This window comes from Gorilla gorilla, chromosome 5 (assembly GCF_029281585.2).
Source record: "Gorilla gorilla gorilla isolate KB3781 chromosome 5, NHGRI_mGorGor1-v2.1_pri, whole genome shotgun sequence".
NCBI lineage: Eukaryota > Metazoa > Chordata > Mammalia > Primates > Hominidae > Gorilla > Gorilla gorilla.
Genome location: NC_073229.2, coordinates 46,259,966 through 46,375,509, shown reverse-complemented (window position 1 = coordinate 46,375,509; position 115,544 = coordinate 46,259,966). Strand labels below are relative to the sequence as shown.

Sequence of the window (115,544 nt, the reverse complement as noted above, 5' to 3'; positions counted from 1 at the left end):
GAGGGAAAAATTCAAGCAAGATCAAAGAAGGAACTATGAGTAAATATTTTTATTTCAGGCTCATTTTAGGCTTTCTAAGGCATTTGACTTAATGTTTAGATTGTGCATCTGTGACAGAAGGGAAATGCCTCAAGTTCTTTCACTTTAAAAGTCAACCCCTGGAAATGAGCTCAAGCAATTCCTATGATTTACCAAGTTTGAAAAGGAAGGAAAATGAGTGAAGGAGTTAATAACCTCAGTGACTTTTTCTAGGGAACATTACAACTCTTTATCTAGACTCATAAAGAGATGGAAGACAAGGAAAACAGGAGGGAGGAAAACACAGCGTTCTGGAGCTTTAGCGACTATACTGTCCCTTTAAAATGGAACTTTCTCTGCCAAGAGGAGAATTCAAAGGAGATTCACAGATTAGGACAACAGCTACCAAATGAGTTAGTGGAATATATATGTGTGTCCCAGCTAGATTGATAGATTCATGCAGTTCAGTTGATAAGCATTCAAACTATTAATGTAAGGAATGAAGACTCGAGTCTCCGTCACCAGTATTTTTTTTTTTTTTTTTTTTGAGACGGAGTCTCACTCTGCTGCCCAGGCTGGAGAACAGTCGCACAATCCCTGCTCATTGCAACCTCCGCCTCCCGGGTTCAAGCAATTCTCCTGCCTCAGTCTACCGAGTAACTGGGATTACAGGCATGCACCATGACACCCGGCTAATTTTTGTGTTTTTAGTAGAGACGGGGGTTTCACTATGTTGGCCAGGCTGGTCTCGAACTCCTGACCTCAGGTGATCCACCTGCCTCGGTCTCCCAAAGTACTGGGATTACAGGCATGAGCGACCACGCACGGCCTAGAAGTACAGTATTTTCTAAGAAGTTGAAAAACAATAATTCATTGCAGCCTGCAGCTAAATCTGCTAAGATATGTTACAGCTAGTGATGGCAAAATTATGAGAAGGAGAGGAAGAGGCTTAGTTGAAAAAGTTTAAATAACTTGTGATAAATGTAAACCTATTGTTATCTATTATATTATTCATTAACAGATAATTTGTGGAAAAAATTTGATGGTATCAGGTGTTATTGAACAGTAGACTTAATTTGCTCTGGTGGACCAGGCATCACTTTTACAAATTTTTGACAGAAATTAGAAGCTGAAGGTCCTGACAAGATGGATCACACAGCAGTTTAATGACTTAACGCTGACAAGTTGTGTGTGTGTGTGTGTGTGTGTGTGTGTGTGTGTGTGTTTAACTCAGGGCTGAGATGGAAATTTTTTTTTGAAGGGGAAGAACTGCCCTCAATTACTATGATCAAACACTGACTGGCTTTGGAAGTTAGCTTTTGTTTCAGATTGGATAATGCTTTTTAATAAATTCAGCCCAAAATTACAAGGTAAAACAATGTTTATGTATAAAACTTGTACTGTGGTAAAGTCATTTTGATGACAGCTAACACTGCTAGAATCATAGTAATATCAAGCTGCCCTGTGCACTGCTTGTGCTGTCAAAAGTTAAAAGAAGCAATTCTCCAATCCCACAGAAATTTTCAGCAGATATATTCTCCTAACTCGAACTACAGTACCAACAGTGTGTTAAAAACTTAATGCAAGTGCAAAAGCAATTTTCATATTTCAAAATCTACTTAATTGTGCAATTGAGGAGCTTCACACTAAGCCTCACTTTGAAGTGACTAATTTGCAATGTAATGACATGCTAAAAGCAAACATAAAGAGATGAACCTACTAGAATCCATAAATGTCTTCCATGCAATGAATATGCCCCAAATTATATACTCACAGATTAATATTAGCCATTTGGCATCTCCTATCTTTATGAAAAGATATTTTCAAAGATGAAATAAATAAAATTGCACTACAGGTCATTAACAGATGAGCATTAGCAAATGACTTTGATGATAGGAAAGGCTAACTTTGAGCCCCATCTGTAATAATAATAATTATTATTATTATTTAATTTTTCTCGTTATCAATAATTATACTCAATTAGTATTGTGTTTTGAATTTCATCAATAAATATGAGTAGACTTTTTTTCTCCCTTGTTATATAAGTACCTACATAATATTCTTGATTTGGCCATTTGACTTGCAAATCCTAAAATATTTACTACTTGGCCATTTACAGAAAAAGGTCTCTCTCAGGCATATTTTATAAGACCACTAATCCCATTCATGAAGATTCCACCTTTATCACCTAATCACCTTCCAAAGGCCCTAAAGCCTAACCTAATAATATTGGTGATTAGGTTTCAACATATGAATTTTCAGTGATGGGGCAGTCACAAATATTCAGATTACAGTAGGAGTATATTTAAAAGCCTGGAAAACACAATTAATTTTGCACAAGCTTATTTTGACAAACATTCCCTAGGTTGATCTCCAATAATTTCTATCTCCTAGTGTTCAAGTATTTGTGTAATACTCTTCCCTTGAGTGTGAATGGGACTTGTGATTTACTTCTAACCAATAGAATATGGCAAAGGTAAAGGGATGCCACTCCCATAATTACATGAATATGTACATAAAACATACAATATATTGTTTATATTATTTATATACATACATTATTATAATCTATAATAATAGGTGTATATAAGCCATTTTTTATATAGATATGTAAGCAATTTTAAATATATGTACACACACAAATATATATTCAAAATAGAGCACAAAAACCCTGCCTAAGTCATTTGATGATAATGACAGCACTTGGGGTGGAGAAGATCCAGAGATTGAATCTGCAGTGAAAAAGAAGAAAATGACAATGGGAGATGATAGGAACAGAAGAGAGAGAGTCTGGTTTATTTGGCAGGCTTGAGTCTCAGGGGAATGACAACAGCATTCACTCCAAAAGGACCTGTAAGCAGCAACTGACGTCTCTACTAGAGAGGGGAGAAGTCTTTAATACAATTCATTTATGCTGTAGATTTCAGGAACATGCGCCTATAATATGTGCTTGGCTGAATTAGCAGACATTAGGGTGGATGGTCTTTCTGGGAAAGTGGAAGGAGTGTTTTCTGTGGAAAATGTAATTTTGATGCTACATAAAGCTGGTGGCACGGAATGGCTTGGTGTGGCACTTTTTGCATGGAAAAGAGAATTCCCACTTACTTTGGTTGGAGCATGTGTTCTAGAGCTTGTGTAATTTAGTTCACAGAACAGCTGGTGACTTTTTGTGACTCAAAGTTGTCCAAATTTGGAGGTAGGAGAGATGCAGGTTTCTTTTTTTTTTTTTTTTTTTTTTTAGATGGAGTTTCTCTCTTGTTGCGCAGGCTGGAGTGCAGTGGCACGATCTCAGCTCACCACAACCTCTGCCTCCCGGGCAATTCTTCTGTCTCAGCCTCCCGAGTAGCTAGGATTACAGGCATGCACCACCACACCTGGCTAATTTTGTATTTTTAGAAGAGACGGGGTTTCTCCATGTTGATCAGGCTGGTCTCGAACTCCTGACCTCAGGTGATCCGCCTGCTTCAGCCTCCCAAAGTGCTGGGATTATAGGTGGCAGCCACTGCGCCTGGCCTGAGATGTAGGTTTCCTAAACTCCTTTATTGAAACATCTGCAGTGGCCTCTGACTTTATGTGACCACTTCGTTTCTTCTAAAAAGTGGCGAATTATTTGCAACAAGCACTAAATTAACACAAACCAGACCAATCATCTTTTCTGTGACCAATGTCCTTTTCTCATGTTTCATGGAAATATCCTTAGACAAGTTTAAATTTTAATTGGGCTTATTTGAGCAAAGAACAACAAAATGAAACATAGGAAAACAAAACAAAAACGATTGAAGAATCAGGCAACCCTACAAACCAGAGCAGGTTCAGAGAATGCCAACCAATAACATGGCCTAACAGCATTTATGGGAAACAGAAGTACAGTGGAGACAACCTCATTGGTTACAGCTTACTTTGTTAATTGGTTACAGAGCCTCCAGCAAGTAATTAAAGCTCAGCTACTGTGTTTCAACTCCATATTAATTTGATCTGTTAGGCTTAGTGGAGGAGCCCAGTCCAAATCAATGTCCTCCTAGACATTTTATTCAACAGATACAATAGCCTTTATCTTTCCTTCAAACCTCTTGCCTTATGCACTTAGGTCTCCCTCTATAATATTTTCTCCTGGTTTAAGTGAAACACAAAAACTATTTTCTGTCATAAACTGGATTGTGCGATCAAATTTATGTTGATTCATCAAAGTTATTATTAGGACTACAAATTTAGACTACTGGGAGGGAAAATGTAGAAATATCCCACAAACACAAGGCGATTGTCCTAACTCAGTGCAGAGGGTGTGTCTGTGCCCCCTGTTCATGTGATGGTGTGTCTGTGCCACCTGTTCATGTGGCGATGTGTCTGTGCCCTCCTCTGATGTCTCCATAAATGCTTAGGACTTCCACTCCATTTCTTCTTTTGCAGCCTTTTCAAAAGGTGGTGCTCTCTCAACAATACCCAGAGTCTGAGCTCAGCGCAGGTAGAAGACAAAGGAGTTTTTCTGCACTCTCACTTCTTTCACTTCAGGATTCAAACCGGGCAGGACAGGGTAGCAAGTCTTTGTGGTGAATAAGCATCTCCTGCTTCCTCAGTTCAAAACTGGCATTGTTGAACACCTACTTTTCTATCTCTTAGGAGAAGGTAAAGAAACAAGAAAACGGCTTGTTTCTTTGTTGGGGATGATCTCTTCTACACCTGTCATCAGGGCCAGCTTCATGGGTCTATGACCAGTGCGGTTCACAGGACTTTGGGCTCCACACATTGTGTAACGAAGTCTTGCTTTTCATTACTGGGTTCTTCATCCCACAGGATGCTGCTTTTTCCAAAGTACTCGAGCAGGCTGACTTTTTAAAAATGCTCCAGCCTTGCCGGACGGGGCGGCTCACGCCTGTAATCCCAGCACTTTGGGAGGCCGAGGAGGGCGGATCACGAGGTCAGGAGATCGAGACCATCCTGGCTAACACAGTGAAACCCTGTCTCTACTAAAAATACAAATATTTAGCGGGCCGTGGTGGCACGCGCCTGTGGTCCCAGCTACTCGGTAGGCTGAGGCAGGAGAATCGCATGAACCCGGGAGGCGGAGGTTGCCGGGAGCCGAGATCGCTCCATTGCACTCCAGCCTGGGTAACAAGAGCGAAACTCCGTAAAACAAACAAACAAACAAAAACAAAAAAAAAAACTGCAGCATCCTAATATTAATATTAAACTTTCCCCCAAATCCAAGAACGAACCCTCTTGAACTAATTCCTGATGCTAGTCTGAGGTGCATGAAAGATGAGGTGGAAGTGTGGTTAAGTGTCTAAGGAGATCCTTTTCAAGTTAAGGTGATTTTTCTGCCCTCAGAACTTAAATTTTTCCCACTAAATTTTTGTGAAGTATAAGACTGTAGCCAACATAGCAGTGATTGCTCAGAGTGGCTAGAGAGAGTAAGTGAGTAACAAAAATGTCAACAAGTAACTTTGGCAGGGTCGGGGAAGCCTTGGGAAGATGTTGGTAAAAGAATACAAAATTACAGTTAGAAGAAGTGCAAGAAATCTATTGTACAACATGATGACTATAGGTAAAAACAATACAATGTATTGAAACATGAAGAGATTTTAAAATGTTGTCACTACAAAAATGATAACTATGTGAGGTAATGCATAAGGTAATTAGCTCGATTTAGCTACTTCACAATGCATGCGTGTAACATTCTATTTTTTATTTGTATTTTAAATTTTAAATTGACAAGTAAAATTGTTTTTATCTTATGAGATATGTATCTCAAAATAGTTTGTTGTAGATAATAAAAACGTAATTTTACTTGTCAATTTAAAATTTAAAATACAAATAAAAAATGTTACATTGCACATTTTTTTTTGGATAGGATAGTAGCACAGACTATCTTCCGGTAAATCAAGATGGTTTTGAAAACCCCAGGAAAATCCAAGAGTCGTGGCAACGAAACCCGCCGTCTTCGTTTGTGGTGATACACAACGTGTTATCATCTACTGGAGGTGCCGGGGATTGAACCCGGGGCCTCGTGCATGCTAAGCACGCGCTCTACCACTGAGCTACACCCCCTTTGCAGTGACTTTTATTTTATTCTAAGCGTTTTAATTTAATCTTTCTCTTTGTTTGTGAGTTTTGAGAATCTGAAATTTAATACAAAGATCCCTTATGTATGACTCTATTTCTGAAACCTCTAGGTTTTTCACTCTATCTTACAGGTACATCAGGAGAAGAGTAATTTGATGCTACACAAAAATATTACCATTCCAGTCTTGTCAGCCCACCCCAAATTTGGCTCCCAAGAAGAGGCCTGAAGGGCACTTCCATTCCTCCACCTGAGAGGGTCCCAAGATGTAACAATCTCCAGCAGCTTGAAAATTTCTCTTGAGTGATACTTCTCTGTATAGTTTTGTTTCTTAGAATCATGTTAATGGTTTACACAGTCAAATTTAAAAACAAAATTAGCAACTATAGAGAAAAAGTACTTTAAATTTGAAAACAAATAGAAAAAAATAAAATCATTTCAAATGAATAATATCGGAATTTAAAAAGAGAACCAATCCAGGTAAATGTTTTACACGGTAGTTTGACCTTATAACTACATTCTAGATACAAAAGAACTGCGAATAGATGATCTCCCCTACAGTAGAACAGAATAGACAGCCTCAAGTCATACAGTTACACTGGCTTTTCTTACTTCTGCTGAGCCAAAATAACACATGCAAGGAGAATGAAACATAGACAAGTTTATCCAGGAGAAAGCTGGGTTTTACTAGGGTTCTATTAGAACTGAGTAAGGGAAACAAAAAACATTATCAGGATCTGAAAAGGAGCTCAAACACTGGACCATCAAATTGAAAGTTTAATTTTCTAACAAATTATTCAGGGTTAAAGACATTTTGATTTTCAAAATCTCTTCAATTAAAAAATATTTGGTTAACGTCCTAACATATATATATTTTTAATATGTGTATATATAACATGCATACACATATATATTTAAAAATTATTCTATTTATTTATTTTTGAGACAGAGCCTCGCTCTGTCACCCAGGCTGGAGTGCAGTGGCATGACCTCGGCTCACTGCAACCTCCCCCTCCCGGATTCAAGCAATTCTCCCTGCTTCAGCCTCCTGAGTAGCTTGGATTACAGGTGCCCACCACCACTCCTGGGTAATTTTTGTATTTTTAGTAGAGATGGGGTTTCACCATGTTGGCCATGATGGTCTCAAACTCCTGACAGGTGAGCCACCCGCCTCGGGCTCCCAAAGTGCTGGGATTATGGGTGTGAGCCCTAACCTATATTTTTTAATGCTTTCCTTTGCCTTATGAGCCAGTGTGCTAGTAGTCACTCCTAGCCAAAACTTAGGTACCCAAGCTCAAAACTGCCAACAGATCCTCCTTCTCATTCAAATGGGTTCCACCACAACCACAGTGGAGTCAGAGAGTGGCTTTCCTTCTGTTTTCTTTGAAGCCACCAATATCAGTGGCTAATTTGTCAAAAACAAAAATTAAACTCTATGCATGCTTTCCAATGTGCAGTATGTCTATCTCATTTATTGATCTAAAAGAAGTTTTAGCAACTTGATCCTCGACCAAAAAATTAACTGAATTACTAAAGAGGTGAGTGAGTGAAGAGGTGGCCAAGGTGAGAGTACCCCTAATTTTTCTCTGAGGGTGAAAAGAATGGTTGTGTTATCTGTTGTGGAACTTGGGGATCCAAACTTGAGTTTAAACTGAGAGCCCAGTGGCCAAAACAGGTCAATCAGACACTTGGATTAAATATCTAAAACTCCATGTATTTTGGCTAGAGTGGGACCCCAATAAGTTTATTGTGAGTTCATTTACACAAAAGTCTAGGATCATTTTGTGTGACTTTCAATGTTGCCTAAAAGATTGGTGGGCTATAAGATGTAAGAAACCAGCCGGGCGCGGTGGCTCACGCTTGTAATCCCAGCGCTTTGGGAGGCTGAGGCGAGCGGATCACCTGAGGTAGGGAGTTCAAGACCAGCCTGACCAACATGGGGAAACCCCATCTCTACTAAAAACACAAAATTAGCCGGGGTGGTGGCACATGCCTGTAATCCCAGCTACTTGGGAGGCTGAGGCAGGAGAATCGCTTGAACCCCGGGAGATGGAGGTTGCGGTGAGCCAAGTTCATGCCATTGCACTCCAGTCTGGGCAATAAAAGCGAAACTCCATCTCAAAAAAAAAAAAAAAAGAAAAGAAAAAAAGATGTAAGAAACCACAAACTCTTGAAATAGGGCAAATGTAGTACGTTCTCTCTCTTTCCCCTTTCTTTCTTGCTTTCTTCCCTGGCTTCGTTATTTGAATTAGCAGGGAGACTTGGGGACAGCTCCTTCTTCTGTAGCACACATCAAGCACTGATCATCCACTTCTAAGGCTTCAAGAGTATGGCAGACAACAGCTGAGGAAACAAAAATGTGTCTCACGTTTTTAGTATAGATGAGCTTTCATTTAATTGACATTACCTGGACATCTTGTTTTCTTCATTATAGGGGCTGTATATTGCTTTCCTCCCTAAACTAGAGAAATTGGAAATGGGCATTTCCATTTTTTTGTTTCGTTTTGTTTTATAGGCTTTTATTGGTTTTAAAGTTTTTCCCAAATCCAAGATTTAGTGCTCTTAAACTGAATCATAATGTCTTATCCAGGTGAGTGATAGTTGAGGTACATTTACTACCAGGTGCAGGGAAGTTTGAATTTTGAAGGCACTGAATTTTGAAGGCACTGAATTTTGAAGGTAGTAAATGAGGTACATTTACTACCAGGTGTAGGGAAGTTTGAATTTTGAAGGCACTGAATTTTGAAGGCTTCTCAAGGGCAACTTGGAATCCTACTTATAGAATCCAAGGTCGAGTTCTGACTGTGGTCAATACGACCCTGAATGCTTGAGGTAGCTGGAGATAACACGTGGAAAATGTCATAACAACGGGTTGCATTAAATGAGCACATCACTCCTTTGATAAACCAACTTTTTCAGAGGTGAAATAATTGGCCACATAGCTCACAGCCAACATGTAGCAGGACAGGTTTCAAAGCCAGACGGATTTCCTCCAAAGCACTTGCTCCAGATATTTTCTTTAGAGACAAAAATCCTGAATTCAAAAGACAGTTTGAAAAAGAGTGACTTTTGGATTCATTTTCTCTTTGACAATGTCAGTATCACTCATAGGAAGACGTTGTCTTCAATGCTGAACAGTTCTCAGTTCTCATCCAATCCTTCAATCAATAATTCTAGATGTCCACTAGGAAACTTGAAATCTCATCATCTGATCCATTCAGTTAGTTTTTGTTTGTTTGTTTTGAGACAGAGTCTTGCTCTGTTACCCAGGCTGGAGTGCAATGGCGTGGTCTCGGCTCACTGCAACTTCCGCCTCCTGCGTTCAAGCTGTTCTCCTGCCTCAGCCTTATGAGTGGCTGGGATTACAGGCACCCACTACCATGCCCAGCCAATTTTTGCATTTTTTAATAGAGATGCGGTTTCGCCATGTTGGCCAGGCTGGTCTCCAACTCCTGACCTCAAGTGATCCACCCGTCCCGGCCTCCCAAAGTTCTGGGATCACAGGCGTGAGCCACTGTGCCCTAGTGAAGTCTTTTTTTCTTTTCTTTTCTTTTTTTCTTTTTTTTTTTTTTTTGAGACGGAATCTTGCTCTGTCGCCTAGGCTGGAGTGCAGTGGCACCATCTCGGCTCACTGCAAGCTCCGCCTCCCGGGTTCACGCCATTCTCCTGCCTCAGCCTCCCCAGTAGCTGGGACAACAGGCGCCCGCCACCACGCCCGGCTAATTTTTTGAATTTTTAGTAGAGACAGGGTTTCACCGTGTTAGCCAGGATGGTCTCGATCTTCTGACCTCGTGATCCGCCCTCCTCGGCCTCCCAAAGTGCTGGGATTATAGGCGTGAGCCACTGCGCCTGGCAGTGCGGTCTTATATAATGTTTGCTGAAGATTTGCCAAGAGGTTGGTGAGGAAAGGGCAGATCTTGCCCTCCACAAATCCTGTTTTCAGGATTTGTAGTATGAATGTGTCTCAGGTTGATTTTATTTTATTAAAGCTCTTAAAAATCAGAGACAAAGAAACAAACTTCCGAACTCATATAAGTTAGTGGAGGTTTTGCACCAGTTTTCTCATACTCCTTGCTTTAGAACTCATTAACCAAAGATATTTAAAACAAGATCTAAGAATGCAGCCATTGAGTAAAGAAATGGAATTTCCTTCTTGGGGCTAGAATGTGAAGAGAGGCTGCCAGGTGAAAAGAAAAAAGTAAAGTTGGCAGATAGAAATTGCTTTCCTCTGGCTAATTCAATATAAAAAAGTGTATTCATATTCATACCTTTGAAAACCTTTAAAAATACCAGTCAGTTGACTAGAAATACTGAGTAGCAGGGTAATGAAAAGCATGGTGATCATATAGAAGAAGAGGGAAAAAAAAGGAAAGGTAGCAACTTCTCTTGTTTACACTGTAAATGTTCTGGCTCACTTGTGAAATATTCACCTTTTTCTTTGCAGTTGATAATATCCATTTTAGCACAAAAATAATTTGCTTCTTCCACATGGGGTGTCTTCTGATGATAATGGATGTTTGCAGAAAATATTTCATTTATCTATTCAAAAAGAAGAAAAAATGAGATGAGTGAAGAAATACAGAGAAGTGGATAGGATAAAATATTTTGGCATGGTAGGTAGGTTATCTAATTCATTTAATGCAGACTTGTTTATTTTTTCACCTATTATTCTTGGCAGTGTTGTAGTTCATTGAAAGCCATTGTTCTGTTGTCCAATGTCCATCCACCCACTCACCTAGAAATTGTTGTTATCTACGGCCATCTGTTTGCACTGTTAGACCAAACTTTTGATGGCAGATACTGTGAAGATTGAGGGGAAGGGAAGAGACTAGTAGGATGATCAATGAGAACATGCTCTGTTCTTCCGCCTTCTCATATATTCATTGATGCTTTCCTGGTTTTGATCATCACACTGTGTTCACATAGATATTAAGATTAGAGGAAGACAGCAGACAGTTTGGGTATGCCAAAGAGAAGCCATAAAGTGCTGCCTTTAAGTGAAAAGGGGAAAGTTCTCTACTTAATACGGAAAGAGAAAAAATTCGTATCCGACGTTGCTAAGAGCTATGGTAAGAATAAATCTATCCTTGAAATTGTGAAGAAGGGGAAAGTTCTCTACTTAATAAGAAAAGAGAAATATAATTCGAATCCGAGGTTGCTAAGAGCTGTGGTAAGAATAAATCCTCTTTCCGTGAAATTGTAAAGAAGGGAAAATAAATTCTTGTCAGTTTTGCGAAAGCTACTGCTACAGTGTGTGATAAGTGCATGGAAAAGGCACTAAATTTGTGGGTGAAATACGTGAACAGAACACGTGTTCCACTTGACGGGGTTTCTACGGTGCTGGCAGCTTATGTGTTTTTCAGCTTCTCTCATTCTTACGAGGAGATGAAACATGAATAGCTACGAAAATATCACTGGGGAGGAAAAAAAAGCCTGTGTAGAGGGAGTACCCTGCATTCCTGACTATGGCTTTCTTTGTCCTGGCGCCGCTCCTTGAGGAACCTGGCACCTCTCCTTGAGGAACATGATTTTTGCTTAATCCTTTCATATTCTAATTGATAATTAATGCCCGATTAAAGATAACCACTATTTATACAAAAAGTATAAAAAGATTAGAAGAATCTAGGTGGGAAATATAAAAACTCTGTATTTGTTTTGTAACCTTTCTGTAAATCCAAAGTTAGTTGTAAATGTAAAAGTCTAAAATTTGCACTAGAAATAATGAGAAGTAAGCCGGGCGTGGTGGCTCATGACTGTAATCTCAGCACTTTGGGAGGCCAAGGAGGGCGGATCACAAGGTCAGGAGTTCGAGACCAGCCTGGCCAACATGGTGAAACCCCGTCTTTACTAAAAATACAAAATTAGATGGGTGTGGTAGCACACACGTGTAGTCCCAGCTACTTGGGAGGCTGAGGCAGGAGAATCGCTTGTACCCGGGAGGCGGAGATTGCAGTGAGATGAGAGTACGCCATCGCACTCCAGCCTGGGTGACGCTTTGTCTAAAAAAAACAAGGGTGGCGGGCCGGGTACGGTGGCTGACACCTGTAATCCCAGAACTTTGGGAGGCCGAGGCAGGCGGATCACCTGAGGTCAGGAGTTCGAGACTAGCCTGACCAACACGGGGAAACTCTGTCTCAACCAAAAATAGAAAATTAGCCCGGCGTGATGGCACATGCCTGTAATCTCAGCTATTCCGGAGGCTGAGGCAGGAGAATCGCTTGAACCTGGGAGGAGGAGGTTGCAGTGAGCTGAGATCGTGCCATTGCACTCCAGCCTGGGCAACAAGAACGAAATTCCATCTCTAAAAAAAAAAAAAAAAAAAGAAGAAATAATGAGAAGTAAAGGAAAATTTTCATGAGCCTCTTCTGTTTCTCCTTTTCTTCAATAATAGGGAAAAATAGAAGACAAACTGAACATCCTCATTATTGTGATAGTACATCTTGATGTCAAAAGAACCTGTGTAAATCAGTTCTGTTACTAATTTCTATCCTCCTTCTTTCGTGATGACAGTTGTTTGGATGCTGCCAAGACTCACAGAATAAAAATGGGGCAGAGCCACCCTTAGGATGTTGAGTAACCCAGACAAACACATTTGTTTTTTGTGGGGCCCCTGTCCATGTGAATAATATGTATATATTTATATATATATATAGTGAATAATATATGTATTTTTATATATAATGTGAGTAATATATATTTATATAATATATATTAATATATTTTATATAAATATATTAATATATATAATATATAAAAATATATATAAATATATAAATATATATGAATATATATGAATATATATGAATATATATGAATATATATGAATATATATGAATATATATGAATATATATAAATATATATGAATATATGTAAATATATATAAATATATATGTAAATATATATAAATATATGTAAATATATAAACATATATATAAATATATAAATATATATAACTATATATAAATATATAAATATATATGAATCTATATGAATATATAAATATATATAAATATATATAAATATAGAAATATATAAATATATAAAAATATAAACATACATATAAATATATAAATATATATAAATATAAACATACATATAAATATATAAATATATATAAATATATAAATATATATAAATATATATAAATATATAAATATATATAAATATATATAAATATATAAATATATATAAATACATATAAATATATAAATATGGAAATATATATAAATATATCTATAAATATATAAATATATATAAATATAAACATACATATAAATGTATAAATATATAAACATATATAAATATATATAAATATATAAACATATATAAATATATAAATATATATATAAATATATAAACATATATAAATATATAAATATATATATAAATATATAAACATATATAAATATATAAATATATAAAATACATAAATATATAAATATAGATAAATATATATAAATATACATATATATAAATATATATAAATATATAAAAAATATATATATAAATATACATAAAAATATATAAATATATATTTAAATATATAAAAATATATACAAATATATATTTATATATTAATATATAAAATATATATTTATATATAAATAAAAATATATTTAATTTTTCATTAAATTTAAATTAATTAAATTAATTAATTAAATTAATTATATTTAAATATATTAATTAAATATATTTAATTAATAAATATATTTAATTTAATATATAAATATATAATATATTGATATATAAATATATAAATATATTTTTATATATTAATATATAAAAATACATATATATTTATATATAAAAATATATATTTCTACATAAATATATATTACTATATATTAATATATAAAATATATATAAATATATAAAGATATACAAATATATATATAAATATATAAATATATATAAATATATAAATATATAAAAGTATATAAATATATAAATATATAAAAATATATATAAATATAAATATGTAAATATATAAATATATAAAAATATATAAATATATAAATATATATAAATATATAAATATATATAAAATATATAAATATATAAATATATATATAAATATAAATATGTAAATATATAAATATATATAAATATAAATATTTTTATATAAATCTTTATATATAAATATATATATAAATCTTTATATATAACTATATATAAATAAATCTTTATATATAAATCTTTATATATAACTATATATAAATAAATCTTTATATATAAATCTTTATATACAAATATAAATCTTTATATATAAATCTTTATATACAAATATAAATCTTTATATATAAATCTTTATATACAAATATAAATCTTTATATATAAATCTTTATATACAAATATAAATCTTTATATATAAATCTTTATATACAAATATAAATCTTTATATATAAATCTTTATATACAAATATAAATCTTTATATATAAATCTTTATATACAAATATAAATCTTTATATATAAATCTTTATATACAAATATAAATCTTTATATATAAATCTTTATATACAAATATAAATCTTTATATATAAATCTTTATATACAAATATAAATCTTTATATATAAATCTTTATATACAAATATAAATCTTTATATATAAATCTTTATATACAAATATAAATCTTTATATATAAATCTTTATATACAAATATAAATCTTTATATACAAATATAAATCTTTATATATAAATCTTTATATACAAATATAAATCTTTATATATAAATCTTTATATACAAATATAAATCTTTATATATAAATCTTTATATACAAATATAAATCTTTATATATAAATCTTTATATATAAATATAAATCTTTATATATAAATCTTTATATATAAATATAAATCTTTATATATAAATATATATAAATATAAATCTTTATATATAAATATACATAAATCTATATTCATATATTTGACACAGCGTATCACTCTGTCGCTCAGGCTGGAGTGCAGTGGCTGGATCTTGGCTCACTGCAACCTCTGCCTCCTGGGTTCAAGTGATTCTCCCACCTTGGGCTCCTGACTAGCTGGGACTACAGGCAGAAGCCACCACATCTGGCTAACGTGTATATAATTTGATTAAAAAATGTTTTACAAAATTTAGGGGATCCTGTGAGGATCTTGTTGTGTATTAATAAAGATTTAGAATAATGGGTACTTACATATTTGTTTACAGCCTAATCAATACTCAGAAACATTTTTCGTAGTGTTCTGGCACCAATTCATCCTTTTCAGTCCAGAAACTATCTCTTCATGTTATTTATTGTTAATCACACTGTTTCTGGCTAATTCTATGTTTCCTACCATGAGTAAAAGGTAGCAACATTGTTATTACTCACAATACCGCGGCTCTTTGGAACTCTTTTGTGTTGAAACAATATGGATCTTCCTGCCTGTATAGTTCCCAAATGCCTTTTGTTGGATGCTGACTGCATCCTTACTCATGAAGCTGCATCAGCTTTGTTTCCACCTGTAAATGCTGGCTTCCAACTTCTCTTTAGAAGGTTATTACTATGACTATGTTAATAATGACCACAAATGTAAGTCATATCCAGAGTATGTAGGAAAATGTGTACAGGTTAACTTTTTTTTTTCTTTTTTTGAGACAGAGTCTCTGTCACCCAGGCTGGAGTGCAGTGATGCAATCTCAGTTCACTGCAGCCTCTGCCTCCCGGGTTCAGGTGATTCTCCTGACTCAGCCTCTCGAGTAGCTGGGAGTACAGTTGTGCACCCCATGCCTGCCTATTTTTTTTTTTTTTTTTGTATTTTTAGTAGGGACAGGGTTTCGCCATGTTGGCCAGCCTGGTCTTGAACTCCTGACCTCAGGTGATCCACCTGCGTTGGCCTCCCAAAGTGCTAGGATTACAGGCATGAGTCACAGCGCCTGGCTAGGTTAACTTTTTCAGTCAAGTTAAATTTACTATTTGGAATTTAATAGCATAAATGTAGAATAACCCATCTAGCAATATGTTCTTCTGAACTCTTTAGAGTGTAATCATTGGATTCGTAAAATGTGATTTCTTCATTGGCAGACGTAGCCTCTCCAATAATTTTTATATTTTTCACTCCAAACCTATTCCTGAATCTGTGTAACCATCCCCTACTTGCAATATATGGGTTGGTGTCAATCATTTCAGAGGATCCCTTGATGAAGTCTTCATACGGGCTCAGTGTTTTCTGGTATAACGTGTTGCCCTCAAGTAGATTAAGTGATCTGTTCACGTGTTTCACCCACATATTTACTGTCTTTTAAATGTTAACTATGCACTTATCACACACTGTAGCAGTAACTTCTGCAAAACTAGCACAAATTTCTTTTCTTTACAATTTTATTGATAGAAGATTTATTCTTACCATAGCTCTTAGCAACCTCTGATATGAATTTGTTTCTGTTTCCTTATTAAGTAGAGAACTTCCCCTTTTCACTTAAAGGTAGCACTTTAGGGCTTCTGTTTGGCATACCCAAACTGCCAGCATCACTACTCTTGCACTTTGGGGCCTTTATTGAGTAAAATAAGGGTTATTTGAACACAAGCAACGTGAGGACAGTAGCTCAGATAACTCAGATGGCTACTGACTGGCTAACTAGTGGGTGGCTTACTACACAGCGTGGATATGCTGGACAAATAGATGGTTTACTTCCCAGGCGGGATGGAGCACATAAGGCGACATTTCATCATGCTGCTCACAACAGAGAAATTGAAAACTTATGAATTGTTTATTTCTGGAATTTTTCATGTAGTAATCTCAGATCGCGGTTGACTGTGGGTAAGAAACAAACGATGAAAGTGGATTACTGCTATTCATTTTAATTCCAAGGGCCTTGGTTCTTCCTAATCCGACGCTTCAATGCAGCATTATTTAGACATACCATCCAAAACGTAGACCTTAGGCTACTTTTGAGTCGGTTGCCACTCATGAAGCAAATCGTGCTGTTTTCTGCCCAAGGGTCCCTGCTCTGGGCCGCTAGGCAAATGAGCACAATACATGGAGGTGCTGGGGATTGAACCCAGGGCCTCGTGCATGCTAAGCACGCGCTCTACCACTGAGCTACACCCCCTGAAAGAGTGCTTTTTTGCTATATTTTATAACTGGCTGTCACTGTTATCTGCTAGTGTTCTACGATTTAAACCGAGGTCAAATTCTACTCTATCCAACTCTACTATTTCTGAAACCCTCAAGTTGCATTCTGGACCGAAAGATCCCTTTAGTGCTATTAGGGTCTTTCATAATGGCGGACCCTCCAAAGACTGTTCCTAGGGAACTTCCCGAATGGCAGCTTTTGTCCACCACCAAGGAGAATCCCAGGTAGAAATATTATCTTAAACAGTCAACTTCCTACTTTTCTGTCTGCAGTGCTCCCAGAAAAACATAAACGGTACTACTAGGGAATACTAAGAGCAGTACTAGGAGAGCTACTCAGGGAACGTAGGTCCAAGAGAGGAGATAAGACTGGAGGGGAATTAATTCACAATATCAGCGTGAAATGAATTGCAAAGCATGTGTCAGTCACAACTCTCCCAAGCCGCTGGGCCCAGCGTCTACGGAAGCGTGGAAGCGGCATTCTGTCCAAGACGCTGCTCACTGGCTGAGATCCCTAGAGAGCGAAGACCAGAAAGAAAACAGCTCCAGGCGACTTTCACCTCTTTCAGGCAAAATCCTTTCACGGTGAGGCGAACACAAAGAAAGCAAGAGGAAAGAATTTGCTCTTTTTAAGACCTCCCTGCGCCTGGACAGGTCCTCAGACCCTGTGTTCCTGGAGCACAAAAGGTAAGGGTTTCCTGTCTTTATTCAACATGCGTGTGCCACAGTCAACCCAGACAAGTGTTTTGGAGACAATGGGGGTTGGGGGCAAGAATGTAAGTAATTTAAGAACTCCCCCAGGTGACTCTGAAAATCAGCACGGTTCGGTTACAAGTGGAATGTCTGAGAACGGAAGAGAACTGAAGAGGAGGACGAGAAGAAGGAAGGAGATAGAGAGTGGAGGGTATTATGGGCGAGAGTGGGGAAAGTGGAAGAGATGAAGCAGCGAAAGACGAAGAAGAACAAGAGGACGAGAAGACAGGAAGCGGGTTCAGGCAGGGGACTCGAAACACCATCAGTATTTAAATAGGGAGGGAGACTGGACGTATCCAAGTTCCCCTATCTGTCGCGTTTTCACCAGGCCCACGGCAAGACAGAAGGTTCCACTCTTCTAAACAAAGTAGGCTGAAAACGTAGGTCCTGCACGAAGATTTGGTTTGTTTTGTTCTAGATTGTCGCGGGTTGAGAGCAATTCGTTGCTCTTTTCCTCTCTGGATAAACAGGTTGAGCGCTTCACCAGGCGTTCGTGTGGCTGAATTTTTGTGCAATAGGTACTGGGAATGGCAGGTTTTTTTGTTTGTTTGTTTTTGTTTTTTGAGACGGAGTCTCGCTCTATCGCCCAGGCTGGAGTGCAGTGGCGCGATCTCGGCTCACTGTAAGCTCCGCCTCCCGGGTTCACGCCATTCTCCTGCCTCAGCCTCCCGAGTAGCTGGGATTACAGGCACACACAACCACGCCCGGCTAATTTTTCACTTTTTTTTTTTTTTTTTTTTTTAGCGGAGACGGGTTTCACTATGTTGGTCAGGCTGGTCTCGAACTCCTGACCTCGTAATTCTCCCGCCTCGGCCTCCCATCGTGCTGGGATTATAGGCGTGGGGAAAGGCAATTTTATAAAGAACATCTTGAAAGCCACTCCCGGACTCTTTCGGTATTCTTTACTTGCATCCTGCACTTGTCTTAGCTGGAGTCAGAAGAGAAACAATTTGAGCAGAGAAAATATGTTTGCCATAGTGTTGTAGAACCACACTATTGTCTGCCTCATCTCATAGGGATTAATTAATGGGCTGAAGATGAGGGACCGTTCTGACAGGTGTGTAATGACATCTCATTATGGTTTTATTTTGCATTTTCCTAATGGTTAATGATGCTGAACATCGTTCCATGTGCTTCTTTGCTACCCGTATATTTTCTTTGGTAAAATATTTCTTTATATCATGTTCTAATTAATTTTTTGTTTTTTACTGTTGAGATTGGAAGTTGTATTCTAGTTCTTTATATATTGACACTAGGCCCTTATCAAATGTGTGGATTTATGTCTACCACTTTCTTATTTGATTTCCATTTGTTCTCTCTGGTGTTTTTGTTGTAGCATTTGTTGTTCTGTTATCCTTTTTCTACCTTTTTTTGGATGTCTTTGATATTTTTCGTATTCCATTTTAACTTAATCAGTGGCTTTTTCTCTATATCTTGTTACTTTAGTGATTGCTCTGTGATTTAGTGATTACAATATGCACACCATCCACTTAGACTTCATGAAAGTCCAGCACCAATATAGGATCCTTTACCCCTTCACCAACTTTGTTATAGTTGTCAAATGTATTACACCAACACATGGACAATTCCACTAGATAACACCCATATATATTTAAAATAACCTAGGAGAAAAAAATTATTTTATATTATCACAGATATTTATCATTTCAGTGGCTTTTCCTTCACTCCTGAAGATCCAAGTTTCCCTCTGGTATCATTTCCTTTTAGCCTGAATAATTTTCTCAATATTTCTTGCACAGAAGATTTGATGGTAATGCATTCTTGTAACTTCCCTTCTTTGAGAATACCTTTATTTTCTCCTCATTTCTGGATTGTCTCTCTAGATACTGAATTCTGGATTAATATTTCGTTTATCATTTTAAAGATGTTGTTCCACTGTCTTTTGACTATCATAGTTTCTGAAAGAAAAATCCACATATTTGGATTGTGGTCTCCGTTTTAAAATTGTGTTATTTTCTGTAGTTGTTTCCAAGATTATTTTTTGTTTGTTTTTAAGATAGGGTCTCACTTTGTCACTCAGGCTGGAGTGCAATGGTGTGGTCACAGCTCGTTCCAGCCTCGATCTTCTGGGCTCAAATCATCCTCCCACCTCAGCATGCATCTCTGCCTTCTGTAGCTGGGACTACAGACATGCACTACCGTGCCTGGCTAAGATAGCTTCCGTCCTTCCTTCCTTCCTTCCTTCCTTCCTTCCTTCCTTCCTTCCTTCCTTCCTTCCTTCCTTCCTTTCCCTTCCTTCCTTCCTCTTTTTTTTTTTTTGAGATGGAGTCTCACTATGTTGCCCAGGCGGGTCTCAATCTCCTGAGTCCGTTGATCCTCTTGCCTCAGCCTCCCAAAGTGCTGGGATTACAGGCGTGAGCCACCATGCCCAGCTCCAAGATTTTTAAAAAAGCTTTTATTTTCAGCAGCTGGATGATAATGTGTCTAATTAGTTTTTAAAATTTTGATTGGAAGTTTCTTGAATCTGTAAATTTACATCTTATTTTTGTCATTATTTATGTAAATATTTCTCTACACCAGTCTTTTTCTCCTGAGACTCCAGTGACATCTATTTTAGACTATTTGATATTATTCTACAGGACCTTGAATTCATTGTTTTCAGTCTTTTTTTTTCTCTCTCTTCCCATTAAATTGAATGGTTTCTATTGATCTATCTTTAAGTTAACTGATTTTTTTACTCTACATCTCCACTGAGTCTATCCATTGAACTTTTAATTTCAGATATTATATTTCAGATCTAAAATTTCCAGTTGGTTTCTTTTTCAATACTTTCTATTTTTTTTTTTTTTTTTTTTTTTTTGAGACAGGGTCTTACTCCAAGGCCCAGGCTGAAGTACAGTGGTATGTTCATAGCTCACTGCAGCCTTGAACTCCTGAGCTCAAGTGGTCCTCCCATCTCAGCCTCCTGAGCAGCTGGGACTATAGGTGCATACCACCACACCTAGCTTTTTTTTTTTTTTTTTAACCTTTGATAGCAGATATCTCTAGCTGTGTTGCCCAGGCTGCTCTCAAATTCTTGATCACAAGCAATCCTCCCCCTGAGCCCCCGTAAAGTGCTGGGATTACAGTTGTGAGCCACCATGCCTGACCAGTTTCTATTTCTTTTAATAAAAATTTTTACATTTTGGTTCATTAAAGTATGCTTGGCATAGAGCACAGTTAAAATAGGCACTGAAAGTCCTCATCTGATAATTTCAAGATCTGAGTCACCTTGGATTTGCCATCTATTGATTGTATTTTGTCTTGAAGATTGAATATATCCCCCTGGATCTTTGTATGTTGAGAAATTTTTTATTGTGATGATTTTGTGGAGAATGCTTGATTTATTTACTTGTTTTTAGCAGATAACTTACCTGATTAGTTCAGACTGAAAGTTTTATGTCTCAGCCAGGCATGGTGGCTCACGCCTGTAATCCCAGCACTTTGGGAGGCGGAGGCAGAGGCAGGCAGATCACAAGGTCAGGAGATCAAGACCATCCTGGCTAAAACGGTGAAACCCCGTCTCTACTAGAAATACTAAAAATACAAAAATACCAAAATTAATTAGCTGGGCATGGTGGTGGGCACCTGTAGGCCCAACTACTCGGGAGGCTGAGGCAGGAGAATGGCGTGAACCCGTGAGGCAGAGCTTGCAGTGAGCGGAGATTGCACCACTGCACTCCAGCCTGGGCAACAGAGCGAGACTCCATCTCAAAAAAAAAAGTTTTATTTTCAAAGCTTTTGTTATGCTGTTTCAGGTCTTCCCTTGAGCATGTCCCACTTGGTGTTAGTCTGAGATGGAGGTCTTCGTGTAAATATACTGTTAGTTTGGAAAGAATTAGTTATGCTGTTCTGGTTCTGTCTGTAGCATGCACAGCTCAGAGCTAAGCCCAAGACGTGTGTGGCTTTATATACAGATTTTAGGGAATCCTTTCTTCAGTCTTTCAGGATTCTCCTTAACTCTTCAGACTTTTCTCAACTTTTCCTTGATAATTTGGCTAGAAATATGGAGTTTCTGTCACAGTTTCTGTTGCCTACACAACTGCTTCATGATTGGGGCTCACTCTCAGTAAAGAGCTGTGAGAAAAATACTAAAAATAAAAAAACTCATCTTTAATTCATTGCGGGTCACCCTTCCAAGTTTTTATTGCCTCCATAATCTAATTGCTTTTGTTTGCTTGATAAGTTTGGTGGGGGTGGGGGTGTGTGTGTGTGTGTCCCCTCTCCCCATAATTTTTTCTATAATCAGCAAGATATATTGTGATGGGACTATGCAAACATAGAAAACCTGGAATCTTCTGCTTGTAAAGTTTTACTTTTAGTTCTTGAAATGTTGAGCTTGATTCTTAGAGCTCCCAAGGGAAAAATGCTTTCACCAGAGGCCACCAAAGGAATGGTTCCATTAAACCAGAAGTTGAGAATGACATTTTAACACTTTGGCCTTTTTGTGCCAATAAACCAGCAGGCAAGGAAGGGGCTTACTCTTGGTGATTGCTCATGGTGATTGATCCTGATACCAACTTAAATTGGGACGTTACTACACAAATGGGGTTATGAAGGAATATGTCTGGAATTTAAGGGGGTTTTTAGCAGTGCCTTTCAGTAAGTAATATCATCCACTGTGATTAAAGTCAATCAAAAACTACAACAATCTTTTGTACAGGGCACTGCTAAATGTCATAAACTCTCTAGGAGTGAAGGTTTGGTTTACCCCATCAGGCAAAGAGCCTTAACTGCTGAGGTACTTGCCGAAAGCAAAGAGAATATGGAGTGAAAGAGATAATTACAAATACCAATCAGCTGCAGATACAAGTACTCTAATAGTTATGAGCATTCTTTCTTTGTGGTTTATCATAACCAGCCTTTTTTCTTTCCTTTTCTGGCTCACCCACTGTATTAGTTTCCTAGGGCTGCTGTAACAAATTATCACGAACTCAGTAGCTTAAAACAATGGAAATTTATTCTTTCATAGTTCTGGAGGCAAGAAGTGTGAAATCAAGGTGTGAACAGGGTCATATTTTCTCTGAGACTCTGGGTAGAATCCTTCCTTGCCTTGTCTTAGCTTCTGGTGGTGGCCATCAATATTTTGTATTCTCTGACTTGTAGCAGCATCACTCCAATCTCTGCCTTTCTGGTCACATGGCATTCTCACAGTGTCTCTGTATACAAATTTCTCTCTTCTTGCAAGGACATCAGTCACATTGGATTAGAGTCCACCTTAATAATCTTGTCTTAACTTGATTACATCTGCACAGACTCTATTTCCAAATAAGGTCACATTCTGAGGTTCCAAGAAGTTTATGATTTGGGGGGAAGGACAGTATTAACCCAGTACAACTACCACCTAACATAAGATATATTAATACTAGTTACATTTATATCCCTGAATTTAAGTAACTGTATATCAAAAGAGGAGTGGAATAAACATCACCAAAAGAGGGTTCCATGGATTTTGTTTTTGTTTGGAAGGTAAGTATGGTTTAAAGATGTATGTGGGGTGCTGAGCAAGTTGCAATACATAAGCCTTTGTCAGTATAGGCAATGGTTGAAAACAGGAACAGAAAATACAGGAAATTAGAACCCATGCTTGTCCAGTCAAAAAAACAAACAAACAAACAAAAACAACAAAAAAAAAAAAGAAAGGAAAAAAGAAAATACAGGAAAGTTTGGAGACACAGGAAGAAGAGGATAAAAAGAAGCAGAAAAAGAAATAACAAATAAAAAAGAAAGAACAGGGAGAACTCCACAATATAAATGGGAAAATTATTTACCACTGAAGGAAAATAGATTTAGAAGAAGCTAGGTAACACTGAAGAAGCTCTGGAGGCAGAAGAAAGAAGCTCCGATGGTAAGGAAACTATCCCAGCATTTTTGAGATTTGAAGCCCTAATTCCTCAGTCCCTAAAGGAGAATTATAAATCCAGACCAAAGAAATTAGTTGCAATTACGTTTTTGCTGCATTACTTGAAAGGAATCTCATGCAACTATTGTTTCCCTTCAAGAAGAATAAAAAACAGTAGCTGTGCAAATTGTCTTCCATTCATTCAATCAAAGATAAGTATCAACAATGTATAATGGGGCAATTATCGGGTTAATCTCTTGATTCAAAGATGTGAATGAAATAATCCCTGACCTCAAGGAGTTAGAACTGGAGAAGATCAGAAAGTAAATACATCAAAACCCACAAGACTATTTGATAACTTACTATTCTCTGGTCCTACCAGCTGCAGTGTACAGCCATTTCATAAGATACGAAATTGAGAGAAACAAGACAATTGGAAATGGGAGTCAAAAAGGAGTCACTAATGTGAACAAAACCCTGACAAATAAAGCAGGGGAAAACCATGAAGAGAGGATTCTCATGCTTGTATGCCTAATAACAAAAACTATCACAAAAGACTGTGAAAACCACAACCTTGCAATCTTACACACAAAAAATATGTCTACAAGGACATCTGCCTAGCAACTGCCTGTCCAAACTTGGACTAGTGTCACCCTTGTTATTAATATTTGCAGCCAAAGATAATTATTTCAAAAACAATTATGTAGCCCTCCTCAACTTTTCTTTAAAAACTTTTGTCTTTCTTTACCTCCCTGAAGACATACATCGTTTACCGTGGCATGCCTATTCCCACTGCAATGCTCTGTTCACAAATAAACATATTTTCTTTTAGAGAACCTCTCTCTGTTATTTAGGTTGACACATGGAAAGTCTCAGGGTGGAATATTCTGTTGGGTCTTCAGTCTCTTCCTCACTACAATTTCTTTCTTATTTCTTTTTTCTCTTTTCTCTTTCTTTCTTTTTCTATTTTTTTTTTTTTTTTTTTTTTTTTTTTTTTTTTTTTTACGGTATAGACCAAGCTATCCAGTCTTTCTTGGCCATTTTGTCCATACCCATGTGTTCAAAAATATTATCTATCTAGAAATAATTTCCACCTTTGCTTTCTATATCATGCCCTTCTTTCTTCAGCAGCAATCAACAAACAAAGTCCAAAAAAACTTCTTGAAAAATTAAGAAGCGTCTCAACATCAACATGTGCAAAATAAAAATTATTGTCTCCCATTTCCACTTTCACATGTGCAGGTGGCTCAAAATTAAAAATAAAAAGAAGCTTTAGACCAGTGACAGGATCTGGGAGACGACTTACTTGGCAGGTGAGGTTGAGCAGGGGCCAGGCACTGTGGCTTACACCTGGGAGGCCAAGATGGGTGGATAACTTGAGGTCAGGAGTTCGAGACCAGCCTGCTCAACATGGTGAAACTTTGTCTCTACTAAAAATACAAAAATTAGCTGGGCGTGGTGGCTCATGTCTGTAGCCCCAGCTACTTGGGAGGCTGAGGCAGGAGAATTGCTTGAGCCGGTAAAGTGGAGGTTGCAGTGAGCTGAGATTTTGCCACTGCACTCCAGACTGGGCAGCAGAGCAAGACTCTGTCAAAAAAAACCCAGCAAAAATGGTGTCATATGCTTTAGAATTTATTATCCTTTCTTTAACATAGGTGTGAGAAAGGATTTAGGAAAAGATTATTGAAATGGACTTTAACAGAATAGACATTTACGTTTAAATGTTACACTTTCACAAAACCATGTAAAATGTAAAACTAGGGAATATGAAACAAGAAATTGCAACAGTGATGGGGCTGTGGCTTGATGGTATAGCTTTTCTCTTGCAAGTGTAAGGTCTCAAATTTGATCCCTGGGAGCGCCAGTGCTGCTTTCTTTTTCCACAATTCTGACAATGTGGAATTGGCACCTTCCTTTATTCCCCCTTTTCCCCTCATTATTTTCTGCTCCCTGGCAAAGTAAAACAAAATGCAATGGGTTGCCACTACACAGAGTTATTGGGAAAACACAAGAAAGGCATGAGTGCAAAGCACCAAGTAGCCAACAGATTAATCAGCTTTTTAAAATTTACCTGGTCTAGGCTGGGTGTGGTGGCTCATGCCCGTAATCCCAGCACTTTAGGAGGCCGAGATGGATGTATCACTTGAAGTCAGGAGTTCAAGACCAGCCTGGCCAACATGGTGAAACCCTGTCTCTACTAAAAATTCAAAAATTAGCCGGGCGTGGTGGTGGACTCTTATAATCCCAGCTACTCAGGAGGCTGAGGTGGGAGAATTGCTTGAACCCACGAGATGGAGGTTGCAGTGAGCCGAGAACCCGCCACTGCACTTCAACCTGGGTGACCAAGAGAGACTCCATCTCAAAAAAAAAAAAAAAGAAAAGAAAAGAAAAGAAAAATTTACCTGGTCTACCATTTAGCAATAGTACTGAAGAGAAAGAAAGACTATGAAATGAGGAAAAAGAAGCTCATAGGCAGAAAATATGCCACTCCCTCCTGATCCTCTGTCCTTTCTGTCTTTGCTGTCATTCTCCATTTTTATCTACACAAACTTCATTGCAGACTTCATCTCGTGGGTCAGACATTTTCACCATCATTATCAGTGAATTACGTGCATATCACATGGCAAAACCATGCCACTTCTTTTCATTTTAAAGTGGATTATGTCTAAGTAACAATATACAGAGTTTTTGGAAGGCACCCTAATCTCTGAGTCAGAAACTCTGCAGACATGACATCTCTTACCGTGAGTTTTGCATTTTCATGAGGCTATGAAGGAGAGGTCCTCTGGAGAGTGGGTAGCATGAGGGCTCAAAATTACCCATTCTTATCAGAAGATAATAAGATTTTTGAGTATTGTTCCAATTTTCATTATGAGCTGTCAGTTTTCTGATTGGGAATTAAGTGTTTTTCCATTTAACCTCATGGGTTCTTCATGCTCAATTTTCCTTAATGCCAGTACAAAACCTAATGCCATATAACAATGGCAGGGATTTTGTTTCTTACTTTTAATTCAAAGGGTAATCAACCTAACAGCAACAAAAAACCTGGCAGAGATTCTGCTTATCTTTCTGTACTTACTAGCTAGATAGAAGGCTAATCAAGCTACTTGGAAGTCTCCTTAAGTAAATCCCTCACTCACTAAATCCATAACTCTAAATCCCCCGTCAGTCTGCATTCTTCCTCGTTCTCTTAAATCTGTTTTTCCACTTTCATGCCTATAGTCACTCTTCTGGTAACCCATTTAATTCTCGTAAGTCTTCAAAGTTGGCTTCTGCCTACAGTGGTAGAATAGAGCAGGAAATTGCTGGGTTGCATCTGTTTAAACCATGGAATTCTTATTTTACTGCAACCTTGGTTTTGCTCCCTCAAACTCTCGACTTTTAGAATCCAGTTGAGCAAACAGGAGGATGTATGGAAGGATGTGCTCACTGTAAACACTTAGTTTCCTAAGAGAAAGCCAGGTTTCAATTTACCTCTATCTAAAAGTTAGAAATACATAGGTGAAATAAAAGATTAGCTTTACCAAGGGTTTAAATCCTGAAATCTCACCTTAAAAGACTAAACCTCCACCAAATGGGCTATGCCCCTTCATAGTTAAAGAGCTTCTTGAAATCTTGTCAAGTGAATATTTTAAAAATTATACTCTAACCTGTTTGCCTCATATTTTCTCTTTCATTTCAAGTTTCCACACTTTTTTTTTTTTTTTTTTTTTTGAGTCGGAGTTGCCCTTTTGTTGCCCAGGCTGGAATGCAGTGGTGCGATCTCGGCTCACCACCACCTCCACCTCACGGGTTCAAGTGATTCTCCTGCCTCAGCCTCCTGAGTAGCTGGGATTACAGGCATGTGCCACCACACCCAGCTCATTTTGTATTTTTGGTAGAGAGGGGGTTTCTCCATGTTGGTCAGGCTGGTCTTGAACTCCCAACCTCAGGTGATCTGCCCTCCTTGGCCTCCCAAAGTGCTGGGATTACAGGAGTGAGCCACCGCGCCCGGCCCTCCACACTGTATTTTGCTTACACACATACCTGAGATGCTCAAGCCAAAATCAGCCATAAATCCCACTTCTATAATTAACATTGATTGAAGTGTAACCACTCACACTTTGCACACTGTGGTGCTTATGGAAGCCACCAATAACAGTGGCTCCTGCACCATGCACCTTCGAATCAGCTACACACATGCCCTCCAAAGTGCTCATAGTGTTTGTCCAGTGACAGAAAAGTGCAGCGAGGCATTGTCAAAGCCATAACAATTTTAGACTAAACAAGTCAGATCTTCCTGTGGGACAAATGTCTTTAGTGTTTTTTCTTCCAGAAGAAAGGGGAACTTGTATAGATAAGAGCTTGTACTCTAGTGATAACAAGAAAGATATAGACCTTTGGATATATCCTGTCTACTATATGTTCACTTCACCTCCTCTTCTATGAAATTTTCCTAAAAAGTTAACTCAGTACAGGCTCTGGGTGCTTGACTTCCTAGGCTATTGGTTCTCAAAGCTGACTGATTACTGGAATCATCTGGGAAGCTTTAAAATCATGTACATTACTGGCTGCTTCGGCTAGAAGGTGCCCTAGGGTTTTCTTCAAAGCTCCTGTGAGGGTTGACAGTCACACAAAAATATTGGCAAAACTCACAGGGACTACTCTTCGTGTCTTATGTGGCAAAGTTTGAGGACTTCTCTAGGCCTAAAGAGGCTTCACAAGGATCTGGAATTTTTTTTTTTTTTTTTGAGATGGAGTTTCACTCTTGTCCCCCAGGCTGGAGTGCAGTGGCAAGATCTTGGCTCGCTGCAACCTCTGCCTCCCGGGTTCAAGCAATTCTCCTTCCTCAAATTCTCCTGCCTCAGCCTCCCTAGTAGCTGGGATTACAGGCATGCACCACTACACCCGGCTAATTTTTGTATTTTTAGTAGAGATGGTGTTTCACCATGTTGGCTAGGCTGGTCTCCAACTCCTGACCTCATAATCCACCTGCCTCGGCCTCCCAAAGTGCTGGGATTACAGGTGTGAACCACTGTGCCCAGCAGATTTATCTATCTATCTATCTATCTATCTATCTATCTATCTATCTATCTGTTTGTTTGTTTTTTTACAAAGATGTTATAAAGACTTAATGTTCCAGCTCACATATTGTTTCTTTTCCACTTTCCTTATTCTGGACAAAATTTTATCCAAATGAGGCTTTATAATACATTGCAGCTTTTCCCTTCCTTTACTCTTTCCCTTTCCTTCTATGGGGCCTCCTTAACTAGAGCTGAAGCATCCATTAATTGGGTCCAGGCCAGGGTTTGCTAGAACAGTGACTGTGAAACACTATTGTTGCTCTTCATTTATAGCCAGGCTTTCAGATAAATTTTTTCCTCTTCTGTCTTATCTACCCAACATTAGCCTATATTTTGAGATTGGCACTCATGTCTCTCATTTTGTCATACTTCATTTCTCAGCAAGTATTATTAATTTATTGCACTTCTATCTTTTCCACTTACCTGGATCTAAATCCCCTGAGGTAACACATTGCTAATATTCTTTATGTCCTTCTGCACGGTCTTCTTCTTTTTGTCCTTCTGCATTGTCTTCTTTTTTTTTTTTTTTTTTTTTGAGATGGAGTCTTGCTCTGTCACTCAGGCTGGGGAGCAGTGGCATGTTTCGGCTCACTGCAACCTCTGCCTCCTGGATTCAAGTGATTCTCATGCCTCAGCCTCCCAAGTAGCTGAGACTACTGGCATGTGCCAACACCCCTCACTAATTTTTGTATTTTTAGTAGAGATGGGGTTTCGCCACATTGGCCAAGCCAGTCTCCAACTCCTGACCTCTGGAGATCTGCCCGCCTTGGCATCCCAAAGTGCTGGGATTACAGGCATGAGCCACTGTGCCCGGCCTGCACTCTTTTGTCTTTTTTGATACTTTGTAGACAACATGGAAGTTGAAAGAAAATAATATTGAAAAGAAGTAAATATCTCAACTTGGGATTCTCCTCGATGAGTTGAAGCTGATGCTCTGTAGTATGTTGGTGAGCAGACCTTGGAGTGGCCTGACTGGAGTGAGAAAATTGGAGGAGGAAGATCTTAGTAAACAAAACTGTTTTTTGGTCTAGCATTCCACTACTTTTCATGGCATAGCCACAAAAAGGGACTGGTCTAGGATTTTCTGAAATAGTGAGGTTGAATACAGTAAACTGTCCTACCAACCACTAGATATCCAGAAATTGGGACAATCATCAGTTTTAGAGGATTTACTGAAATGTAGGGTCAATTGGGGTATATAGCTTGGTGGCAGAGCACCGGCTAAGCATGCAGGTGAGTCCAGGTTTATTCCTTCAATACTGCTTTTCTCTTACTTCTTCAAAGCTGTACTTAAATAACACAACCCTGTTGCATCAGCATAAGACAAGAAGAATTGAGAGAGAAATATCCCCCTCACTCAGGATCTCCCAAAAGGAGAGGAACAATCATGTCACCACCACATTAGTAAGCTCTCATTCTTTTCGTTCCATTACGCAGTTTCCTGAGGAACAACCATGAAAAAGAATGATCAAGGAAAAGAAAAAGAGGCCCTTAAGCAATCTTTGTTAACAAATCTTTTTGTGGTTGTTCCTGTGTGAAGCCTGAGGAGCCGAAACTCACCCACTGATTTTTCTCTCCCCTCACTGCTCTTCCATGCACACAGATGGCAGTAGTTTCAATCAATTACCAAATGTGGCAGGTTATTGATCCCAACTTCTGAGTGAGGGATCAAGGGAAAGACATCTCTCAAATAATGCAGTGCTTTCGAAACTCAATAGCTGAGCTAATTGCTAGTGTCAGTGAAGGTAGAGGTGTAGCTGACATAACTCAGTTGGGAGAGCCCCCGATTAAAGGTCTAAAACTCCCATATCCCTCCTCAGAGTTTGAAATCAATGATTTGTTTCAGCAGCATGTTGCCTGATCACAAACATCCTCCTGCACTCACTTTTCAAGGAAATCTTCTAGAGGGCTAAGGCGAGGAGAATCAAAATTGGGTGGCTTAAATGTTCCTTGCCTTTGCCAGTGAACACTTTTTTTTCGGTGTTTTGAGGCTTTAAAGGAAAACTTGCTTGATATAACTTTCGTCAGTGTTACACAACAGCTCTTGGATAAAGAAGCAGCCCAAGGCTTTGACGTGAATATGTACATCCTTCGCCTTATATGCTAAGCTGAAAGCTTCCCGTGAACAAAGGGCTCTCCTCGTTCCCAGACAATTCAATTCTATTTGCTTTGCCATATCCAGGACCTGCCCGCATTTTCCAATCCCCAGTGGCACTGCTTGAAGGTTTCCGGGCCTCTTTGACTTTTTCTTTCAAATATGTACATATATGGCAGAATTCCTCCTTGGGTCCGTGGGTTCTCAAAGGGAAGGCAGTTGGAAATTCTCTCCGCTGCCCTGCGTCTGACCTTGCCCTGTTTATTCCCTAAGTCTGGGTGGGAGGGAATATGTCATTCCATTTAAAGTTGATGGAGTTTTGAATTCGCTGTTTTAAAACCCGTTTGTGGATATAATAATCGTCAAGCGAGAAATAGAGATAGGGTGTGGAATCAGAGCAGGACAGTCTCAGAACCTAGGACTCACGAAAAGAGCTGGAAAATGGATGTTGGCAGAGCCTCCGACCCAGCATGGTGTGAAGATCAAGGAAAGCCCGCGGCTGCCTCTGGACTGAAGAGCACTTTTTTCTGAGTCATTATCGCTGCTATATATGTTGGAGACTTGAGACTGTCTCAGGACCTTCCTGGTGGAGGCAAGAAACTCTCACCGAGTCGCCGGCGAGTGGACCTTGGAGCAAGTTAACAGGAATGGGAAGGTCCTAGAATCAAAAACGGTGCTATTCAGACTAAAATATGTTACTCGTCTAATGAAGCCACTACACAGTATCCAGTCTTGTAACTTCAGAGATAATGAAATTTAATCCAGTGGACTTTCTCTAGCTAACTCTTAAGTTAAAAAACTATAACAAAACAAAACCAACAAGAAAAATAGCAGCAACATTTTATGAAAGAACCCAGGCAGTTTGAGGGTCAGGGGGTGTAGCTCAGTGGTAGAGTGCGTGCTTGGCATGTACGAGGTCCCTGGTTCAATCCCTGGCACTTCTATTTTTCCTTCAGCCAATCCATCCTCTCATTATGGACCTCCATTGACTTGGGAGAAGCAGATCTCAGGTCTGTTTGGGTGAGTGATTGGAAGAACTTGGATAACCCAAACCGAGTTTCTTAAGGAATGCGGAGCTTGCCAATGTGAACTTTGAAAACTCATTTGCGGCCGGGCGCGGTGGCTCACTCCTGTAATCCCAGCACTTTGGGAAGCCGAGGCGGGTGGATCACGAGGTCAGGAGATCGAGATCATCCTGGCTAACACAGTGAAACCCCGTCTCTACTAAAAATACAAAAAAAATTGCCGGGCGTGGTGGCGGGCGCCTCTAGTCCCAGCTACTCGGGAGGCTGAGGCAGGAGAATGGCATGAACCCGGGATGCAGAGCTTGCAGTGAGCCGAGATCGTGCCATTGCACTCTAGCCGGGGTGACAGAGCAAGACTCCGTCTCAAAAAAAAAAAAAAAAAAAAAAAGAAAACTCATTTGCAAGTTTGAGGGCCAGATGCTATCAGCATGCAGGGAGAATTAGATTTGGTAGGGGGCTTAAAGTCTTAAAAGTTTTCTTCTCGACGCCGGATTTTGGCAGAGTGATTAGTCTGGTAGATAGTAAATAGATTCTCATTGAATATTTTGACACGCTGTGTTATCACATACTTAGTTGAAATAAAATTGCAAGAGTCTTAGTGGGCGATGGGTTAAAATTTCTTCTCTTACACTTGCCTTCTGAAAAATCAAGTTTCTTGTATTTACAGTTGTACAATCAGAAAGTAGAATTTATGAGTTAACAGCACACCAAAGATCCCTGCGGTAGATGCAGCCAAAGGGGCAGTGTGTGTGTGTGTGTGTGTGTGTGTGTGTGTGTGTGTGTGTGTGTGTCTGTGTGTGGTGGCGGGTGGGGAACAGTTTAAGCAGAGACAGATGCCTAAGTTCTTGAGTTTCCTGAAATAAACACTGACGGTGTAAACAAGGGGCCAGTAAAAATGATAAGACGAAGAACTCCTTTGTTTCTAAGCATAGTCCTACACTGGAGGAATGTACCAAAATCAGTTCCATTTTTGTTTCCTTTTGAATGCTATTTCATGTATCAAAGCGGGGGACAAAAATGAAAAAGCTGGAATTCTGCTGAGAACTTGCATCTGGAGCTCTGGATTTTCCCGTGTCTAGGGAGAAGGCCTTTGAAGTGAGGATAGCAGGAAGACTGGAAATGCATTCATATAGATTTCTAGAAAACAAAGTAAAACTTGGCCTTAGACCGATTTTGGACCCTGGGATTCATTGTTTCTGCTTCACACATCTTCCTGCCTGTCAGCTTGCTCCAAGGTCCGCTCCACAACCGACTCCCTGGCGGGCACTTCCATTCACAAAGCCCCAGGAATGAAGCATTTTCTTGCCTCTTCAAGTTGCCCCTTTCCCTCAACTTCTTCTGCCTAAGGACACCAAAGGTAACACAGAAAGGAAATCAAAGAAGTCAAGTTAAATGCTGCTTGGGGAACTCTAGGTCCTAATGGAGGATGTAAAACAGAAGCTTACAGAATTCACAAAACCTGGCCTAAAATGCAGAGCGACAGCGTGTGTCTGGCAAATCTGGGGTGGTTACACGGCCAGGACCGACAGCTGCTTTTCCATCGCCGAAGCTCTGATCTGAAAGAGAGCAGGCGGGGTAGGGAGGAGGAGGGAGAATGCTGCAGTCGGATACTTAGCCTCTTTCAGATGGGATTCTCTATGGAATCAGGAGAGGGCAAGGGAGAAGGTGTGTGGACTGGGGCACGATCTATGCAAGGAACTAACACTTTGTACGCCTGGTGAGCGTCTCAAACGTGATCTGACACAGCTCAAAGGGTCGACGCTGTCATCCTCTCGCCACTGTTTTGTGTGACAGTCAACCCAGACATGAGTTTTGGATGACGACCGAAATCACAGTCCAGGCGGGGCCGGGCAGTTAAGTTACACCATTTAGAAAGCTCCCTATATTCGAAATCCGGCAGATTTGGGAAATCCTGGCCTGGAAAATCAAGAATTCAAGCTGGATGGAGTGGGCTGAGTTATTGGGAAGTCGTCGCCTAGGAGGAGGCAGTGAGGAGACCAGAAGGGAAAGGGTGAAGGGATGGGTGGTTGGAGAGAGGGGTGAGGCGAGGTTGGGGTTAGCAAAACAGCACGTACAGGATTTGGATGGATGAGTAAGTAGGACGTGTCCAAGCTCTGCACGTTTTCTCTGAGTCCTCTAGGTACGAAAAAATATTACAGTCTTGTGTGTTTGAAAGGAAGTGGGCCAAAACCTTTCGTCCCCTAGTAAGATACCATTCCTTTTTACACAAACTGTCGGCTTTTGAGAGCGTCGTTGGGCTGTTTCCAGAGCTGAACGCTTCGGGAGTGTACCCGCGTGGCTAAGTTTTGTTTGAGGTGTACTAGCGGCTGGTATTGGTGGCTTTCAAAAAAAAGCCAGATGGTTGTGGTGGGAGTATGTTGGTGAGTGTAGAAATGGGATTTGCCAGCTGCTTTTGGTTTGAGCACGTGAGGTAGTTCTGCAAGCGATTGTTTTCGTTTGGAATGGAATACAAAGCTGACGATAACTGAATGTATTTCTCTGTACTTAAGCTGTGTACTTAAGCTATGAGGGAAGGTTACTGTCGTGAGCCTGGGTAGTTCAGTCAGTAGAGCTATCAGACTTTTAGCCTGAGGATTCAGGGTTCAAGCCCTTGCTGGGGCATGAGGCCTTGGCCTTCTGCTGATGAGTGTTTTATATACCAAACAAGGATTTTAATTCACCTTGCTCTATTCTGGACATTTGAATTTGAGCTGTTAGGCCAGAAAAATAATGGCTGAAGCCATCAATCAGAGGTTTCTGGTGCTTGGGATTTTGTTTAAAGGCAAAAATTAAGGAAAGGCCGGGCGTGGTGGCTCATGCCTCTAATCCCAGTACTTTGGGAGGCAGAGGTGGGCAGATCGCTTGAGCCCAGGTGAAGGGGTGGCCTGCCCCTCCACACCTGTGGGCGTTTCTTGTCAGGTGGGATGAGAGACTGAGAAAAGAAATAAGAGACAGAAACAAAGTACAGAGAAAGAAAAGTGGGCCCAGGGGACTGGCGCTCACGCGCTGGCACTGGTCTCTGAGTTCCCTCAGTATTTATTGATCATTATCTCTACCATCTCGGAGAGGGGGATGTGGCAGGATGATAGGGTAATAGTGGGGAGAGGGTCAGCAGGAAAACATGTGAACAAAGGTCTCTGTGTCATAAATAAGTTTAAGAAAACGTGCTGTGCTTTGATGTGCAGGTACAAAAACATCTCGTTTAAAGAGCAGTATTGCTGCTAGCATGTCTCACCTCCAGCCTTAAGGCTGTTTTCTCCTATCTCAGTAAATAGAACATACAATCGGGTTTTACACCGAGACATTCTATTGCCCAGGGATGAGCAGGAGACAGATGCCTTCCTCTTATCATAACTGCAAAGAGGCCTTCCTCTTTTACTACACAGACCCTTTATGGGTGTCGGGCTGGGGGACAGTCAGGTCTTTCGCTTCCCACGAGGCCCTATCTCAGGCTATCACATGGGGAGAAACCTTGGACAATACCTGGCTTTCCTAGGCAGAGGTCCCTGCAGTGTATTGTGTTCATGGGTACTTGAGGTTAGAGAATGATGATGACTTTTAACAAGCATGCTGCCTTCAAGCACTTTTTTAACAAAGCACGTCCTGCACAGCCCTAAATCCACTAAACCTTGAGTCAACACAGCACATGTCTCTGCAAAGCACAGGGTTGGGGATAGGGTTACAGATTAACAGCATCTCAAGGCAGAAGAATTTCTCTTAGTACGGAACAAAATGGAGTCTCTTATGTCTACTTCTTTCTACATGGACACAGTAACAGTCTGATCTCTCTTTTCCCCACATTTCCCCCTTTTCTTTTCAACAAAACCGCCATCGTCATCATGGCCCGTTCATCATGGCCTGTTCTCGATGGTCGCTGTCTCTTTGGAGCTGTTGGGTACACCTGCAGACTAACAACAGACAGAACAGGCACACAAGGATTAAAATGAAATTTATAAGAGTAGTACTTCCGATGGTCTTAACCCAAGTGACAGGGTTAAGATTTGCAAGACCATCAGCAACTCCCGAGATTGCCTCAGTTCCTGGTACCAAATTTAAATGGGCTTTTGATGCTTCAAAAATTTGTTCTTTTAATTTGGAAATGTCTAAAGTGAGGTTATCTTCTCTTCCCTGTAGATGGCGTCTAACCATGTCCCAGTGATGCTCAGACTCATTATAAACTCGGGGTGTAATACAAAAATCTGACCTATTCCAGTCACACTGTAACTGGAAACGATGTTGCAAGCTCATGAGCCTATCTCCCATCCAAATGACAGTTTGTCTAAGATCATTAATTTGATTTGCCAATTTTTTATTAATACCAGATTGTGAATTCCACAATCTTGTAGAATTCTTTTGCCAATCGTTAACAAAGTTTACTGTCTGAACAGAAGAGTGCAATGCAACTCCTGCCACAGCGGCCATAGCTGTGACTGCATTTAATCCGATAACACTGTGATTAAAGTAAAAATGAATCTTTTGGATCTATTTAAAATGCCTTTTAATACTTCAGTCAAAATATGGATAGATGGCGAGGCCTCCCATGGTCGGTCCTTGGACACGGGGATCCACACGCCTTGTCTTGCTCTCACTAGCAGAATACGGTGCTGCCAATTAAAAGTCGAATCAATGCAAGTAAACAGTCTGCAGTTTTCACAGGTTATAGTTTGGGAGTCTGGTTTAATAACTATATTTCCTACAACTAGCATATAAAGGGGCTTTACACAACTTTGTGAAGGAACTGTTAGACTGGAATTTAGGTTGATAGTATAACATGGCTTATGATCTCTTGTTTTTATAGCTTGATTTCTAGACCAAATTCTAATGTGGTAATGAGGCCACATTAAGCCTCCATAATTCTGGATGTTCAGGACCAGAAACAGGACTTATTATTTTTGGTCTTGGAGTAGAGATTTCTTTTTCTCCTCATTCCCAAGGGTAGAAAGACTGTAATTTTTCGTGCTTATGTTTGTCTAGACTTTCTGTTACGTCGCTATCAATAGCTGGACTCACTTGTGCACTGGGACATGATGAGTTTGTCCCGTGCAATTGTGGTAGAATTGACCTCGAGGTGCCCAATCTATAACAGTACCGAATTCATCGTTTTGTAATATCACCGCTCTATTGGCCACACATTCTTCCCAAACTAAAACTTCTGTGTCTTTTGATCCTTTGGGAATTTCCTTGGGGCAAGGTTTCCCTTTAGGCCTAAATTTTAATGATCTTTGATAAGAAAAGTCCTGTAAATAATTTACCTGTGGCCTGAGTGACATTCCACTTACCATGTGATAAGTAAATCTACTGGTGGTACTGACAGTAGGTACGTTTACCAACCAATTTTGGATTGCAGGCATTAAACATCCTGGTGCTCTCCCTAGGCAAACAGGAGGATAACAATACCCAGTGGAAATATTTATCATCATTCCTTCTTCCTCAGGTTTGGCAGGGCAATAATCATCTGTGGGGCTAGGTAGCCATATGCTATTATTAACATATAATTCAATAGGATTATCCATCCATGTGACTGCCCGAATTAAGGGCGGGAAAGGCACATAGGCCCAGTAGGTATAATTAGCTGCAGCTACTCCTGCAGGCATGGGGAGACTTACCACCGTTGATACAATCATCAAAGCTGGAAGCAGCATACTCTCTGGAGTTTGTGTCTCCTTTGTGTTCTCTAGACATTTTGCAGCTAACTGCGTCAGCTTCTTTAATTGTGCCCAAGTCAGCAGCTTTGCCTTCTTGGTGGATGGCAACTTCATCTATTCTTCTGACATCACCATTCTGTTCATCTTGTGAGTCGATGGTGCTCGATTGCGGTGTTTCCATCTCCATGGAGGCGCTTTTCTTTGCATCTCCGATGGGTTCATTGTAGAACTTCAAATGTCTAGTGGGTATCCAAACAGGAAGCTGATTTTCTCCTGGTGAAACACAAGCAAAACCTCTCCCCCATGTTACCACCTTCCCTATTTCCCATGTCTTATTTTTGTTGTCTTTCCACCAAATCAGTTTTCCTTCATGTGGGCTGTTCTTTTTATCAGTAAGATGTTGTTCTGCAGAAGTAGTAGTCTGATATCTATAAATGTTTAAAACATTTAAAGTACAGAGTGCTAGATTAAGTTGCATCTGAGGAATGGTACACTCCTTACTGTCTCCCCCTTCTTTTTGTTTAACTAATTGAGTTTTGAGTGTTCTATTAGTTCTTTCAACTATGGCCTGTCCTTGGGAATTATAGGGAATTCCTGTTGTATGTGTAATTTTCCACTGATTTAAGAATTTTTGGATTTTGGAAAGCTTTACTACAGTATCCTGGTCCATTGTCAGTTTTAATTTTTTCTGGAACTCCCATTACAGCAAAACAAGATAATAACTATTTTTTTAACATGGGAAGTACTTTCTCCTCCCTGGCAGGTTGCCCATATGAAATGTGAATAAGTATCAGCTGTTACATGGACACATGATAATTTTCCAAATGAAGGTACATGCGTGACATCCATTTGCCATAACGCATTGGGACACAGACCTCCGGGATTAACTCCTGCCTCTTGAGTGGGCAGGTGTAGGACTTGACACTGGGTGCAGTGTTGTACAATATTTTTTGCCTGTTTCCATGTGACATCAAATTTGTTTTTTAATCCTGCTGCATTTACATGAGTCAAAGCATGAAGTTCTTGTGCTTTTATGAATGCAGATGATACCAGTAAGTCAGCTTGTTCATTTGCTTTAGTTAAAGGCCCTGGTAAATTAGTGTGTGCTCGAATATGAGTAATATAAAATGGGAAATTTCTTTTTCTTACAGTTTGTTGTAATAAATTGAACAGCTAGTTTAACTGATCATCCATGCTATATTTAATTAGAGCTGCCTCAACATCCCTTGTAGCCTGTACTACATATGCAGAATCTGATACAATATTAATAGGTTGATCAAAATCTTGTAGCACTGTAATGACTGCAGCCAACTCTGCTCTTTGAGCCGATTGATACTGAGTTTTGATTACTCGCTCTTTTGGCCCTGTGTAAGCCGCTTTCCCATTGCTGGAACCATAAGTAAACACTGTCAGAGCATTTTTTAAAGATTCATGTCTGGTAATTTTAGGTAAAATCCAAGTAGTCAATTTTAAAAACTGGAAGATTTTTGTTTTTGGGTAATGATTATCAATAATTCCCATAAAATCAGCAAGACCAACCTGCCATGCACCCGAATTAATAAAGGCTTGTCTAACTTGTTCCTTGGTTAAAGGAACAACTATTTTGGTCTGGGTCGTTTCCACAGAATTTTATTATTTGTAATCTTGCCTGACCAATTAATGTAGCTATTTGATCCGAGTACAATGTAAAAGTCTTAATTGTACTGTGAGGAAGGAATGACCAATCCACAAGAACAGTATTTTGAACAATGATGCCTGTTGGAGAATGTGCAGGAGCAAAAATCAAAAGTTGGAGTGGGGCTAAGGGATCTGAAGGGGTGGCCTGCCCCTCCACACCTGTGGGTGTTTCTCATCAGGTGGGATGAGAAGCTAAGAAAAGAAATAAGACACAGAGACAAAGTATAGAGAAAGAAAAGTGGGCCCAGGGGACCGGCGCTCAGCATACGGAGGACCCGTGCCACCGGTACTGGTCTCTGAGTTCCCTCAGTATTTATTGATCACTATCTCCACCATCTCGGAGAAGGGGATGTGGCGGGACTATAGGGTAATGGTGGGGAGAGGGTCAGCAGGAAAACATGTGAACAAAGATCTCTGTGTCATAAATAAGTTTAAGGAAAAGTGCTGTGCCTTGATGTGCACATAGGCCAGATTTATGTTTGACTTTACACAAACATCTTGGTGCATTAAGGAGAAGTATTGCCGCCAGCATGTCTAACCTCCAGCCATAAGGCGGTTTTCTCTATCTCAGTAACTGGAACATACGATTGGGTTTTACACCGAGACATTCCATTCCCAGGGAGGAGCAGGAGACAGATGCCTTCCTCTTATCTCAACTGCAAAGAGGACTTCCTCTTTTACTAATCCTCCTCAGCACAGACCCTTTATGGGTGTCGGGCTTGGGGACGGTCAGGTCTTTCCCTTCCCACAAGGCTCTATCTCAGGCTATGACATGGGGAGAAACCTTGGACAATACCTGGCTTTCCTAGGCAGAGGTCCCTGCAGTGTATTGTGTTCATGGGTACTTGAGGTTAGAGAATGATGATGACTTTTAACAAGCATACTGCCTTCAAGCACTTTTTTAACAAAGCACATCCTGCACAGCCCTAAATCCATTAAACCTTGAGTCAACACAGCATATGTCTCTGCAAGCACAGGGTAGGGGCTAGGGTTATAGATTAACAGCATCTCAAGGCAGAAGAATTTCTCTTAGTACGGAACAAAATGGAGTCTCTTATGTCTACTTGTTTTTACATAGATACAGTCACAGTCTGATCTCTCTTTTCCCCACAGGGATCTATTCTATTTATTTGCGTTGACTGAATTTTTTCTTCCACTTATTTAATTTCTTTTGTTGCCTCTGGGGTTAGTATTCTTTTACTATTTAAGTCTGGGTCTCCTCTTAAGATAGAGAACAAATTTGACATGGCATAAGTAGGAATGCCTAGAGTTGGCCGAATCCGGTTAGTACCTGCTAGCAATTTTTGAAAGTCATTTAATGTTTTTAATGTGTCTTTTCTTATTTCTATTTTTTGTGACAATTTTTCTATTTTCTATCTGCATACCTAAATAATGAAAAGGAGTAGAGGTCTAAATCTTATCAGATGCTATTGCCAGTCCTGCGTTGGCAACCTCTGCTTGCAGAAATGTGTAACAGTCAATTAATTTGTCTCTCGTTTCTGCAGCACATAAAATATCATCAACATAATGAATGATATAACAGTCTGAAAACTTATCTCTAACTGGTTGAAGAGCTTGACCTAGGAAAGTCTGACAAATAGTTGGACTATTAAGCATTCCCTGAGGTAACACTTTCCACTGAAACCTGGTGGCTGGTTCTTTATTATTTATAGCTGGTATAGTAAAGGCAAAGTTTTCAAAATCCTGCTCCTCCAGAGGAATGGTAAAAAAGCAATCCTTCAGATCAATTATAATTAAAGGCCAGGCTTTTGGGATCGTGGCCGGAGAGGGCAACCCCGTTTGGAAATGCCCCATGGGTTGAATTACGGCATTTACAGCCCTTAAGTCAGTTAACATACGCCATCTGCCTGATGTTTTCTGAATTACAAACACAGGAGAATTCCAAGGTGAGAATGAGAGAATGAAGGCTCAATATGTCCTCTTTCGAATTGCTCCTTTGCTAATAAATGTAAAGCCTCCAGTTTTTGTTTTCGTAGTGGCCACTGATTTACCCATACCGGTTTTTCTGTTTTCCAAGTTAATGGAATGCGTTTAGGAGGCTCTACAGTGGTAGCCCCTAAAAAGGATACCCTATTCCTTTTCTTTCTCGATTTTTCTTACTCTCAATTGGGACTTTAATGCCATTTTCATTTTTTCCTAGTTCCTTTCCTGGTATATATCCATTTTAGTCATGATTTTTTGACTTGTGGGGCTGTATAATGGAGCAGGCATGGTGATTTCTGCACCCCATTGTTGTAATAAATCTTGACCCCATGGATTAACAGGAATTGAAGTAATCATTGGCTGAACAGTACTTTCTTGATTATTCGGCCCTGAACAATGCAAAATCATAGTACTTTGATACACTTCTGAGGCAGTGCTTATGCTGACAAGTCCTGTAACAGCTTTTTGTTTAGGCCAATTTTTTGGCCACTGATTTAAACCAACGATAGAGACATCTGCTCTAGTTCTACTAACCCTTCAAACTGTTTTCTTTGAATAATAGCCTTACACACAAGTCTGCTCTCTGAGACTTGACTTGCCCAATATGCAGCCTTTCCTGCCATATCAGTGCTTCCAAACCCTCCTGTTCTTTTTATCTCACTGTTTCCAACTTTAATATAAGGCAGGAGTAATAATTTAACAATCCTGTCTCCTGGATTGCCACTCCAAGGAATTGAGGAGCTAATAACCAATTGAATTTCACCTTTATAGTTTGAATCAACCACACCAGTATGAATTTGAACTACCTTTAGATTTAGACTGCATCTTCCTAAGATTAGTCCTACAGTCCCCTCACACAGTGGGCCATATACCCCTATGGGGATTTTTTTGTGGGGGCTCCCCTGGAAGCAGAGAGACTGCTTTCATAGTACATAAATCTACTGCTGCATTGCCACTTGTGGCGGGGGACAATTGCTGTATTGTGATAACTGGCTTATTCGCTGAGGCACTTGTGACAGTGGGGGTTGTTGTCTGTGAAAACCCTGAGGAACAAACGGCTGAATTGGGAATACCTCAGTTTGTTGTGGGGCCTGAGGCTGGCCCCTCTTCTCATTTCCCCACAATGGTTGCCCACTTTTATCAAATTTAGAAGGACATTGATTATCCCAATGTGTTCCTTTTTTACATCTTGGACATAAGTCAGGTGGCTCTATCTGTTGTTGTAGTACCTTGAATATTTTGTTTATTTGAGGCTGGGCAATTTTTTTAGATGAACAATTTGTCCACAATTATAACATTTTCCCCCAAATGTTCTAAGTTATCCTCCTAAAGCAACACCCGTTGTTGCTTGAGTCATAAGCATAGCTTTATGTATAGCTCCTCCAATTCCATTACAGGATTTTACATACTATGAGATTACATCTGATCCTGCTGGGACCTTTCCTTTTAATGGCTTAATGGCTGATTGACACTCAGGGTTGGTGTTTTTGTATACAATCAACTCCACTACGACCTTACAGGCATTCTCATCAGTGATTGACTTGGAGCCTTGCCACAAAATCAGGGTAGGTCTCTTTAGAGCCTTGTCTTATTGTATTGAATGAGGGGAAGGCAGTTCCTGGGTCTTGGATTTTTTTCCCAGGCTCTAAGGCAGATAGCTCTAACTTACTTAATGGCCTAATTTTGCATTATTGCTTGTTGATTGGTAGTGCTCCAATTTTGACCTGTTCCTAATAGTTGATCTGCATCTATGTTAACTGGAGGATTGGCAGCCCTATTTTTTTGGACCTGTTCTTGTGGCCCATCAATTCACCAAGTCTTAAATTGTAAAAATTGAGAAGGTGAGAGAGATGATTTGGCCAAAATCTCCCAATCATAAGGAATGAGTCTCTGTCCATGAGCAATGGAATCTAATAATATTTTCATATAAGGGGAGTTGGGTCCATAATGTTTTACTCCCTCTTTCATATCTTTTAGCATTTTTATAGAAAAGTACTCATATCTGGCCTCAGCTAGGGGAGGCGCTCCCTCTTGGGCCCCTTCTCCAGGTGGTATCAGTTCTAATATTACTGGGAATTGTCACGCCTCAGTATCTCCTTGTTTTCTTGCCTTATCAATAATTTTATGTAATGCACCATGCTGTCCACTAGGTAGTGCTGTAGGATTAAGTCTCATAGGGGATGGCTGAGGATACAGAGCCCTGCCCTGTGGTACTGGAAACATTCCTGGCTGTCCATACTGATTTTCTGCGGGCTGCCGATACTGAAGTTCGGCTGGCGGCCAGTATTGATAGGCTACTGGCGGTTGGGTCTTATTTTCTACTGGCTGATATTGTGGATACTGTATCTGGATTGGCATTGCCGTGGCAAAGACTTTATCTTTTTCTATTCGATATTCTTTTGGGGTTTGTACTTGTCTAACCTGCATTTGAGGTTGCAATGTTACAGGCATCTGAACTGCTGGAAGAGGAGTTGGCCATTGTGGTTTAGACTCTGACAGCCCCGCTAATTTTGGACCTTTTTCTTCTAATTTTAATGTTTCAGGATAGATTACTTCCTGTAATTGATTATAGTCTACATTTTGCATTGACCAAGTCATTACCGGCTCTGCTACATATTTACAATGTGAACTTTCCGTTCCTTTCTGAGATTCTATCCCAGCCTCTTCTTCACAATCTATTACACAGCTCTCAGGGGCATCAGAAACTGATACGCTATCTTCTCCTGTTTGAAACGGTTCTAAAGCTACTTTAATAATGACCCAATCATTCCATACTGTAAGTGGGATGATTTTACCCTCCCTACTTGTTTGTTTTAATTCTTTGCCAATTTTTTCCCAGTCTTTTAGATCTAAGTTTCCCTCTTCTAGAAACCATGGGCAGAATTGTTCTATTGTTTGAAATAGCATGATTAGATTTTTTGTAGAGACTCTAACTCCCCCTCTTTTTAAAAGAATTTTAATAGAGCTGAGATAAGAGGCATATTTACTTTCAGTTTGTCCCATTGTTACCCTAGGTTCTTCAGAGCGCACAAGCTTACAGCAAGGCTGACTGTGTACGTACTCGGGAATCTCTCGTCGACTTGTCCTCAATGACTACGCTCTAGTGTACTTTCACCCTAGAGAAAAGCACCCACGTTGGGCACCAGATTAAGGTGGCCTGCCCCTCCACACCTGTGGGCGTTTCTCGTCAGGGGGGACAAGAGAATGAGAAAAGAAATAAGAGACAGAGACAAAGTATAGAGAAAGAAAAGTGGGCCCAGGGGACCGGCGCTCAGCATAGGGAGGAACCGCGCAGGCACTGGTCTCTGAGTTCCCTCAGTATTTATTGACCATTATCTCTACCGTCTCAGAGAGGAGGATGTGGCACGACGATAGGGTAATAGTGGGGAGAGAGTCAGCAGGAAAACATGTGAACAAAGGTCTCTGTGTCATAAATAAGTTTAAGAAAATGTGCTGTGCTTTGATATGCAGGTACACAAACACCTCAGTGCATTAAAGAGCAATATTGCCGCTAGCATGTCTCGCCTCCAGCCTTAAGGCTGTTTTCTCCTATCTCAGTAAATAGAACATACAATCTGGTTTTACACTGAGACATTCTATTCCCCAGGAACGAGCAGGAGACAGATGTCTTCCTCTTATCACAACTGCAAAGAGGCCTCCCTCTTTTACTAATCCTCCTCAGCACAGACCCTTTGTGGGTGTCGGGGCTCAGGAAGGTCAGGTCTTTCCCTTCCCAGGAGGCCATATCTCAGGCTATCACACTGGGGAGAAACCTTGGACAATACCTGACTTTCAGTGTATTGTGTCCCTGGGTACTTGAGATTAGAGAATGGTGATGTCTTTTAACAAGCATACTGCCTTCAAGCACTTTTTAAACAAAGCACAACCTGCATAGCCCTAATATATATATATATGTATATATATATATACACACACATATATATACATATATATACACATATATACACACACATATATATACATATATATACACATATATATACATATATATACACACATATATATACATATATATACACATATATATACATATATATACACATATATATATATACACATATACATACATATAAACCCAGTCTTTGTCCTGGAGTAGGTAGTGGTACCTTTTACCACACTACAGGAAACGAATGCTCTCCTGTTTGTTGTTAGGTTTTATTTTTGCTTTGTGGGCATTGGATGGGGCCAGAACTGGGGGAGGAGCCTGGGTTTAAACGTGATTAATTTAAGATGCCTACAAATTTAAGATTCAGTCTTGAGAATGTATTTGGCAAGCACAGCCTAACAACTCTGAGACTGCAACTCTGCAGGAATCCTTGACTGGGATTCTTATTAATTATGTAGCCACAGAGGAGAGGAACAGTAGGTAGAGTGAGAATTGAAAGGGTTAATTGTGATTTGAAGATTGGGAGCTCATTCATGGTATTCATGGAAAACCTTAGGGTAAGCTACAGTAATCTTGGCTCTGTATTCATTCTGGACAGCATAATGTTCTTGGAACCTACTTAGAAATCCGAGGAAATTATTAGAAATCCAGGTGAGGTTATTGCTATCTGCATTTTGCCCTCCGCAGCCCTTACAAGACTCTTCACGTTCAGAGACATCCCATGAAGTGGTTTTGAACCTGGAAGGATCCCACTTGTCTGGCAAGGTCTCTTGGTTGGTCCAAAAGGCTCATCAGACTGCTAGAATGTAAGAATAGAAAATAGAGAAAGGACAGGTCTCACCAAGGGAGACAACTAAGGTGGTGTCACACTCACAGGTGTACAGGTATCTATGTGTAGGGTGGGGAGATAGAGCAGGTTTTAACTTGGCTTGTGGTGTAGAGCACAACTAGCATGATGTCTAGTGTTCCTGGTAAATGATTACTTTCCATTGTGACTAGAGCAAACTGTATTCAAAGTAGACTCGTATATTCCTCATATGGAAGACTTTTTTCCCTGTCTGCCTCCAGCTGTATCTCCAAAATTATTTAATAATTTTTTTGTGGCAAGGTCCAGTCTTTGAATAGCATTATTGAAACATCTATTCAATGGGAAGTTGTGGGATTAACTCATAAATTACAGAATTTTCTGAGAAACCCAACATTTTACTCAAAAGACAGAATATAACCATGCTTAATATACAGTATTCAGAAAACCCTAAAACATATGTAGCATATGTCTAACCCATCTGTGTCATAAGAGAAAATAGAAGCCCATTGGGTGCTGTTTTGGAAGGAGTCACATAGAAAGCATGTTAGAATATAATTTGAGTGTGTTGAAATATCATTGTACACACCAAGCATGATGTTCTTTGATATCATAAAAATCCTTTTACATGGTCCTGGCTTTTGTTTTCGTTTGTTTGGTTTTTTTTGTTTTTCAGATAGAGCCTCACTCTGTCACCCAGGCTGGAGTGCAGTGGCATGATCTTGGCTCACTGAAACCTCCTTCTCCTGGATTCAAGTGATTCTCCTGACTCAGCCTCCTGAGTAGCTGGGACTACAGGTGTGCACCCCCATGCCCAGCCAATTTTTGTATTTTCAGTAGAGACAGGGTTTCAGCATGTTGGCCAGGCTAGTCTCAAACTCCTGACTTCAAGTTGTCTGCCTGCCTAGGCCTCCCAAAGTGCTGGAATTACAGGCGTGAGTCACCGTGCCAGGCCAACATGGTCCTGTTTTACAGATATAAAAAGAATAATGAAATATGCTCCAAAATTTACCCTATCTCACCAACTTTTAAATGGCATTAGATTACATACCCAGATTATAAGACTGCAAATCATGGGTCCTTTTCTCATAACATTATACTATACTCACACATACTCATACACAATTTAACGGTTCTCTTTAATTTCAAGTGTTGTGTTAGATATCGAAGACAGCAATCAATTAGACAGAAAATAAATATAATACTATAGGTCATTTTTTTTTACAAGTTTTACAGAAGCATTTTAGTCCAGGCCCATTGTAGATATTGCAAAGGTTATTTGTTTAAGGATGTTTCAATTTTTCATTTAGCATCTTTGATAAAAAATTCCACTATATATCATAGATTAATTGCCAGAAGTTAAGTCAAGTAGCTTCTATCATTTCTGCAATTTGGCATGAAAAAGGACCACAAGAAACAGAGCAATCATGAAGGGACCAAATCTAAGGAACATGATGGCTTTTCAATTAAGACTTATGGTTGTCCCGTGCCAGAGTTGCTCTCACTTCTTTTACACAGTGGAGAGTGTAAGGACAACTTTGTTACTTGCTTTAACAATCTTTTTTTTTTCAAGAATCTCTTACAATAAAGTCATATTTACCAATATTGAAGGAAAAAATAAAACACCTTCTAAAATATTTGAAAATGATTATCTATAAGTAATGAACTGGGAGAGAAGAGAAGGCAATATGGTTCTTCAAGGTCACTCTTCCCGAAATCACTGGTCATGGTGATGAGAGTTGGGGTGGAAAAACCTGAGGCAGGAACTATGGTTTATCATAAGAAATTAAATTTGTTTATATTCTTCATGATAATTCACTCAATGTTTACTTTCTTATTAGGGCTTGTTTGGGAAAATATTTCAGAACCTGTCTCCTACTTATTTACCAATCAGAGAAAATAAATGTGGTGATATTTCCAAATGCTCCTATATACACACACACATTCATATAGATAATATGTATTATAGTATATATATAAATTATGTGCACATGCAAATACACACATAACCACCCGTCATGAGGTGTCATTCATCCCTACATTTTCCATGGATTACCTAATTTAATTCTAAAAAGTTATGAGTAAATACTGAGCTCAAGATTGAAATCAGATTTTGTCTTACTTTAGAGACTCTAATATTTTATAATTATATAATTGATAACAAAAGTCACTTCTTAAAGTTGATAGTTATTTCTGTTATATATGTTAGCTAAGAAAAATAGCAAGATAATACAATTTCTTTAGCATGGCAAATTATGTACATTTAAAACCATAGTCATTATCTTACTGAAAATAATAATTTGGGACTAATAGACAGAATATAGAGTGAGCTCAAATAACTTAATGGGGGAAAAAATAAAATAATCCGATTGAAAAATGGGCAAAAAATCTGAGTAGACAGTTCTCAAAAGAAGACATACAAATGGCCACGAGGTATATTAAAAATGTTCTTCAGATGTTGGAGTGCCCTTAAAAAATGAAAAAATGCTCAACATCATTAATCATCAGAGAAATGCAAATCAAAACTATAATGAGATATCATCTCACCCCAATTAAAATGGCTTTTATCCAAAAGACTGGCAATATCGAATGCTGGTGAAGATGTGGAGAAAGGGGAAATCCTTGTACACTGTTGATGGGAATGTAAATTAGTACAACCACTATGGAGAACACTATGAAGGTTCTTTGAAAAACTAAAAATAGAACTACCACATGATCTGGCAATCTCACTGCTAGGTATATATCCAAAAGAAAGGAAATCAGCATATCAAAAAGATATCTGCACTTCCATGTTTATTGCAGCACTATTTACAATAGCACTTCTACGTTTATTGCAGCACTACTTACAACCTAAGTGTCCATCAATGGATAAATGGAAAAAGAAAATGTGGTACACATGCATAGTGAAATATTATTCAGCTATAAAAAAGAATGAAATCCTGTCATTTGCAATAACATGGATGGAACTGGAGTACCTTATGTTAAGTGAAATAAGCCAGGCACAGAAGGACAAATTTCGAACATTCTCACTCATAGGTGGGAGCTAAAAATTAAAACAATTGAACTCATGGAGATAGAGAGAAGAATGATGATTAGCAGAAGCTGGGAAGGGTAGTAGGGAGGAGGTTCTAAAGTAGGGATGGTTAAATGGGTGCAAAAATATAGTTTGATAACACGATAAGGTGACTGTAGTCAACAATAATTTATTGTATATTTTTAAATAATTAAAAGAGTGGAATTGGAATGTTCCTAACAAAAATGATAAATGTTCGAGGTGATGAATACCCAAATTACCCCAAAATGATTATCATATATTGTATGCCTGTATCAAAACAACACATATACCACATATATCCACCTATTATATACCCATAAAAATTAAAAATTAAAAAAAGAAATTTACAAAAAAGAATAATTTGTCCACCCAAAGTCAGGACAAACAGCAATAATAAAGGAAAAAAAGCAGCATCAATATAGAAAAAAATTACAATTTTTTTGTTAAAAAAGTGCAAAATTACATTTATGTTCTGATATTATAATTTTCTATATCAAGAAAGAAATAGATGCAACAAAAAACCCATATTAAAAAGTTCATACAAAGGCTAAGTAGGAAATAAATGTATACCAATGTATTAGTTATCTGTTGCTACATAATAAATTACCCTGTCTTTTGTGAGCCAGTCTCTGAAGTTATACAACTCATTTGCCTCATTCTAATCAATCACTCATAAGAACAGTATTACACATTAAAACAACACTGATTATGAAGCAAGATTGGCCATCAGCTGATAATAAAGCTGAGTAATGAATAGATGGGAATTCATTATAATATCTTTTTGCTTTTTTTTTTGGAGACAGTCTTGATCTCTCGCCCAGGCTGGAGTGCAGTGGCGCCATCTCGGGTCACTGCAACCTCCGCCTCCTGGGTTCAAGCGATTCTCCTTCCTCAAATCCCCTAGTAGCTGAGACCACAGGCACGCGCTACCATGCCTGGCTAATTTTTGTATTTTAGGTAGAGATGGGGTTTCGCCATGTTGGCCAGGCTTGTCTCGAACTCCTGACCTCAAGTGGTCTGCTCGCCTCGGCCTCCCAATGTGCTAGGAATACCGTCGTGAGCCACTGCACCCAGCCTTTTCGCTCCTTTATATGTTAAAATAGTCTCCGATAAAGAGGAAAAGAAAGGGAAAACTACACTGATTGCTTTACAAGAAGAAACGAACAATCCAAATAGGCCTATATCAATTAGAGAAATTGAATCTATAATCAATAACCCTCTAAAACAGAAAGGATTAGGATCAGGTAGATTCATTGGTGAACTCCAACAAATATTTTAGGAAGAAACTATACCAACTCTTTCATTATTTAGTGAAAATAGAAGCAGAGAGAATAATTTCCAAGTCATTCTATGAAGCCAGCATTATATCCTAATACTGAAACCAGACAAAGACATTACAAAAGAAAGCTACAATGCAAATCTCTCATGAACATAGAAGCAAAAATCCTCAACAAAATATTAGCAAACTGAAAGCATAAAGTATAAAAGGAGGTCGGTTGGGGCGTCAGGGGGCTTAGGGGAACTCTGTACTTCCTCTGTTTTGCTGTGAACCTTAAACTGCTCTTTTAAAAAAAAGATTAGTATTAAAAAGTAAATTAACAAATATCAGGCTCATTTTCTGTGTTGTGTAATATTCCAATTTAATAAACTAAGGCAGCCCAGCTGTTTTTATCATCTACTGAAGAGCCAGATTTTCTTCTCAAATTGTTCAGTAATAAGAAGATCCTTCCCTCATGGGAGCACCCTGCAACATGAAGTTTCCATGTCAGTCGCCATGTAGTTTTCCATAGTCTCTGCATCCTCACCATTTTTTTGTTTTGTTTCGTTTTTGAGCCCGGGTCTCACTCTGTGGCCCAGGTGGGAATGCAGTGGCACGATCATGGCTCACTGCACCTCCACCTCCCGGGCATCGTCCCACCTCAGCCTCCTTGGTAGCTGGGACCACAGGCATGTATCACCACTCCCAGCTAATTACTATTATTATTATTATTATTATTATTATTATTATTATTATTTTGTAGAGATGAGGCGGAGTCTCACTTTGTTACCCAGGCTGGTCTTGAACTCCTGGGCTCAAGCGATTCTTCTGCTTTATCCTCCTAGTGCTAGAATTAACAGGCATGAGCCACCACACCTGGCCTCACCGCCATTTTAAAAGACAATATTGAAACAGGTTTCTATGTTTCAAGGAAGCTGCTGTGAAAGCAGAGGGAGCAAAAGACATTAAAATATCTTAATTATCTCCCAAGTAGCCAGGGCTGAGATTTGGACCTGGATTATGACCCTGTTTTATGGCAGCATTTTTGACAGTCTAGAAGCAGAGTCCGTAGGAGTAGCCACGCAGTACTGGATCTCTCACATTTTTTATGAGGAGATGCAGCTTTATGGACTGGCCAATCCTAATCGTTGTTTTTTTTTTTTTTTTTTTTTTTTTCTGCTCCGTCTCCCAGGCTGGAGTGCAGTGGCAAGATCTCGGCTCACTGCAAGCTCCGCCTCCCGAGTTCACGCCATTCTCCTGCCTCAGCCTCCCGTGTAGCTGGGACTACAGGCGCCCGCCACCACGCTGGCTGTTTTGTATTTTTAATAGAGATGGGGTTTCACAGTGTTAGCCAGGATGGTCTCGATTTCCTGACCTCGGGATCCGCCCGCCTCGGCCTCCCAAAATGCTGGGATTACAGGCGTGAGCCACCGCGCTCGGCCCCTAATCGTTCTTACTAGCACACAATGGGAAACAGTTTCCTTTTGCCTTTTCCTCTAACGTCAATAGGCAGCAGGCAGAGACTGCGGATGTAATGGCACACCTTCCATGCTTCCATGTCACTGTCCTGAGTCCATGAAGGTTTCATTCCTTTTTTTTTTTTTTGAGTCTTTATTTTTTTAGAGCAGTTTTAGGTTCACAGAAAAACTGGGTGGAAAGTACAGAAATTTCCTATATATCCCTGCCCTCACACAGGCAGAGCCTCTTCCACCAACAGTATCCTGCAGCAAAGTGGTACATTTGTTATAACTGATAAGCCTATATAGACACACCATTATCACCCAAAGTCCATAGTTCACTGTAGGGTTCTTTCTTGGTGTTGGGTAATTTATGGGTTTTGACAAATGTCTGATGACATATATCCACCACTATAGTATTATACACAGCATTTTCACTGCCCTAAAAATCCCGTGCTCTGCCTATTCACCCTTTACCCCTAACCCCTGGAAACCACTACTGTTTTTACTGTCTCCATAGCTTTACCTTTTCCAGAATATCATATAGTTGGAATCATAGTACATTGGCTTTTCAGATCGGCTTATTTAACTTAGTAATATGCATTTAAGTTTCCTCCATGTTATGTTTCCTGCATGTCTTTTAATGGTGTGACAATTCATTTCTTTTTAGCACTGAATAATGTCCCATTGCCTGAATATACCACAGTTTGTTTATGCATTCACCTACTGAAGACGTCTCCGTTGTTTCCAAGTTTTGGCAATTATAAATAAAGCTGCTATAAACATGCATGTGCAGGGTTTTTGCATAGATATGCTTTCAACTCCTCTGGATAGGTACCAAACAGTGTGATTGCTGGGTCGTATGAAGAGAGTATGATTAGTTTTGTGAGAAACTGCCAAATTGTCTTCCAAAGCAGTTGTATCATTTTGCATTCCCACCAGCAATGAATGAGAGTTCCTGTTGCTCCACATCCTCATCAGCGTTTGGTGTTGCCAGGGTTTTGAATTTTTGCCATTCTAAAAAGTGTGTAGTGGTATCATTGTTGTTTTAATTTGCATTTTCCTGATGATATATGATGTGGAAACTTTTTATATGCTTATTTGCCATCTGTACATCTTCTTTGGTGACTAATCTGTTCAAATGTTTTGCCTACTTTTTAATCAGGTTGTTTGTACTTTTATTGTTATGCATTGAGTTCTTTGTATATTTTGGGTGCCAGTCCTTTATCAGACATGTGTTTTGCAAATATTTTCTCTGTCTGTGGCTTGCCTTCTCATTCTCTTTGAGAGTGCGTTTCGCAGATCCGATTTTTAGATTTTTAATGAAGTATAAGTTATCAATTACTTCTTCCATGGATCATGTCTTTGGTGTTGTCATTTTCCGTTTGAAGAGTCGCTATTCTGTACTGTACAACATCTGAAGCAAGAGACAAAATCCTTTGTGCCTGCGGCTGCTGCAGGGGGGTCTGAGGGCAGAGAAGCGCTTTCAAAGGTTGGGGGCGTTGCGGCTGCCGCCGCCGGAGCACCTGGCCAAGGCCCATCCCGGGTCCCGGGAAAGGCTGTTGCGTGCAGCTTCATTCTTCCGCGCAGCAGCCTTGCGGAGACTCAGAACGAGGTGCGGGGAAAGAGCTGACGGGTGGATCAAGAAAAGAGGGAAACAAGAAAACGCACCTTCTTAAACTAGAATTCTTGGTGAAGCCAGAGTTCCCAGATAAAGCTTCGGTGTCAGGTGAGCTAGAAGTTATGTGTGGCCCAAGCCATTGCATGTGGGGACAAAGGTCAGGCAGGATTTTCACGTTTTCATCTATTTGGACAGTTCCTTCTTCGAGCCGGGTCGAGAGCGAGAGGAGCGACAGCTCCCAAGGTACATTTCATCATTCAACGTACTCAGATGCAGGGAATTTGGGTTGCATTTTCCATGAGCCTTCGGCTAGCAGAAAATTTTTCAAAAGATCTTGAACAATCCCTTAATTCTTTCCGCCTGGGATTCAATTGCGCCAAGAGGACTAATTGTGCTAAAGCTATAAAAGCGTGCTCTGCTCTCAGTAACGACACAAGCTGGATGTTGTTAGTGTGTCCCAGAAGGAGGTTACTCAGGTGTAATCTGGGTTAGGCTTTAGGTGGAATTCATCCTCAGAGTTGGTCACTCCCTGGTGGAGCACGAGATAATATAAAATGCTTCGCGTTTTTAGCATGACAGGAATTCTCCATCAGACCTAGTTTGTGCCGGGGGATGTAGCTCAGTGGTAGAGCGCATGCTTCGCATGTATGAGGCCCCGGGTTCGATCCCCGGCATCTCCAAGGCGATTAGTTATCTTTTGTTTAATTCAGCCTCTGGCACAGAATATAAGAAAAACAAAGAAAAAACTATTTTAGTCCTTTCTCATTTTTGCCATTATCATTTCCTTTAAATCGATCAATTTCCTGTCTTTATATTTGTTTCTCTTCTATTTGGTTGACTAGCCACACGCCATATTCCTGTTTCCTGGAAACTTCCAAGGTGTTTTATTATGCGGTGAGTAATACAAAGTCAGAGGGACAATTCAGAAATGTACTGTTCCTATGAATGCATCCAGGAAGAAGGAATAGAGCTGAATATCCAAGAATGTTTTAAGATCTACTAAATGAGGCCCTAATCCATTCCCAGTCTCCAGTGAAAAACTATCAGTAAAAATAAAATGTCTCCGTATCATAGTTTTTTTTTTTTTGCGGGGTGGGGAAAGTGGAATAGGATGGAGAAGAGGAAAGTAGCATGCTTTTTTTAGTTTTAGTATTCAGGTGGGAGTTGCTTTCAACTTAAGGTCCACTCTAGCACCTTAAGATAATGTAGATCTTGTCCTACAGTTACTAACCTGGTAACCATTTTCTCACTGCATCTTTTCAAGGTTTTTGTGTGGGAAAGCTGGTCATAGAACATTTGGGACATTTGGGAAAGTAGTAAAGGTTAGAGATAGCCTGTAGAAATGGAAGGCAGAGTTGGTTAGAAACTCACAACAGGTGGAATGCGGTGGCTCACGCCTGTAATCCCAGCTACTCGGGAGGCTGAGGAAGAAGAATCACTTGAACCCGGTAGGCAGAGGTTGAAGTGAGCCAAGATGGCGCCACTGCACTCCAGCCTGGGCAAAAAAGAAAATCATAACAGATTTCCTGACAGCACTGAGAACCCAACTGAGGTTGCATTCTGGGCAACTGTAAGTAAATGAATTTTTAGGTTTATGTTATTTCTGCATTGCACTTATGTTCATGCTTTGATTCATTTGAGTGCTTTGGAATATTGATAATGAACTTGTTCTGTTGCTTCAGTTCACATTTAAAGATACACCAAAAATGCCAATGAGTATTTCTCTGCCATTGTTAAGAGGAAATAATTAAACATGATAAAAAAGAGAGGATCACAATAATAGTGAAATATTACAACGAAACATTATAAGAGGAAATAATGAAACATTATAAAAGCAAGGATCACAATAATAAGAAAAATTACAAAAAAATTAGCCAGGCATGGTGGCAGGCACCTGTAGTCCCAGCTAGTTGGGAGGCTGAGGCAGGAGAATCACTTGAACCTGGGAGGCGGAGGATTACAATCAGACTTGAATTTTACAAAGTTAATTCCATAAATAATGTGGAAAATGGATTGGGAATGGTGGTGAAATAAGATGAAAATAAGACTAGTTCAGATATTACTGGAAGAGTCCAGAAGAATTTTGGTGGGGACTTTCACTGAGAAGTAAATGTCAGAACGTGAAGACCTGTCCTATGACCATTCCTTAGGAAACAGAGTAAGAGTAGCCAGATGCTGGAACTTTCCCAGGGACCTGAACTGTAGTTACTGCTGACTTTTCCCAAGAGATTGATATCCAGCAAGATCTACCTCAAGGATGAAGCTATCTGTCTGAATCTCTTAATTTCTCAATTAACCTCATTTCCCACTCAGTTTTCTACTTCCAATGGGATCTTTTGGACTGTGGGGAATGTTTAATTTACTTGGAAAACATTTGATTCACTAAACTTACTGTCTCATATTCCTGCTATCCCAGTTACCACTCCGGATATATGTCCCTCTAACTCTCCACCTATACCTTCATCTCCATACCCCTCTGTTCTTCTGTTTCAATAATGTAGACTTGCAATTTGTCTCTCTGCATATTTCAACTCCACTCTTTGTATCTCACATTTCCATGTTAACAACCACAATCCTTAACTACTTATCCAAATGTTCCCGCATTAACTTAAACCTAGATCTCCCTAATGCATTGCTATTTAAATTAGAAACTACACATTCTCCAATCTCAGGATCAGGAAATAGGTTAGTACCCTCTGAGGCCACATTCCAATTTCCAAATCATTGCATTTCATTTTATTTTATTATTTTTTGAGACTGAGTCTCACTCTGTTGCCAGGCTAGAGCGCAACCTCTGGCTCACTGCAACCTCCGCCTCCCAGGTTCAAGCAATTCTCCTGCCTCAGCCTCCCAAGTAGCTGGGACTACAGGTGCCTGCCACCACACCCAGCTAATTTTTTTGTATTTTTAGTACAGAATGGGGTTTCACCATATTGGCAAGGCTGGTCTCAAACTCCTGACTTTGTGATCCGTCTGCCTCGACCTCCCAAAGTGCTGGGATTACAGGCGTGAGCCACTGTGCCCAGGCTTCTATCTGCATTTTAAAAACCCTATTCTGGGTTGGGCACAGTGGCTCATGCCTAGCACTTTGAAAGGCCGAGGCAGGCAGATCACTTGAGCCCAGGAGTTTCAGTCTTGCCTGGGCAACAACATGGTGAAACCCTGTCCCTACAAAAAACATACAAAAATTAGCCAGATGTGGTGGCATGTGCCTATAATCCCAGCTACTTGGAAGGCCCAAAAGGGAAGATGGCCTGAGCCTGAGGAGGTCAAGACTGCAATGAGCTGTGATTACACCACTGCACTCCAGCCTAGGCAACAGAGTGAGACTCTGTCTCAAAACAAAAGCAAAAACAAAAACAAAAAAATCCTATTCTGGCCACGTGCAGTGGTTCATGCCTGTAATCCCAACACTTTGGGAGGCCAAGGCAGGAGGATTGCTTGGAGCCAGGAGTTCAAGACTAGCCTGGGCAATATAGGTAGACCTCATTTCTAAAAAAAAAAAATTAGAACAACCACTCTCCCCTAAGCAAAACCCTGTTCCTTGGAAGCTTTGCTTTATGAAACACAATCTGGGCCAGGTACGGTGGCTCACACTTTTAATCCCAGCACTTTGGGAGGATGAGGTGGGCAGATCACCCTGAGGTCGGGAGTTCAAGACCAGCCTCACCAACATGGAGAAATCCTATCTCTACTGAAAATACAAAATTAGCTGGGCATGGCGGTGCATGCCTGTAATCCCAGCTACTCCGGAGGCTGAGGCAGGAGAATCGCTTGAATCCGGGAGGCGGAGGTTGGGGTGAGCCGAGATCGCACCATTGCACTCCAGCCTGGGGAACAAAAGCGAACTCCATCCAAAAAACCCCAAAAAACAAAAAAACACAATCTCACATTTCTCAGCAAGAAAACTCTTCCTAATTTAATGAAGACCTGGTAGCCTGGTTTCTTCCACTCACCCTTGGTGACTTCAGGGGCCATGTGGACAGATCATCCAGCGCCCCAGCTTCTCATTCATTTGATCTCTCTTTCCCCAGGAATCTTTATTTCCACTCTATTTAGTCACTAGCACAAATGGCCGTGCTCTGGACTTTGTCATGTATCAGTATTACGCCAAAAGAATAAATCCATCAGTATTATGCCAAAATAATGACTCCAAAATAATATAATCCAGTACAGAGTAGTTTATAAGAACACAGACTCTGGAATTAGAATACTCATGTTTAAATCTCAGCTTTTCCGCTACTGTGAGACATAAGGCAGACCATTTAATTGATTTAAACTTAGGTTTTATCATCTGTAAAATGGGGAGAAAATGATGCCAACTCGCAGGACTTTGTGAATTTTAAATAAAATAATACATTTAATAGTTTCTACTTATTAATAACTGACTATGGTAAGAACTCAATGAAAATCAAATATATAAGAATCAATTGGCTGGGTGTGGTGGCTCACACCTGTAATCCCAGCACTTTGGGAGGCCGAGGCAGGTGGATCACCTGAAGTCAGAAGTTCGAGACCAGCCTGACCAACATGGAGAAACCCCATCTCTACTAAAAATACAAAATTAGCCAGCCATGGTGGTGCATGCCCGTAATCCCAGCTACCTGGGAGGCTGAGGCAGGAGAATCGCTTGAACCTGGGAGGCAGAGGATGCAGTGAGCTGAGATCGCACCATTGCACTCCAGCCTAGGCAACAAGAGCGAAACTCCATCTCAAAAAAAAAAAAAAAAAAAAAAAAAAAGGGCCGGGCGCAGTGGCTAACACCTGTAATCCCAGCACTTTGGGAGGCCAAGGCTGGTGGATCACCTGAATCAGTCAGAAGTTCTAGACCAGCCTGGCCAACATGGTGAAACCCTGTCTCTACTAAAAATACAAAATTAGCCAGTCGTGGTGGCAGGCACCTGTAATCCCAGCTACTCAGGGAGGCCCAGGCAGAAGAATCACTTGAACCCAGGAGGCGGAGGTTGCAATGAGCTGAGATCGCGCCATGGAACTCCAGCCTGGGGGAGAAGAGTGAGACTTCATCTCAAAACAAACAAACAAACATAAACAAAAACAGAAAAAGAATAAATTTAGTTAAAACTCATAGGAGGACTTGTGACAATATCTTAGAACAATATACATGCTCAACAAATGTTAGCTGCTATTATTATTAATATTACTATCTGCATTATTTCCCTGTAACTGCCACGAATATAATGACTTAAAACTGCCACAAATATAATGACTTAAAACAATACAAACTTACTATCTTACATTTCTGGAGTTCAGAAGTCTGAAATGGGTTTCACTGGGCTAATATAAGGGTGTCAACAGGGCTATGTTTCTTGTGGAGTCTCTAGGGAAGAATCAGTTCCTTTGTCTTTTCTAGCTTTAGCGTTTGCCTGGATTGCTTGGATCGTGGCTCCTTCCTCCATCTTCAAAGACAGCAGTGTAACATCTTCAAATCTCTGACTCTGACCCTCATGCCTCCCTCTTTCACTCATAAGGACCATTGTGATTACATTGTGCCTATCCAAATAATCCAGAATAAATGCTCCATCTCAAGGCCCTTAAATTAATCAAACTGCAACGTCCCCTTTGTCATGTAAGGTATCATGTTCACAAGTTTAGGAATTAGGATATGGACATCTTTGTGGAGGGTGGCAGGGCATTAGTCTGCCTACCATAGTATCCCTAATCTGCTCTCTTTTCTGGCAACCTCATCCAGTTACTTCCTCAACTTCTGTTTATCTACTGAAATGCAACTTCCATTTCCTTAACATTTTTTTCTCTCCATGGATCTTTCTGTTCCTACCTTTTCTTTCTTCCATTTCCAGCTTAGATTCGTTGTTCTTTCCCTTCAGCCACATTTCAGCAGTGTCCTCACACTCCTTTGTTTCATAGTGAACATCCTCCCTCAGAGTTCCAATTGTGGATTATTCCATATGGATCTTATTCACTTCACACAGACTGTTTGGTGCTCCTAGAGAATATCACACCACGGTGAAGATTAGTGCCACTCTCAATAAGGAGTAGGCCTTCCAGTCCTGGACGCCTGTGCCCACAACCTCCCCTGCCTTCCCACCCACCGCAAGGCCTGGAATGCTCATGCTGCTGTTACTTGTACCCCACCTACTTGAAATAAAAGCAAAGAGGCCAGGTGGCTGCTGCACACTCTTCTAGGGGTGGGCTCAAGGGGCAGTTCTGTACTCACCATCTCCTCCTGCATAGGGATTCAACTTAGTATCATCTTCAAAGAGGAGAGAAAGAGCAAGATTAGTGAAATAATTACGGCCTTTGTTACTTTGGGTCCAGCTAGGACTTTTGGGAAGTTCAGTCCAACCCTTCACTTTAGAGGCAGGAAACTTAAGTACAGAGAAGAGGGGTGACTTACTTGTTCCCTTCAATGCTATCCCACTCACTTGCATTTCCCTAATAGGATTCATAGTAGCTACTTCAAAAAGGCTTGACTTCTTCAAGATATCTAATCCTACTTTCTGTACCTTCAGCTGATGACTTTGCCTCCTACTTCAAATTTAAAAATGCCATCAAATGAAAACCATCTTAACTTGCTTCATTAACTTATAAATGTACCTATATTTGTATGCATCCTTTTTTTTCATTTCTGTCTGCTAAAATGGAATAAATATCCCTTGTATCAGTGCTACACAAGCTTTAATGTTTATATAGCATCACCTGTGAATTTTTTTAAGACGAAAATTCCACATGTCTGGGGTAACCCCTGAGATTCTACATTTATTATTTTTATTTATTTGTTTATTTTGAGACAGAGTCTTGCTCTGTTACCCAGGCTGGAGTGCAGTGGCACGATCTTGGCTCACTGCAACCTCTGCTCCCCAGATTCAAGCGATTCTCCTGCCGCACCCTCTCGAGTAGGTGGGATTACAGGCACGTGCCACCATGCCCAACTAATTTTTGTATTTTTAGTAGAAACAGGGTTTCAGCATTTGGCCACGCTGGTCTTGAACTCCTGACCTCGTGATCCACCCGTCTCAGGCTCCCAAAGTGCTTGGGATTACAGGTGTGAGCCACCACATCCGGCCGAGATTCTACATTTATAACTAGCTCTCAATTGATGCTGATGCTGCTGGTCTCTATGCTATACTTTTATTGGGGAGAGCTTAAAGTGTCCACAGCTAGTTCTTCAAAGGTCCTCAGGCCATCTTGTCCTGCATTCACAGGGAATTTGTGCTGTTAATTATTCCTGTTGTCTCTGTCTTCACCCTGTCCTCTGCTGGTTTCTTTTTATTACTATTTAAAATGGTTCAAGTCTCTTCATATTAAAACTCTCCCCTAGCTCCACGTTCTTCTGCAGCCAGCACAATTTCTCTTTCCTTCCAATTCCAGCCACATTTCTTGAAATGGATATTTTTACTCTGTGTCTCCATTCCTCATCTTACTCTCATTTCTCAATCTTCTGAATATAAACTTGATTCTTAGAATTGCAGTGAAATGACTCTTACCAGAGTCACCAATGATTCCCATGTCTCTAAATCTAATGAACTTATTAGCCTTCACTTTACTAAACTCATTTTATCATTTGACACAAATGATTCTTGCTTTGAAACAGCCTTGTCTTTCCATTACAATATATTGCACTGATTTCACGTAAGTTATTTGTAAAATTTCCGTTGTTGTTAAATGTGAGTGTTTTTTTAGAGTTCAAATGTAGGCATACTTTCTTCATGCTCTACACATTCTTCCTAAGCATTCTTATATATTACCCTTGCTCTACATATCCTCTGTGCGCTGCTATTTCTTAAATATATATCTTTAGTCTCTACCACCCTCATTAAGTGTTAAGTCCATATAGCCTACAGCATGTCGCCACTGTATTATTCCACAGGCACCTTGCTGCCTTCCTCCCACACATATCTAATTAACCACCAAAGACGCTCAACGCTACCCTCTACTATCTCTCAAAAGCATACACTACTTTCCCACTCATTTAATCTAGTTTGCATCTCCAGAAATTCTTCTAACTTATTGTACATATTCATAAGTCAATATTCCTTCTGTCCTTGTGATGGCCTTTTCCGGTAAGGGCCTCAATCCTGGTTAAAACTAATGATGCAGGCCTGGAGCGGTGGCTCACACCTGTAATCCCGGCACTTTGGGAGGCCGAGGCGGGCGGATCACTGGGTCAGGAGATCGAGACCATCCTGGCTAACACGGTGAAACCCCGTCTCCACTAAAAATACAAAAAATTAGCCGGGCGTGGTGGCACAAGTCTGTAATCCCGGCTATTCGGGAGGCTGAGGCAGGAGAATCGCTTGAATCCGGGAGGCAGAGGTTGCAGTGAGCCGAGATCGCTCCACTCCAGTCTGGGCGACAGAGCGAGACTCTGTCTCAAAAAACAAAAACAACAAGAAAAAAACAAAAAACGAATGATGCGCCTTGTCCATATGAGGCCTCTGCAGATCTCATAGTCTTCAGTTAATACAGGTTAAGAGTTTAGCAACTAAGTTGAGAGGAGTGCTTATTTACCAAGATAAGAAAGAGTGAAGGGAAGAAATTTGGAGGTAAAGGAAAAACAAGGTTTTAGTTTTGAACATGTTGAGTTAGAGATGCTGATTAGATATGCATGCGGAGATGTCAAGCAGGCATGAGATCTGTGGAGGCCAAAGGGACAGCTTTTATTTTCTGAGAAACAATGTATACGCTGGGAAAATTCAATCTTCCCAGTGTTTATTCTCAATCAGGTTCACTTAAGCAAATGAGGGATTCAAACTTGCTTAGTTCCAATTGGTTGATACAACCAAGCCCTGATTGGACAAGGCAGCTGAGCCCCGATTGGGTGACTTTTAAGCCCAAAACTACAAGTCTTGTTGATTGGATGTTTCTAGGTGGTTGACTGGGGATTTCTTGCTAGAGTTTATCTTGGCCCTGGTTACAAGAACTACTCTGGTCTAGGGTTGCAAAGCAGATGTTTGTCATGGGTCATGTTTTCTGAGAACCCAGAGTACATGACTGTTCCCTCACCTGGGCCATGGCCTCTGGACCCTGTTAAATTTTGAGCTGTCTCCATTAGCCACAGGGAGTGCATTTTGTCGGCAGGTGTTCTTTAGATTGAGGCCATTTCACAGCTGGCTGTTATCTTTTCTCTGCTGTCCAACAGAACACCATATCTATATTGTGTCAAAAGTGTGTCTGGAATCCACCCACACCTCTCTTCCACTTTAAACTACCTAAGCCGAAAACATTCACTCAATAAATGTTGACTAAGCACTACCTAGTTGCCAGTACTCTTCTAGAAACTGTAGATACAATCGTGAACAAAGATAGACAAATTCCCTCCAGTCAGTGAGCTTACATTCTGGAAGACGTCACACTCTCTTGCCAAGATTACCACAGTAGCCTCCTAACCAGTCCCCTAGCATTTCCATTCTTCCTAAAATTCGTGCTCCACATGGTTGCCAGAATTATCTTTGAAAAATATATCTTACCGCCGGGCACGGTGGCTCATGCCTGGAATCCCAGCACTTTGGGAGGCCGAGGGGGCAGATCACTTGAGACCCAGGAGTTTGAGACCAGCTGGCCAATATAGTGAGACCCAGTCTCTACTAAAAATACAAAAATTAGACCAGGTGCGGTGGCTCACGCCTGTAATCCCAGCACTTTGGGAGGCCGAGGCGGGTGGATCACCTGAGGTCAGGAGTTTGAGCCTGGCCAACATGGTGAAACCCCGTCTCTACTAAAGATACAAAAAATTTCCCGGGCGTGGTCGTGGGCACCTGTAATCCCAGCTACTCGGGAGGCTGATGCAGGAGAATTGCTTGAACCTGGGAGGCGGAAGCTGCAGTGAGCCGAGATTCCGCCATTGCACTCCAGGCTGGGCAACAAGAACGAAACTCAGTCTCAAAAAAAAAAAAAAAAAAAAAAATTAGCGAGGCATGGTGGCGCGGGCCTACTCGCGAGGCTGAGGCAGGAGAATCGCTTGAACCTGGGAGGCGGAGGTTGCAGTGAGCTGAGATCTGAACTCCAGCCTGGGTGACAGAGATACTCTGTCTCAAAATTAATAATAATAATAAATGTAAATATATATATTACATTGTATCATTTCCTACCTCAAATTCTGCTTCAGTTAGCATATGTTTTCCTTCCATTAACGGAAAACCTGACCATCAGTCGTTTAAATGAAAATGGTTTATTGGTCCCACATAACAAGAGGTCAGAAAGAAGGGCTGATGAAGCACCTTAACAACGTCGTCAAGGACCCAGACTTCTCGAATCTTTCTGTTAGAGGAACCCCTGCTTACTAGGCCTCTGGTTTAATAAAACATGACCAGAATGAAATAGCGAGGCACTTACAAGTTACATATAAGGTTAATACTCATGGTCTGAAAATAGTCACATTCTAATCTGACCACCAATTGTAATTGCAGAATATTTATGGGTCATACAGAACACCTCCCACCAAGCCTGCAGAATGTCGAGATGTCCTAAAAGTACAGCCCACTTTACTGAAAGATAACGTTAATGAGCAGGCTTAATGAGTTGAAGGATTAATGGTCATTGATAGAAAAAATAGCCCCTACCTTTAGTAAGCACATCTACATATTACAAGTTTAATTATAGCTCCTTATAGTTTTTTGTCTGCTTTTTTTTTTTTTTTTTTTTTTTTTTGAGAAGGAGTCTCACTTTGTCGCCCAGGCTGGAGTGCAGTGGCATGATCTCTGCTCACTGCAACCTCCGCCTCCCAGGTTGAAGCAATTCTCCTGTCTCAGCCTCCTGAGTAGCTGGGATACAGGCGCAGACCACCACACCTGGCTAATTTTTGTATTTTTAGTAGAGATGGGGTTTTGCCATATTGGTCAGGCTGGTCTCGGACTCCTGACCTCAGGTGATCTGCCCGCCTCGGCCTCCCAAAGCGTTAGGATTACAGGCGTGAGCCACCACGCCCGGCCCCTCAGAGTTTCTTATAAGTAAAGAAACTAACAAAGGATAGTACTTTCCTCCTCCTGCTTTCTGACACCCTACTCGGTAATGGAGTAGCTCCAAGACTTATCTTGAAGTCGTTCCTGGGTGAGACCCAAGAACCCTTTCTTGGGATCTGGATCAGGCCCTTCTTTTTTCCAGCGACATTTTCATTCTGTCATCCTTAAGTGTCAAGAGTGTCTCTTTCATGATCACAGTAGCTCCAAACACTGTGTTTTGTCTTCAAAGTAGTGTTTCTGAAGCAAGAAAGTAAAGGCAAAAGCAAAGAGCATTCTTCCTTAGCACATTTGTCTTCTAACAAGAGAAATACTTGTCCCAGAAACCTCTCAGGAAGGCTGTACTTACATTGCGTCAGCCACAACAGTGTCTCATACTCATTTCTAAATCAATTGCTATAAACAAGAAATAGATGATAATGATTGAATAAGCGTTTCTCAGGACAGTTCCACTTGGACATTTTTAGAGGGGTTGATTTTCACAGAGACTAGTGGCTGCTACAGACATCTGATGGAAAGGGGTAAGAGTATCTTACAAATAAACACAGCAATTCCTCATAACAAAAATGGTTGTACATTCTGCAAGACTTTTATATGGTTTCTGGAAAATTCATGCAGGTAAGAAAAAAAACAACTAACCTGTTTATAGTTTCTGAACCTTTGTTTTATGTATAAACACAAGTTCTTTATTTCTGAACAATTTTTTTTTTTTGAGACCGAGTCTCACTCTGTTGCCCAGGCTGGAGTGCAATGGCAAGATCTCGGCTCACTGCGACCTCTACCTCCCGCGTTCAAGCGATTCTTCTGCCTCAGCCTCCCGAGTAGCCAGGACTACAGGTGTGCGCCACCATGCCTGGCTAATTTTTTTGTATTTTTTGTAGAGACGGGGTTTCACCATATTGGCCAGGCTGGTCTCGAACTCCTGACATCAGGTGATCCACCTGCCTCGGCTTCCCAAAGTGCTGGGCTTACAGACGTGAGCCACCGCGCCCGGCCACACTTTTCACATACAGCAAATAATCCAGGAATGTAACTACTTTGTAAATTGTGGAAATGTTTCATAGTACTTTGTTTGGAACTTACTAAAAATTGTTAACCTGCTGGGCGCGGTGGCTCACGCCTGTAATTCCAGCACTTTGGGAGGCTGAGGCGGGAGCATCACGAGGTCAGGAGTTCGAGACCAGCCTGGACAACATCGTGAAACCCCGTCTCTACAAAAATTCGCCGGGTATGATGGCACCCAGCTACTCGGGAGGCTGAGGCAGGAGAATCACTTGAACCCGGGAGGCGGAGGTTGCAGTAAGCCAAGACCATACCATTGCACTCCAGCTGGGGTGAGAGAGTGAAACTCCATCTCAAAAAGAAAAAAAAAATTGTTTACCATATTAACAAATCAGTTTGGCAAGGCAAGCATGGCTCTTGGCTTTAAACATCCAACACTATATACCTATGCCTTCATTACTGTTTCATTCAAACTAATTCTTTTGAAAGGTACAAGAACTTGACTGTATCATGTTTTCTAAAATAGTCATTTATTGGTTTTGCTGAGAGTATTAAAAAGATTGTAATTCCCTACCATTTCCATAAGGAAATATATGTTGTCTTATTACCCATTTTGAATTACTATCTTTTTATTTCTCATATGTATACCAGTTAAGGAGTCTTACAAATTTGAAAGAAAAATTGTATCTGTAGCTGGTTTACATTAACTATCACTTTTATTTCAGGATATTAAAGGATGTGCTGCAAAAAACTTGTTGTAAAGAGAGAGTATTGGTTCTGTTAAGGTTAAGAACCATGCCTTAATTACATTATGATTCATCCCCTGTGATGAGGCACATCACCCTCTGAAGACAATTAAAAGTTTACAAGGAAGAAGGACTGAATGTTAGGTAAACAACCAAAGTAGCACCCTCCATTTCACTACCTTTAGCATAAAATTCCAACTCTTATTTGCCTTTACAAAGTTCTACAATGTCTAGCCTCTAGAGTCATTTATCAAACTTCAGTCACACTTTCCTTTTTTATAATTTTTGAACCAACTAAGTTAATTTCTACCAGAGAGCTTGTTACCTTATCTCTTCTTTCTCCATGGAATGTTCCATTTCCTTATCTTTATATGATTGACTCCTTATTGTTCAGATATTTTTTCAATCTACTCCTAGTGGCGTCCCTCTCTCCCTTGCCCTTCCAGTTCAGGGGAACATTCTTTTCAGTAGCTAAGACGGTTTTCCAGACATGATGGCACAATATGAACCTATTGGTACATATGTGACATGATGTGATATATATTTTTCAAAGATAATTCTGGCATCAAAGTCTTGGTGGCAGCTTTTACGACAAGACAAGAATGCCTATACCATGGAATGAATACACCTCAAAATATATCCACCAGAAATTCCCTTCTTGATTCTTGAAACAACTCACATCATCAGTATTCTCAGTGCACTCTAAGGTCCTGCTTTTTGCTCTCTGAAATAGGGAATTCTGGTTATCCCATACAATTATTTCAAGTGATTGTGGTAAAGGGAGGCCTTCCTTCCTCTCTTACCAAAGAATAGTCAACTATCTATTAAAAAGAAAGAATAATTTAAACGTATATTTCCCAAATCAGTGCAGTGAATGGATTCCTTTTTAAGAAATTGTTAAGGTCTTGCTTTTAGGATTTGTTAGGGAACATCATGCCGATAGTTAACAAATCTTGTGGTCTTGAGTCTGGAGGCAGCCTGGAGGTAGAATTCAGTCCTCTTGTTTTCCCTTTTCTTTCGAGTCAGCTGATTGGGTAAGGCCCATCCACACAATAGAGGGTAATCTGCTATACTCAAAGTCTACTTTCTTTTTTGAAACAAAGTCTCTCTCTGTTGCCCCTGCTGGAACATAATGATGCAATCTCAGCTCGCTGCAACCTCCGCCTCCCGGGTTCAAGCGATTTTTATGCCTCAGCCTCCTGAGTAGCTGGAATTACAGACATGTGCCACCACGCCTAGCTAATTTTTGTATTTTTAGTAGAGACAGGTTTCACCAGGTTGGCCAGGCAGGTCTTATTCTCAGGTGATACTCCTGCTTCTGCCTCCCAAAGTGGTGGGATTACAGGCCTGAGCCATAGTGCCCAACCTGGGCAAAGTCTACTGATTTAAATCTTAATCACATCTAACACCTTCACAGAAACTTCTAGACTGATGTTTGACCAAGCAACTCTGACCAAGCAACTCTGAAACTTTGACCAAGAGTTTGACCAAGCAACTCTGCATTCTAACCTAGTCTAGTTGATACATAAAATTAACCATAACACCTGTGTGGTGGCCTGGAGATACCTCTGAAGGCAGTAAGCTGAGGCATTCGTTGTGCTCATCTTGTTTCGCATTTCTCAGAGATCACTGTCCTTCATTGCCTAATGTTCATTGTTTCAGATTTTGCCATTTTAGAAATTTTTGGTTGATTAAGGTGGAATAGTAACTCTGGTTCCTGTCACTCTATCCTGGCCAGAGGTTTTCACTTCCCACACTTATCAGATTTAAAGTTCAAAGTGAATCATGTTGGAAGAAACAAGAAGACACACTATGATTCCAAAAAAATCTTGTTTCCAAGCAGAGGTGTTAATGGTTGTCTGAGTCTTTTGTTAGATTTGTTCCTTACCTTCCAGGTGTGTACTGGGGTCTAGAGTAGTGCATGATTAATTATGTGAATGTCAGATCTGGAAAAGATATTTAGTACTATTACTTCCATTTTCCACTCAGCAGTGAGAAAACTTTTCTGAAAGTGTTGTGATTATTACATGTTTTTCCCTCTTTTAATCCTCTAATACGTTGCATGAGATTAATGAATTTTATAATATTCATTGACACATGTCCATTCCTTTAACAAACTCCATCTTTTAGTCAGTTCCGGCTGCTATAACAAAATACCATAAACTGGGTGGCTTAAATGACAAGCATTTATTTCTGGAGGCTGTAAGTGCAAGCATTTAGTTCTGGAGGCTCTGGACAAGCATTTAGTTCTGAAGGCTCTGGACAAGCATTTAGTTCTGGAGGCTCTGGAAAAGCATTTAGTTCTGGATGCTGTAAGTGCAAGGTAGGGTGAGAATTGCTGGTGTCATCTTGCCAAGCTACCTTTTAGAGCCTCCTCCCCACCTTGCTCCTTCTCCCAACTCCAACCGTTCTGAACACTCCCAAGCACAGCCCTTCCCTCATTTCTACTTGGCATTCCTATCCATCCTTCCAGATTCGGTCACAGGTGACTGTAACCGAGGACTTCTGCACTCTCTACGCAGGTATAAAGCCTTCTCTGTTCCCTTTGTGAGACAGGAGTCTGAACCATCTCTACATTTTCTGTAGAGAGAACCATTCCCTCTACAGAAAATAATGCGCCACAGAAGCAGAGATTTAGCCTCGATCTTAGAAGTAACACGTCTCCAACTTCATTCTGGGCTCTTCATTTCAAAGAATCAGAGTAGGATCTGAGGATTCCTACTCTCTGGATTTGATTTGTATTCTCTGGACAAAATGCGGATCAGGGGGCCGCGGGAGGCAATCCAACATCTTTAGCCTTTAACCGTCCCAGTTGCTAACGGAGTGGAACGAGTTTATTTTTATAACAGAAATTCCTTCACTACCTCCTTGTTTTCTAAGAAAAGGCGCGTAGCGGTTTCTGGAGTTTGGGAATAGGACGCAGAGATGGGGTAAGGAATTGGAGGCAGTTCAGTAGTTTCCCTAAGTAAAGACAGTAGTTGGTAAAACATTTGCTATCTTTTCTGGAAGGATCTTTCCTGTGTCCTGAAAATCTTTTTTACAAATGAGAAAAGCATTCAGAAAAGGAAGGTCTGGGAGGATGTTTCTTAACTGAAATTTCCTCCTCTAGTCTGTTCTTAATCCTTACCAAATGTCTGCAAGATGCTGGTTAATCAAAATTTCTTGGTGATAGAGGGCTACAAAAAGGGGAAATGAAAATTTTAACGTTCGTTCATGAAAGAATAAATAAATGTTAAAAAATAAAAAATCTGAGAGGTAAATTTCTATATTCTTTCATAAAAGCAGTTTAAAGAGTGATGGTTTCCGAGGTGGGGATGTAGCTCAGTGGTAGAGCGCATGCTTAGCATGCATGAGGTCCCGGGTTCGATCCCCAGCATCTCCAACGTTTTTGTATTTCTGCTCCGGAACCGTCCTTCTTTTACAGATACAGTCACAGCCTATTTCTGTAGAATCGGAAAATTAATCATATTGCCCCCACCCCCATATTTATATCTTGCTTTGGTTACGCCTGTAGCTCTTTCATTTTTAAAATTTCATTCCTGCCTGGCCAACATGGTGAAACCCCGTCTCTACTAAAAATACATAAATTAGCCGGGCGTGGTGGCAGGCGCCTGTAATCCCTGCTACTTGGGAGGCTGAGGCAGAAGAATCGCTTGAATCCGCGAGGCGGAGGTTGCAGTGAGCCGAGATCGCGCCATTGCACTCCAGCCTAGGGGACAAGAGCGAGACTTCGCCTCAAAAAAAAAAAAAAAAAAGAAAAGAAAAAGAAAAAAAAATTTATTCCTCTCCATTCTCAGCCGCATTTACATATGATGAGTGACTTTGGACCCTGTTCCATTAGGGCGGTGCTGGAAGGAACATCTACCAATAAAAGGACAATTATCAATAAAAATCCTAAATGGATGTTTTGTGAACGAATTCATCTTTTCACTGAGTTTTGCTGCTGGGTTTATGGTGGGGGATCCAACGGTAGGCTGAGCTCCGGTCTCAGGTTTCACCTTTTGGGGCTCAGTGGGAAAAATATGGATTTCTCCTCAAGCTCGCAGGAAAGAAAATGTACTCTTCCCAGGCCGGAGGCTACGAAGGTATTGGGTAAATTTAGCATCTCCAAACGTGGCAGTTCTCTCAGAAATCGTACACAAAGAGGTGAAATAGTAGCATTTTGACACTGACGTTTTTCCTTCAGTGACTGCATTTTGCCAGTGAGTTCATAGCGTTCCCATGATTGTGTGGATTTGATCCCTTCTATATTGATCTCTTTTGAAATCTCTAAATTTGCTTCACTGATTCTAAAACTGCTCACTTCAATTATGCTTCTCAAACAAAAAAACAAAAACACTTCTCTTTTTAAAGCTGGTGCTTTTATACCATGCGCGTGTGTGAGGACTTTCTTTGGCTAGCCCTTTTGTGTATTTCGCAGAATACACAAAAATCTCCTTTTGGGATGCCGCGTCTCTTGTATCTTGGTGCTTTAGTCTCAACTTCCAACTTGGGACAATGCAGAGACGCGGTAAGGAATCGGGGGGCAGTTCAGTAGTTTCCCTAAGTAAAAACAGTCGTTGGCAAAACATTTTCTATCTTTTCTGGAAGGATCTTTCCTTTGTCCTGAAAATCTTTTTACAAATGAGAAAAGCATTCAGAAATGGAGGGTCTTGGAGAATGTTTCTTAACTGAAATTTCCGTCCCCACTCTGCTCCTAATGTCTGCCCCCAGTGGCCCTCAGTGCCACTCTTTCCCCCATCAGTTCCCTAAATTTATTTCATATAAGAGACCTGGAGAAGTTACACATTTCACTGATTTAATACTTCAGCTACCCACAGGTTAAAGCCATGCATGCTTTATATCCCCTCCAAGAAAAAAAAAAATAGATTCTTTTATTTTGGTCACAGAAAGCCTGAGTCTTCCATTTATTCCTTCAGCAAATAATTTAAGTGATAGATTTATAGTTATTTATTTATTTATTTGAATTTTCAGTGCGTAACATGTAACTGTCTTCCCCTTCCCATCTACCATCTTTCTCTTAGGTCCTTTATATTGTCGCAGGGTAAGGCTGTACCCAAAGTCTGCCTTTCATCCCAGTTGACCACAGGTTATAACTTACTTTGTATTTTAGAGATTCTTGCCAAACACTGCCAGATTTCCTCCCTTCAATGTTTAAACTTTCCCAGGTTTGCCCAATACAGACAAGAAAGAAGAGAGAATCACTGTTAAATTTCTGTCTACCCACCATGGTGTATTTTATTTCAAATTACTGAGGTTATTGATCACAATCTAAGAATAAACTGTGTGAAGATTTTCCTACATTACGTTGTAGGTCTGCTGTATCTCATTTCTCTTTAACATGAAAATAATAAATTATATTCCTCACTAAATAACCTTGATTCACATCTAATTTTCTCTAGCACAAGACTGTAGGAACCACTAAATGGAGGCTCAGAGCGGTTTCATTCTGGTAACAAAAAGGAGTCTTTAGCTTTTCAATGCTAAGGAATAGGACTAGCAAATAAAAGATTTTTCTCCAGGTTTCAGCTGTCCGCTTATTTTTATGTTTTCAGAAAATTGCCCCTTTTCTTTCTTCCTTTTGCTTCTCTTAATATTCTTTCGGCAGAAAAGCTACAGAAAATTAGGCCTGGTTTTACCAATTAAAATAGCGATCTTTTGAAATATTGCTTAAAAATTTTTTAATTTTCCTATCAGGAACCCAGAGTTATATGATCAATTAAAACAAGCCTTTCCTTAGTAAGACAGTCCCAAGTTATCAATTTCCCTTTTCCATGAGATAAGTTTATTTCAATTGTCTTCCCTTGCTTTAAGATGAGGTCAGAGCCATCTCAGACCACTGGCAAATAACCTCAAATTTCGATTTGGGGGAACAGAGTTTAAGGGTCTATTTCTTCCATCCCAGAAGGCCCTGAATTCTTAAGGGATCGGCTTTTTTTCCCCAATACCTAGCTTTGCAAAGTAGGGATCTCAAGGAGTGGCAATTCTGATTTCTTAGTCCTGGGACAATTTTGGAAAGACAAAACATAAAATAGAAGCTTCTCTCTACTTGGCAGAACTGTACCTGGTGAGATTAAGTTACATCACCTCCACCGGCCCTTGACTTTTAAAATGTCTGCGAACTGGTCATATGTCTATGACTAAAGGGCCAGTGGATACCAAGATACTGCTTTGACTCTTATTTTCCCTAAGAGCCTCTCCACCGTGGGAAAGCCTCTGGAGTCTCCCAGCCTCCTGCAGGAGCCTCAGTTCTGTATCTCTGCCCCAAAATAGGCCCCAGGCCATGAGTTCTGGCTCTGGAAGCACTAAGGTAGAGCTGCCGTCTTTGACTGAGGCTTCTGTCTGTGCCTCTGGGTTAAATGGTTTTACTTCATGCACTTACTATGCTGGACTTGAATTACTGGTGGGTTTTTGTTTGGTTGTGTTTGGTGGTTTTTTTTTTTTTTGGAGATTTCTTCCTCTCTTTATTTCCCTTATGATATGGTTATGTATTTATTTTGTAGTCATTTTATATTTATAATGTCATTTTACATTTATATTGTTGTCATTTAAAATCATATTGGATCTATTGTTGTTGTTGTTCAAGTGGGTAAATTTTTCTCAGAGATATCTCCAATAATAGATATTCATAAGATAAAAATCTTCTTTTTTTTCTTGTGATGGAATCTTGCTCTGTATCCCAGGCTGGAGTGCAGTGGCACGATCTTAGCTCACTGCAAGCTCCGCCTCCCGGGTTCACGCCATTCTCCTGCCTCAACCTCCCGAGTAGCTGGGAGTACAGGCACACCACCACGCCCGGCTAATTTTTTGTATTTTTAGTAGAGACAGGGTTTCACCGTGTTAGCCAGGATGGTCTCAATCTCCTGACCTTGTGATCCGCCAGCTTCGGCCTCCCAAAGTGCTAGGATTACAGGCGTGAGCCCCGCGCCCGGCCAAAGATAAAAATCTTTATACAGTCGTGTGTCAATAAGGGGCAAATGTTCTGAGAAATGCATTGTTGGATGATTTCGTCATTGTGCGAACGTCACAGAGGGTACTTATGCAAACCTAGATGATGTAGCCGACTATACACCTAGGCTGTATGGTATAGCCCATTGCTCCTAGGCTACAAAGCTGTACAGCATGTTGCTGAACTGAATACCGCCGGCAATTGCAATACAGTGGTATTTGTGTATCCGAACATACGAAAGGTACAGTAAAAATGTGGTATAAAAGATAAAAATGGGGCCAGGAACAGTGGCACACGACAGTAATCCCAGCACTTTGGGAGGCTAAGGCGGGTTGATCGCTCGAGGCCAGGAGTTGTAGACCAACCTGGGCAACATGGTGAAACCGCATCTCTACAAAATACAAAAATTAGCTGGGTGTGGTGGCACACGCCTGTAGTCACAGCTACTCAAGAGGCTGAGATGGGAAGATCAAGTGAGCCCAAAGGTCGAGGCTGCAGTGAGCTGACACTGCGCCATTGCACTCCATTAAAATGGTACACTTGTACTGGGCACTTGCCATGAATGTGTCTTGCAGGACTGGTAGTAGTTGTTCTTGGTGAGTCAGTGAGTGAGTGGTGAGTCAATGTGAAGACCTAGGACATTACTGTACACTACTGTAGATTTTATAAATGCTATACACTTAGGCTACACGAAACTTATAAAGTATTTATTTCTTCAATAATAAATTAACCTTAACTTATTGTAACTTTTTTACTTTATAAACTTAATTTTTAAAAAGTTTTTGACTCTTTTGTAATAACACTTAGCTTAAAACACAAACACCTGGCTTGGCATGGTGGTTTATGCCTGTAATCCCAGCACTTTGGGAGGCTGAGGCATGCTGATCACTGGAGGTCAACAGTTTGAGACCAGCCTGGCTAACATGGTGAAATCCTGTCTCTACTAAAAATTTTTAAAAATACAAAAGTTAGCCAGATGTGGTGGCGGGCGCCTGTAATCCCAGCTACTCGGGAGGCTTAGGCAGGAGAATCGCTTGAACCCGGGAGGCGGAGGTTGCAGTGAGCCAAGATCTCGCCACTGCACTCCAGCCTGGGTGACAGAGCAAGACTCCGTCTCAAAAAACAAAAACAAACAAACAAAAAAACCAAAAGACCACAAACACCTGTAAAGCTGTACAAAAAAACATTTTTTCTTTATATCTATATTCCATTAGCTTTTTTCTATTGAAAAGCTTTTTTTTTTTTTTAACTTTTAAAACTTTTTTTTTTTAAATGAAGACACAAACACACACATTAGGTTAGGCCTAGACAGGGTCAGGATTATCAATATCACCATCTTCCACCTCCAAATCTTGTTCCACTGCAAGTTCTTCAGAGGCAATACCAAGTAGGAAGCTGTCATCTCCTATGATAACAATGCCTTCAAGAATCCCTTGTGAGGGCCTGCCTGAGGCTGTTTCACAGTTAACTATTTTGTAATAAGTAGAAAGAGTACACTGTAAAATAACAATAAAAAGTATACTATAGTAAATACATAAACCAGTAACATAGTCATTTATTATCATTATCAAGTATTATGTACTGTACATGATTGTATGTACTATATTTTTACACAACTGGCAGAGCAGTAGGTTTGTTTAAACCAGCATCACCATAAACATGTGAATAATGCACTGGGCTATGTTACCACAGCTACAATGTCGTTAGGTGATCAGAATTTTTCAACCCTATTATAATCAGTCTTATGGGACCACTGTCATCTATGTGGCTCATTGTCGACTACAATGTCCTTATGTGGCATGTAACTGTGTTTCTACCTTTAAATGTCAAGTACTTCATCTTTCCTTCAGTTGTATCTGGTTGTTCATCAAGATTTTTAATGCATGTTTATGGTTCAAATAACTATTTCACTTGAGTAGTAATCCAAAATGTGATGATCTAATATTCATATTCCTAGGCTACTTGACATAATGCAATTTCTTCTCAAAAGCCAATCCATTTGATATAGGACTAGCAATTCTACTGTGCTTAACTGTTAGTAAGTACTTTTACTTTCTCTTGTCTCATTGTGGTGAAATCCACACTCAAACATAGCCTTTTCAGGCTGGAAAAGGACCACACTGGGGTACTGTGCTGAGTTGCTAGTGTCAAAGCTACCATTAGAGAAGTTTGAAAGGATTTTCTGGTAACCCAGTGTCACAAATGCTGTATTAAAGTCACTGGTGAATGTAGATGGTGTACACATGGTATACTAACCTTATTCACTAGACACTGAATGGCACTTCAATCTCATGACGAAGTTTTATTAGGGCAAAATGCCCAACACTTTAGCATAGATACCTGCCAATTGCCTGCTTTCCACTGACTGACAGTCTTATTCCTCTAGCTGATTTGGTGTTCCCAACTTGCATTTCTCTAGCTTCTCCTTAAGCCCACCCATTCTGTAGGGCCCCTTCTATAGCCACCACCTATGCCTCTCACTTCTGCGTCCTCCCTCAAAATACCTTCTCCAGTGCACCCACTCCATCTCTTATTCCTAAATTACCTTCCCACCTTAATCTCAGATCACATTCATCTCCATCTTCTGTTCTCCAGATGCTCTTACTTTCCCCCACCTCAACTCATTCACTACACTCACTACAGTAACTCACTACCCTCAGGATCCAGCCAGCTTTGTTCTCCTAGCTCACAGTCTTTGCTTTTACCACCTCCGACGATGGCCTCTTCCTCTACCATCCCTGTTCTATCCTTCGGTTTCCATCCTTTCTAATTCCTATTCTTAGCTTAACTTTTTTTCCCAGGTTCAAGCTCTCTTCTTCCCACACATCTGTGAGATACTCCCTTTCTGAGTGGTCCTTGCTTATCCCCACCTCCGGTTGTTCTCAGAAACTATGGACTGGGATCGCTAAGCTGACACATACTTTTCCTTGTGCCTTTTATTTTCTTCTATCTTTGAACTCAAATTTTTGTTCAGCTTTTTAATTAGGCATATGAACCTGTCACACTTACTTCACCTCACCTCTTATTTACTAGTTTTCTTTTTAAATAAGTTCATTTTAATGAAGTTTGTGGAAAATCTTAGGACACAACTTAGTTATTTCTCAGAGGATGCTGCTTACTGCAATGGTTTCCTCGGGCTGCCATAACAAAATAACACAAACTAAGCAGCTCAAACAACAGAACTTTATAATCTCACATTCTAGAGGCAAGAAGTCCAAGATCGAGGTGTCAGCGGGGTTTGTTCTTTCTGAGGGTTGTGAGGGAGAATCTGTTTCAGGCCTCTCCTCTAGTTTCTGGTGGTTTTCTGACAATCTTTGAAATTCCTTGTGAATGCATCACCAAATCTCTGCCTTCATGTTCACATGGTATTCTCCCTGCATGTGTGTGTATGTTCAAATTTCCATCCCCCTACTTTTTTTTTTTTTTTTTTTTGAGATGAAGTCTCGCTCTTGTCCCCAGGCTGGAGTGCAATGGCGCGATCTTGGCTCACTGCAACCTCCGCCTCCCAGGTTCAAGTGATTCTCCTGCCTCAGCATCCCGAGTAGATGGGATTACAGCCCTGCCACCACGCCCGGCTAATTTTTGTATTTTTAGTGGAGATGGGGTTTCACCATATTGGCCAGGCTGGTCTTGAACTCCTGACCTCAGGTGATCCATCCGCCTCCGCCTCCCAAAGTCCTGGGATCACAGGCGTGAGCCACCGCACCCAGACGAATTTCCCGTTTTTATTAGAACACCAGTTATATTGAATCAGGGGTTCACTTTACTCCGTGTGACTTCAAGTTAACTATTTACCTCTTTGATTACCTTATTTCCAAATAAGATCACATTCTGAGGTACTGAGGGTAGGATTTAAACATGAATTTTCAGGGGACAAAATTCAATTTTTAACAGCTACTAACTAGTATTATGGTAAATCACCCTATTCTTAACAAAGAAAGCATAACTGAGGGTAATATGAAGTCACTGCAGTTGTGACAAATCCTCATGCTCCAGGATTGATATTCATATCCCTCAGTCAGCTGTCTTGGATTCTGATGTTAGTTGAGCACTTTTGCATCAAATTGGCTGGAGATCTCATGTGAATTATTTAGCCTTTCAATTCACTCACATATTTTTTTTTTTTTTTTCTTTTTGAGTGCAACTCTATTTGGAGGAGGATCCTATTGGGATAGTGATATGGTTTGGCTGTGTCCTCACCCAAATTTCATCTTGAATTATAGCTCCCATAATTCCCACATGTTGGGGGAGGGACCCAGTGGGAGATAATAGAATCATAAGGGCTGTTTCCCCCATACTGTTCTCGTGGTAGTAAGTCTCACGAGGTCCAATAATTTTTTTTTTTTTTTTTTTTTTTTTTGAGACGGAGTCTCACTCTGTCACCCAGGCTGGAGTGCAGTGGTGTGATCTCGACTCACTGCATCCTCCACCTCTCGGGTTCAAGCAATTCTCCTGCCTTAGCCTCCTGAGTAGCTGGGATTACAGGCGCCCACCACCATGCCCGGCTAATTTTTGTATTTTTAGTAAAGACGGGGTTTCACCATATTGGACAGGCTCTCCAGCTCCTGACGTCAGGTGATCTGCCTGCCTCAGCCTCCCAAAGTGCTAGGATTATAGGCATGAGCCACTGCGCCCAGCCATATTCTTTATTTTGTTTAAATATCTTGGATTAACTTGAACGTATTCCAGGTGTGTTCAAGTACTAATTGTGACATTGGGGGGAAAAATCTATTAGGACTTTTTCCAGCAAAAGTCAAAAAGAAATTTTAAAATTAGTTGAACTGGGCAATGTCAGAAATATACCTAAAACAAAGTATTATGCTTTGAACTTGATTACTGGGACCTGCTAGGCACTCAACTATCACATTGTACTTCTTTTATTGTGATACTGTTTCTTGTTTGATTTTTATCATCTGGCCACCTTGTGCCTAGTTGTGTCTACAGAAGTTATTTCAATGCCTGACACATAGTAGGTATTCAATACATCGTTCTTGTTGGAAAAAACTTGAACAATATTTCCCTGGACATGATGCCATCCCAGTTATATTTTAGTAACTGAAGTTAGTACAATCCTGATCATAAACAATTCAGCTGATTCAAATTCAGAAAGGCTATGATTCCTGGTCCTTATGATTTTGGGGGATGTTGCGTCCCAAACTCAGTAAATATACAGTAACTCTTAATACAGTAACTGTTAGTACAGCTCTAATCATAACAGTTTGTTAATCTATATTAAATTAAAACGTGACTATCTTGGTTAACAGGAAAATAAGTTTATATTCACTACAAAAACATTCTGAATGGGATACGAAATGGCAATGCTCCAAATTTTGGCTCAAGACAGGAATTAAGAAAGACTTTAGGATTCAAGGGCATTATCCGGCCCAGAGCCCCTTACAGCCTTTGCCAGGTTAAACAGGGAATTTTGTAGTCCTCCCTGTTGTCTTTTTAACATGGCGGGGAAGCTGGGTAATGTGCAGAGACGCTTGCTTTATTTGGTGAACTCACTCCCTCACTTTGGCACCAGCCTCAGTACTAAGCAAAGGCAGAAAACTAGGATACAATCGTTAACAGTTTCAGAATGGATCTTAATTTGGGGATTTTTCAATCAATTAATGTTTGTTTAGCTTCTACAAGGTGAGGATCCATAAGGAAGATATTAGGAAACATCTAATTGAAGCTTGAAGAACCAAAATGAGGAAGGCAGAATTAGGAAAGACCCTGTCCGGTGACGCCTCCCCTTCTGGTTTCCATCTGTGCCCCCTCTCAGGAGCCGCGGGAACACAAGCCTCGAGCAGGCAACGGCTCTTTGGATTCGAAATACAAAACCGTTAAGTGAGCTCCGACCAGGTCGCCTCCCAGCTGTCGCCTGCTTTCTCTAAAGCAGTGATCTGGCAGCTGTTTGGAGAGTCTGAACGCGTTAACAGGTTTTGTTTTTCAGCGCATCCGTGTGCTATCTTCTAATTGGCCAGAAAAGCCATTAATGTGATGAAAATTCTGAATGATCTGTTTTGCTAGAAAAGCTTTTCACTCCACTTTTAGAATCCAATCACTTGATGATTCGAAATCACCGCAATGCCATGGAATGTAAAAACTGCTCTCGCCACGTCTAGAGACCGTTGCCTCTTCCTCCGCTGGGAACACGGTTCATCTCCACTCTCCGATTTCACGGTTTTATTTGCCCTCTGGGACGCGCTGACATTGTTCTAAGCACATTTTCTAAGTGATTGTGTGAGTGTGGGTGTGTTTTGTTGGACTCGAAGGGAGTCTAATTTCTAGAAGTTCCTTTCAGGAGTCTGCCTTTACTGCAAAGTTGATGTATTCGAAAACACAGTAACTCTTTATAGCAACAGAATTTGTCACCTAATTAAGTGCAATTCGGTCATAAAAGAAGCCACACGGTCTGCACAGCTGGCTCTGTGGCTTAGTTGGCTAAAGCGCCTGTCTCGTAAACAGGAGATCCTGGGTTCGAATCCCAGCGGGGCCTTAGGGTGTGCGCGGTTTTTTTTTTCTTTCCCCTTTTAATAAGGGCCGTCTGTTTTTGTAAATTTATCACAATTTTTAGTCTATAATCCTTAATCACAATATCAAGTCCATTGCATAGAGCTTTAATCTCCCCAATCTCTCTTCAATACACCTGCATCCTCAAAGACTATTAGTTTCTGATGATCTCTCAGACAGTTATATTGGAATTTCACCAAACTCAGGGGTTCAAGTTCAATCACGGATAAAAAATCTCTAAAATAAAATTGTAAAACTTTTAATTCAAAACATTAAAAATATATTCTTCTGGTTTCTCAAACTCCATGGTAACCTTGCTTAAAGTCCACATGGATGAAAAATGGTTGCAATTTATGGAACATTTACTAAGTTGCACTTTGTGTATTTTCTCACATGCTTTTAATTCCTAGAATATTCACTGAAGTAAACATTATTATGCCAATTTTACAGATAAAAAATGAAGTATCAGAAGGAAATAAACTTGCCCAAATCTTACAGCTGATAAATAATCAAGCTAATATTTAAATCCAATATTTCTCAGTTACTTAAGTCAAAGTTATTTAAGTCAAAGTCTTAAGTAACAAATAAATAATATTATTTATAAAAACAAACAGTATCCAGTGCGATTTAGAATAATGGTTCTTAAAATTGTATGGCACATGAACTCATTACATTATCTAAAAAAAACTTTTGTCTATAAACACACAGACACACACACACACAGACTTACGGACAAATTTTGCATATTCTTTTGAGATTTTCTCTGACCTCCTTAAGTTCTTGGGTGTCCATGTGCCACTGAAAAAAATCCATGACTTTCATAAATCAATAAACAGTAAATCGCAAATGAATATTCAGAAAAAATAAGCTGTTTTAGGGACAGGGGTCATATTTTATTTCCTGACATTGATTTTTATAGTACTATCACTCCCTTCCCTTGGTTGATTTAAAGTGGGTTATTAGAAGCAGATGTCCCAACAGGGGTGTTATGACTCTGAGCCAGCATGCCAGTTTCAAAAAGTTATATTTCTGGATGTGAGATCACTGAAGTGAATTCTGAAAAGAATTCTATGTGGTCCATAAACACCTCTTAAAGCTAACTTCAAGCAGTGGAAGATATGCCTTCATCTGTTTTATGTGATAATTACAGAACTCTAGTCATCCCCTCATTCATTCCGAAAATTATTAATTCTATGCCTACTCACACCAACGTGTGGAAAGGTAAACAGAACAGGCCTGGTCTCTATCCCAAAGGAGATAAGAGCTTAGTTGGGGGTGGGTAAATGGATAGAAGTTATTTATATAATGACAAACATAACATTGTGGCTATGATAAGTGCTGCAAGAAAGGAATGACTGTGATTTAGAACATACCGGTGGGATTTGGTTTCATCAGGGAGATAAGAGGAGAGTCTTCAGTTGCAAAGAAAGAGGACAGCGTAGGAAAGGGAGACAGACCATAGGAAAACCCAGGCAGAGGAAGTTGGACAAAGTGCATTGGACTGGAAAAAAGCTGGTATGAGTACAGTGGGAAGGCCATGGGCAAGCAGCCTGAGAGATGGGATGCAGAAGGATAGGACCAAACTGTGTCAGAATTTTAGAGGCCATGCCAAGGAGTTTTAATTTTATATTAAGAGCAACCAAAATCCATGTGTAATTGAACATAAACACATTTCAAAAATTATGAGTGAAGAAAAAAATATAAGGTTTGAGATGTATTCTCCTATTTATTGTGTTCTTTTTGGAAAATAAATTTAAAATTAACTAGAAAAGCAGATAACCAGTAACATAATCAGAAGTGGAGAAAGTATAAATGTAAGAAATACTTAAAAGGAATTGGCATCAAGTTTTAGGCGGAAAACCCCCCAGTTGAGAAAAAGTCTATATCTGCAACCTCAGGGGAGTTATTGCTCACAAATGACTCCTTTTCCAGATGTTTTAAGAGTAAAACTTCATCAGACAAGTACATCAATGCCTTTGTTTAATTTTTGATTAATAAGAAATATCCTATCCTCTTTCTCTTTACTTAATGGTGATGAATTCACTAAGGTTTCAATGAGAATTTAGTTGTGCTTACTGGGAGTTCTCTTGAAAGTTTAGCTTTCTATTCTGTTTCTTATATAAAGTTCCTAGCTGCCAGAATAAGAGAGGCTGGAGTCAAGTCCTCTAAGGTCTTTTGATCCCCAAGGTGAATTATCTAAGGAGCCTTAAAAGAGCTTTGCAGTCCCCTCACACTCAGCAAAGAGCTGAGTCAGTCTCTGTGCAAACTTAGCAAACAACTTCTAAGTTTATGTACTGGACCACAGATTGAAAAGTGAAGTGGCTCTCAACTCAATCCAAAGATGCTTTCCTCCCTCTAGTGAAAGCAATGCTCATTCAATGGATCAAGTCACACCAGAGAAAAATCTGTTCACATATAAATGCAGAGAAAAGGCTGGCAATAAAGTGACTGACTGTGCACAGGAGTGAAAGGAGCATGGAGTTGTCAGTGACAAAGTCTGTATGCATGTCCTGGATCCTTCACTACCAAATGTGGACCTTTGGTAAGCAACTTGACTAGCCTAAGGTCTATCTCATTCTTTTCTTTTTAGTTTAATTTTTACTTTTAAAATAATTTCATTTTTACAGAAAAGTTGCATCCTTCACTCAATCTTCCCAAATACGGACCTTCTCTCATATGTATATCTCATATGTGTATATATATGTATACATATATATTTTATACATATGAGACATACTTTTAATCTCATATACATATGACATATGCCTTTATCTCATATACGTGTGAGATATACTGTTATCTCACATCTAATATGTATATATGTATACATATATATTTTATACATATGAAATATACATATGAGCTAAAAGTTCCTATATACATGTATACACACAGACACACACACACGCACACATACTAAACCATTTGCCATTTAAGAATAAGTTGCCAGGCATGGTGGCTCATGCCTGTAATCCCAGCACTTTGGGAGGCCAACGTGGGTGGATCACGAGGTCAGGAGTTTGAGACCAGCCTGGTCAATATGGAAGAACCCCATCTCTACTAAAAACACAAAAATTAGTCGGGCGTGGTGGCGCGTGCCTGTAGTCCCAGCTACTCAGGAGGCTGAAGCAGAAGAATCACTTGAACCCGGGAGGCAGAGTTTGCAGTGAGCCAAGATAGCGCCACTGCACTCCAGCCTGGGCGACAGAGTGACACTCTGTCTCAAAAAAATAATAATAATAAATAAAAATAAAGAAGAATAAGTTGTAGATATAATGATCCTTTACCCCTAAATACTTCAATGTATGTTTCCTAACAGAAAAACACCCTCTTACATAACCACAGTACAATGATCAAAATCAGAAATTAACATTGATACGATACTATTGTCCAATATATGGGCCTTATTCAGACTGTGCTAATTGTCCCTAAAATGTCCTTTTTAGCAAAAGAAAATCTTTGAGCATATGTTGAATTGTCATGTTCTGTAGCCTTTCTTTTTCTTTTATAACATTGGTATTTTTAAAATAGTACAGGCCAGTTATTTTATAAAATATTCCTCTATTTGGGTTAGTCTGCTATTTCCTCATGATTGGATTTAGGTTACGTATTTTGGGTAGGAATACCAGAGAGCTGACATTGTGCCCTTTTCAGTGCATTTTACCAGGAGATATTTAATGGCAGCTGTCCCATTACCAGTGGTATTAATTTTGGTCACCTGGTTATGACCGTGTTTGCCAGGTTTCTCCACTGTCATTAATAAGTATCCTGACTTTGAGACTATGTAAATATCCTGTTATCATTCAACTTTTATCAACTTAATTTAGCACCCATTGATGATCCTGGCCTGAATCAGTTAGAAGTATGATGGTTGCCAAATGATGATCTTGTAAATCCATCATTTATTCTACATTTACAAGTTATCTTTCTGCTATAGGAAAAAAAATGTTTCCTTCCCCTCCCAGCCACCGGGCCCGGCCCAGTAATGCACTTTCTATTCAACAGTTGACTTTAAATATGATCACTTGTGGCCGGGCGCGGTGTTTCACGCCTGTAATCCCAGGATTTTGGGAGGCCGAGGCGGGTGGATCACGAGGTCAGGAGATCAAGACCATCCTGGCTAACACGGTGAAACCCTGTCTCTACTAAAAATACAAAAAATTAGCCGGGCGTGGTGTAGTGCCAGCTACTCAGGAGGCTGAGGCAGGAGAATGGCATGAACCCGGGAGGCGGAGCTTGCGGTGAGCCGAGATTGCGCCACTGCACTCCAGCCTGGGTGACGGAGCTAGACTCCATCTCAAAAAAAAAAAAAAATATATATATATATGTATACATTATATCATATATATATGATATATATATGATCACTTGTAAAATAGAAGGAATGAGAAATAAAATACTTGGTTTTCGCCTGGAAACCTAGAAGCACTGTGAAAAGATCAAAGAGATGTTGAGAAAACAAAGGGCAGAGGTGGAAACAAACCAATCCTTTTTTCTGCCTAACCTCCTTTCTTACCCTTCCCACTTTCCAGAAAAGGAGTTACAGCTCCAGGGCCTGAGAGACCTTGGCAATAACAGTGAGCGGAAGATTTACTCGGCAGCATATACGTTGAACAAGAATCAGCGCTAAAACCTTAATACCTATTGGAGATGCCGGGGATCGAACCCGGGACCTCATACATGCAAAGCATGCGCTCTACCACTGAGCTACATCCCCACATATACACGGTTGTTGTTCCAAAAAAAGTTTTTAAAAATATACTGTATTCGATCAATTTTTTTTCCCCCCAAAATAAGTTTTAAATAGTTTGTTGTGCAAGAATTGTGTGAATTTTGCAGGTCATGAATGTGAGAAAGAAGATTTAAATCAATGTCACTAAGTCCTTTAGAGTAATTGGAAACTCACGAGGCCCCACACAGAACAAGGAGTTGCAAAACTGGCTTTTATCCGAGCAGGACTATGTATATAAGTCATTCAGATCCAGTCATTTGAAATGGCCAGAATAAAGAAAAGTAGAACCATAGATGGTTACAGCAAACCACTGGGAAATTTCCTGATGTATTATACAAAGTCTAACTGTAATCAGAAGCCAGTTCAGTGGGTAAAGTACTGGGATAGATTGATCTTGTAAGGCATACCCAGTCTTAGGTTTTGGGCTTGGAATTATCCACAAACCAACCCTCCGCCTCGTCTAAGAAGAAAAATCCCACTCAGTAGATTGGGTGAGTAAATCTGTATCTTGTTGAATAAAAAGCGTAAGAGAAATGTGAATATTCAAATATAAATCTGGGTTACAAAATGTGAGAAACAGAGTTCAGTGTCAGGCAGTAGATCTCAAAATGTGGTCCTCAGAACAACAGCATCAGCATCACCTAGGATCTTACTAAAAATACAAATTCTCTAGGCCTACTCCAGACCTATGAGTCAGGGACTGTGGAAGTAGGGCTCAATAATCTGTGTTTTAGTAAGCCCTGAGGGTGATTCTGGTACACGCTTAAGTTTGAGAACAGCTGATGTAAGGTTTTGATGAATACAACATTGCTGTTTCATTTTCTTTTTTCTTTTTTCTTTTTTTTTGAGACGACGTTTTTGCTCTTGCTGCCCAGGCTGTAGTGCAATGGCACGATCTTGGCTCTCTGCAACCTCCGCCTCCCGGGTTTAAGCAATTCTCCTGCCTCAGCCTCCCGAGTAGCTGGGATTACAGGCGACTGCCACCATGCCCGACTAATTTTTGCATATTTAGTAGAGATTGGGTTTCACCATGTGGACCAGGCTGGTCTTGAACCTCTGACCTCAGGTGATCCACTCACCTCGGCCTCCCAAAGTGCTGGGATTACAGGTGTGAGCCACCGCGCCCGGCCTGCTGTTTCATTTTCTAACAATAACACAGTACTAAGATGTTTCTAGCATTTAAAAATAAAATAATTTGACATATTAGACCTGAATTTTTATGAGTGTGTATCAAAATATTTAAACGTGTGAGGGAAATAAAAGTGATTTTTAATATATTGTGAAAATAGTATGTGACTTTTTAAAAATTACTTGTGTATTAGACAAAGAGTAGCAGATATTTCTGTTTATATTTGAAAGCCTTTGAACATTAAAGAATCTATCCACCATATTAAGAGAAGAGAAGGAGTCAGGAGACAGAAAATTTGTTTCTGGACCTCAGTTATTTTCCCAATTTTGGTTGTTTTGAAGCAGCAACGTTTGTCTCAGTACACATGCAATTTGGGCTTTAGAGAGGATGTCCACCAGCTGGCTTCCTAGAGAGTTTAAACTTTTGTTTCTTTAATGTGCTGTCCATGGCTGAGTTTATGCAGTAGTACATGGGTTTAGCAACCACAAAATATTTTACTAAGAAACTGTTTAAAAAATAAACAGTTTGGCTCTGCTCTTCTCCATAGAGCAAGGATAACATCGTAAAAGAATCCTATTTTTATTTTAATTATGCAATGCAAGGTGTCCTTGATAGAAGTCTTGAGATATGGTTTGGATCTGTGTCCCAGCCAAAATCTCACGTCTAATTGGAGCAGGGTCCTGGGTGGGAGGTGACTGGATCATGGGTGCAGTTTCCACCTTCCTGTTCTCCTGATAGTGATATCAGATCTGGGGATCTGATCGTTTAAATGTGTGTGGCACCTCCCCCACCCCTCTGACCTGGTCCGTCCGGTAAGATATGCTTGCTTCCCCTTCACCTGCTACTATGATTGTAAGTTTCCTGAGGCTTCCCAGTCATGCTTCCTGTTAAGCATGTTGAACTGTGAATCAATTTAAACCTCTTTTCGGCCGGGTGCGGTGGCTCATGCCTGTAATCCCAGCACTTTGGGAGGCCGAGGCGGGTGGATCACGAGGTCAGGAGATCGAGTGAAACCCCGTCTCTACTAAAAATACAAAAAAATTTAGCCGGGCGTGGTGGCAGGCACCTGTAGTCCCAGCTACGCAGGAGGCTGAGGCAGGAGAACGGCGTGAACCCGGGAGGTGGAGCTTGCAGTGAGCCGAGATCGCGCCACTGCACTCCAGCCTGGGCAACAGAGCGAGACTACGTCTCAAGAAAACAAGAACAACAAAAAACATCTTTTCTTCATAAATTACCCAGTCTCAGGCAGTTCTTTGTTCCAGTATGAGAACAGACTAATTAATCTTCGCTCTTGTGTTACAAGGGACACCTCATTTGAGATCAGTCTGCTGGCACTGCAATGAAGTGCTTTGTATCAGCAAACTGTACACTATTTACCTTTTTTTCTGTTCACAGCTGAGCCACATGTACATAATCTATATTCTGTTTTCATAGTTTTGTACTTTTACAGCCTATTTTTGAAGATTAACACATTTGCAAAATGACTGACACGATCTTTGCCTAACCCAATCAGTGTTACAGAAAGCTTGCTATAACTAGAACTGTAAATCTTTTTTTTTTTTTTTTTTTTGAGACGGAGTCTTGCTCTGTCACCTAGGCTGGAGTGCAGTGGCACGATCTCGGCTCACTGAAATCTCCACCTCCCGGGTTCAAGCAATTCTCCTGTCTCAGCCTCCTGAGTAGCCGGGATTACGGGCACCCACCACCGCGCCTGGCTAATTTTTGTATTTTTAGTAGAGAGGAGGTTTCACCACGTTGGCCAGGCTTGTCTCGAACTCCTGACCTCAAGTGATCCCCTGCCTTGGCCTCCCAAAGTGCTGGGATTACAGGCGTGAGCCACCGCACCCAGCCTAGAACTGTAAATCTTAAAAAAAAAGGTATGTGATAATAGAAGCCTGAAATTAAAACCTGTATTTATAAAAATCACCAAATCTATTTGAAAACAAGTCAATTTGTGTTGAGAGGTGACAGCGTGCTGGCAGTCCTCACAGCCCTTGCTCGCTCTCGGCGCCTCCTCTGCCGGGGCTCCCACTTTGGCGGCACTTGAGGAGCTCTTCAGCCCGCCGCTGCACTGTGGGAGCCCCTTTCTGGGCTGGCCAAGGCCGGAGCCGGCTCCCTCAGCTTGCCGGGAGATGTGGAGGGAAATGCGTGGACAGGAACCGGGGCTGCGCGCGGTGCTTGCGGGCCAGCGTGAGTTCCGGGTGGGCGTAGGCTCGGCGGACCCTGCGCTCGAAGCGGCCGGCCCCACTGGCCCCGCGCAGTGAGGGGTTTAGCACCTGGGCCAGCAGCTGCTGTGCTCAATTTCTCGCCGGGCCTTAGCTGTCTTCCCGCAGGGCAGGGCTCGGGACCTGCAGCCCGCCATGCCTGAGCCTCCCCCTACCCCCGTGGGCTACTGTGTGGCCCCAGCCTCCCAGACGAGAGCCACCCCCTGCTCCACGGCACCCAGTCCTATCGACCACCCAAGGTTTGAGGAGTGTGGGCACAGGGCGCGGGACTGGCAGACAGCTCCACCTGCAGCCCTGGTGCGGGATTCACTGGGTGAAGCCAGCTGGGCTCCTCAGTCTGGTGGGGACGTGGAGAACCTTTATGTCTAGCTCAGGGATTGTAAATACACCAATCGGCACTCTGTATCTAGCTCAAGGTTTGTAAACACACCAATCAGCACCCTGTGTCTAGCTCAGGGGTTGTGAATACAGCAATCGACACTGTATCTAGCTACTCTGGTGGGGCCTTGGAAAACCTTTGTATGGACACTCTGTATCTAGCTAACCTGGTGGGGATGTGGAGAACCTTTGTGTCTAGCTCAGGGATTGTAAATGCACCAATCAGCGCCTTGTCAAAACAGACCACTCGGCTCTACCAATCAGCAGGACGTGGGTGGGGCCAGATAAGAGAATAAAAGCAGGCTGCCCGAGCTCCGTTGGCAACCCGGTGGGGTCCCCTTCCAATGTGAAAGTTTTGTTTTTGTTGCTGTTTGCAATAAATCTTGTTGTGGCTGCCTCTTTAGTCCACACTGCCCTTATAAATTGTAACACTCACCGTGAAGATCTGCAGTTTCACTTCTGAAGCCAGCAAAGCCACGAGCCCACCGGGAGAAACGAACAACTCCGGACGCGTCGGCTTAGCAGTTGTAACACTTACCTGGAGTGTTTGCAGCTTCATTTCTGAAGCCAGCGAGATGACGAGCCCACTGGAAGGATGGAACAACTCCAGACGCGCTGCCTTAAAAGCTGTAAAACTCACCTCGAAGGTTTACGGCTTCACTCCTCAGCCAAGGAGACCACGAATCCATCGGAAGGAAGAAACTCCGACCACACCTAAACATCAGGAGCAAACTCCGGACATGCTGCCTTTAAGAACTGTAACGCCGTGAGGGTCCGCGGCTCTGTTCTTGAAGTCAGTGAGACCAAGAACCCGCCAATCCCGGACCCAGTGTTATGCTGAAATTTTTAGGGGCTGTCAGATTTGTTCTTTTAACCACATTTCTGAATGTATACAAATATCAGTATTTCCCCATAGCCGTTTAGCCCTTTGTACTTAAAAATATTTTGTTTAATGTTTTTTTGTTTTGTTGCTTTTTTTTTTTTTTTTTTGGAGATAGAGTTCTGTTCTGTAACTCAGGCGGGAGTGCAGTGGCCGGACTTCAGCTCATTGCAACTTGCACCTTCCGGATTCAAGTGATTCTTCTGTCTCAGCTTCCGGAGTAGCTGGGATTTTAGGCACGTGCCACCACACCGGGCTGCTTTTTGTATTAAAGGAGACGAGGTTTCATGTTGGCCAGGCTAGTATGGAACTCCTGAGTTAAGGCAATCCACCCGCCTTGGGCTCCCAAAGTGCTAGGACTACAGGTGTGAGTCACTGTTTCCATCCAGGTTTTATTTTTTTTCTTTGAAACAACAGTACATATAGTAGAGATACAATTAATTGGGATTAAAAAAAGGAAAATAAAACAGTAAAAACATTTTGGATTTCCAGTTTAGGGTTTTGCGGGTAAGTAGCTTGGATGTTGCCACTTCGCTTTAACAACAACTGAGAAGCTGAAGGAAGTGAAAAATCAATAACTTTTTAGATTCATAAAAGAAGATAGGTCACAGAGGAAACTGGTGCCCCCCCCCCAAATTGGAGAGACAGACAGATAGACATTGAAAATCACAGCACACTGGAGCAGAAATATCTGTGGGAACCATTGCATAGATAAGAAAACCTGAACTCTAATCAATGAACTGCTGGAGGCTAGGTGTGGACAAGTCTGAAAGTTAAAAAACTCCAGGGGGACCCAGTCACAGCAAGGCCCCATGCTTTTGTGTATTTCACTTACAGGAACTTGACCAGATTCTTGCAGTAAATATTAGAGAAAAATCCCCTTGTGCTTCCACATGGGGAGAGGAAAAGGGACCATTTTGAATAGCACCTGTTTGTCTTAATAAATTCTGCCCTCAGGAGAAACTAATCAGAGCCTAACCTGCTCTGGTTTTATCAGCTCTTGGGGGAGGAAAATACCCAACCCAGACAGCTCTAACCTTCCATGTCATGGAAGGGAAATATTTAACTCCAGCCCACTCTAGCCATCCTGTCCATCTAAGGGAAGAGAAAAACATCTAAGCAACACTTGTATGATTCACAGTGCAGAGGTGCAGGCTTACTAAAAGACAGGCCTAATTGCAAGACTGCAGAAATCTTCCTGTCCCCCTGCATCTTGCCCTTACATTACTGAAGATCTATTTGCAGCAGTTCCTTTAACCCAGTGCATCATGTTGAGCTACCAAGAAAAAAGTTACAAGGCAAACTAAAAGGCAAAAAAACAGCTTGAAGATGGAAAGCAAGCATCAGAAACAGACATGGGCAGGGATTTTGGGATTACCAGATGGGGAATTCAAAACAACTATGATTAATATGCTAAGGACTCTAATGGATAAATTAAACAGCATGCAAGAACAGATGGGCAATGTAAGCAAAGAGATGGAAATTCTAAGAAACAACCACGAAGAAATGCTAGAGATAAAAATAAAATGCTGTAACAGAAATGAAGAATGCTGTTGATGGGCTTATTAGTAGACTTCACATGGCTGAAGAAAGAAGCTTTGAACTTAAGGATATATCAGTAGAAATTTCCAAAACCGAAAAGCAAAGAGAAGAAAGACTGAAAAGAAACAAACCCAGAACAAGTAGCAACTAAGCCTGTGAAAAGATGCTCCACATCATATCCCATCAGATAAGTGCAAATTAAAACAAGAGACAACACACACACCTATTAGAATGACCAAACTCCGGAACTCTTACAACACCAAATACTGTTGAGGATGTCAAAAAATAGGAACTCTAATTCATTGTTGATGGAAATACAAAATGGTATGACGTCTTTGGAAGACTTTAGCAGTTTATTACAAAACTAAACATACATTTATCATACAAGCCAGCAATTATACTCCTTAGTATCTATCCAGAGAAGTTGAAAACATATGTACACATAAAAACTTACACATATATTTCTATAGCAGCTTCATTCATAATTGCCCAAACTTGGAAACAACCAAGATTTCCTTCTGTAGGTGAATAAACAAACTGTGGCACATCCAGACCATGGAATATCATTCAGTGCTAAAAAAAAGAAATGAGTTATCAAGCCGTGAAAAGACATGGAGGAAACATGTACCATATTATTAGGTGAAAGAAGCCAATCTGAAAAAGTTACATACTGTATGATTCCAACTATATGGTATTCTGGAAAAGGCAAAGCTGTGGAGATAGTAAAAGATCAGAAGTTGCCAAGGGGTAGAGGGAGAGGGAGGGACTGATTAATTGGTGGAGCACAAAGGATTTTTAGCTCAGCGAAAATACTCTGTATACTATAATGGTGGACGTATGTCATTACATATTTATCCAAACCCATAAAATGTGCAACACCAAGCGTAAACCCTATTGTAAACTATGGACTTTGAGTAATACTGATGTGTCAATTTAGGTCATCAATTTTAACAAATGCACCGCTTTAACTAAACACGCAGGGCTAAGCAGTAGACAGGGATTGACATCCCTAGAACCTGCATTGGCCTGTTGGTTACCAGCGTTTCCCGCAGCCCAGGCCGGGGGATGGACGCCCGAGTCAGGTCACCCAGATCTCTCCGCCACCCGCTGCGGTCTGTTAAGGTACCACTTGCGGCAGCGGGGAGCGGCAGGTGGTGGGTGGAAGGGAGTTAGTCTGGGATGCAGAGAAGCGCAGCAAGAGGAATAAGCAAAGAGCCAAAGGTTTTATCCTCCAGTTAGGCTCTCTTTGCTTATTTCTAGAGATTTATATTTATTTATTTTGGGGCCTCTTTTACTTGATTCAAAAGCTTTCATCTTAGCTTTTGCCTGTTTTTTTTCACATTGGTTTTCTATTCTCCCTTACCCTCCTCAACACGGCTGCGGACAGAGGGGTACAGCAAGGGGCAGGGCACCCACCGCTACTCTATGGTATTTTGGGGGAGATTTCGAGTGTTCTAGGGGACCCAGGAACATCCGCACTGACGACCGAGCAAGGCTTGTTCCAATGACAGAGAGAGGAGGTCCTCCACAGGGAGGTGAACCGGCAAGGACAAGGAGTCCGCGACAAGGAGGAAGGGGCGGGATGGAAGGCGGGGAATAGTATCCCTGCCCGCCACACTTAGGCGGGCAAGAAAGAAAACCGGGATGACAGGCAGGGCGAGGCAAAGGTTGGAGATGTGACGCGGCCGCAAACGCTAGGAGCTCCCCGGAGAAGTCAATGGACCATCCCAAGCTGAATCCTAAGAAGGCAGAGACGAGGCTTGGTCTGCGAGGAATGTTAGTCCGCTGAAACTGCGATCTGCGGGTTAAAATTAACCGCCCGAGAGCGGGGAGAAAGGGCCATGTTTTTATTGCTGAAGGGTAAAAGGACATATGTCCAAGGCCGAGCTGATAAACGGTTCCGGAAAATACTTAACGGTCCCCTCCCGCTAGCGCAGTGAGCATCCGACCGGGGAGACGCGGTGCTGGAGCTCGCATGTCATTGCTTAACGGTGGTGGTCGCCCTTACCCATCCTTACGCATTCTGTCTCTAGCAGGATTATCAAAAAAATCACTCCAGTCTCGCGTCTATATCAGCGTCACTGGGAGGCCACAGCTGTTCCCTCCAGCGGCGAGCTGGATCTCATTTTTCTGTAGGTCTCTGCTAAGCGTAAATTCAGTAAAAACCAGCTAATGCATTTTAGGCCCGCAAGCTCCTGCCTAAGACCTGAGGTCCGCAAAGCCCCAGCGTTAGCCGGGCAGATCACTACTGGGTGTTCATTTCGTGCAACGAAGCTCCACCCACCGGCGCAGAGAACTTTGGCCTGAATCCGAGAAGCACAACCCATGTTGGTTCTCGTGCGTAACTCTCGGCCTTTATTTATTTGGTCAAGTCTTTCAAAATTCCTGGAGTCGTCAATTTTTGATCAAGAAAGCGGTATACTTTCTGCTTAATGCCATAGTTATACATGCTTATCTTTGCCAGAGCACTTGTCATACGCTATTGGAATGATCTGTTTATGTAATTTTGAATCCTCCCTCCTCCACCTTCACACTTCATTGCAAGTCTCTGTACTGTGAAATATATCCTGAACAGAGGGCACCTGTAATTTATTTCTCACTGCTCTGTGAGTGGCTGCTGTACTCCACCTCTATACGAAGGGTGTGGGAGGCCTGATGAAAGAAAAATAGCCTCTGCCCTCCAGAAGCTACCTTACTAGAGAAGGGAACAAACTTAACATAAATCTACTCTTATAAGGTGTTTGTGGTAAATGAAATTTAGGGAAAGTACAAGGAAGTTATGTATGGCATTAATAACAATTTGTTGAACCGACTTGATTTTCTATGAATATAAATTGAAAAAGCCGACGGAATTGGGTAGTGCTACTCTATATTGTTAAGGGCTATATGAGTAAATAAAAGGAAAAGAGGGCTTTTAGCGCGTAGGCGTGCGTAGCTCAGTGGTAAAACGCGTGTTTTGCATGTACGAGGTCCCGGTTTCGATCTCCGGCGTCCCCACTTTAGCACACTGGTTGGTTACTCCTCTTTGTTTAGGCTTGGGTAGAACTTCCTGACGTCTTCAAATACTCGGAAATAGGTCGGTGGCTTTAAAGGTCAGATGTATTTAACACGGCACACTTTCATAGTGCCAAACTTCCTCCAACTGTCAAAATCCTGTAACTGCTAACTGCTTTAGAACACCTTTAAATCTTACCACTCATTAACAAAATTGGGTTTACATTGTTATGACTGAAGATACATGATTTGTAACCAGAAATACAGTTATTTGGAGCACAGTTGAAGATGATTCTACCCTCTCTCAGCCACGAGGATCATCTTAAGACTTTTGAGGCGGAAGGGTTGGGCAGGGGCCTTCTCGTGGCTGGGGCTCCAACGCAAACCAGCTGCCTCACCAGCTCTGGAGCTCGCGCCGCTTGGCCTCACCCCACTCACGCGGTCCCTCCCATTGGCTTGCCTGGCTTTGTCTCACCTGACGCGCCATGCCTCGCCTACCCGGGCTCTGTCCTCACCTCTGCCACCACAGCTGCGTGGCCCTGCTCGCCCTGCAGCCCGACCCCTGCCTTGCCCACTCTGAGCCTCCGCGCCAGCCCATGTATGCCATGGAAATATGGCTGTTGGAATTCTGGTGTTTTACGACCTTCTTAACACCGTCTGCGTTATGTGCTAAGCAGTCTGAGCCAGTTCAGAAAGGAGTAAATGGAAGAAGATGTTGAGGGCCTGTTAACGTCCAAAAAACTTTAAGAAAAAAAAAAAACACAAAACAAAACTGTCTTCATAAACTGTAATACCACATTACAACCATTGTGGTATTCAGTTTCATAACCATCTTTATGATAAAAATTTTGGACTTTTTTAGTATTGTGCATTCTAGAGATGTATAGTCAAAAATGTTTTGCTTAAGTATTAAATACAACTGAAACACTTAAAAAAATTAGCTTTGAGCTTTATATCAGGAACTGTCTGAACTATTTGCCTTAAGATACCTTTTCTGCCGTTGTTACCCTGGTCTTTTCACCAATATGCTATCTTTTTTTGGTGGGGGGGGGCTGTCATATATACAATCTATAATATCTGTTTATATAGCACATATTGTATTATAAGCCATTTTTTCAGTTGCTTGTTGAATGAGACCTGGTCTGGTTCAATTGAATTTAAGGTCATTTGAATGACCTAAAGGGTAACTTTTTCTTCTGAAAAATAAGGCGTGAATTATTGATACAACCTTGAAGAAACAGCTATGCAAATTAAGTTTACGAAAATTTTTTGGACTCAAGATTGGGGAGAGAACAGAGATGGTTGCAAGGATATAAGTGCTAGAGCTTACAATTTGCATGCCTAGGGTTCCCAGTTCGATCCTTGGTATCTCCAATTTGTCTTCCCCACAAGGAGCAAAATGAAGCAAGACGTATTCTGTTTGTTCATAGGTTATTTCATTCCTCTTTCGAGGTCACTGCTAGTGTTTGCTTTTCATCTTTGTTCCCACTTCCTGGTGGTTATTCTGCAAGAAACTATATAAAGATGCCATTTTTGTGGCAATTTTGGTCAACAATCAGAATAGTCAGTAATACCTACAGTGGGGATGTGGTTCCGTGGTAAAGATTGGAGGACCCTGATTTGTTCCGCAGAACTTCCTCTTCCCACCTGTCTTTTTATAGAGTGAGACATTGCATGAATTCTGTAAACAAAACAAGGCTTTTGTCTTTCTCCCCTTAACAATTTTGAAAATAGATTAAAACACCAGAAGTTGAGGCAGTTAAATACAGACATAAATGTTTATTTAGCTTTTTATTGATGTATCATTCCATGTGCTGGCTGGCTTAGTAGATTAGATGTTGATACTGAGTGGATTTTTGATCTTTGCAAGGACCTTTTTTTGGTGTGGTGAATTTATTTATTTATTTATTTATTTATTGAGAAGAAGTCTTGCTCTGTCTCCATGCTGGAGTGCAGTGGCACGATCTTGGCTCACTGCAACCTCTGCCTCCTGGGTTCTAGCGATTCTCCTGACTCAGCCTCCTGAGTAGCTAGGACTACAGGCGCAGGCCACCACTTCTGGCTAATTTTTTGTACTTTTAGTAGAGATGGGGTTTCACCATGTTAGCCAGGATGGTCTCAATCTCCTGATCTCGTGATCTGCCTGCCTTGGCCTCCCAAAGTGCTGGAATTACAGGCATGAGCCACCGCGCCCAGCCTTGTGTGGTGAATTTAATTGATTCTTTTGCAAAGCTCCCAACATCTCCTTATGTCCTATCTAATATCACATGATGAATGTTTTCTCCCTTTTGGTTCCAGCAAAGAAATTTCTTTATTTTCAGTTATTGTCCTATTATTTCTTTCTTTCTTTTTTTAGACAGAGTCTCACTCTGTCACCCAGGCTGGAGTGCAATGGCGCTATCTTGGCTCACTGCAACCTCTGCCTCCTGGGTTCAAGCAATTCTCCTGCCTCAGCCTCCCAACTAGCTGAGATTACAGGTGCCCGCCACCACGCCCAGCTAATTTTTTTGTATTTTTAGTTGAGACGGGGTTTTACCATATTGGCCAGGGTGGTCTCAAATGCCTGACCTCAGGTGATCCACCCACCTCGGCCTCCCAAAGTGCTGGGATTATAGGCGTGAGCCACCGTGCCCGGCCTGTCCTATTATTTTATTTTCAATATAGCACACTTGCTCTGGTGTACCGGCTGATGACCTAAGGGATGAGAACTTGACAAATTACTGATATCACACTGACGCTGTATGCCTGTGAGTTCTTGTGTTCTATGACATGTAAACATGGAACATTTCCAAGTAATTTAAATGTAAAGCAACTAAGTCACTACCACCTTTCTTTATTTTAAATAGGAGTGCATGCAGATGGTGAAATAAAGCCACATTGTTTTCAATGCTAGGACATCTGACTCCATCAACTTCTTGGTGGTGGAGGGAGCAGGATAGGGGAGAATAGTGCATGGGTATGTATCCCACTCAGCCATTTGTCTTCCAGTAACACTATGATTGTTGCCACTATGTCATTTACTCTAGTTTCTCCTCTTCCTGGTTTCCCACTATAGCCAACTGCTTTTAAAATATATGTACCATGGAACACACATAAGCTGAAGTAGAATGGATTCTCATGATAGATTAGAACAGGACTTTAATGAAGAGAACTGGTTCTGAAGGAAACAAAAAGTTTCTCACGAGAAAGGTAACTGAATATATATATTAGTCTGTTCTCAAGCTGCTAAGAAAGACATACCCAAGACTGGGTAATTTATAAAGGAAAGATGTTTAATGGACTCACAGTTCCACATGGCTGGAGAGGCCTCACAATTATGGCAGAAGGCAAAGGAGAAGCAAAGGCATATCTTACATGGTGGCAGGTAAGAGGGCGTGTGCAGGGGAACTGCCTTTTATAAAAACATCAGATCTCATGAGACTTATTCACTATCACGAGAACAGCAGGGGATAAACGTGCCCCCATGATTCAGTTACCTCTCACCAGGTGCCTGCCATGACACATGAGGATTATTACAAGTCAAGGTGAGATTTGGGTGGTGACACAGAGCCGAATCATATCAATATGTAAACTAGCTTTCCATATTCATTCCACTCTTGTTGCCCTATCAGTAGGCAAAGGAGTTATTACATTGCTTTTTGTCATTTTTGTTTTTTAAATTTTAGAGATGTGGTCTTGCTATGTTGCCCAGGCTGGCCTTCCGCTTCTTGGGCTCAAGTGATCCTCATGCCTCAGCCTCCTGAGTAGCTGGGACTACAGGCATGGGTTGCCATTGTATGCCCAGCTATTATTGTGTTGTTGTGATTAATGGTTTTGTTCTGTTTGTTCATAATAACTTCTAATAATGACCCAGTTTTATTTTCATTTTTATTTTACTTTTTACTTTTGAGACAGAGTCTCACTCTTTCGCCCAGGCTGAAGTGCAGTTGCACGATCTTAGCTCACCACAACCTCCACCTTACAGGTTCAAGCAATTCTCCTGCCTCAGCCTCACTAGTAGCTGGGATTACAGATGCATGTCACCACACCCAGCTAATTTTTGTATTTTTAGTAGAGATGGGGCTTCACCTTGCTGGCCAGGCTGATCTTGAACTCCTGATCTCAAGTGATCCACCCACCTCGGCCTCCCAAAGTGCTGGGATTACAGGTGTGAGCCACAGTGCCTGGTCAACCCAGTTTTAATAAGAAATAGTAAGAAACAATTTTAAAAGAAATGAGAAATTTAATAAGGAATAATAATAAAAAATTATTTCTTCCCTATTATGCACACAGTAAATTACCTGCTATCATCATTATCATTTTTGTCATCATCATAGTTTTCATTATCATTATTATCCATTGGCACGCCACACGCTAACAAGCACAGTCCCTAAAGTCAAAAAAAGGGAGAGATAAATTTAATTAAATCAAAATTTAAAATGTATTTTAAAAAATTTAATTTTAGCCTTTAGTTTTTGTTGTTGTTGTTGTTGTTTTGTTTGTTTGTTTGTTTTTGAGACAGAGTCTCACTCTGTCTCCCAGGCTGGAGTGCAGTGGCGCAATCTCAGCTCACTGCAAGCTTCGCCTCCTGGGTTCACGCCATTCTCCTGCCTCAGCCTCCCGAGTAGCTGGGACTACAGGCGCCCGCCACCATGCCCGGCTAATTTTTTGTATTTTTAGTAGAGACGGGGTTTCACCGTGTTAGCCAGGATGGTCTCGATCTCCTGACCTTGTGGTCCGCCCGTCTCGGCCTCCCAAAGTGCTGGGATTACAGGCAAGAGCCACCATGGCTGGCCAAGCCTCTAGTTTGAAAGAAATTGGAGATTGTTAAAGATTTCAAATACCTTAGAGACAAAGAATACCTTAGAACAAAATTAACACATTGATGAATCTGATAATTTTATGGGTCAACTTTACTGGGCCACAGGATGCCCAGACATGTGATTAAACATCGTTTCTGGGTATGTCTGTGAGGGTGTTTCCAGAAGACAGTAGCATTTGAATTGCTGGACTGAGTAAAGCCGATGGCTTTCCTCAATGTGGGTGGACATAATCCAATCCATTGAGGGTCTGAATAGAACAGAAGGAGGGAAAGGTTGGATTCACCTTCTCTCTGCTTGACAGGTTGTGCAGGAACCCTCACACTCTGCGCTTGATGCTCCTGGTTCTCAGGCCCTTAGACTTGATAAGAATCTATGCCACCCACCCTCCAGCTCTTAGGCCTTCCAAATACACCACTAGCTTTTTTGAGTCTCCAGCTTGCAGATGATAGATCGATCATGGAACCTCTCAGCCTCCAGAATTGCATAAAGCAAAACCTTATAATAAGTCTCTTTATATATATAGTAAATATGCATAATATTTATTATAGTAACATAATAAGTATTATTATATTAGGATATGTTATAATATATACTAATTATAATTATACTACAATGTTATAAAATTTACATATAATAAATTATATGTATAATAATATATATCTATATAATCTGTTACTCTGGAGAACTCGGACTAACACAACAACAGATTTAGAGAAGTTATTTGCAATATTTAAAAACAGCAATGAAATAATTCTTAGAATATGCAAAGAACAACCGCAAAGCAATAACAAATCTAGCAACTCTTGACATTAGATTTCTTTTAAAAAAAAATTTATTGGCTGGGCGCGGTAGCTCACGCCTGTAATCCCAGCACTTTGGGAGGCCGAGGCAGGTGGATCACAAGGTCAGGAGTTCGAGACCAGCCTGGCCAAGATGGTGAAACCCCATTTCTACTAATAGTACAAAAATTAGCCGGGCGCAGTGGCAGGCGCCTGTAATCCCAGCTACTCAGGAGGCTGAAACAGGAGAATCACTTGAACCCAGGAGGCAGAGATTGCACTGAGCTGAGACTGTGCCACTGCACTCCAGTCTGGGCAACAGAATGAGACTCTCTCTCAAAAACAAAAAAACAAAAAACAACAACAACAAAAAAGCAGATTTATTGAGGTATAACTGATATACAAAGAACTGCACACAATGTGTACAATATGATGAATTCGGGCACAAGAAAGTACCCATGATCCATCACCACAATCAAGGTAATAGACATATCCACCAACCAAAGTTTCCTTATGTCTCTTTGGGTTTTTTTGGTTTTGTTTCGTCTTTATTTTTTGTATGTGGCACAAACGTTTAAAGTGAGAGCTGTCATCTTAACAAATTTTGAAGTGTACAATACCTTATTATTAACTGTAGGTGCTATGTTGTACAGCAGATCTCTAGAACTTATTCATGTAGCATAACTGAAATATATCCATTGAGCAACAATTCTGCATCCTCTTCTGTAGGGGTGGGTTGCCCCTACACACCTGTGGGTCTTTCTCGTAAGGTGGAACGAGAGACTTAGGGAAGAAAAAGACACAGAGACAAAGTATAGAGAAAGAAATAAGGGGACCCGGGGGACCAGCGTTCAGCATATGGAGGATCCCGCCAGCCTCTGAGTTCCCTTAGTATTTATTGATCATTCGTGGGTGCTTAAAGAAAAGGGGGTTGTGTCAGGGTCACAAGACAATAGTGGGGAGAGGGTCAGCAGACAAACACGTGAACAAAGGTCTTTGCATCATAGACAATGTAAAGGATTAAGTGCTGTGCTTTTAGATATGCATACACATAAACATCTCAATGCTTTACAAAGCAGTATTGCTGCCCGCAGGTCCCACCTCCAGCCCTAAGGCGGTTTTTCCCTATCTCAGTACATGGAGCATACAATCGGGTTTTATACCGAGACATTTCATTGCCCAGGGACAGGCAGGAGACAGATGCCTTCCTCTTGTCTCAACTGCAAGAGGCATGCCTTCCTCTTATACTAATCCTCCTCAGCACAGACCCTTTACGGGTGTCGGGCTGGGGGACGGTCAGGTCTTTCCCTTCCCACGAGGCCATATTTCAGACTATCACATGGGGAGAAACCTTGGACAATACCTGGCTTTCCTAGGCAGAGGTCCCTGCGGCCTTCCGCAGTTTTTGTGTCCCTGGGTACTTGAGATTAGGGAGTGGTGATGACTCTTAAGGAGCATGCTGCCTTCAAGCATCTGTTTAACAAAGCACATCTTGCACCGCCCTTAATCCATTTAACTCTGAGTTGACACAGCACATGTTTCAGAGAGCAGGGGGTTGGGGGTAAGGTTATAGATTAACAGAATCTCAAGGCAGAGGAATTTTTCTTAGTACAGAACAAAATGGAGTCTCCTATGTCTACTTCTTTCTATACAGACACAGCAACAATCTGATCTCTCTTGCTTTTCCCCACATTTCCCCCTTTTCTTTTCGACAAAACCGCCATCGTCATCATGGCCCGTTCTCGATGGTCGCTGTCTCTTCGGAGCTGTTGGGTACACCTGCAGACTAACAACAGACAAAACAGGCACACAAGGATTAATATGAGATTTATAATTGTAGTACTTTCGATGGTCTTAACCCAAGTGACAGGGTTAAGATTTGCGAGGCCATCAGCAACTCCTGCAATTGCCTCAGTTCCTGGCACCAGATTTAAATGGGCTTTTGATGCTTCGAAAATTTGTTCTTTTAATTTGGAAATGTCTAAAGTGAGATTATCTTCTCTTCCCTGTAGATGGCGTCTAACCATGTCCCAGTGATGCTCAGACTCATTATAAATTTGGGGTGTAATACAAAAGTCTGACGTATTCCAGTCACACTGTAACTGGAAACGATGTTCTAAGCTCATGAGTCTGTCTCCCATCCAAATGACAGTTTGTCTAAGATCATTAATTTGATTTGCCAATTTTTGATCAATACTAGATTGCGAATTCCACAATCTTGTAGAATTTTTTTGCCAATTATTAACAAAGTTTACTGACTGAAGAGTGCAATGCAACTCCTGCCACAGCAGCCGTAGCTGTGACTGTAATTAATTCCATAATCACTGCAATTAAAGTAAAAATGAATCTTTTGGATCTATTTAAAACACCTTTTAATACTTCAGTCAAAATATGGACGGATGGCGAGGCCTCCCACGGTCGGTCCATGGACACAGGGATCCACACACCCTCTCTTGCTCTCACCAGCAGAATATGGTGTTGCCAATTAAAAGTTGAATCAATGCAAGTAAACAATCTACAGTTTTCACAGGTTATAGTCTGGGAGTCTGGTTTAATAACTATATTTTCTACAACTAGCATATAAGGGGGCTTTACGCAACTTTGTAAAGGAACTGTTAGACTGGAATTTAGGTCGATAGTATAAAATGGCTTACGATCTCTTGTTTCTAAAGTTTGATTTTCAGACCAAATTCTAATGTGGTGTGAGGCCACAGTAAGCCTCCATAATTCTGGATGTTCAGGACCAGAAACAGGACTTATTATTTTTGGTCTTGGGGTAGAGATTTCTTTTTCTCCCCATTCCCAAGGGTAGAAGGACTGTAATTTTTTATACTTATGTTTGTCTAGACTTTCTGTTAAGTCGCTATCAACAGCTGGACTCACTTGTGCACTTGGACACGACTGAGTTTGTCCTGAGCAATTGTGGTAGAATTGACCTCGAGGTGCCCAATCTATAATAGTTCCAAATTCATTGTTTTGTAATATCACCACACTATTGGCCACACATTCTTCCCAAACTAAAACTTCTGTATTTTTTGATTCTTTGGGAATTTCCTTGGGGCAAGGTTTCCCTTTAGGTCTAAATTTTAATGATCTTTGATAAGAAAAGTCTTGTAAATAATTTACCCGTGGCCTGAGTGACATCCCGCTTACCATGTGATAAGTGAATCTACTGATGGGACTGACAGTAGGTACTTCTACCAACCAATTTTGGACTGCAGGCATTAAACATCCTGGTGCTCTCCATAGGCAAATAGGAGGATAACGATACCCAATGGAAATATTTATCATCATCCCTTCTTCCTCAGGTTTGGCAGGGCAGCGATCATCTGTGGGGCCAGGTACCCATACACTATCATTAACATATACTTCTATAGGATTATCCATCCATGTGACTGCCCGAATTAAGGGCGGGAAAGGCACATAGGCCCAGTAGGTATAATTAGCTGCAGCTGCTCCTGCAGGCATAGGGAGACTTACCACCGTTGATACAATCATCAAGGCTGCAAGCAGCATACTCTCTGGGGTTTGTGTCACCTTTGTGTTCTCTAGATATTTTGTAGCTAACTGCGTCAGCTTCTTTAGTTGTGCCCAAGTCGGCGGCTCTGCCTTCTTGGTGGATGGCAACTTCATCTGTTCTTCTGACGTTACCATTTTGTTCATCTTGTGAGTCGATGGTGCTCGATTGCGGTGTTTCCGTCTCCATGGAGGCGCTTTTCTTTGCATCTCCGATGGGTTCATTGTAGAACTTCAAATGTCTAGTGGGTATCCAAACAGGAAGCTGATTTTCTCCTGGTGAAACACAAGCAAAACCTCTCCCCCACGTTATCACCTTCCCTATTTCCCATGTCTTATTTTTATTATCTTTCCACCAAATTAGTTTTCCTTCATGTGGGCTGTTCTTTTTACCAGTAAGATGTTGTTCTGCAGAAGTAGTAGTCTGATTTCTATAAATGTTTAAAAAATTTAAAGTATAGAGTGCTAGATTAAGTTGCATCTGAGGAGTGGTACACTCCTTACTGTCTCCCCCTTCTTTTTGTTTAACTAATTGAGTTTTGAGTGTTCTATTAGTTCTTTCAACTATGGCCTGTCCTTGGGAATTATAAGGAATTCCTGTTGTGTGTGAAATTTTCCACTGACTTAAGAATTTTTGGAAAGCTTTACTACAATATCCTGGTCCATTGTCAGTTTTGATTTTTTGTGGAACTCCCATTACAGCAAAACAAGACAATAAATGTTTTTTAACATGGGAAGTACTTTCTCCTGTTTGGCAAGTTGCCCATATGAAATGTGAATAAGTATCAACTGTTACATGAACATATGATAATCTTCCAAATGAAGGTACATGCGTGACATCCATTTGCCATAATGCATTAGGACACAAACCTCTGGGATTAACTCCTGTCTCTTGAGTGGGCAGGTGTAGGACTTGACACTGGGTGCAATGTTGTACAATATCTTTTGCCTGTTTCCATGTGACATCAAATTTGTTTTTTAATCCTGTTGCATTTACATGAGTCAAAGCATGAAGTTCTTTTGCTTTTATGAATGCAGATGATACCAGTAAGTCAGCTTGTTCATTTGCTTTAGTCAAAGGCCCTGGAAAATTAGTGTGTGCTCGAATATGAGTAATATAAAATGGGAAATTTATTTTTCTTACAGTTTGTTGTAATAAATTGAATAGCTGGTTTAACTGATCATCCATGCTATATTTAATTAGAGCTGTCTCAACATCCCTTGTAGGCTGTACTACATATGCAGAATCTGATATAATATTGATAGGTTGGTCAAAATCTTGTAACACTGTAATGACTGCAACCAACTCTGCTCTTTGAGCCGATTGATACGGAGTTTTGATTACTCGTTCTTTTGGCCCTGTATAAGCCGCTTTTCCATTGCTGGAACCATCAGTAAATACTGTTAGAGCATTTTTTAAATGTTCACGTCTGGTAATTTTAGGTAATAAATCTCGACCCCACAGATAAAGAGGAATTGAAGTAATCATTGGCTGAACAGTACTTTTTTGATTATTTGGCCCTAAGCAATGTAAAATCTCAGTACTTTGATACACTTCTGAGGCTGTGCCTATGCCGACAAGTCCTGTAACAGTCTTTTGTTTAGGCCAATTTTTTGGCCACTGATTTAAAGCAATGATAGAGACATCTGCTCCAGTGTCTACCAACCCTTCAAACTGTTTTCCTTGAATAATGGCCTTACACACAGGTCTGTTCTCTGAGACCTGACTTGCCCAATATGCAGCCTTTCTTGTCGGATGAGTGCTTCCAAACCCTCGTATTCTTTTTATTTCACTATTTTTACCCTTAATATATGGCAGGAGTAATAATTGAGCAATCCTGTCTCCTGGACTGGCACTCCAAGGAATTGAAGAGCTAATAACCAATTGAATTTCACCTTTATAGTCTGAATCAACCACACCAGTATGAATTTGAACTCCTTTTAGATTTAGACTTGATCTTCCCAAGATTAGTCCTACACACAGCAACAATCTGATCTCTCTTGCTTTCCCCACACTCTTCAGCTTCCCAGCCCCTGGCAACCACTATTGCATTCTGTTTCTGAGTTCAACTGTTGCAGTTACCTCATGTAAGTGGAATCATGCGGTATTTGTGCTGTGACTGGCTTATTTCAGTTCCCATAATGTCCTCCAGGTTCGTCAATATTGTTGCAAATGGCAGGATTTTCTTCTTTTCTAAGCCTAATAATTTTCCATTGGATATATATGCCACACTTTCTTTTTTCATTCATCTGTCAGTGGATACAGGTTGTTTCCACATCTTGGCTATTGTGAATAATGCTACAATGAACATGGAAGTGCATATATCTCCTTGAGATTCTGATTTCAATTTTTTTGCAAATATACCCAAAAGTGGGATCGCAGGATCACATGGTAGTCTTTTTTTATTTTATTTTATTATTATTATACTTTAAGTTTTAGGGTACATGTGCACAATGTGCATGTTAGTTACATATGTATACATGTGCCATGCTGGTGTGCTGCACCCATTAACTCGTCATTTAGCATTAGGTATATCTCCTAATGCTATCCCTCCCCCCTCCACCCACCCCACAACAGGCCCCAGAGTGTGATGTTCTCCTTCCTATGTCCATGTGTTCTCCTTGTTCAATTCCCACCCATGAGTAAGAATATGCGGTGTTTGGTTTTTTGTTCTTGCGATAGTTTACTAAGAATGATGATTTCCAATTTCATTCATGTCCCTACAAAGGACATGAACTCATCATTTTTTATGGCTGCATAGTATTCCATGGTGTATATGTGCCACATTTTCTTAATCCAGTCTATCATTGTTGGACATTTGGGTTGGTTCCAAGTCTTTGCTATTGTGAATAATGCCACAATAAACATACGTGTGCATGTGTCTTTATAGCAGCATGATTTATAGTCCTTTGGGTATATACCCAGTAATGGGATGGCTGGGTCAAATGGTATTTCTAGTTTTAGATCCCTGAGGAATTGCCACACTGACTTCCACAATGGTTGAACTAGTTTACAGTCCCACCAACAGTGTAAAAGTGTTCCTATTTCTCCACATCCTCTCCAGCACCTGTTGTTTCCAGACTTTTTAATGATTGCCATTCTAACTGGTGTGAGATGGTATCTCATTGTGGTTTTGATTTGCATTTCTCTGACGGCCAGTGATGGTGAGCATTTTTTCATGTGTTTTTTGGCTGCATAAATGTCTTCTTTTGAGAAGTGTCTGTTCATGTCCTTTGCCCACTTTTTGATGGGGTTGTTTGTTTTTTTCTTGTAAATTTGTTGGAGTTCATTGTAGATTCTGGATATTAGCCCTTTGTCAGATGAGTAGGTTGCAAAAATTTTCTCCCATTTTGTAGGTTGCCTGTTCACTCTGATGGTAGTTTCTTTTGCTGTGCGGAAGCTCTTTAGTTTAATTAGATCCCATTTGTCAATTTTGGCTTTTGTTGCCATTGCTTTTGGTGTTTTAGACATGAAGTCCTTGCCCATGCCTATGTCCTGAATGGTAATGCCTAGGTTTTCTTCTAGGGTTTTTATGGTTTTAGGTCTAACATTTAAGTCTTTAATCCATCTTGAATTAATTTTTGTATAAGGTGTAAGGAAGGGATCCAGTTTCAGCTTTCTACATATGGCTAGCCAGTTTTCCCAGCACCATTTATTAAATAGGGAATCCTTTCCCCATTGCTTGTTTTTGTCAGGTTTGTCAAAGATCAGATAGTTGTAGTTATGCAGCATTATTTCTGAGGGCTCTGTTCTGTTCCATTGGTCTATATCTCTGTTTTGGTACCAGTACCATGCTGTTTTGGTTACTGTAGCCTTGTAGTATAGTTTGAAGTCAGGTAGCGTGATGCCTCCAGCTTTGTTATTTTGGCTTAGGATTGACTTGGCGATGCGGGCTCTTTTTTGGTTCCATATGAACTTTAAAGTAGTTTTTTCCAATTCTGTGAAGAAAGTCATTGGTAGCTTGATGGGGATGGCATTGAATCTATCAATTACCTTGGGCAGTATGGCCCTTTTCATGATATTGATTCTTCCTACCCATGAGCATGGAATGTTCTTCCATTTGTTTGTATCCTCTTTCATTTCATTGAGCAGTGGTTTGTAGTTCTCCTTGAAGAGGTCCTTCACATCCTTTGTAAGTTGGATTCCTAGGTATTTGATTCTCTTTGAAGCAATTGTGAATGGGAGTTAACTCATGATTTGGCTCTCTGTTTGTCTGTTATTGGTGTATAAGAATGCTTGTGATTTTTGTACATTGATTTTGTATCCTGAGACTTTGCTGAAGTTGCTTATCAGCTTAAGGAGATTTTGAGCTGAGACAATGGGGTTTTCTAGATATACAATCATGTCATCTGCAAACAGGGACAATTTGACTTCCCTTTTTCCTAATTGAATACCCTTTATTTCCTTCTCCTGCCTAATTGCCGTGGCCAGAACTTCCAACACTATGTTGAATAGGAGTAGTGAGAGAGGGCATCCCTGTCTTGTGCCAGTTTTCAAAGGGAATGCTTCCAGTTTTTGCCCATTCAGTATGATACTGGCTGTGGGTTTGTCATAGATAGCTCTTGTTATTTTGAGATACGTCCCATCAATACCTAATTTATTGAGAGTTTTTAGCATGAAGGGTTGTTGAATTTTGTCAAAGGCCTTTTCTGCATCTATTGAGATAATCATGTGGTTTTTGTCTTTGGTTCTGTTTATATGCTGGATTACATTTATTGATTTGCGTATATTGAACCAGCCTTGCATCCCAGGGATGAAGCCCACTTGATCATGGTGGATAAGCTTTTTGATGTGCTGCTGGATTCGGTTTGCCAGTATTTTATTGAGGATTTTTGCATCAATGTTCATCAAGGATATTGGTCTAAAAGTCTCTTTTTTGGTTGTGTCTCTGCCCGGCTTTGGTATCAGGATGATGCTGGCCTCATAAAATGAGTTAGGAAGGATTCCCTCTTTTTCTATTGATGGGAATAGTTTCAGAAAGAATGGTACCAGTTCCTCCTTGTACCTCTGGTAAAATTCGGCTGTGAATCCATCTGGTCCTGGACTCTTTTTGGTTGGTAAGTTATTGATTATTGCCACAATTTCAGAGCCTGTTATTGCTCTATTCAGAGAGTCAACTTATTCCTGGTTTAGTCTTGAGAGGGTGTATGTGTCGAGGAATTTATCCATTTCTTCTAGGTTTTCTAGTTTATTTGCATAGAGGTGTTTGTAGTATTCTCTGATGGTAGTTTGTATTTCTGTGGGATCAGTGGTGATATCCCCTTTATCATTTTTTATTGCATCTATTTGATTCTTCTCTCTTTTCTTCTTTATTAGTCTTGCTAGCAGTCTATCAATTTTGTTGATCCTTTCAAAAAACCAGCTCCTGAATTTATTAATTTTTTGAAGGGTTTTTTGTATCTCTATTTCCTTCAGTTCTGCTCTGATTTTAGTTATTTCTTGCCTTCTGCTAGCTTTTGAATGTGTTTGCTCTTGTTTTTCTAGTTCTTTTAATTGTGATGTTAGGGTGTCAATTTTGGATCTTTCCTGCTTTCTCTTGTGGGCATTTAGTGCTATAAATTTCCCTCTACACACTGCTTTGAATGTGTCCCAGAGATTCTGGTATGTTGTGTCTTTGTTCTTGTTGGTTTTAAAGAACATCTTTATTTCTGCCTTCATTTCATTATGTACCCAGTAGTCATTCAGGAGCAGGTTGTTCAGTTTCCATGTAGTTGAGCGGTTTTGAGTGAGTTTCTTAATCCTGAGTTCTACTTTGATTGCACTGTGGTCTGAGAGACAGTTTGTTATAATTTCTGATCTTTTACAATTGCTGACGAGAGCTTTACTTCCAACTATGCAGTCAATTTTGGAATAGGTGTGGTGTGGTGCTGGAAAAAATGTATATTCTGTTGATTCGGGGTGGAGAGTTCTGTAGATGTCTATTAGGTCCGCTTGGTGCAGAGCTGAGTTCAATTACTGGGTATCCTTGTTAACTTTCTGTCTCATTGATCTGTCTAATGTTGACAGTGGGGTGTTAAAGTCTCCCATTATTATTGTGTGGGAGTCTAAGTCTCTTTGTAGGTCACTCAGGACTTGCTTTATGAATGTGGGTGCTCCTGTATTGGTTGCATATATATTTAGGATAGTTAGCTCTTCTTGTTGAATTGATCCCTTTACCATTACGTAATGGCCTTCTTTGTCTCTTTTGATCTTTGTTGGTTTAAAATCTGTTTTATCAGAGACTAGGATTGCAACCGCTGCCTTTTTTGTTTTCCATTTGCTTGGTAGATCTTCCTCCATCCTTTTATTTTGAGCCTATGTGTGTCTCTGCACGTGAGATGGGTTTCCTGAATACAGCACACTTATGGGTCTTGACTCTTTATCCAATTTGCCAGTCTGTGTCCTTTAATTGGAGAATTTAGTCCATTTACATTTAAAGTTAATATTGTTATGTGTGAATTTGATCCTGTCATTATGATGTTAGCTGGTTATTTTGCTCATTAGTTGATGCTGTTTCTTCCTAGCCTCGATGGTCTTTACAATTTGGCATGATTTTGCAGTGGCTGGTACCGGTTGTTCCTTTCCATGTTTAGTGCTTCCTACATGAGCTCTTTTAGGGCAGGCCTGGAGGTGACAAAATCTCAGCATTTGCTTGTCTGTAAAGTATTTTATTTCTCCTTCACTTATGAAGCTTAATTTGGCTGGATATGAAATTCTGGGTTGAAAATTCTTTTCTTTAAGAATGTTGAATATTGGCCCCCACTCTCTTCTGGCTTGTAGAGTTTCTGCCGAGAGATTCGCTGTTAGTCTGATGGGCTTCCCTTTGTGGGTAACCTGACCTTTCTCTCTGGCTGCCCTTAACGTTTTTTCCTTCATCTCAACTTTGGTGAATCTGACAATTATGTGTCTTGGAGTTGCTCTTCTCGTGGAGTATCTCTGTGGCGTTCTGTGTATTTCCTGAATCTGAATGTTGGCCTGCCTTGCTAGATTGGGGAAGTTCTCCTGGATAATATCCTGAAGAGTGTTTTCCAACTTGGTTCCATTCTCCCAGTCACTTTCAGGTGCACCAATCAGACATAGATTTGGTCTTTTCACATAGTCCCATATTTCTTGGAGGCTTTGTTCATTTCTTTTTATTCTTTTTTCTCTAAACTTCCCTTCTCCCTTCATTTCATTCATTTCATCTTCCATCACTGATACCCTTTCTTCCAGTTGATCGCATCAGCTCCTGAGGCTTCTGCATTCTTCACGTAGTTCTCGAGCCTTGGCTTTCAGCTCCATCAGCTCCTTTAAGCACTTCTCTGTATTGGTTATTCTAGTTATACATTCGTCTAAATTTTTTTCAAAGTTTTCAACTTCTTTGCCTTTGGTTTGAATTTCCTCCTGTAGCTCGGAGTAGTTTGATCGTCTGAAGTCTTCTTCTCTCAGCTCGTCAAAGTCATTCTCCGTCCAGCTTTGTTCCACTGCTGGTGAGGAACTGCGTTCCTTTGGAGGAGGACAGGCGCTCTGCTTTTTAGAGTTTCCAGTTTTTCTGCTCTGTTTTTTCCCCATCTTTGTGGTTTTATCTACTTTTGGTCTTTGATGATGGTGATGTACAGATGGGTTTTTGGTGTGGATGTCCTTTCTGTTTGTTAGTTTTCCTTCTAACAGACAGGACCCTCAGCTGCAGGTCTGTTGGAGTTTGCTAAAGGTCCACTCTAGACCCTGTTTGCCTGGGTACCAGCAGCGGTGGCTGCAGAACAGCGGATTTTCGTGAACGGCGAATGCTGCTGTCTTATCGTTCCTCTGGAAGTTTTGTCTCAGAGGAGTACCCGGCCGTGCGAGGTGTCAGTCTGCCCTACTTGGGGATGCCTCCCAGTTAGGCTGCTCGGGGGTCAGGGGTCAGGGACCCACTTGAGGAGGCAGTCTGCCTGTTTTCAGATCTCCAGCTGCGTGCTGGGAGAACCACTGCTCTCTTCAAAGCTGTCAGGCAGGGACATTTAAGTCTGCAGAGGTTACTGCTGTCTTTTTGTTTGTCTGCGCCCTGCCCCCAGAGGTGGAGCCTACAGAGGCAGGCAGGCCTCCTTGAGCTGTGGTGGGCTCCACCCAGTTCGAGCTTCCCGGCTGCTTTGTTTACCTAAACAAGCCTGGGCAATGGCGGGCGCCCCTCCCCCAGCCTCGCTGCCGCCTTGCAGTTTGATCTCAGACTGCTGTGCTAGCAATCAGCGAGACTCCGTGGGCATAGGACCCTCCGAGCCAGGTGCGGGATATAGTCTCCTGGTGTGCCGTTTTTTAAGCCCGTCGGAAAAGCGCAGTATTGGGGTGGTAGTGACCCGATTTTCCAGGTGCCGTCTGTCACCCCTTTCTTTGACTAGGAAAGGGAACTGCCTGACCCCTTGCACTTCCCTAGTGAGGCAATGCCTCGCCCTGCTTCGGCTTGCACACGGTGCGCTGCACCCACTGACCTGCGCCCACTGTCTGGCACTCCCTAGTGAGATGAACCCGGTACCTCAGATGGAAATGCAGAAATCACCTGTCTTCTGCGTCGCTCACGCTGGGAGCTGTAGACCGGAGCTTTTCCCATTCCGCCATCCGGTAGTCTTATTTTTAATTTTTGGAAGAACCTTCATATTGTTTTCCATTGCTGCTTCACTATTTTACATTCCCACTAACAAGTGTACAGGGGTTTCAATTTCTCCACATCCTTGCCAACACTTGTTATCTTTGTTGTTTTTTATAATAGCCATCTCTACAAGTATGAAGTGACATGTGTTTGTAGTTTTGATTTGCATTTTCCTGATAATTAATGATGCTGAGCATCTTTTTATATACTTGTTGGTTATTTGTATGCCTTTTTTGGAGGAGTATGTGTTCCAGTTTTTTGCCCGTTGTTTAATTAGGTTATTTGGTTTTTGTTTGTATTCTTTTTTTGCTATTGTGTTGTATGAGTCCTTTATATATTTTGGAAATTAGCTCCTTTACAGGCATATGATGTGCAAATATTCCCTCCCATTCTGTAGGTAACCTTTTTATTCTGTTGTTTTTGCTATGAAATTGTTGAGACTTCTAACTTTTGCTTGTTTCAGTAGTGTAAAATGAAGTTTTACGGTTATTTATTGTTGATTACTAACGAATACTGCATCTTCACATCCTCATTAACCTCTTGTATCTTTTCTTTTTGTAAATGCCTGTTTATGTCCTTATTTGACTTTCTATTTGTTTGTTTTTGGTTTGCACTGGTGGGTAAAGTGCAGAATAATACACAGCCATCCTTAGAGAAATTGGCTAGTATTTAGGCAATCATGTTAACACATTCTCTATGACCAAATGTAATAGACACAGATGCTCTGCCCAGATCTACCTGCAAGGAAGGGCTAGTTGTTGCTTCAGCTATTACAAGTGCATTCAGCAGACAATCCACAACTGTCAGGACTTTCAGGGATTGTTTCAGCTGCAGAGCTGCCTGCCCAAGATCACATCCTTTTTGAGGCTGTTCATATCAAATGAGTGAAGGGGCAAGAATATATATATATATTAAGAGATGGAGTTTCACTCTTGTTGCCCAGGCTGAAATGCAATGGTGCGATCTTGGCTCACCGCAACCTCTGCCTCCTGGGTTCAAGCAATTCTCTTGCCTCAGCTTCCCAAATAGCTGGGATTACAGGCATGCACCACCACGCCTGGCTAATTTTGTAGACACAGGGTTTCTCCATGTTGGTCAGGCTGGTCTCGAACTCCCCACCTCAGGTGATGTGCCCTCCTCGGCCTCCCAAAGTGCTGGGATTACAGGCGTGAGCCACTGCACCCAGCCGAAGGGGCAAGAGTATTAAGGGCCCAAAGTGGAGCAGATGGACCACTTAGCCTCAGACCTCCCCATAGTGTTAGCTGAGGCTGTCAGGCATGCATCCTACCTTGCATGCATCCTAGCTTGACTTCTTCTCAATCTTGAGTCTACTCTCCGCCTTCCACAGATGTGGATCTCAAAGAAACTGCGTAATAAACATCCTGCACATTAAACTCTATCTCGCTGGGCACAGTGGCTCATGCCTATTGGGAGGCTGAGACGGGCAGATCACTTGAGGTCAGGAGTTCGAGACCAGCCTGGCCAACATGGTGAAACTCCGTCTCTACCAAAAAAATACAAAAAAAAAAAAAAAAAAAATTAGCTGGGCATGGTGGGGTGAGCCTGTAATCCTACCTACTCAGGAGGCTGAGGCACGAGAATCGCTTGAATCTGGGAGGTGGAGGTTGTAGTAAGCAGGGATCGCGCCATTGCACTCCAGCCTGGGTGACAGAGTGAAACCTTGTCTCAAAAATAACAAAACAAAACAGAACAAAACAAAACAACTCTATCTCAAGGTCTACTTCACAGATAATCTAACCTGTGACACCAAGCCACTATACTCCTGTGTATATGTGGAAAATTGTAAGAAAATTCTTACACATACATGTACAGGGACATGAGGAAATATTTTTATTGCATCATTTATTATCAGATATTTATATATTACATTTTTATTTATATACATATTTATATATTAGCATATATCATCTATATATATTATTATAAACTCTGTCCTTCTGGGTTTTTATGGAGGCTTCATTACATAGGCATGACTGGTTAAATCATTGGTTATTGGTGATCAACTCAGCCTTTAGTGCCTCTCTTCTCCCTGGAGGTTTGGGGTTGGAGCTGAAAGTTCTATCCCTCTGATCACATGGTTGGTTTCCCTGACAACCAGTTCCTGAGGCTATCCAGGAGCCCACCAAGAGTCTTCTCATTAGAAAAAAAGGTCTTAGGAGCTCTGTGTCAGGAACTGGGGTCAAAGATCAAACATTAGAACAAAAGATTTTCCTACTGCCCACCTAAGGGTTTCAGAAGTTCTATGTCAGTAACCAGGGGCACAGACATATTGTGCGTGTGTGTGTGTATATATACACACACACACACACATATGAACATAATACACATACATATATATTATATATATATACACACACACACATATCTGTATAATATATATATTTCTTTTCTTTTTTTTTTTGAGAGAGGGTCTCTGACACCCAGCCTGGAGTGCAGTGGTATGACTGTAACTCACTGCAGCCTTGATCTCCCAGGCTGAAGCGATGTCCCACTGCAGCCCCCCAAATAGCTGGGACTACAGGTGCACACAGCCAGCCACGGCTAATTTTTAAAGAAATTATTTTTGGTAGAGACGGAGTTGCCTAGGCTGGTTTCTGAACTCCTAGGCTCAAGCAATTCTCCCGCCTCGGCCTCCCAAAGTGCTGGGATTACAGGCGTAAGCCACTGTGCTGGTCTGTATTTCTTATTTCAAAATATCATAGTGGTAGACCTACACATGAACTACTCTGCATCCACTATGTGGCAGGCCAGGTTTCACCAACTCAGGCCTGTATCACAACTGTTTCAGTACTGACTGACTGGTTAAGTTAAATATTAAAAGCTAAGACAAGCCAGTGCCCTTATACAAAGGCTGGAATGTAACAAAAGCCCCTCAGAGTTTTGCCTAGGACTTTCGTGGGCCTTAAAGCATGACAAAATAACGAAGGAGTTCTTAACAGGACCCATTTAGGATTAAACAAGTTTTATTGGGAGTCTGAAGAAACTCACCAGGCCTCCACAAACAAGTTTATTGGAGGTCTGAAGGAACTCCCCAAACCTTGATTTAGCAGGGGACAAGATAAGGGTAATCACCCCAGACTCATTTAGATTAAGTAAACTTACTGAGGTTCCAGAGGAAAGTCTTCAAGACTGAGACCTTAGTTATAGATTGAAAGAAGTTAATCACTTATGTCTTTAGATGAATGCACACTTACACATAGACATATAGCTTAAAAGGTATATAAGCTCTGGAAAACTTTGACATTTTGAGTTGGTCTGGCAATAATTTCCAGGCCTTCTTCCTGTAAGCAGTTACAGGAATAAAAACTCTCTTCCTCCCCAGTTCATCTGCATCTCGTTATTGAGCATAGAGAAACAGCAGCCAGACCCTTAGTTTGGCCAGAAACAATTAGAAACAATGAAGAAAATATACATGTAGTAACATACAAAACATCATGTTTAAAGAGTAAGAAATAATACTGAACTCTATAAATCACATCATTTACATATATAAAAAATATATGCACAAAAGCAAAACAAGTTACAATAAGACATACAAATAAAAAGGCACATTAAATACATTCACATTATGGGAGAAATCTGAGACAAGAAAGGGAAAATTAGATTTTTTAAAACGAACAAATAGGCGGAGCACCCGTGGCTCATGCCAGTAATCCCAACACTTTGGGAGGCCCAGGTGGGAGGCTCTTGGAGACCAGTCTGGGCAACATGGGGAAACCCCATTTCTACAACAAATACAAAAAAATTAGCCGGGCATGGTGGTGTACGTCTATAGTCCCAGCTATTCAGAAGGCTGAGGTGGGAGAATCACCTGCGCCTAAGAGGTCGGGCAGCAGTGAGCCGAGATAAATAAATAAATAAATAGATAGGCCAGGCGCTGTGGCTCACACCTGTAATCCCAGCACTTTGGGAGGCTGAGTCGGGCAGATCACTTTAGGTCAGGAGTTCAAAGCCAGCCTGGCCAACATGGTGAAACCCCGTCTCTACTAAAAATATAAAAAATTAGCTGGGTGTGATGGTGTGCGCCTGTAATCCCAGCTACTCAGGAAGCAGAAGCAAAAGATTCGCTTGAACCTGGGAGGCGGAGGTTGCAGTGAGCCAAGATCATGCCAGTGCATTCCACTGCATGCCTGGGTGCCACTGCATGCCTGGGTGACAGAGACACCATCTCAAATAAATAAATAAATAAATAAATAAGCAAAATAAATAAGAGAGGAGCCTTCTACAAACTGCTGTGGAAGAGAAGGGAAGACCATGATTATCTTAAATCTACCTGAAATAAAAACAGAATAAAATGAGGCAGAGTAGAAAGGGGGCTTGGCTGCAGGCTACCCCCACTAGGGCATTCCTTCATGCATCTCCACTGATCACAAAACCTACCCCACTGCCTCACTGACGCCATAATGTTAGAACTATGCATTTAAAAGAATTCCAGGAACTGACCTTAGGAAACAACCAAGGTTGCCGAGTGTCCCATTCTGGGAAGGAATGTTGAACAATCAATTGATTTA

At 40.7% G+C, this 115,544-nt stretch overlaps 1 protein-coding gene, 1 long non-coding RNA gene, 7 other non-coding genes and 1 pseudogene across 10 annotated transcripts; 5 read left to right on the top strand and 5 right to left on the bottom strand.

The window, feature by feature from the left end:
* Window positions 1-5,991: 5,991 nt before the first annotated feature.
* Window positions 5,992-6,063, bottom strand: TRNAA-AGC (transfer RNA alanine (anticodon AGC)). The gene has a single exon. It is a non-coding gene; the product is annotated as a tRNA-Ala (tRNA).
* Window positions 6,064-17,076: 11,013 nt separating this feature from the next.
* Window positions 17,077-17,148, bottom strand: TRNAA-AGC (transfer RNA alanine (anticodon AGC)). The gene has a single exon. It is a non-coding gene; the product is annotated as a tRNA-Ala (tRNA).
* Window positions 17,149-31,796: 14,648 nt separating this feature from the next.
* On the top strand, window positions 31,797-31,868 carry TRNAA-GGC (transfer RNA alanine (anticodon GGC)). Its single transcript has one exon. It is a non-coding gene; the product is annotated as a tRNA-Ala (tRNA).
* A 3,932-nt stretch (window positions 31,869-35,800) lies between these two features.
* LOC129534182 (endogenous retrovirus group K member 16 Rec protein-like) lies at window positions 35,801-37,893 on the bottom strand (annotated as a pseudogene).
* Window positions 37,894-53,926: 16,033 nt separating this feature from the next.
* Window positions 53,927-53,998, top strand: TRNAA-CGC (transfer RNA alanine (anticodon CGC)). The gene has a single exon. It is a non-coding gene; the product is annotated as a tRNA-Ala (tRNA).
* Window positions 53,999-69,313: 15,315 nt separating this feature from the next.
* TRNAA-AGC (transfer RNA alanine (anticodon AGC)) lies at window positions 69,314-69,385 on the top strand. The gene has a single exon. It is a non-coding gene; the product is annotated as a tRNA-Ala (tRNA).
* Window positions 69,386-73,064: 3,679 nt separating this feature from the next.
* On the top strand, window positions 73,065-84,166 carry LOC129534216 (uncharacterized). Its single transcript, XR_010134095.1, has 3 exons — window positions 73,065-73,193; window positions 81,813-81,995; window positions 83,986-84,166. It is a non-coding gene; the product is annotated as an uncharacterized lncRNA (long non-coding RNA).
* Window positions 79,366-79,439, top strand: TRNAT-CGU (transfer RNA threonine (anticodon CGU)). The gene has a single exon. It is a non-coding gene; the product is annotated as a tRNA-Thr (tRNA).
* TRNAA-UGC (transfer RNA alanine (anticodon UGC)) lies at window positions 84,099-84,170 on the bottom strand. Its single transcript has one exon. It is a non-coding gene; the product is annotated as a tRNA-Ala (tRNA).
* A 15,557-nt stretch (window positions 84,171-99,727) lies between these two features.
* Window positions 99,728-104,607, bottom strand: LOC115934976 (endogenous retrovirus group K member 19 Rec protein). Of its 2 annotated transcripts, none has more exons than XM_063707443.1 (2): window positions 102,566-104,607; window positions 99,728-100,700 (listed from the first exon to the last, which is right to left on the bottom strand). In XM_063707443.1, the coding sequence occupies exons 1-2, from the start codon at window positions 103,917-103,919 to the stop codon at window positions 100,561-100,563; spliced, it is 1,494 nt and encodes a 497-aa protein (XP_063563513.1). In that variant the 5' UTR covers window positions 103,920-104,607; the 3' UTR covers window positions 99,728-100,560. The 2 variants fall into 2 exon arrangements, with proteins under 2 accessions (XP_063563513.1, XP_030868233.2); XM_031012373.3 differs by having other exon boundaries at window positions 102,395-102,756.
* Between the last annotated feature and the right edge of the window lie 10,937 nt (window positions 104,608-115,544).

Bases quoted from the DNA above. Each gene is read 5' to 3' on its own strand.
- LOC115934976 (XM_063707443.1), bottom strand. From the start codon at position 103,919: ATGATTACTTCAATTCCTCTTTATCTGTGGGGTCGAGATTTATTACCT. The intron at 100,701-102,565 runs GTAACGTCAGAA...GTCTGTTGTTAG, and splicing joins CTCACAAGATGAACAAAATG to TCTGCAGGTGTACCCAACAG.